The sequence below is a fragment of the Calypte anna genome, chromosome 1 (assembly GCF_003957555.1).
Source record: "Calypte anna isolate BGI_N300 chromosome 1, bCalAnn1_v1.p, whole genome shotgun sequence".
In the NCBI taxonomy this organism is placed as follows: domain Eukaryota; kingdom Metazoa; phylum Chordata; class Aves; order Apodiformes; family Trochilidae; genus Calypte; species Calypte anna.
Window position 1 is genome coordinate 66,130,818 of NC_044244.1, and position 135,477 is coordinate 66,266,294.

The 135,477-nt window shown below is 40.2% G+C and overlaps 5 protein-coding genes across 8 annotated transcripts; 2 read left to right on the forward strand and 3 right to left on the reverse strand.

Annotated features, from left to right (window-relative positions):
* Positions 1-4,080: 4,080 nt before the first annotated feature.
* BEST3 (bestrophin 3) lies at positions 4,081-26,515 on the forward strand. 3 transcript variants are annotated; one of them, XM_030469248.1, is made up of 10 exons: positions 4,081-4,216; positions 7,916-8,085; positions 9,799-9,893; positions 10,499-10,732; positions 15,985-16,139; positions 16,888-16,965; positions 17,353-17,505; positions 20,926-21,006; positions 22,275-22,426; positions 25,024-26,515. In XM_030469248.1, the coding sequence occupies exons 2-10, from the start codon at positions 7,934-7,936 to the stop codon at positions 25,919-25,921; spliced, it is 1,998 nt and encodes a 665-aa protein (XP_030325108.1). In that variant the 5' UTR covers positions 4,081-4,216; positions 7,916-7,933; the 3' UTR covers positions 25,922-26,515. The 3 variants fall into 3 exon arrangements, with proteins under 3 accessions (XP_030325108.1, XP_030325125.1, XP_030325116.1); XM_030469265.1 differs by lacking the exon at positions 7,916-8,085 and having other exon boundaries at positions 4,141-4,216; XM_030469256.1 differs by lacking the exon at positions 4,081-4,216 and having other exon boundaries at positions 8,009-8,085; positions 9,813-9,893.
* A 4,479-nt stretch (positions 26,516-30,994) lies between these two features.
* On the reverse strand, positions 30,995-41,159 carry LOC103534649 (cathepsin E-A). Its single transcript, XM_008500629.2, has 9 exons — positions 41,091-41,159; positions 40,732-40,909; positions 36,979-37,096; positions 36,411-36,529; positions 35,794-35,993; positions 35,105-35,227; positions 34,268-34,412; positions 31,769-31,867; positions 30,995-31,676 (listed from the first exon to the last, which is right to left on the reverse strand). The coding sequence occupies exons 1-9, from the start codon at positions 41,144-41,146 to the stop codon at positions 31,497-31,499; spliced, it is 1,218 nt and encodes a 405-aa protein (XP_008498851.1). The 5' UTR covers positions 41,147-41,159; the 3' UTR covers positions 30,995-31,496.
* A 4,615-nt stretch (positions 41,160-45,774) lies between these two features.
* On the forward strand, positions 45,775-46,666 carry LRRC10 (leucine rich repeat containing 10). The gene has a single exon (XM_008500628.2). The coding sequence runs from the start codon at positions 45,775-45,777 to the stop codon at positions 46,609-46,611; it is 837 nt and encodes a 278-aa protein (XP_008498850.1). The 3' UTR covers positions 46,612-46,666.
* A 2,272-nt stretch (positions 46,667-48,938) lies between these two features.
* Positions 48,939-61,551, reverse strand: CCT2 (chaperonin containing TCP1 subunit 2). The gene is made up of 16 exons (XM_030459751.1): positions 61,428-61,551; positions 58,941-59,015; positions 58,459-58,524; positions 58,249-58,360; positions 57,378-57,454; positions 56,266-56,378; positions 55,553-55,755; positions 55,277-55,377; positions 55,060-55,187; positions 53,452-53,555; positions 52,294-52,413; positions 51,649-51,777; positions 51,451-51,554; positions 50,304-50,403; positions 49,538-49,679; positions 48,939-49,255 (listed from the first exon to the last, which is right to left on the reverse strand). Exons 1-16 carry the CDS (start codon positions 61,428-61,430, stop codon positions 49,225-49,227), a joined length of 1,608 nt encoding a protein of 535 aa, XP_030315611.1. The 5' UTR covers positions 61,431-61,551; the 3' UTR covers positions 48,939-49,224.
* Positions 61,552-64,464: 2,913 nt separating this feature from the next.
* Positions 64,465-120,006, reverse strand: FRS2 (fibroblast growth factor receptor substrate 2). 2 transcript variants are annotated; one of them, XM_030466024.1, is made up of 8 exons: positions 119,834-119,991; positions 83,814-83,919; positions 83,266-83,346; positions 80,244-80,335; positions 78,245-78,431; positions 74,923-75,081; positions 73,902-74,065; positions 64,465-72,510 (listed from the first exon to the last, which is right to left on the reverse strand). In XM_030466024.1, exons 4-8 carry the CDS (start codon positions 80,307-80,309, stop codon positions 71,560-71,562), a joined length of 1,527 nt encoding a protein of 508 aa, XP_030321884.1. In that variant the 5' UTR covers positions 80,310-80,335; positions 83,266-83,346; positions 83,814-83,919; positions 119,834-119,991; the 3' UTR covers positions 64,465-71,559. The 2 variants fall into 2 exon arrangements, with proteins under 2 accessions (XP_030321884.1, XP_030321891.1); XM_030466031.1 differs by lacking the exons at positions 83,266-83,346; positions 83,814-83,919 and having other exon boundaries at positions 119,834-120,006.
* Between the last annotated feature and the right edge of the window lie 15,471 nt (positions 120,007-135,477).

The following is a 135,477-nucleotide window of genomic DNA, read 5'->3' on the forward strand; positions in this document are numbered from 1 at the left end:
CAGCCCTGTTGAAAGCTCATTGTCAATGAGAAGCATGCAGCAATGGGGATTTACTTCTAGGCAAGTCGAAGGGGGACTGCATGAAAGAGCCCTGCTCTGAAGAATGGTTTGCCATAAACATGTAGAAGAAAAGAAAGGTATTGGGAGTGGTCAGTGTGGAATTACCAAGTGTAAATCATGTCTGACCAACCTTTTAGCCTTCAGTGATGCCATAACTGGCTGGCTACATGGGAGAGCAACAGATGTAATCTACCTTGACTTCATCAAGGCTTTTGTCACTATCTCCCATAACAGGCTCATTAAAAACTCAGGAAGTGTGGGTTAGGTGAGTGGACAGTGAGGTGGATTGTGAGCTAGTTGAGTGACAGAGCTCACAAGGTGATTAAGTGGTACAGGGTTGAGTTGGATGTCCCCCAGGGGCCAGTACTGGATACAGTCTTGTTTTACATACTCACCAGATGGGGGGACAGAGTGTATCCTCAGCAAGTTTGATGGTGATACGAAACTGAGAGGAGTGGCTGACACACCAGAGTGCTGTGCTGCTATCCAGCATGACCTGGATAGGCAGGAAAGTTGGGCAGAGAGGAACCTAGTGAAGTTCAGCAAGGATAAATGTAAGGTCCTGCACCTGGGGCAGAACAACCCCATGCATCAGTATAGATTAGGGGCTGACCTGCTGTAAAGCAGCTCTGAGGAAAAGAATCTTGGAGTCCTGGTACACAATAAGTTAATCATGAGCCAGCATTGTGCCCCTGTGGCCAAGAAGGCCAATGGTATTCTGGGGAGGCATTAGGAAGAGTGTGGCCAGTAGGCTGAGGGAGGTCATCCTCCTCCTCTACTCTGCCCAGGTTAAGCCTCATCTGAAATACTGTGTTCAATTCTGGGCTCCCTAGTTCAAAAGAGGCAGGGAACTGCTGAGTCCAGCAGAGGTCAACAAAGTTGACAGGGGGACTGAAGCACCTCTCTTATGCAGAAAGGTTGAGTCATCTGGGACTCTTTAGCTTGCAGAGAAGACTGCAAGAAGACCTTATCAATGTCTATAAATATCTAAAAGGTGATTGTAAGGAGGATAGGGCCAGACTCTTTTCAGTAGTGCCCAGCAATAGGGCAAGGAGCAGAGGGCACAGTATGGAACACAGGAAGTTCAGTTTAAACATGGGAACAAACTTCTTCACTGTGGAAGTGACAAAGCACTGGACCAGGCTGCTCAGGGAGGTTGTGGAGTCTCCTTCTCTGGGGACATTCAAAACCCAGCTGGATGCAATCCTGAGTAACTTGCTCTAGGCAATCCTGCTTAAGCACTGGGTTTGGGCTAGATAACCTCCAGAGGTCCCCTCCAACTCAAATGATTCTATGATTCTGTGATAAGGAAGCAACCCCACGCAACCTCGACTGGCCACTGTTGCCTCCTGGGAGGATGCCAGGATGTCAGCAGCATCCATGAAACGGCTCCCTTCTTTCCTCTGTCTGCCAGCTACATCACTTGTGCCCAAAGTGGTTGTTGTGACACCCACTTCCACTGCCACTACAGCCGTGCTGTCTCTGGCCACTGGTATGTGGTGGACGAAAATGAGGGGGGAGGAGGAGGATGTTGGCAGTGGTGATCCCAGTGTCTCTCCGTCCTCAGTGCTGTAACACTCCTGTGAGATGGCAGCTTAACAGTGGAGGGGCAGAGGAAGGGTTGGCACAGCCCTCTCCTGTGCCCTGATACCTCCCAACAGCTCTGCTTAGCTGTGTGCTCACTGCAGCCGTGTCCTCTGCATGGCTCCCTTGCCAGCAGCCCTCTCAAAGTTCCCACAGGCATTTCTCACACAGCAGGACTGTCACAGCCATGTCAACATCACCCAGAAGCCACACCCAGAAGTTTGGCTATCATTAATCAGTATTTTCTCAGTCCTTAGCCTTTGCCAACACTTTTTCATAGGCTGGGAAAAGCATTCACTGCTTTTTCATTCCTCCCAAGTCCCCACCATTACCCTCTGCCTCTGAGGCATAAGGAAGCTTGAAAAAAAACCTTGAAACCTTGATACCTTGAAAAAAACCGATTTTTGCAAATCTCTGGAGCTATCCTTGCTAAACCAAAGATCTTATCATGATAGCTTTCGCAGCCCTTCTGTAACAGTTGAGCTCTTTGGAGCCCACCAATGATCTGTTGTTAATGTTTTGGATTCAAAATACCCACATGAAGCTGCACTGCAGAGCTGAACCTAAATGTAAGGCTACCTTAAAGTTTATAGTAAAGGTCTTCCTCACTTGTGCTAACACTAGCTAACACATCATCTATAAAGTAGTAAGTTCATTAACTGGGAACTTTGCAGCAGCAGTAAGGAGCTGTCACTCCCCAACCCCTACCCTCTTACCCCCACATTCAGGTGGACCCAGGTGACCCATGGGGGACTGGATCCTGCAATGTCCCCTGACATGGGAGCACCATTAGCTGTCACAGGGTGTGCCCAGCCAAGTCAGAGGGTGCAGGAAAACTGCACAGCAGCCTTGGCTAGAGGGGGCACTACACCAATCACGTGTCCTTCTCTTGGGGCCAAGGGAAATGGAAGAGAGACAAAAACATTGCCTGCCTCAGAGAGAGCGCTAGTAGGGACATAGGGGCGCCATAGTGATAAAAAGAGGAGTATTTCCTACAGAACTGCTCACAGTGGAGCTACACATCTCAAAACCTTTACTTATTTCTGCCTCTGAACACAGAGGAGCTCTAAATCTCATGCCTTCTGCAAAACAGCTCCAATCTGCAGAAAATCTGAAGAGCCGCCAGGAAAACCACCTGATACCCTCTGTCTGACACAGAGGTGCTATTATTTACTGCTCAGTGAAACCAGCAGATGATTATACTCAGCAGAGAAAAAATGTTTTAGGTCTCAGTAATCATTTTACCAGTGACCTTAAAATATCCCTGTTGTTAGTAGTTTTCCTTGCAGAGGACACTTACTGTAATAGCATCAGGCAGTATGTTTCTTCATGCCAAGTCACTGAATGCTAAAATGATTTGTCATCTTTTGCCACGGGCCCCTTCCTGACACACACATGCCACAGTCTAATGTCCTGCATGCTTTGACATCTAAGTGTCTCCCTTCTTCCATTGCCAGCAAGAAGAAACACAAACAATGGCAACAACTTAGTTGCTTTCTGAGAGGGTTTTAGTTAAATAAGTGGTCTCAAATACCTTAATGGGAGTAAGGCAGAGGAAAAAAACTGACTTTCATCATAAAATTTATTAAAACTATAAATTTTCCTTACTCTCTCCCCTGTTTCTTTTTTTTTTTTTTTTTATTTCCTTCATAGTTGCATTATTTCATTCTCCACAGAGATTAATGGCAACATTATATGACAGATCCTGGGCTTTCACAGTCTATCACCTTTTACAGCTCCCTCTTAATGCCATGGGCCATAAAAGCCAGAGTTTGTCTTGTTTTACAGAGCCAGAGAGGGAAGAAGTCCCATGCAGATCCCCAAGTCTCAGAAAGGCTTTCACATGCTGAAATAATGCCATCGTGAACAGATTGATGGGAATGTTGGTAACAGCAAATCTGCCTGTCTGGAGGATGGGCAATTTCTACAACATGCGCTGGAGTCTTAATTCCTAATTCAAACCAGCAATGCAGCAAAGGTGTGCTCCACGGTGAGTTTGAGGTAGAGGTGGGCACAGTCTGAAGTTTGGTGGCATTGTCTCCCAGTCTTCCCATTTAGATACGGTCAGTGCTAATTTCTGGTGTTCCTCCACGGAGCTGGCTCTCAGGGAAATCGCACTTTTCAAGAGAAGTCTCGGAGAAAATTGCTCCCCTCTTACTATCCCATTTTGGGGACGGGAAATAAAATGGAGAAAACTGGAGGTGCCAGCCAAACCATTGCAAGATTCTTCATTCAAATGAAAGGGTTTTTTTCGATGGCAAGTGGCGTTATAATTATAGACTAGAAAAGAGCAAGATCAGCAGCTGCTGCTGCTGCTTGCGTTTGTTCCCTCTGTAACTGACAGGACAGAGTACTTGGCAAAAACAGACTTCCAGAAGTGGAAAGATATTTTAACCCCTGTTCTTGTCAGTCCATTCCTCCTGGGGCTCAGCAGCAGCAACCCCCTGCTTCAGGTTAAAGGAAAAGCAAGGTGACTACGGCAAACCTGAAGGGGACTTTTTTTGGGACTCCTGAGAAAGAGGAAGGGTCCCGGATTTGCCTTTGGGCTTGGATTGCTGAATCAAAATAGCAGGTCAGTGGATATAGCATGAGCTTAATATGCTTTTGTTGTTGGCTTAACTCAAATCTCTCTCACTCACTTTCTCTGCTCTGCCATATACCAAGAAATAAGGTGACACAATGACAAGGGTTGGTCTGTGCAGAGGCACTACTTATTATACAACTCTAATGTGCCTTTCATGGTCAGTTAGGAAACACTGATGAACTGTTTATTTTTTCCTGTGGTTTCTCTCTGAATTCTAATGCACTCTGAAATTCTCAGCCAGGCAAAAGTCCCATTTGCAGTTGGGTGCAATATTAGCAGGGGCAAGAAAATCTTATATTTTTAGGAGTTTATGCCTAAAGGCTTCTGATGATGTTGGCAAAAGTGGAGTAATATATAACTCCAGTTTCATCTTGTGGTTGAGAAAGTTTCAGAGAGGGAACAAACACTGAACAAAAGGAAAAGCAGTGTCATAGTTAGGAGCCAAAGCCTCTGAAAGCATAAAGTAGACACAACTTTGGTTATGTCCTCAAAACTTGGAAAGCCATACCAGCAGAAAACCTAACCCTACATTGGCTAATGAAGTTAAGTGCACCACGGTTACCAGGCAAGTGTTTAGTGACACCAATGTAGTATCTAATCTATTGCTCTCTGCCCTTCCTTGACCCTGGTCAAAACAGCACTCAAGCAGGAATGTGCTGGGGGGCATTGTTATGCTTTGCTCTTCCTGTCTGTCACATCTTTATCTTTTTAATTTCCTGTGACCAGGAGTAGTTTTTGAAGGACTTTCAGTCAACATGCTGCACCAAGGGCTTGGGACCACCGTGTAAAACCAAACTGTGTGTGTAGGGCTCTATGCAAAAAATTCCGCTTGGGGAAGGGCTGCACCCAAGTGGTTGTAGTTACTCCCAGAGGGAAAAACACAAGTGCATGTTTAAATCTGTGCTTGCTATGTTGTGAAATCGAATCAGGCAGACACATAGCTGTCTTTCAAGACTTCATATAGTGTCAGGGGTTCTCAGATCACCTAATCTGACCTAATGTATATTTTAGGACATTACATTATATTACCCCAAAGTCCCCATGTAAACCCAATGATAAACATTCAATAAAGCATTTGCTTAGCAGGAAGCTAAAGCACAATGCATCACAGGAAAAGCAAGGAAAACAAGGCACCAAAGTCAAAAGTTTCTGTAACTGTCCCACTTTTATTTGCCCCATTTCAGAGGCAGAAAGAAAAATCTGAAAGTGTCCGGTGCCTCCCAAGCTAATGTGAAGTCTGTCCGGAGTCAAGGACAGACATCAAGTTAAGTGCTAAGAAAGATGACTGGGATCTGAATAAGTGAAATATAATTGCTTGAATCAAGCAAGCAAATTGCACTTCATGCAGAATACTCTCCTATCCCAGTCAAATGTGAGGGGAAATATTCTTAATCCTGAATCCTTTTATTATGTTCTGCAATTGTGGACAAAACCGATCTACTAGGTCTTGTGAAACAGGACTTGCTGCAGCTCTGTAGAGGAAGACCCATTTTGTTCAGCTCAGCTAGTGGCGAGTATCTGGCACTGTCCTGTCACCAATGCTTGGGAGGATTATTCCTTCCTGAACCTTGTGTGCAGGTATGGATTTGACCCAAACCAGTGTCTTCCTGCAGAACTGCCGATGCCGTGAGGATGCTAGAGGCAATCTTGTTCCCACTGTGGTCTCAGGCAGAAGGGACTGAACAGAAAGTTTCAGAACTGCCCAGATACCAGCGGAGAGCAGCAGAGCTACCCACCCTCAGCCCTGTACGTTCCCCCTATGTGCATTCTTCCTCAAGGCCATCTTTTGTCATCCTATATTCTCTCATCTTAAAGATCTTAAACCACAGGGCATCTATCCAATCGCCTGTTTTGATATTTGTTTATCCCCACATTTGGCAAATTATGTTTTACTTCAGACTGCATTTGTCTAACTCCATCTTCTAATATTTACATCATATTACACCGACTGTCCAGGTTCTCCCCAGGCCTTAAGCCTTCACATTATCAAATATATTTTCTATATCTAAGTTCTCACACACAGGAGGTTTCAGAGACAGAAAAACATTTTTTAATGATATATGGCTTAAAAACACATACTCCATAGTATTAATGGACACTGCCTTTTGCAGTGATACTGTGAAACTCAGTGTATCATTAAGAGCATTTTTTGTACTCTATTCCCTCCCTTTAGCCCAGCCACAGGTCTCTCCCATTATTTATATAGCTCCATATCTGCTGGAGAATGGAAATCTCTGCTTCCATTTTCTTGGGCGTAGCTTCCTGACCACAGGCTTTTTAGAAGAAAGGACTTCATTTCTGCAAGCCAGTCAGCCAGTTTGGCTCCTGAATTGAACTTTCTGGAGTTCAACAATGACAAAAAATATTTAAAGGTCTGTGCCAAGTCTCAGAAACAGGACAGCTATAATTTGGATGCTAAACAATAAAACCTATGCATCTTAAAAAAAAAAAAAAACAATCACAAAACCAACCAACAACCAAAAGCAAACAAAACAAACCAAAAAACCAAAAACAACCCAACCCAAACCAAAAAACCCCCAAAACCAAAACCCAACCAAAACCACCACTTAAAATAATCTCTGAGCCCACTCTGGCAAACCTTGAGCAGCCATTCTGCAAATGAGAAGAGACAGTCCGTCATCAGCAGAAAGCTTGTGGTATCTCTTCCCTGTTGATTCCCTTGGTGACTAGTATGAAAAGTGGTACTTTTCGAGCTGAATTTTAATGGCTTAAAATACTATCAAGCCATCTACTAACTATGAGCTCAGATTTTTTTTTCTGAGTGTAAATGACCTGCACTGGCATAAGCAAAATATGGGCAAGAATCATCTTTATAGTACACAGTAACTGCCCTGAGGCTTTGTGCTTAGTTACTCCTTTCCATGCATGTTGTACAAAACTGCTCTCATCCACATTTAGAGTTGGTTATTTTCGGTAAGTGCATAAAAGTTTCTGTAGCATTTCCCTACTTCAGGTAAGCAAGAAACAAGTCCAGCATAAAGTAGTTACCAACTGCTTTGATTACATTGTGCTATATGCTGCCTGCCTGAGCAAACCTGTGGCTGTTTTTCGTGGCCATGCAACGCTGAAGTACTGATGAGTACATCCAGATCCCAAGATGAGAAATAACAGGGTTGGTTGCCCAGCTGATCTCAGCTGCTGCCCTAATTCTTAATGGAAGAGGCATCCTTCAGATCTTATTTGTATTTAGATGAGTATGATTACCAAAGCCAGTTACACCCACTGGCTGGGAAGAAAGGTGTTTTGAAAGTTTTGAAAAAAAAGTCAGGCAAATTTAGTTCCTTTTCTTTGCTCACACTGGACTAGAGCAAACAGAGTAATCTGAGGCTTCAGAGGTGTAACATGTCTCTGCCACTGCTAGGTGGCAGGTGGCCGCACTGGTACCAGCTACTGCTTTTGGGTGGGTTTGAGGCCCAAACGCAGCCTTGTATCAATCAGTCTGTGGGTCTCAATGGGGCTCATAGCTGCAAGATTTTTATTTCTCTTTCTCTTTTTATGTATATAAATGTACACAACATGTATGTGTGTATACGTATACTACTATTATATGCATATTTTTCTGTTTTCTGTGTTTTTCTACGTATCTATCCATACAAAGGTACATTCAGGTCAGAATACACTGCCTGCAATGTTGTCAGTTTCCTGTTTCTCTTCTGTTGTTTCTAGGCACAGCCTGCCAAGACAATGACAGTCACCTATTCCAGCAAAGTAGCGAATGCCACTTTCTTTGGATTTCACAGATTACTCCTAAGGTGGAAGGGCAGCATCTACAAGTTGCTGTACAGAGAATTTATTGTTTTTGCTACTCTTTACACAGCGATAAGTGTATTATACAGGTACACTCTTTCCAATTCGTATCTCAGTAAATGTTACACTGAAGTTTCACACTTCACAGTGTTAGTTTATAAGAGATGGCTGGGAGGAGGCTGCTAAATAATTATTGTGCTTTCCTTGGACCTTTTTGAATGTCCTTTCCTTTCCACAGTTACTTTAATTTTCTGGAGAATATATATAGGGAATAAATAAAATAATGTCTTTTGAATTCAACTGATTCTACTTCAGGTCAACATTCAGCAACCATCCTACTTAAGTTAGGCTAAATAAAGCCTAACTTTATATAGCCTACATTATATAGCTTTTATTGTTCTGATGTTAAGTTGGTGGCAGCAAGGATTACCCTCTGCTTCAAATGATGAATATAGACCTTCAACTTGCAGACCCATTTCTTCAGTTGCTCGATGGTAATTTTTTTAACAGCCGTGAAAGGCAGTTATTTGAGAGACATAGTTAGGTTACATAGGTTACATAGTCAGGAAAAGCAAAGGTTTGCTTAAAGCAAGGACAGCACAGCAAACTTTATTTTTAACCATGCAGAGGACCAAGAAAAACTGCATGGAAACCACATGTGGTTATTAACTGTTGTCACCCAGCACCTGACCAGCAACATTACCAGAGTTGCTTCTTCCAGCAAGGTGTGAATTAAACACACTTATGAGAGATGCAATGCATCAATTTGCACACTGAAACTTTTAATTGATTAAATACACCACACATAAGTATCAAAATAATAATTCAGTCTTACATTGATCTGTAATTAGATTTCACTGTTTGCTTTTTATGTGAAGCAAGGAGAAAATTACCTTCATTTTTTTCCTGTGATTAATCACTAATTTCCAAAAATGTTCAGTAATCTATATCTGTAAGCTTGGAAACAAGTTTACAGCATTGAGATGTAAAGAAACACCAGAGTCTGATATTTATTTAAATTGATCTAGTATTACTGAAATATTAGGCAATTAAAGACCATGGTAAATACACCATGGAAAACCTTCTATATATGATACAGGTTTTATTGCACAACTGTAAGTAAAACCCACTAAATTTTGTCATGTGTTCCATTTTTATATGAAATCAAAGAATAACTGTATACTCACCTATACAAATAAAATAATTGTTTGCATTTAAGCTTGATGTATTTCATTAAATATCTTTCTCCATGGGCAGAAGCTGCCATGCTCAAGTCATTTTCTATCATTTGGTGAATGTATTCCTCGCTGCAAAATATATGCAGTCGTAATAGTTTTAATCTTGTGGAAAAGAGAAATATCATTACAGTCAGAGTAAAAACCCCATAGCATTTTCGCCTAAGGGCAATTAAAGCTTGGTAATGTTTTGCAATTCAAGCTGACCTGAGCATTTTTATTAAGCAGTCCTCTGAAAAGTGAGAGGAAGCTCTACCTGCAGAATTAGGGCTTACTATTGTCATTAGTTTGTATGAGATAGCTACTAAAACCTCCGGTTTTATTGATCCTAATTAGCAGTGCCAGTCAAATAAGTCACAAAAAAACTGCAAAGACAAGGAAATAATATTATCTTCTCCTCCAGCTTTTTATTACATGCCAAAAGTGTTCAGCACTTTAAGAATTCGCTTGAAGACATTAGCCAAGGTTACTCCTGATTGCACATAGCTGATTATTTATACATATTTGCACTTTGTAGCTAGTGCCAGAATATTATGAAAGGACAGATACATTTTATTTTTGCTGCAGATTTTTTCTTACAGGTAGCCAAAAACGGTTCTTTGAAAAACTGTCAATTTACTGTGACAAATATGCTGAACAAATCCCGGTAACTTTTGTGCTTGGTAAGTACCTATTGGATGTGAAATTATTCTCCAGAGCTGCTTCTGTTCAGGCATTTTGTGACTGCCCATGCACAGAAACATTTCAGATCTGGGGGGCCTATGAGGGGTTAGAGGCTTACAATAAAATCATCAGCTTCCAACAGGTCTCCTTGAATCAGAGTTGCTTTTGTCACATCAACATTTATGCTCATGTTTTTAATATATGGACAAAATAGTAAAGTTATATATATATATATATATATAAATTTATATATACACACACATATGGAAACTATATATATATAGTGCCCATTAACACTAGTACCTTTTGCCTGAACTTTCAAAGCCCTAAATCCACTCAAGATTTACTACAGGAGAGGGAATTTGGAAATTCATGAGTATGACATAAATTGAACAGGCCAGTAAACTCCAATGTCTATTAAATAATGAGCATTGATTACATCCTGGGGTTTTATATGACTTACTGCACATGTTCTGGGAAACATAGCACCTTAGTGACATGAATAACACCCTGCAAACTAAATCAAAATAACGTAAACTGAAATGCTAATCGGCACTGTCTTTTTTTGTGGTTTTTGTTGGGTTTTTTTCCTTCTGAAACCCAGGTTTCTATGTTACTTTGGTGGTGAATCGCTGGTGGAATCAGTTTGTCAACTTGCCATGGCCAGACCGACTGATGTTCCTGATCTCCAGCTGTGTGCAGGGCAGAGATGAATACGGGCGCCTGCTGAGGAGGACTCTGATGCGTTATGTGAATTTAACATCTCTGCTCATCTTCCGCTCTGTGAGCACAGCAGTCTACAAAAGGTTCCCCACCATAGACCACGTGGTAGGAGCAGGTACTGCCAAGTCCTTCACTCCAAAATGTCATTCCTTTCCTTTTGAGGTGGGGGCAGAGGGAGGGAAGAAGCCAGACTCATTCTTTCTTTCCTCTTTGGCCCCAGGCATGGCCCATACTAACCCATGTCCAGGCTACCACTTTCTTGTCAGTGGCTTAAATGACTTTAATGCTCCTAAAGTCTTCATCTAATGACGCTGTGGAAATCAAATGAGTTTGAGGCTCTTAGGTGGATCTGCTCTCAGACAAGAGGAAATTAAGGCAATAGGCCTGCCCTGAACATGGAGATATATAGAGCAGGTACCACATTCTCCAAAATGTGAGAAATAATGTAATTGAGCTGTTGTAAAATGATGGGTTTGTTATGCAACATTTCCTCAATGGCTCAGATATAACCTTGTTTTGAGCACAAATGCCTGGCCTCCACACTTTACCAGTACTGTTTTATCACAGTACAGTAAAGTACTTTACTACAGTAAAGTAGTTTGCATAGGTCATAGCTTTATTGCAACACACTTAAAAAAACCCCTACCTCATCAAAGGGTGTTTTCTTTTAAATTAATAACCTCATCTTAAGGTTAGTTGTACAGGTATAAATATACTAAATTTTAAGCACTTCTTAATTTTCTACTTGTTTTCATAACACAGTGAGTGTGATGATGGGGAAGATTGTTCAGTCATGTAAGGCTCTGCTTCTCCATGAAAGACTGGCCACTGAGTATTTAAAGGCAACGTGTGATACCATGTATTCTGACCAGCTTGGTCAGAGTCAGGACACAAGTGCAGAGATGTGGGCATCTCTTTCAAATAAGACAAGTCATACATTTTTTACTGATATCTTGCATTTTTTAAACATAATCCTTTGGCAGAGATTAGTAAGTGAAGTTGTAGCAAGACAAAATATGCAGTGTGTATATACACATTTCAAATATGTGTGAGAAGCTTTGGATGCTTAAAATAAAAATCCAGGTAAAGTACAGAATGCACTGACCTTTAGGGGAAAAAAAAAAAAAAAAAAGTTATGTCAAATTCAGTTGGCTTTTGAGGTTCTCTTCCTTGTGCTGCTCAACAAAACTGTTTACCTGAGCCTGTGAGAGGTCAAGAAAGCTTCTGTCACTCTCCCCAGCAATCTGCTTCTAGTACATACTGGAAAATTACAACATTTCCAGGAGGCTAATCTAGCTCTGCCTCCCTATTGCTAAAGACAATCTGTTCCAAAAGAGACAAAATGTCACAGCATTGTACAAAAATTGTAGACTGGAAAACAAGTTCTGGGTTTTTTTGTGTGTTTTTTTTGTTTGTTGTTTTTTTTTTTTACTGTGGAAATTATTCTACTATAAATTGTATAACGAAGTATTCATAGTTTAGTCTGCTCTGTGGATTTCAGTACTTATTCTGTAGTTTTTAATACGTATTGTGCCACGGAATTTTTGTTGATGAAGTGCTGAGCACTTGTGGGTATATTTTTCTCCTGTTAACATACAGGGATTAAGACAGTTCTCTGCAATGTCCCCTCCCTATGTCATTACATATCAGGCTGCAAGAGAGTGCAACATTTAATGCGTACACGAGTAGCAGAATCTAATACTTAACACCACAGTCATCATTGAAATAACTTGTGCCTATTTTGCACTTCTCTGTCAAACTGAGAACTGCCATGGTATAACTACAGCTACATATTTCCCTTTTCAGCAAAAGAACTGCTTAAATTAATAGATTTTAAAATCTGAGAACAGTATCATGATTATCTAGTCTGACTCATCCATAACACAAGGCAGAAAACCTTACCCACAACATCCTTTATTATGGTGCAACTCCTGACTGAGCTATATAATACATTCTAGGAAAATAGCCAGCCCTGATGTAAAATTCAGCTGGTTTAAAGGAGAATGCATCACATGATAGGTGAACTGACAAGGCTGAGTTCACTACTGAAAAGTGAAATTTTATTCTCAGTCTGAATTTGCATAGCATCTTCTTCTAATTACTAGATTTTTTAATGGGATTGGGTTATTGTTTTCATAATTGAAAACACCTTTTTTCTCTCAGTAGCTACCTTTTAGCAGAGTTCATAAAGGCTTCAATAAACATAAGAGCTTTACCACCTTTTGCAGTATCTCCATATAAGGGACAGTCTTCAGTGCTGGATCTTCCTCCTAACTCTTTTCTAAAGTATCTTTAATTTTTTAGCATTCTTTATGGAGCTCTAGGCAGTAGATGCATGTAGATCTTTGATGCTATGATGCTGCCTAATGGATGTCATACGTGTCACATGCTTAGCAGTGTGCCCAGCATGCCCAGCCTGTTGACTAATGTTCAAGAGTTGGTGCAAGCTGGATGCTCAAAACCACATCTTAAAAAACATGAATAGTGAATTAGCAGCAGAGCAGAGAGCAATATAAAACAGATGTTAGGAAATGTTGAAGAGAAACATGAGGCGTGGGCCCAGTTACATGAACATGTATGGATGACTGAAGTTTGCAACCTGAAATGCTCTACTGGAATGAGGTACCTAAATTAATTCTTTCCTGCATGGCACAGAAACAGAAAGCAAAACCTTCATCTACTCAGTCGTTGTTAGTGCACCCTGGAGACATGAGAGATCACTGTGGTTCTGTTCATTCTTCTCTCACCACTGCTCTTCAGAGTATTTGATCCTGGTACCCTGACCAATCTTGCTTCAAATCATTCAGTTTTGATGAGAGAACTAAATACTCTTTGAATCAATTGAGAGAGAGCATAACTTTTTTCCAGCCAAACTTCTGTTCTTCTCAATAATTTTGTCATAGGATCACTTCGTCTGACACTGTTCACATTAATGCCCTTCGCTTCCTTATTGATTGCATCCCATGTCAACCTTCTCATACTTTCACAGGGATTCAGCTCCCTGCCATTCCTTTTCAAGCTCTTGGCACATTATTTGCCAAATATTTCCAGTTTCCCGGTGCTTGTCGAAATCAGTGTTCTTGTTCAGAGTTCTTCAGCTAGTTCTTTGAATACTCGAATGAAAATAGTATGTGCATGTTTAAAAACCGTTTAATTTTAATAACTGAGGCTTGATATACTCTCCTGTTTTGATACAGTATAATGTGTTTCTTTACTTCTACAATGAGAGCAAGTGGTTCTGAGCTGTGTGTTGTTGCTATAACCTTTGGCAACAAGTAAGAGCAATCCAGACTAGTTTAATATTTTCTGTGATAAGAATACCAGGCATTATTATTATCCATCAATGAGAATACTTAATTAATATAAACATGAACATCTTAATTTAAAAAATGCTGACAATTTGAACATTAGTGTTAAAAGAATAAGCTTTTTTGAGCAGAAAGGTACCTATTTGCCCCTTAGGCTGTGTCCTTTCAAACAATGACTTCCCAGAGCCTCTCTAGTGACCTGTATCCAATATTTACTCCAAACTGTCAATTTTATGATATTCTATCTGTCTGTTTTAGCTGGACAGAAACATCTTTTCATGTCCCATAATGAGCAGGCTTACCAGCCAAGAGTTAAAGGCAGCCTGAAAGATTTTTAGGAGTCAGGAGTCACACTTGACTAGCAGGTCAATTTGTCTGGCAGATTATGAGAGATGGCTGCACAATGCCCAGGGTTATTTTAAAAGCTGTATATTATTCTGATCTCAAATTCCAGGATGCTGCAGGGTGTTGTGTCTTGCTGCTGAACTTTCTCTCTTTCACAGAATTATCTGTCCTGTCCTTGTGTTCCTTCTCCATAGGATTTCCTACCTTCCCTTGTTGACTTGTTGCAACTGTACAACTGTTTTCCTCAATAATGGAATATTTAAGACTGCCTCATTTAAAAAAAAATCTTCTTTTATCTTAGTTACATTTTATACAAAGCATAATTGAGTTGGCAATGTTGGTAACAATAGATCAGTTCTTAGTTACTAATTGTGAGTTGTTCAAACCAGGACACTAACTGAAGACTATAAAACAATTGCTGTCTATTCTCAATTCCCTTTTTTGAATTTTCAGCACTCAAACTCCTAATTTAATTGGCAGAGCCACTTATTTTAGAGCTATCATGTTACTAACTTTGTCCCGATCCAGGGTTAGTATCACAACAAAAGAATCTTTACACTCACTCTAGTAGCTGGCACACACACCTGAGCAACAGCTAAGATCCTCCAAACCTGACGATTGCTCCAATGTTAGAAATTCCAGAATAAGGACAAGGGAAAATATGAAGTTCCCCCTCATTAATTTTTGGAGGTTGATTTTCTCATAGGCTGGGTTGAAGGAGGACAGCAGAGCAGAGCTTTCTTACCCAGGAGGTTAGAGGTGTTGCTCCAAAAACCAGCTGCTTCTGTGCTAGTCCCAGGCAGCGAGCTGCTCTCATCCAGGTTTTGTCACACACAGTCCCTGTTCCCTGCTATCTGACCTTGGACTTGCTTGCAGCAGGGAGAAGCAGGGCTTCACAAGGCCAGGGGAACTCAGCAGGAAACATAATACCTTTCCAGCATCCTGGCAAGGCAAATTACCAGTCAGAGAGCAGCTTCAGCCTGCAGACCCACACTACGTCATCTCGCCCCATAATCTGGTAGCAGCAGGATTTTTGAGCATGATTCCTTCCCCATCCATTTTCATGCCTTCATAACTCCAAAGCAAACATGAAACAGAATCTGGCAGGCAAGTATTTCACTGGGAGAAAGCACAGTCCCTGTTGAGCTCTGTTTCACGCACGCATTTTTATCCTCTGTTGCTGGGTCATTGCTTTGCAGCTTTACCAAAAAAATTATCAGAATCAGGTGGTCACATAAATGCCCTTACAACATATCTTCACGTGCTGCTAAAAACTGCCATTGCCAAAGAGTGATAGTTTCTTGAGTGATATATACAGTTCCTTATTTTTCTGAAAGTAGATGAAACTAGAGAGTAATCCCCACAATTCCTAGTATCCACAATATATCCACATCTGATAGTGATCAGATATGAGAGCACAGTTCTAGCAAATTATTGCATATAGTGATTAAGAGGGATTTTTGCATAGGTAGTTATTGAAAAAACTAGTTGTTTCTAGCAAGACCTCCCCTAGCAATAAACAAGCAAAACTCCAAAGAAACAAACACTGAAAAAAAGAAAAGAGGGGTGAACAAGTTAGAATTATAAATAGCATTTTGAAAAGTTCTAGGCAAATATGAGATAAACAAGTTCAAAAATATTCAAAATTTGTAGTGTCTGTTGCACCCACTGGACATGATAAGTTGTCTTTTTTGTTGTTGATTTTTGTAAATAGGTTTCATGACAAGATATGAAAGAAAGATTTTTGATGACCTTAAATCTCCCCATCTTAAATATTGGGTTCCATTTGTCTGGTTTGGAAATTTGGCATCGAAGGCACGAAAAGAGGGAAGAATTCGAGACAGTGTAGATCTGCAGACACTAATGAATGTAAGTAGAAAAAGTAAATCTGATTAGAAGTAATCTGAAACTGCTGTGTGGTACCTTTTCACTTACGTAGGTTGATTTAGTACTCACAACTCTCCATGGTCATCTAAATGATTTGTATCACACAGAGAAAAGTGCCACTGGTTTGTACTTATATGCTAACGAGGTATTAACTGAAGCAACAAGTTGATGAATAAAAAATTACTGTAACATCACTGTAGATTCATTCTTGTTTCATTGCTTCAGGGAAAAAAAAGAGAATAATTTGACATTTTGAATATTATAGTATTAGTTTCAGGGAAGATAATCTCCCTGAATATTTCATTAAGTGGTCAGACATCATTCTTATGACATAATATATTCTCCTTCATGTATCACTGGACTGTGGATAAGTTAGGAAAAAAAAAGATAATTTGTGAAGAAATTCGTAATATACTATTCCAACTCAATAAAATGAATGAATATTCAAAATGTGACAGTAGAGTACTGGATATAATTATGATATCAATTTATGTATACTACACTTTATGTCCTTGCATGTGCATGATAAAAAAAAAATGTCTATCATTTAGAATTAAACTCCATGCTATTTCTGTTTACTCAGTTTTGGTTGGTTGGTTGGTTGTTTTGATTTGGGTTTTGTTTGTTTGTTTTTAGGCTTTTGTTTGGTTGGGGTTTTTTGTTTGGTTGGGGTTTTTTGTTTGGTTGGGGTTTTTTATTTTTTGTTTTTATTATTTTTTTTTCCTTTTAGGAGATGAATAAGTACCGGTCTTGGTGTAGTCTTTTGTTTGGTTATGACTGGGTTGGAATTCCACTGGTCTATACCCAGGTACTGAGACACTACCTCTTACAAAGTTTGAAACACAATTTCGATAAGAAGGGGAGCTTGGTGCAAAACATCAATAGAGTTGAACAGAGACTCCAAGCTGTTCAGCACTTGTTGACTTCTATGGGATCATGGAAGCCTGTCTAACTCTTCAGGTCATCTTTAATGCATATTTAATGCAGAAAAATCTGGGAAAGGAAACACTGAAATATCTTTGTGCTTCCTGGGTCTTCTTCCTGACCATAATTATTCCTATGCCCTCCCAGTTTGTTATACCTCCCTAGAGATTTCTAAATTACTGCAGAAGGCAGTCAGAGGCCTTTGGGTATGCTCTGCTTAGGCATAAGATTTTTTTATTGCATGATTTCAATGAAGTTTTGTCCTTTGCAGGTTGTTACTCTCGCAGTCTATACTTTTTTCTTTGCCTGCCTGATAGGACGCCAATTTTTGGACACTGACCAAGGATATCAAGGGCATGACTTAGATCTTTACATTCCAATCTTCACACTGTTACAGTTCTTCTTCTATGCAGGATGGCTCAAGGTAAATTAGCTTTCTGGGAAGACCATGGGTAACCCATTCGGGGCTGGGGATTGTGAACATGTCAGAGTTGAAGTCATGGTGACAGATTTGTGGCACATTGTAAAGTCACTGGAGATGAATGGTGTTACACCAAAGCTGAACTGAGCCTGAAGTGTCCTGTGATCATAAAGAAACACCACACACTACATTTTAAATTCCACCTGAAAGACCTTACAGGAAAATTGTCGGGAACCAGAAAGAGCCCATTTTAGTAGGGCCAGTGCAGCCACTGCTCTTATTACTTGAGCAAAATCAGGTTCCAGGACTAGGACTGTAAAATGACAGGTGAAAGACTGAAAGAGAAACCTTTCTACCACTCTGCTGTGTGTTGGGGAAATGATGCTGCAGACCTGGAATAGGCTGGAAGAACCATACTTTCTTCTTATGATCAAAGCCAGCCTCTAACATCTGCTCTTAACTTAATAAGATGCAGGCAATTAAAAGTCTCCAATTGCAGAGACAGTGACAGCCAACATTGGCTACAAACCAACACATAAAAATGTTCATTAAAAAGAAGAGTTATAGAAAGCAGTGGATGCTACCCATCAGTCCATGGGTAGTCTGCTTAGTTAACACTGATGCATGTCAAGGCTTAGCTGTGTTCCTCCCCTCTCAGAATCCGAAACCCGTCCTTCTTTAGTTCCTCATGTTCAAACAATGACAGTGTGGTAGTTGAGTAACTAAACCATACACATTATAGCAGTTCTCTCTGCTGCAGTGGAGTTTCTAGCTAGGCTAATTAGAAAAACTTTCAAATAAAAAGAAAACTGGTACATTAGACGCTGTATGCATTAACATTTCCTTTTGGGATTATTAATCATGGCTGGAAACTTGGAGCTAACTTTTCTGTTGCACAAAACTGTCCAGTTTTACAGCCCCCTTTCCAGAGCCAAAGGGCAGAGTAGAGCAGGCAGCACAACCAAGCTGGCAGATTTCAGGGAAAAGCAAAGAGCCTGCAGGGCAAGCTCCTTGAGTCCCTCATCCTAGGAAATCAGGGGGGAAAAGGGGTTTATAGCATAGGGACCAGCCTGGAGGGGAGCAGAAGAGAGAGAAAGGGAGGCTGGTGCTGCTGGGAGAGCATGCTACTCCTTCAGAAATGTGAGGCTTTATTTCTAGGCAATGTCTTCCAGGGATTTATTACCAGGTTACAAAACTGTAAGATGTTCCTCTTGACTGCCTGCTGGTGCTCCTGAGTGGGGAATGGTTTCCCCTAACCGAAGGCTGCTAGCAGCATCTCGTCCACTTAGCCTCAGGACTTCCAGCCAATTCCTGACTACAGAAGGCATGATAACTGAAAACTCTTCTTCATCAGGAAATGAAAGAGAGAAGAAGTAGTTTTAAAAAGTGAATTTAATATCAGCCGTGCTCCCTCAGACCGCAGGGTTGTCCAAACCTGCAGTGCCCCCGAATCAGGATATTTCTGTCTTGAAGGTTACAGCTGGTTTCCTGCTGAGTGCGTTGGGTTTTGGCAGCCAGGCTGTAGAGAGGGCACAGAGCTATTGATTTCCAGTAACTTGGCAATTCCTCAGAAATTATGGATAAACTGAGCTCATTCTTTGGCCTTGAGCCTGGTGAGTTACACTTACAATGCAGGAGCAAAGTGTCCCACCACATAAGGCTTTTCTAAATTCCAATTTTCATTTTGGGGATAGACAGACTGTCCAAATATAGGCTTTAGTTGTCCAGTACAACATTCCTTTATGGAGATTAGAGTCATGTCTCGCATGTCTCACAGGACCAAGTCAGCCAAGAAAAAGGCTGTTGATGGTGTTCCCTTAGCCCCAGCCCTGCCCACCTTTTTTTAGCTCATGTGATGGGTTTTGCAGTGGCTTTTTGGGTGGTGATCCCCCAGATTACACTGAGCTGATTCAGTGTCTTCCCTAGAGACCCACAGCACAGTCTATGTTCCGGCTCATTCCTAATGCAGCATTTCCATAGCTATACCCAAAATTTAATGCCATGGGCCAGATCAGTGAGTGTGAGTAGAGATCTTCCCTGTCTGCCTTTCATTCCTCCTGCTTATGGGTGTTTTTGTCACATTAATCTGCTCAGTAACTCATTTTTTGTCTTCCACTGCTGACCTAGGAAGTGGTGGCCTTGGAAAATCAGCAAGTGATTATCCACTGGCACATACTAGACTTGCAGAGCAATAAATATCTACAGGGTGACTGCCTTACTTATCTGAATAACTTAAGTTATTCAGATCATAGCCATCTGTAGTGATGTTCATGAGCAGGGCTCATGAATCATACAGTTGCTTCATGTGTATCCACACCAAACCAAGAACCTGACCAGTGCTTCTGTGCGTGGCTCTGGTGACCTCTAGGCAGTCCTGGGGGGGGTCAGCAAGAATGTGATCAGCTTCAAAACCAAGGCTTGAAAATGTGAACAGAAGGAGAAAAGTATGAAGGGGAGAGGATATTTAACCTCCATGTACTGAGGAACTGAGAAATAGAGAAGGATGAATTTCTTAAAACTTAAAAAAAATAAATACCCATTTAATCTTTTTCTCCCCAAGCAACTATGAGTTGTGTCCTTTCAATGTACTTTGGTGGTCATGGGAATGGGGAACCAGTCTCTGGTTGCTTTTCCATTTATTTATTCCTTTGGGAGGGGGCAGGACTGAATAAGAATATGGGCAGTCAGATGAGTTTCCTTCCCCAGCCTAGCTCTCAAAGTAAAGGATCTCACCATAAAGGTGCCTGTATGCTCCCTGTTTGGTTATTTCCTCTGTAGGATGGGCTTCTCCCCTGAAATTTTAATCATTTAATGCACAGAAACTCAAACCAACAGGCTGAATTATAGAACAAACTCAGGCCCTCTCTCTTGGCTTTGGCTAACATGATGCATGGCATCCACTTGAGTCAAGTCTCTTGGTGGACTGGCTGGAAAGCTTCAGAAGGATGCCTGACAGCATCACCCCTGACAAAGAAGCAGGGGGGCTAAGGTCTGAGCTGGAGACACATAGTCCTGGCAGCAGATTCCAGCTGTAAGGTTTGGGAATACTGACCTTATTGGGCTCATTGAGTGTTGTAGACTGTAATGCAATAACACACATTCTGGCTACTAAACCATTTGCTTAAATCAGACAAAGACAACTGTAAGGGAAAGTAATGACTATCCTATGTGACAATCACCATGGCCCAGACACGTTTCAGTTCCCAATAGGCCAGTGCTGACAGTCATGATTGACAGCACCAGTGAGGCACAGAGGCATGATTCTGTACAGAAGGCAGAATGTTCCTTCACCAGCCTGGCAAAACCAGAGCTCAAGTTATGATTGTAAGTGACAGAGAGAGAAAAATCTGGTCCTATTTTCCCTGCAGCAGCAGTCTTGACATGGCATGCCAACTTCTGTTCACTGTCTTATTTTCCTTTCAGGTTGCTGAACAACTTATTAATCCATTTGGAGAAGATGATGATGATTTTGAAACTAACTGGTGCATCGATAGAAATTTACAGGTTTTTGTTGTTATTTCTACTTCCAGCTTTACTATACCATAGGTTATAATTCCATTTAATCCTATTTATTATATTGAGGTACAAATCGAGGGCAACAAATGTCAGCAAAACAAATTCTTTCTCTGAAGTACTACCTATGTCTGTTATCCCTAGTTTTTGTTTTTAGAAGCTAATGCATCTTTGTTTTGGTATTTGGTATTTCTGATGCCTGACTGAACATGCAAACAGCTGTCCTCAAACTATAAGCTATTTATACCTGAAAAACCACATAATGTAGGTCAATCCTGCAAAACCCCAAACCCATCTATTCCCACATAGATAGGAACATGTTTTGCTAATCTGAATGTCTAGAGATTACAAAGTTGTATATGAACCTTTCTTTAAAAAAATAGAAGGCAGTGAAGATACGGAAAAGGCCAACCAGTACCCTGAAATAATAAGCTGGGCCCATGCCATGATTCATGTTGTGATGCTTCTGCCCACGGAAGCATCTGTGGTCAGCACAGGAGCCAGTGTCCCCAGTAGCAGGAGCTGTGACATGGCCAGGCTACAGATTTTTTGCAGTTACCACCAGTTCCCAAAAAGTGTCTGTCTTTTGGGCCATGCAGGAACCCAAAGACATGAAGAGGTCCCATGGCACCTGCTGTACCCCTTGCAGGTAGAGCCAAGCTTAGTACTGAGCTGACTCAGTCCCCTGAGTCCACTGGGGACAACTAAGAGTGCAAAGTAGAGCCTAGATGTTAGAGAGAGCCAAGCAAACCAGCATGTTAAGCAAAGAAGCAATGCATGTACAGGCAGAAGTGGGAAAGGCCTTCATGGTGCCTACAGTGCCTACAATATGTTGGAAGACCCTAGAGCAGGTTGGTCACACACACACTTGTTTCTGAATGTCTTAAAGTGTGGATGAAGCCTATCAGAAAGCTTCTGGGCCTCTGGACATCTTACAGAGCACAACTCTGTACTCTCCACAGATTTCACATAGCACATGGGGGATCACATGTCCATACAACTATGTCACGCATGAGGAAAGTACTTGAATCTGAAGCAAGTACCTTTGCAGCATAAAAGACTCAAGTTATAATAAAATATATGTTTCATGAATACAGGAAAGTATAGGGAGCATATTTTACAACATGGGGTCTTCTCCCAGTGCTCAGCTTACTTTCAAGGGCTTCTGAAAGAAATGTTGATCCAGGGAGTACAAAGCAGGTTATTTCATATATTGTACTATGTTGAAAGTGATATGATTTGTACAAAAAAAATTTAAGGTCTCACTTCTGGCTGTGGATGAGATGCACATGAACTTACCAAGGATGGAGAAAGATATTTACTGGAACGATTCCTCTGCCCGGCCACCCTACACAAAAGCAGCTGCTGATTACTGCATTCCTTCATTTCTTGGATCTACTATTGAAATGGGGTTAGTGAAACTAAGGGTTTTTAATGCTATCAAAAAGATCACCCCCTCTACAATGCTGACTGATAGTCAGCGCAGGGCTGCTGGCTGTCACGATACTGTGAGTGTGGAAGATGAAAATGGGAAATGATGCTGGAGGGAGTGAATAGGCTTATGTTGGTGGTGTGATGTCTCCAGCAGTCCATCTGCTCCTACAAATTGTGCACCCACTGCTTAAATTGTGCAATTAATAAACAGGACATGTTTGCAGGGAGGGTTTGCTCATAGTCTCTGAGCACAGGGTGGCGCCTGAAGACAGCAACTCCCTTGCCTTTTTAATTCTTTATTTGCTACATCTTTGTACTTCCCCCAGTTAGCAAAATAGCTCTTCTTTTGCTTGTTTAGTTAGCTGATGATGGCTAAAATCAGCTCAGCCTTTTGTGAAGATAAAAAAGAACTGATTTTAAAGGTAGAATGACTTTTCATTGACTAAAATTCTAGGTATGAATGATGGAGCAGTCAGGTTTTCTGATTTGCTAAATCATAGAATGGTTTGAGTTGGAAAAGGCCTTTAAATGGTCACCTGGTACAAACCCCCTGCAGTGAGCAGGAACATCTTCAAGTAGATAAGGCTGCCCAGAGTGCTGTCCAGCCTGACCTTGAATGTTTCCAGGCGTGGGGCTTCTACCACCTTTCTGGGCAATTTGTTCCAGTGTTTCACCACACTCATTGTAAAAAATTTCTTCCTAAGGTCTAGTCTGAATCCACGCCCTTTCAGTTTAAAACCATTACCCCTAAGAATTGATTTGCAGAGACCAATTCAAGAATATTCATAATAAAGAAACATATAGAGGAGATAGGATTGCCCCATGTGGTCAGGATCTTTATGAGAAATCAGTGATAGGCCAGTTAGCTTAGAAGCTGTTTAGTTTAAACATTTGTGACATGCTGTAGTAAGTTTACAGTAAGTATAAATACCACCATGCCTGAACAAATACCAGGGCAAGCAGATGTATTTATATGAAAATCTTTTTTAAAACTTAATAGTAGCCATTTAAAAAAAATATCTCAAGAAATTTTAAATTTTTCTAAAATTGTCCATCCTTTATTAAAATAAAATCATGCTTCTTTTGTCTGGAAAAGTGGTGCTTTCTTATTTTTTACATTTTTGCATGCATTCTGCCTGAAAGAACAATAGTTTGCATGAGTTCCTTTTGTCACTCACAGCCTGATTAGAAATTATTTCCTTCTGGAAAGCTATTAATGGACAAAATGAAGTAAAGGAGTAGGTAAAAAATGAAGAAGAAAAACTCATAGAATAAAGTTTATTTTACTGTTTTTTCTAGTAGAAAAAAAAATAGCAAAGAAGAAACATTATTCAGACCACAAACAATTTTTTAATAAGAAGCACTTCACACAAAAAATGAAAGGGGCAGTGAGTGAAAAATACCTCCGTGTTAGCCCCTGTGAAATGTAAACAACTCTGATGAGTTGCCTTTTTTATTAGTTATTTTCTCCTCTGAACTGTTTCTCTGTTCATCTCTAAAAAAAACCTGAGTAGTTCTTATGCAGACTCCAAAAACAAGGTTTAAAGATTCATTCAAGTGTAAAGCAACTATACAAAACTTGAGCCCAAATCCAAAATCTTCTTCAGTCAACATCTGGAACAGGTATCCCAGAGAGGTGATAGAACTGTTTCCCATCCTTGGAAGCAGCCATGGTCAGGTTGAGTAGAGCTGCTAGCAACCTGATCTAGTTGGAGATGTCCCTGCTCATTTCAGGGGTGCTTGGACTAGATGGCCTTTAAAGGTTGCATCCAACCCCAGATATTCCATGTTCTTCAGATATTCCAGATTCTTCAGATATTCTATGTTCTTCACAAATGCTGGACAAAGTTCCCGTGTTCCTCTGTGTTACTCTTGCCTCACTGTGCCCTCCTTTGCCATCCTTGCCCTTAGGGCAGGTAACCGGGCCAGGTTGGCTTTATCCTGGGGCGCACTGAATCAGTGATGTGTACTGAGGTGCCTGCCAGGTACAGCAAGAGTTGTTCTCATGAACCACCCAGGCTGAGCAGGTGAAGCACACCAGATACAGGTGGGACTTTCAGACACACTGTCATGCCCCAGAAGTAAGTGAGATTGTAGCACCTGAGTAATTCCAATATTTTTCAAACCACTGCACTCTGCTTCCAAGAGTAGCTTTTTTTTCACTGTTGTTACTTTTCCCCAGAGGATTATTCTGAAAACTTATCTAGAGCACCAAGGTTTCTTTGTCATCTTCTCCTGCACCCTAAGCTCAAACCTAACAATATGGAGCTGCCACAGAAGGCTGCAGCCTAAATATGAGATGGTGCCAGATATCCGGCTGGATACCCTCCCAGCCTTGTCCTAGGATGAGACATCTGGATATGGAGCTCTTTCTGTGTGATCTGGATAGTGCAAAGGCACAGGCCCTGTTCCCTGGCACCCTCACCCCTTTTCCATCCCTTCCCTACCCTGCCTTGGAGACACACTAGGGCTTTGGTTCCTATGTGTTCCAGCTGAGATAGTGGGATATTTGTGCATGCAGACTGCACGCCTCCTATACTGAAGTGACATCTACTACCTGGCTTTATTTGGCAGGCTGGCTGATACTGGATTCCTCTATGGAGAAGAATGGCCTTGGGAAGAGGATAAACACCGAAGATACTCAGTGCTGAGAAGAGTCAAGAGATTTCTCAGTGTTCATGAGGGCTCTTCACCCCCGTCTCACCCACACTACAGTCGGCAGACAAGTGAGAATTCAGTGTTTTTCCCAGCAGATGAAACGGGGTACATCAGGCGGTTGCAGGAAATGCACACAAGAGGGAGATACTCCAGCTCTAGCTTTAAGAAGAGACACGAAGGAGCTAGCAGAAGTAACAGGCTTCACAGTAGCAGAGATCTGGGACCTATCAATGAAACTTCAAGGAATGAGGCACACTTTGGTGACAGTGACACCTCATCCGACACAAACAAGCCGGTTCCTGAGGTCATCATCTCTGAAGCTGAGGGTACAGAACCTGATATGCTGGGCCGACCAGAACTGCAACCAGAGCGCACGGCGACCACGCCTGAAGAGAAGCTCCAAAGGAGCCTGACTGAGGAAAATGTGACTCTTCTGGACCATCCTTTTTTCCCCTCAGAAATGACTGCATACCACTGTGAGGTGCATCAGTCACTTCCTTCTCTGATAGGGGAGCCCAAAAATGAGCTCCCTACTACTAACATAGCTGGTTTCATAACAGATCATGAGAGATACATTCAGAGATGGAGTCTGCCAAGCTTCCATAGTCACAGTACAATGACTAACACTGACACTGCACTGCCTGCAGCACAGTCTGGGACAATGTCAGAGCAAAGGACTTCCAGTAATGGAGAAACCATTACTTCTTCCCCTGCTTCGGAGGTGTTTGAGATGCAGCACTTATGGGAAAATCTGGATGGTAAAGAAACAGCCATAGTAGAATTTTCTAACGAGAAAAGTGAAAGAAAACTTTGATCATGCTTCTCCTGGTTCTGACTGAACTTAGATTTGCTAAAAGTGCAGAAAGGCAGACACAATGCTCAGACAAAACCTGAGCAAGGTCCAACAGAGGATTTGGACACCTAAATAGGAGGCATTGTGGTGACATGCTTTAAGCCTCTTGGTCACTGGCTTGAAATCTGTGATCCTGTGGTTCTGTGGATCTGTGATCCTAGGGAAAACATTTATGGGGAGAACGGAGAGCCTCAGGAAAAGAGGCAAACAAGCCAGTGCACATGGCAGCAAGCTCTATAGGCTCACCTAGAGGAAATACTGAGATTATCAGAAGAGTGGAGATGGCTCTGTCCACCTTCAATACAACCTGAACCTTTGGCTGCTCCTTCAAATTAAGTCCCATGATATCCCTGTAAGACCCACCAAGTTTTGATTTGTACTTAAGTGGCTAGAAAGGGAGGTGTGTTCTCAGCTCCCTCCTTAGCCTGGAGAGTTTCTCTTACTGCCTGAAGGAAGGCTTGAAAAATCAGGCAGGACCCTACCCTACTTAAGCAGAAGCTGTGCCACTACAGAGTAAAAATAAAATTATTATCTGCCTAACTTGATCAAGAAAAATGCAAGAGGCAAAAATGCTGATGAGCTGAGCATGGAAGGTCTGAGCCTTGGTCTCTGCTCCTTGGAGCGTGTATGTGGTGTACCAAGTGGCTGTTTATTGTAAAATACTGTGATAAAAGGTCCGAGGCACTCTCTCAAGAAGTGATGGAACTGCAGAGGCACTGAGCTGAGGGCTCTGCTCTTGCAGAGATCTTCAGCGCAGGCTGCAGTCATCTCTGTTGGTTCCCTCCTCTGTTAGGAGGGAACCAAATGGTCTGAGACTGTTAGCAAAAATTGATCTCCATGTCCTGCCCTCCTCCACTGTTCCCGTGCTACCCAGTTGTTCCACACATGCTCTCTATTAACCAAAACCCAAGCTAGAATTAGGTGACACTTGCTGTTCTAGGGGTGTCCAAGCCACATCTCTACACCTTCTGGCAGCAACCTGGCCTTTGGGCTGCCATTCCTACAGGTAGTCTCAAAGCAGGCCCTGAAAGCATCATCAGCTTTTGTTTTCAGCTCTCTTCTCACATCTATACGAATGCAGTTCCCCCAGGAGCAAGTATCCTAATAGAGAATCTCCCTAGACAGAGGAGAGATCAGGTAGCTCAGAGGCCTGGAAGGACAGAGACTCACACACAGATAATGATGGGGCTGAAGCATCCAGCAAGCGTTGTGGAAGGTATGAACAGCACATCCACCCAGGTCCCTTGCTTCAGATGTTGTACTTCTAGATAATAAACCAGCATCTCTACCAGGCTAACTGATAGAACCGGTGGCTCCTGGGTAGGGAAGGAAATGGGAAGGCAATGACTGGACTTACCTGTTCCTTCTTCTCTGGCCAACAGCTTAGGCAAAGAGCCCTTCCATTAGGCTGTCATATACAGCAGGACTTTGATATCTTGTCTGGGTAGGATTTGGGAAAAAGAATCAAGTGCCCTCCCCATTTCTACTGCTTCCAGTTTCATTTCAGTCTGGGAACCAGCTGCTGCTGGTGTGGATTAGGAATGGTGTAAGCAGTCCCACCCTTTCAAGTTCTTTGAAGACACTAAACAGAAGCACAGGTATCCCTTCATTTTAGGAAGCTGAGGAAACTAAGCCCAAGGAAAAGGTATCAAAACTTGTACTATGGGAGCTTCAGGTATGCAGAGAAGCTAAACACAGGTTTTCCAGACACCAATGGAGGCACTTTTTCAAACCATGAGGTGAGTTGATGACAGTGTCTGACAGCACCTGAGTAGTGAGATTTGATCACAGTTTTGGAGTAAGCCAACACCAGTGTAGTGAAATTATATTGAAATAAACAGCACCTTAGCCTAGCAGTCCTATTATCTGGGTGGCCCTTACTAAGCAGTACTCGGTTTCTGGCAGCATCCTCTAGCTTTTCAGTCATTGGATCCTGACTCCTGACTCCCTGGGAAAGCCAGCTCTCCCAGCCTGTGATAATGCTGGAAAAACACAGTTTTCCTTTCCCCACATCAACAGAAAAAAAGGATTTTCCTCCAGCATTTCTTCTTTCTTCCTTATTCACTGTCTCTACTTTTAGCTGAAGCCACACTATTCAATTAATTATCTTCTCAATCTCATTGCATCTGCAGCTGTCAAGGAACTCCACTTACCAACAAGCTTAACTATAACAAATGGTAAATGTATAGTACAAGTGAGAAGTTCCAAGGATACCCTGAAAGCTCCAGCCACACAGATACACTCACAGCCCCACTTCAGGATTCTTCCTGGAAGCCTGAAGCTCTTCTCTGTAACACTTCATTAAAGACTGGAGAACAATATAGATTTTGGGGGAGTTTGACCTTACTCCTCCCAGTTACATATGTACATGAAGAGTTTTCAGCAGCTATGGAGAAAGTCCGGCCTATTATCTAGCTCTCTCCTCACAGTATATAAGCTTGAGGAGCTGTGCTTATGTCTGTAAGGGAACTTAGGACAGAAATGAGAGATGACTGTAAAGTGCCCACTACAAATCCACACACAGGATCCTGTTCCACCACACTTCCTCACTCTCCTGCTTCATACAGCAGGACTTGAGGTGTTGGAGCAAAATGCTCATCCTCCCCAGGCCAGACATTAGCATGTTTCATCCCCACACTGCTAAGCCTGAAGAAGCCTTCCCGTCTTCTCACTGTCCAACTCTGTGCATCTTCCATCATCTTCTCAGCCTGGCTGCTACCTAGGACACACACTGCTGCTTTCCATGGGGACATAATGCATGTCTAGAGCAACCATTTTGCTACCTCTCCCACCCACCCTGCCAGCACACCCAGCAGCAGTGTTCATTCTTTGATAGAGGCTAAGGGTAGCACATAGTAGCCAGTAGGTAGATAGAGACATATAGACACTTGTTAAATTAGCTCAAGTCCCACAGTGTAATAACCAATATACAAACAGCATTCACATACAGTGGGCCAGCTCCAGGTTAGTTATGATATTCTGTTCATTGCTTGTAAGGAAGGTAGTCTTGGGATGTTACCAGAAAAATTTCCTCTGATAATTCAGTCTGCAATCTCACTTTTGCAAGTATCTGCAGGGTCTGATTTGTATTAAATTACATTTTAGGATTATGTGCTCTCTTAAGCATTTCTTTCAGTAAACTATTTGCCTTAACATGGTAAATGGACTGTTTATCAAACTGAGCAATTTACAGTTCACATTCACCATTATAAATAATGTGAAATTATAGCACTAGTAAAGGCATTTGGGAAAACAGAGACACCTTGACTGTACTAAACTGTCAAGAAGTACTTCTGGTAAAGGTCTGACCTACCAGAGCTTGATGTTTAACAGGAACAACAAAGCTACTGACCTACAGAAGTGGGCAAAGATGGAAAAGATCAAAAAGAGAATACCACTAGGATAGAAAAATAGGTCAGAGCAGCAGCTTGCTCCCATCAGATGGTGTCAATCTTGAGCAGGATGAGATCTATCAGACCAAAGAGAGACCTGCATACAGGTTCTGACTTTCCAGCTATTTCCAGGATGCATTTACACTCAGAGCTGGAATTCATATAGCCCAGATGTAGGTGCACGGAACAACCAGGTGTAGGGTCATTTCCCACCACCCTTAAAATCCTCTGTCATAAAAAACAGGTCTCAAACTCTGGCTGCAAGCTCACGTTTGAGGAATATATGTATATTTTAGGAATAATGGAAATGTGTGAGTGTTATGTCATTGCACAGCAAAGAAAAAAATACCCCACTGCTGTTAGGTGAGTGATAGGGCTTTATAGATTACCTTTGTCTTGGCTTATAACCAAAAAAATGGCATTTTCTAGACAAGTAAGTTATCTTACAGTTGATCAGTCCTTTAAGAGTGATATGGACAAAGAGGAAACAAAGCAAGATTGGCCTGAAATACATGGTAGCTTTGTACAGTTCAATCTTGTCTGCAAAAAGAGAAAACTGGCAGCAAGAGTCCCCATCACTAGCGGCTGATAGCCTGGATACCATATGTGTAACACATTGTGGCTGCAAACAGAGTCATTAAAACATGCAGTGGATAAAGGGAGTATTTCATGCCAGCAGGCAAGATCAGTGTTTCAGACCGATCCACAGGCAAACATTCTCACGTTTGTCGTACCTTCTGTGTGTAACAACTGAAGCCCCAGAATCTAAAGGACCAGGATCATGACTCTGCAAAGGGCAATGGTGGATGTGGCCTTTGGTCTGAGTTAAGCACTTTCAGGCAGGCAGCAGCAATGCATCCCCTGGGGCCACCAATCTCTGCCCCAGCCACACTGCCCTGGGGTCTGACTCCAACTCCCCAGAGGCTCTGCCCTACTTGGGGCTGCAGACATTTTTCTGGTTTAGAGAGAGACACAAGCAGTCCCAACACACCCCATCTGTCCCCTCTAGGCCATAGAGAAACCTGGATTTATAATCACTGTTGCACCCTCTCCTCCCCTTTCCAGCCTCACCACACAAAAGATGCCGAGACAAAACATGAAATGAAACTGAAATAGTGCTAAATCCAAAGCAGATGTTGCTTGGTTGAGTTTTATTCACATGTAAGGAGGCTCTATCAACTTTAGAAACCCGAACAAATACTCCAATGGGTGTAATTCAGTTGAATCTTCTTTTGTTAAACCATGACATTGACCTGTGACTGTTTCACACCTCTGCCAGCACTGAAGCTCTGCTGCTGCTGACGTGGTTGAGCAGTAGATATCAAGTGCAGGTGCATTGGTCTCATAACTTACATGAGATAGAGGGACACTCCCTTTGCATCTCCTTTTGCAATTGTTGCAGTTTGGCTTTTGTAAGGCTAATAGATGCTGCTCCCAGCTGCCCAGGCTGCTGAGGGGCAGAGGTGTCAGATGCTAAAAGCAGCACCTGACCTAAGCCATGGACATTCAACATGGAGACCCAAAAGAGGAAAAAGTGGCAAACAATAATGAGTCCAAGGGAAAAAACAGGTTTGAGAGACAGTGTCAGAAGAAGGAAATAATGTGAAAGAAATAGTAGTGGAAACAAATGGCCATACAGGCATTTGTCAAATTCCTCTTTATATAAATTGTTTGGAGCAAGCTCATACAAGAAGAATTTTAAAGGCACAAAGGAAACTAGGTTGGACAAAACCCCAACCGTGAAAAATAGTGAGGAAAAGGAAAACAACAGAAAACGAGGTGGAAACTAGCACACCCACACTGGACCAGACTGGGATTAGTTTTACCCACTCCCAATTGCTATCTTACCATCCCAGAACTGTTCAGCATTTCTATCACTCCTGCACTTTTGCAAATCTGAGTGCTGAGCTGATTTTACTTCATCCTGAGAGCTGTGGTGTCCATCAGTTACTCAGGAAAAATTTTGTCTCAGTTGTAAACATATAGAGATTGAACCAACTTAGATGATTTGAGACAAGGATCCCCCCCAGGCCCAGATGTGACTGCATTCAGGTCCAGAGTGTCAGCCAAAGCCTTTCTTCACATGTATGTTGAAGATGATTACATTAACATTTGGGTTAAGGCAGCATAAATGCTAGTACGACTCAGTGGTAATCCTTCCTATGAACAGCTTTTGCAAACCCCACTCTGTCATTCCCACGGTCAAAAATGCAGTAAAACGCAGACATAAAGACATCTCCCAAAATCCAGAGGGGGCCAGAGCGAGTGGGGATGTCGAGAGCCTGAAAGCCACTCATGCAGAAGGTTTGGTCTTCAATCGACTCCTGGAAGGGAAGGCACAGGTCCTTGCAGCCTCCAGCTCCATCCCTGTCTCAGGGGGTGGGGAGAGGGGAGTGGGGAGGCTGCAGATACACACCTTGAGGATGTATTGCTCTGCTGTCAGCCTGTACTCATGGTGTCCAATCGTGAAGCTTATGTGAGGCAAGCTGGACAGTCTTCTGCAGTCTACAAGAAACTGTATGCGATGGACTGATTCAGATGGGATTGGTTTGCATTTTTTTACATACTGCACTTTGAATTCAGGAGTTTTGCAGCAGGTAATAATTGATTTTAATACAGAGAAATGGCATAAGGCTGGCTTCTGGCCCAATACTGCCCTCCAGCTTTCTGGTTGCTCTCCTGGGCCAAGCCAGCCTAAAAGCCCTGACCCTGGAATGCAGGGATGATGAAACTCTTTGTGAGTCCCAAAACAGAAAAGGTGAAGGAGCACTCTGACCTCTGCCCTGTACAACTCGGAAGCAAACTGGAGTGTATGAGCCCCAGTGAACCTCTGACAGCAAAGTTTGCTAAGCAAAAGTCCTTTAGTGCCCTGGGTGGAGGGAGATGCTCTACAGCTGCAGCTCATCCCACTCCATCCTGTAACATCATCTTTTTAGGGGAAAAAACCACCAAGGAAAACAACACTTTATACTGGAGTGGGATTTAAAAAGCAGAAGGACTAAGCTCTGGCATGGCCATTAATTTTCATAAATAATACATTTGTTTACAGTAACACACAAGATAATTTCCTGGCTAGTTATTTCATTAAACAACTGCTGAGTTAAATGGCACTGCAGAATACTCCAGGCCCTGGAGGAATCTTTGCTGTAAGCTGTCATGTTGAAAATCATTGTTTTAGAGGGTCCTGAGAGGAAGGACATACTTTTGTTATGTTAAATCTGCTTTATGAAAACATAGTCCTAAAACCTGTGGACACTTAGCAGGTGTCATACCACTAGAACAAAATATACCATGGGATACAGAGGACAAGGGTAAAAAAGCCAGTATAATGGTTTGTAGTATAGGAGAAGCAAGACATAATTCATTTGCATAGCTAGGACATCCAGAACAGATTAATCTTAGATGGAGAGAGATAAAAATTCTGGTAAAATCACTGATGGATGCACCTACTTATTCTGGGTTAAATTTGAGCCAAGATACTCAGCCCACCTGTGGTTACACAAAAACAGTCATAGGAAGTCTTAGTTTTAGGATGCTTTTTTTCAGAATCTGAAATGCTGGCTGAGTGCTCTTACATCAGCATGAGAGTATACAAACTTACACTGCAATTACATGTTTCTTGCATTACAAATAAAAACAAAATTTAAGGTTTAATTGAGAAAAAAAAACCCAGAAGCTTCATAAATTACAGAGGTGCAGCTCCAAGTCCTCCTCTTAAAAGAGGAGAGAGATTAAAAACTTGCCTTTGTCTTTGCTCTTTATGCTGTGCACAGGGCTCAGCACTCTTAACTTTCTTCCAAGTGCAGTTTTGCGTCCAGGTCAAGACAACTGTGAAGTTAACAGCAAGCATATGTGGCAGCTTTGCTTGAAGCACAGGAGCTATAGTGATGTGGTAATTACCCATGGGAGTCAGCCAAGGGCCAGCAATAAGGCACAGTAAGAATAAGCTGCTCTTTCCCTGAAGGCAGGTGGGTTTAGCCTTCCCAGGCTTGTCATCTCAGCACTTTAGATATTACAAGGGTTCAGTAAAGCCATCTGAAAATTGCCAGCTGGAGAGAGAAAAAGTCACCCCAACCCATCCTGCAGTCAAGGCAGTGGGAAAGGATAACTTACCTTGGGCAGCATCAGCTCAGGCAAGATGCCCAGAGAGGTAGAGGGGGCTGCAGACCAGGAGGTGTGTTGCCACAGAGGCCGTGAAGAGATACATCAAGGCTGTTCTGGCATGCTGGGGAAGGTGGAAGGAGGCTCTTCTTGGATGGGAGGCAGGGATGGGGAGGATCCAGGGGGAGTATTAGCAAAGGGATGCAGAAAAGGGTGGCAAGAAAGAAAGGAAAAACAGCAAGGAGACAGAGGAATGAGGTTCAGGAGGAAGTATAAGAGAAGTAAAGGTCTACCCTGCACCCCATGGCTCCTCTGCCAGGATCCAGCACTGGGAGCATAACAGATGAGCATCCCTCCCAGGAGCCCTAGCATGACATTGCTTGCTCTGCTGAAAGCTGAGAGTGAGAAGTCCTGTCAGTGGAGCCACTGTGGGACTAAAGTGTCTCTCTCTGTCCATTTCATGCTGACAGGGTTGGCCGTCAGCACTGAACCCCATAAGCTGATGGCTACATCATGTACATTTCTGTCTTGGAAATTCCTCTGATTTTCCAGAAGAAAATTATCTCTGATGTAGAGTACGGATCAGTTCATCAAACTGGTGCCCCCACTATTTCCTTACACACCAGAACTGATGAATATGGGAGAGGACATTCAGGAGGAGGGATGGAGCAGCAAGGCAGACAGGTAAAAACCAGCATGGCTCTGAGGTCCATGCCATACTAGAAGCAAGGCTTTCACCGAGACCTTTAGTTTTTTTGCACCAAATACAAGTTTCCCTTCCTGTCTGGCTGTTTTCTGACTTTATAGTTCTTACCTCTCCAGTATGTGATGGGCTTGCCCCAATATACTCCTGTAATCGCCTGATTTGCAAAGAGGGGCCAGTGATAAGAGAAGTGCCTGAGTCAACGATGGCTTCGCAGCCATGGGAGCAAAATGCCACCTGGCCCTGGATCTTTATGCTGTGAGTGAAAAACAAAGCATCTTTAGGAAAATGGCTGAAGAAGCATAGTATTGCCAGCTAAAGCACCAGAGTACTGTCTGAAGTTAAAACTAGATAATAAGCTTTCCCAGTCTGAAGAAGAATGTCTTTAAAAGACAAGAAAATAATAAAATGAGACAGCATGAGGGAGACTTCTCATTTGTGGACCCACTTTTACCTCCCAAGACTCCTACAGCCCTAATAATTTATTGCCTACCAATGAATTTGTTCTCACCCACAAGTATGAGTTCTCATCTATTTGTGCAGCAGGAGAAGGACTGAAGGGGCACTGATTCCTTTGACAAAGTTAAGAGGTTAGGTAAGAGGTTAACAGGAAAGGTGAGAGCATCACCTGGAGCTGGATTCAGTTTCTGGGTGTCATAATCTCTTAACTGAATAGTCCACCAAGAATCAACTTGATCACTGGTGTATAATATTAAAAAGGAATAATATGCTCTCCCAGAACCCTGATACCAATGTCACAGCAGATTTAGAGCCAATAAACTTGTCTCATCCTGATGAACCCCCTCTTTGGGAGGCACAAGGGTAAAACACTTGGGCCAAGACCTCCTGCATCTGTATTGCTAATTTTTTTCATGTCTCTGAGGGTTTCACCCAAGGAGGTGGATTTCACCAAGTATTTCATACATACAGACATACATACATACATACTTGTTCAGGTGTATTTGCCAGTAGCTTTTGTCAGTGACTGGAACCCAGTGGATTGAACCTTTGTAGCGGGAATGGTCTATGCCCCCCAGAATCAACTCACCACCATTGTCCGTGTCATCTCCTCTGAAAACAGAAGACAGGTTAACAGAGTCATAGGAGTGTGCCAGCACATCCAATGAGATCACACTTAAAAAGCAAAAGACAAACCATGTCCCAAGCTATGATTTCTAGATTGTAACTGCATATGTCCCAACTCAAAGGCTCCAAACAGCCTCTGAGAAGCCATGCTGTAGGATGCCAAGGGCTGAGAGCCAGCTGAGCCAGTTGCTGTCCTCACCTCAGAAAAAAACACTCAATAAATTGGCAGATCTACATACAGCAAACATTTCTGTTAATATCCACTGGCCAGAGGAAAACATCTGGCAACTCAGATATGGTGAGTCTGAGCTGGGAGCTTTTCTTCTGTTTACGACCAGCTCCAATGAGAATAACACTCTTTCCAAAAATTCATGGTGTTCTCCTGCATATTTTTCCTTTTCACTCCATATTTTCGAGTGTCAAATTGGAAAAAAAAAATTAAAAAAGGGGAAATAAATTTTCAAGAATTGAAGTTTTATATGGCTGCATGGTTGTCTCAACAATTAAAATAGATTTGCACCTTTTTTGGTTATATTGTTTTAAAAACTGACCTTTTCAGATAGAAAGAGAAGACTGGCTCCTCTACGAGCTGCTGGTTCATGATGCTGTCAAACACAGGCAGAGCATTTCCCACTGCTAAGGAGGGGTAGCCCAAACCCAGCACGCCATCAAAGTGGGCAAGGGCAAAGGTTAGTCCAGGCTCAAACACTGACTCTCCAAAGTCCTGTCCCTTGATGGAGATGTTACTTATCTGTTTGGTACAAGTGCAAGGAAAGACACTATCAGTTACAACAAATTATCCACATTTCAGGTCCATATTGATGGATTAATTTGGTTTATAAAGCCTGGATATCCTTCTCTGACTTCCATCAGCATAGCAAATGCCCATTTGGTGGGTAGATTGCACTGATTCCTTTTGCTATCATAATTCTGTGGATTTTTCTTCATAAACCCAGAACAGAACCCAAGGAGAAGCAGAAAAGCAAAATCTTAGGAATTTCTCTGGGTAGCCCAAAGCCATATCTGCATCCACACCTCTCAGCACCCAGCTCAATGGGACCTCACCCTACCCTTGCCTGAACTGGGTCTTCCAGGGCAAAGCCAGTATCTGAACTGCCCCAAAAATGGTTTGCCTGGAAGCTAACACCTATTCTAGGTGGATGCTCACCTGCAAGGTGTCTTTGCCAGCAATGCCCAGAAGATGTCCTGAGCCATACTGCAAGGAGAAAGCTTCCCCTCCATGCTCATACGAATCCGACAGGAAGGACTTAAATTTCTGGTGCACTCCTACACAAAACAGATTACACACGTGGATTGAGGGGAGGAGGTCTTGGCACTGCACCTCCTCCTCAGTACAGAAATAGCTGAGATGTAGGGAAAACAGATTTTTTTACTTGTCTTTATGAGGAAGGCATCAGCAGAGATGTGCGTTCCTTCACAGGCACCACTGCTTTTCCATACCTCATGGGTTATTTTGGATTTTAAAGGCAAATAAAAAGCAGTATGGGCATTTTGCTTCTATCTGTAGCTCTCCCATATTTATTTTCATGCCTCTTACATCAGGCACCCTGTGGTGCAGAGGCACGTTTGGCAGCTGCAAGCCAGCACCTGCCCTTGGGTGTGCTTCGGATCCTCCCTGCCCAAATCTCTGCTGCAGGAGAGCTCCTTGGGAAAGGATAAAAATGGCCAAAGTACCTGAGACCCGGGGAGCATTAAGGGAGGGTAATGTTTCTTACGGCATGCTTCGCTGATGCAATATGCAGAAGGGACCCAAAAATTGGAGGAGCCAGTGTCAAACACAACGGTGAACCTCTGCGGGGGGGTGCCAACACTCACAACTCCATAGTACTGTGCCTGGGGGAGGAATGACCTGGTCAGCCCCAACTTGCCTCCCAGTGAGATATTCCTGAAGGAAAATTAGACTCGAGAGTACCATGCAACACTTGCTCAGGGGTTTTTCTGCAGTTTCATCTACATGTAAATGCATGATGTTTGTCTGGCTCCATGAGTGGATGAAGGTGGCAGCTTTCAATCCAGATTCATACTTAACAGAGTAACATTTTTAAAGCCTTTTAAGCAAATGCTTAGTCAGATTCCCTGTGGAGTTAATGAGCCCTCTTGCACCAGTTTCAGTGGTGGCAATGTCAGCTCCAGGATGAAGCTCTCACATGACCCAGTGGGCTTTCAGGCAGCTCCCTACTGATGCTAGTCCACCACTAAACCATGTCCCTGAGCACCATATCTACATATCATTTAAATATTTCTGGTGACTTCCCTGGGCAGCCTGTTCCCGTGCCTGACAACCCTTTCAGTAGATAAATTTTTCCGAATATACAATCTAAACCTTCCCTGGCACAACTTGAGGCTGTTTCCTCTTGATGCTTGTTTACCTGAGAGAAGAGACCAGCCCCCCTCTCCCCCTCACTATAACCTCTTTTCAGGCAGGTGCAGAGGGTGATGAGGACTCCCCAGAACTTTCTTTTCTCCAGACTAAACAGTTCCCTCAAACATTCCTTGTAAGACTTATGTTATGGAGCGTTCACCAGCTTGGGTGCCCTTCTCTGGACCCAGTACAGCACCTCTGTGTCCTTCTTTAGTGAAGGACCCAGAACTGAACACAGTACCCAAGCTGTGGTCTCACCAGTGCCAAATACAGGGGAACAATTGTGTCCCTATCCCTGCTGGCCCCACTATTTCTGATGCATGTCAGGATGTTGTTGGCTTTCTTGGTCACCTGGGCACACTGCTGTGTCATGTTGAGCCAGCTGGAGATCAACACCCCCAGGTCTTTCTCTGTGGGGCAGCTTTCCAGCCACTCTTCCCCAAGCCTCTAGCATTGCAAGGGGTTGTTTTGACCCACAAGCAGGACCCAGATCATGTATGTTGAACCTCATACAATTGGCCTTAGCCCATCAGTCCATAATATTTGAGAAGTCACAGCAGTCTGGTGAAGTTCCCACTGACTAGAAAAGGGGAAACATAGCCCAACATGAGCCAGCAATGTGCACTCGCAGCCCAGAAATCCATCTGTATCCTGGGCTGCATCAAAAGAAGCATGGCCAGCAGGTCCAGGGAGGTGATTCTGTCCCTCTACTCATGTGAGACCCCATCTGGAGTGCTGTGTCCTGCCCTGGAGCCCCCAGCACATTAAGGGCATGGAGGTGTTGGATTGAGTCCAGAGCAGGGCCATGAAGATGATAAGAGGGCTGGAGCAGCTCTCCTGTGAGGACAGGTTGAGAGAGTTGTAGTTGTTCTGCTTGTAGAAGAGAAGGCTCTGGGGAGACCTTAGAGAAGCCGTCCAGTACCTGAAGGGAGCCTACAAGAAAGATGTGGAGAGGCTTTTTCAAGGACATGTAGTGATAGGACAAGGAGTAATGGTTTTAAGCTGGAAGAGGCTTGATTTAGGTTAGACACGAGGAAGAAATACTTTAGTTTGAGGGTGGTGAGACACTGGCCCAGGTTGTCCAGGGATCAACCTCCCTGGGAGTGTTTAGGGCCAGGTAGGATGGGGCTTTGAGCAACCTGATCTAGTGGGAGGCCTATGCAAGGTGTCTGGAATGAGATGATCTTTAAGATCCTTTCCAAATGAAACCATTATATGATTTTATGAATCCAGCCTGTCCAGGTCCCTCTGTAGAGCCTTTCTGCCCTCAAGCAGATCAACACTCCTGCTAAACTTGGTATGATCTGCAAACTTAAACGAGGGTGCACTCAGTCCCCTTGTCCAGATCATTGATAAAGACATGAAGCAGAACTGTCCCAAACACTGAGAGATCTGGGGAACAACACTAGTGGGTGGATGCCAACTGAATTTACCTCCATTCTCCACAATCAGTGATTTCACATCAGTGATGGAAAGACTGCACAACCAACCTCTAACAGCATCAGAGGGCTCAGCACAACTGCTGTCACAACTGGCTCTTTGCTTTGTAATGAGAAGCTATTAGTGGGTTAAAAAACAAATTCTGTTGCAGGGACTGTGTCTGATGTACTCTACAAAGTTCATCCAGTGGATAAAAAAATGACTGACCATTCTTAGATACCAACTGAAGCTAGAGATAATCTGTGAACACATGAATGCTGGAGCAAAGTGTTTATCCAAGTCCCAAATGCAAATGTCTAAGTGCCCCTATCAGGTCCTGGCAGAGCACTTCAGTGTTAAGAGACCTATTTTTAGGAAAAGGCATTTCTGGAATTCAAACTCAGATAGAAAAGCATTACCCAGTGCCAAGCCTTTTGTAGCAATACAAGTATTAAAATATGTATCTTCAAGTGCATACTTGCTAATTAATACACTGAATACAGTTTCTGGCCCCAGAGTTTACGGTCTGAATGAGAGGATCAAGAAAAGGAAAACATACACACTTTTAAAGAGAACATCCATCTCTACAGCAGGATTTTATTCCTTCCCATATTAAACAGAACATTATTAATGAATTTATAAAGTGGAGCAGCTCTAACTCATGTTGGTCAGAAAAGAAAAAAAAACCAAGATCAAAAAGCCCTCGCAAATACACCACACTGAAACCCCCATAAAACTGCTCCTGGTGCCAGCTGGATGTGCTGGGGAAGTGGGCTTTGCTTTATGACTTTGATATTTATCCCCTTTTTGATAGTACAGTAGGCTGAAATTTTTCAGTCTCCTTTGTTCTTCTTCACACTATCTCAAGCTCCTCTTGACAGTGTCTTTTATGGCCCTCAAGAGTCAGGAAGTTCTTGCTGAATTAATTTGGCTTTCCCTTCCCTGTTCAGATGCAGCCTCAGAAGAAGTGAGTAAAATAGAAAGCAGAGGCCAGCCAAGTGGACAAAATGCTAAACCCAGGAAAGACAGTTTACAAAGTGGTTGACCTGCTGACTTGCCTATTTGACATTCAATGAAACTTGTATTTTTCCTTTCAGAGTTTACAGGGTACGTTCAGACAGGATAGTATGAGACCCAGGTCAGACTGAAGTATTCAATAGACATTAAGCTCAGGAGATAAAAGAAGAAAAAGAAAAACTCTACTTGAGTTTTTGCTGTCATTGTGGGATAGCACAACACACAGTGATCAAATATGATCAAATATACAAGATTTGATGCAAACATCCAAGGTTCTGGTAAATAGAATATAGCTAGATGAAGTAATCAAATTCTGCTGCTTAAAACCCAATCTTGAACCAAGATTGATACAGGCAAACATCTCACCTTTTCTTTGAGACCCAACCTAGTCCAATACATATCTGTACAAAAATAAAATGTGTTACAGGACTACTGCTGCTAGATTACATCAACTTTCTACCTGGGTCCTACCCATGATAATCTATATCCATACTTACTTTATTTTGTAGACAGGTAAACCAATCTATTTATGATCTAGTATTTATAACATAAAGCCATCTCAAGCCCTAGAATTTAATTGAGAGACTAATTTTCAAATGTGTTGGGAAAAAAAATCTGCCTTCAAGAAAGCAACAAGTCCTTATGACTGCATTAGAAAAACTGTACTTACATTCATGTAATCATACAGCCTTTCTGAAGCTGTTCCTACTGATAAAGCAATATCTGCAGGGAAGCAATGCAGATACCTCCGTGCAAAAACATCAGGGTGGTGATCCCTCCAGAATTCCTCTAATTCTCCCTTTTCCTTCAGCTGTTTCTTGATAGATTTGAATCGAATGAGAGGGATTCTATGCAAATAGAATAAACACAAAAAAATTAACTGGATCTCCCTTCTAGAATTCTCACATATTCTTTTTTTTTTAAAAAAAAGAGTTGTTTCTTTTCTGAGACTTTAGGTATCAGCAAGCGTGGGTCACCCTAGGAAGCCAGTAGAGACAGGCATCAGCAAAGCTAGACACGTATGCTTACCGTTCCATGGCCACAGTGAATGGGATGTAAACCACAGCCAGTAGTATCACCCTCATGGCTCCAACCAGTTCCAAGTCCAACAACACTCATTTACTCAGAAGTCCCTTTTTTATACCCTCTTGTCAGCAGAGGGCCATTCGCCAGGTCAATCAATCACAGGAGGTCAGTGCTTTGGCAGAAGACCAATTAATTTGCTCTCAGAGTAATGGCTGGATTGTGCAAATACTGGTGTCTGGTGAAGCTACCGAGGCACAGATAAACAGGGCACAGTGTAGACCAAGTAGGCATTTTACTTAACAATCCTTAATGACTTTTATATAAATATAATAAATGGGATGAGTTTGACTCCTTGGGAAGGATGAGGCACTCCAAGGTCTTGCCTGGTTCCCTCTGGATAAGCTGCTTTTCAAGCTTGCATCAGTGACAGGTGGCTCAGCAGTGCCCAACACAGAGAAAGAGTATAACATGTTTAACCATTCCAATTTTACACAGAGATGCTTCAGCAGGGCTGAGCAGAGACGCATTTGACACATTTGTGACAAGTCATCCCCTAACAACTGAAGTTTAATTTCCTATTTATAGGACAGGTCTGATCTAAACATATGTGTTATTGCCCCTGCAAAAAAATGTGTCTTTAAATTAAAAAGCACAAGCTGCAACATACAGCAACAAACAGCCAGTGGTTTTGTACATGTTTCAGCAAGACATGTGGAAGTTCTCCCTTGGATTTATTTTCCTGTGAGTTTCCTGAGGTTAGCAGTTCCCACCCTTGCCTGACAGTTGGGTTCAAGTCAAGCTGGCAGAAAAATAATGGTGTCAAAAAAAGAAACTGATCTGAGAGAAAGCAAACCCAAACCCATTATCTGCCTGGGAGGAAGCTCGGCACTGAGTCTGCAGTCTATTTATGAGACTTTCCAAATCTTTCCACTGTATGAGAAAGCATGGTGAGCAATTACATACTGCAGCCTAGCTTACATTAAGGATAAATTTGAATAATCAGCCAGCCATTTTTCTTTAAAGACTATGCTATGATGTTGGGAAAAGAGCATTAATGATTATTCCCATACATCACTTGTTTAAAATAGACTGCTTGCCATGTGAAGGTGAACTGGGACTAAGTAATCCCTGCAAAAGAGAGCAGATGTGTGACAGTGTGTAGCAAAGAATGAATGTTGAGAACATGGAGGAGGCAGAACTCATTATCCACTTCAGTGGCAATGCTTCAGTTAAGAAAAAAGAACATAAGAAACCAAATGTGCAGCATTTGTGGGTGAAGAAGGGAACTAAACATCTGTCACAATTTTAGCTAGATGTAATGCAAATAATCATGAGCATATGCTAAGGACATTCTCAAAACTATTACTTGAAGCCTCCTCCTCTTCTGCTGAGTCAGGATGATTGAGGAGGGGCATTAGAGGCTTGAAATCAACCATTTAAGTGGCCTCTTCATTAGTCCCCTGGGTTCTGAAATATATGCTTTGGTTCTTCAAACTTACCTCCAAGTGAGGCTTAAGCAGCCTGCTCTCACCAAAGGCTGAGCCAGGTGTTGTTGCACAGCTGCCTGCACAGCTTTGGATCTGGATAAACACCAGTATCTCTATTCTGATATTTTATTTTAAAAAGAGATACCTCAAAGAGTGAAGGAATAGTAACACACAGCTTTCCATTTTATTGATTTTTTTTTTTAATTGCCCAGCTTTTAGCAGTGTTCCCTGTTTCTTCTGGACTCAAAGGCTTTACATGTGTTCTCAGCAAACAACCACGTTTTCTGCCTTGTAGCCATCCCAGCCAAGCTGCAGGACTTGAATGCTGGAAAGGAGAATTGTGAGCAATAGATGTGGTCACTTGTGAGCGTTCAGAAAGCAAAGGCATTTCTCAAGGAGCCCGTACACACCATTTGATGCATAGCAGATCAGATGTCATGGCCTTTGGTATGGCAGCCTTGTTCTGACAAAAGCAGGACAGTGTCTGTGCTGAGCCTTTATCACTTGGACTTTTCCTCAAATGCCACAAATGCTTCTTGGAAATCATGAATGTATGTGTTGGAGGGTATCAGGATAACTTTGAAGACATAAAGTGGCTTCCAAAACAACACCCTAGGTCTACTGAGGGAAATGCCTTTGCTGAATCTCAGAAGACTCAAGATTGTTACTTTTATTGCAAATGTAGCCCTTTATTACCCCACCACACAAAGGTCATTTATTCCCGAATACTCTGATCTCATACTGTGTTCCAAGCAGATGTTCACTGAGCCAACAGAGGTACAAAATGCAGCAACAAAAGGTCATTGTGACTTTTTTTGATAAGCTGGAATAATCATTAAACTGCAATGCAGAGGATCCCTGAGAAACAGATGCTGGCAGCTTAAAAGTTAGGTTAAGCAGAAACACTTTAAGTAGGGAAAACATACAAATAATTATCTATAGACGTAAGTTATTTCTCTACACACGGGTTGCTAAGAAAAATGTACATAAACTATACTATTAGTATACTCTTACCTAGGCTTTTATGTTATTGCAGGACATCTGAAGGGATTTGTCTAAGGGGTACGTCTTTGACATGGGATATAAATTCATTATTATTTATGTGAAATGCATTTGTGCCTTAATGGTGTGGGCAGCCTTGCCTTTAGAAGATGCCACAGCTTCTCCGAAATGGCAACAAATACCAAAAACCTGCTTAGAGCCATGGGAGTATTTTCTTAGAAATCAGATCACATGCCAAGCAGGGTGACTGCTTGGAAAAGATGCCCTGCAAAACCCAGAACTGACGCGTGCCCCATAGCGGTCCTCTGGCAGGGCACCTACTCGAGCAGTAAAGAAGCGGATAGTAAAGAAAGGACTACTCTGAGATGCTCCTTCACTGCAAACAGTCTCTTACTACCAGCATGCTATGCACAGCACGTCCCACCTCCTGTCATCAGAGAGGGTACTTTCAGTGCCACTCTTCCATCGCACAGCCACAGACAACTGTAATGTACCTTTGTTCTCTGAGCTTAGTACTCTGCCCACCTTCTTTGTCCAAAAGCTATTTTATGACACTCAAATAACAATATTTGTTCTCCATTCTGCTGCAATTCTGGTCTACAGATTCCCTCTCTGTTGGTCTTTTCCCCCAGCAAACACTCCATTCATCCCTCCTACCATCGCTGCTGCACGTCAGGGACACTCATCTTGCAGGGAAAAGTCGTGTAAGCAACTTACAGCCTGTACCCTGTTGATAGTTAAGAGCTGCTTTACATTTGAAAGTGATTGTAAGAGCAGATTTGCCTGGAGACCTCGAAGCCACCTTAACTGTTTGACACTGCATTTTTCTCAATCTTCTGTTCCTTCTGCCTTTTGTTTTTCCAAGAATACGTGGCTCCCAGCAATCACGTATTTTCATTGTGTATCACCTAACGCCCAGAAACTCACTGCACATTGTTTGAAGGAAGTATCCTCCCTTAATTATGGTGAGCATGGAAAGTGACAGCAATGTGCCGTGGATATCAAAGTAGAGAGCCAGCTTCTGGAAAGGCATTTCACCTTAAAACACTCTGCCAGCTTTCAGACCCAGAGAACATGGTAGGACCATGGCCAAGACACAGGTGGAACAACCTCCAAGAAAGCTGAAAGCAGCAGCAGCTCAGGAAGTCAAAGTATTTAGAGGTGCCTGCATGTGGGAAGGCTCCTCCTAAAAATCAGAGGAGTTTCTGACCTGAATAGCAAAGGGTCTTGCTGAGAGAAGGGAAACAGCTCACACTGGCACATCTAAGCAGTCTGTTAGCATTATATTTACCTCAGTCTGATAACAAGTGAGCATCTTGACAGAATTAAATCCATGGCAGTTTCTTGCCAGCTTTTGGTGTGGACACAGGAACTGCAGTAGCACACTCAGAAGCCTTGGCAAGTTGTGATAAAGCTTATTAAACGTTATTAAACAGAGATTCAGACAAGGAGCAAAATGTAATGTAATAGAAAAAGCCCTACATAGTCAAGAGTGCCAGAGGCTATAGTAAACACCAATTAAATTAGGAACATAAATTAGTAAAACAGTTCCAGATAGCAGTTTGCCAAGTGCTAAAGGTTTAAGATGGGTACTGGGTGGCAAGTTACAATCTGAAGTCATGTATTTGGCACCTTGGCAAATCCCTAAAAATGCTACTTGTTTGGAAAGTCAGTCATGTCCTGACACATATTTAAAAGAAAAATTTGATTATATCTGACATTTCTGCTGAAAGATTCAAGAAAGCTACATGTCTGAGTTTAAAATTTGGTCATCTGTGGTGTTTACTTCCCTGAGCCAATCCTCGCAGCCAGTACCAGCAGGATAGACAGCACGGCTGGAGTGAGAGGTAGGGAGCTGCAGCTCTGGGTGACAGTTTGGGGCAAAATGGGAGAATATTTGTAGTGTGAAGGAAGAGTCAAGAAGGAATGTTTTTTTGCTGGGAGGTGCAGTGGGGTGAGAGTAAGCAGGAGGAGTGTGGGTGAGAGGAGACCTGTGCTCTGAATTGTCCTGTCTGTAATCCCAGTCACCAAACACTCATCCAGTTATCAGAAACATTCCAGGGCCCTTGAGATTAACGTTTGGTGCCATGTAAACAGTGCCTTATATTGCGAAGACAGAGTTACCAGCAGGTCAGTGCACAGCAGAAGAAGACCAAGGTGGGTCCCTGTCACTTGCAATCCCCAGAGCAAGTTCTGGGATGGGCAACAGTCTGAAAGCCATACTTGCTTTTTTGCCCTCAAATGAGTGCCAGAAGTACCTCCTGGAAGACCTAGAAGAGATGCCAGTGGATAAAATGGTGGATCTGAGCAGCCGGCAGCTGCGGCATCTGCCTCTGCACATTTGCTCTTTTAGGGAATTGGTCAAACTGTACCTGAGTGATAACAACCTGAACTATCTGCCCCCAGAGCTGGAGCAGCTGCAAAACCTGCAGATCCTGGCCCTGGACTTCAACAACTTCAAAGCACTGCCCCTGGTTGTGTGCACGCTGAAGCAGCTGTGCATTCTCTACCTGGGCAACAACAAGCTCTGCAGCCTGCCCCTCGAGCTCCGGCTCCTGCAGAACCTCAAGACCCTCTGGATCGAGTCCAATTGCCTGCAGTTCCTTCCCGAGGTGGTGTGTGAGCTCAGGCTGCTCAAGACTTTGCACGCTGGCTCCAACGCCCTGCGCACGCTCCCCCCGCAGCTGCGGTGCCTGCGGGAGCTCCGCACCATCTGGCTGTCGGGCAACCTCCTGTCCGAGTTCCCCCCCGTGCTCCTGGACATGCCTTTTCTGGAGGTGATCGACGTGGATCGCAACTCCATCTGGTTCTTTCCCAGCCTGGCTCATCTCCCGGGACTGAAGCTGGTGACCTACAACCACAACCCGTGCCGAAACGCACCCAAAGTGGCCAAAGGGGTGCGCCGGGTAGGGAGGTGGTCGGAGGAAAGCCCTGAACCCCGCAAGAGATCCGGGGCGGTGGTAGAAATGATGTTTGATGAGAAACCATCACTACCTCTTGCTGCCAAGCCTGAGCCAGAGGTCGAGCCCTGCTGATGCTGATGCTCAGCTGGCCATCAGCAAAAGCACCGTGTGCCCACAGTCGCTGCCAGACCTCTACGTCTCCCTCACTCGATGCTGTTTGGGAGCACCGTGCTGCCTGGCAAGTCTTCAGGAGTAGGTGCACCAATTTCAACACAGGTGACAGCAAAACTCTCCTGTAGACACCTCTTTTGCACAGCACCCAGCACTCTCTAAAGAGAAGACTTCCTTTCCCTTTCCTCCCATGCGGGGACCACTCAAAGAGTTTGCAGTAGAGATGAAGACACAGTTCAGATGTTTTCCATGGGTGGATTGCACAGAGCACATGAGGACCTGCAGCTTTTCATACATGGGAAGCCCATGAGCTCACTTGCCTTTCACCTTGCTGAGGTGTCAGAACTCAGCTGGAAGCCACTGTTTAAGGTGATGACCGCTGCTGGAAGTCACAGCTCTACAGTAACCCACAACATTCAACTCATATGACTTCTCTGAAATGCGGCAGCAATAGCTTGAAGGCTTCCCTGCCTGCTGTGTAGGAAGTTATAGCAGAGACCTGGCTGCACTATCAAGAAAACAGCACATACATTGTTTTTATCAAGCCAGCAACGCTGCCTGTACGGGCAGCTGTACCCACCAAGTTTCATGCAGCAGCAGCAAAGAAAATAAAAGCCTGACTAAAATGGAAAAAACCACAAAGAGCTGCAAAAGCAAACCTGCACAAATAAAACCCAGGGCTGGGAGCCTGCCTGTAAGAGACTACCACTCAACTTGAAGCAGAGAAAAGCTTCACTTGGTTGACTTCAGCTGGGTGTTTCTTCAGCTTGCAACTCAGACTGTTTCAGACTGCTTCGGAGATGTGCTGAACTAACTCAAGTATGTTTTGCTTTAATTGTGTAGCTCAGATATTGGGTTAAATGACATTTTTTGCTTTTGATTCCATCACTCAGGTTGTTGAGTTTTTTAAAATACATTTCTTTGAAAAGGCTGGGGTGTCCTTGGTGGTGCTTTCCCTCCCTGCCTCACTCATCGGTGGCACCATCATGTCTCATCAGCCCAGCCTGCAGGAGCAGCAGCTGACTGCCTAGAAAAGGTTTGATCCAATGCCAGCTTGTGGCAGCTTCATATCATTTAAATTCTTTAAAAATTATCTGGAAATATCTAGACTCCACTAGCACTTACTGTCTTGTTAATTGCAGTCTGGACTTGGATCTGGTTGGCACCCGTGTAGTGTGCTCACTAGTCATTAAATAGTGTACTAGCATCTCACCTCGTTACCCAGCCTTCTTTGGAATTCACCTTTCAAAACGTTTTTCTAAACTTGTTCCAAAATATTATTTCTTTCAGCAAAGCAAAATTATTCAGCAGGAAAAGAGCTTTGAGATCTTTTAATATGGCAGTTCCATGTTCTATAACCTATGGAACTGCCCCGGTACTTCATTTATCTGAGGGGCATTCATTTATCTACGAGAGAAAAATGCTTGCCCAGGTATTTTCTTGATTTCCAGTACATCTTCCTGTTCTAGCAGACTTTCCCTGCTGTTTGCCAAGATGTTGCATTACACTTGCAGGTGCTGGAAGGGTCCCAACACTCTGCCAGCACCTCTGGAAGGGCTCCCATGGGAGCAGGGCCCCTCCTCTTGCCTCTGCTTACATTCGAGAATCTGTGCTAAGGCTGCTGCAGCCATCAGGAATTCCCTGGGACCAGAGCATAAACTGGCCCGGTTAAGAAACACTGCCTTTGCCACAGCTTCAGGAGTAAGGGAAGAGAACCTAAAGGCAGGCCACAAGATGTATGGAAGGGAATAAACAAAAAAGGGCACGCAATGCAGCTTGGCATTTTACACTGCCTGCCCTCTGCTGTCAGTGTGTGTGAAGGCAGCCCAAGCTCAGCACTTTACAAACACAGGCTCTTTGGTCCAGGATGCTGGTACCTCTCCCACACTGCACCTTCCCCTCACTCCCTCTCAGCAGAACTCCCAGCTACATAAAATGTGTGGTATAAAAAGCTGCAAAATCCCTGAAGTTGTAGTTTTGGGCACTAACCAAGGTGCCTCCCTTTCAGTTTTCTCTCTTGCTTTAACCACCATAAAGTGACCAACACATCTCTGGAAAAGGGTAACATTCAACATCAGCACCTAATTCCAAGATCAACTCAAAAACTATGCAGCCAGGACTGGACACAACTGCTTGCACTGGAGGCAGGATGTGCACCTGAACCAGCAAGATGCAAAGGCCTGGGAGGGCATCCCTGGTGCTGACAGCATGGCCACCTCCTGAAACACCTGAGGACTGAGGATGTGCACGGCTGCTCCTGGTTCTACACAAAGACAAATACAACTTTGACAGATTTGATTTTTATTTTTTTTTATTTATGTGTATTTTAAGTGGAACCTGGAGAGGAACAGAAGGACTAGGGTTGTATAAAACCCCTGTTTTACTTGAAAGTGAATCTTCCCCACAACACAGAGACTGAAATAAGTTAAAACTAACTGAAGACAGTTGTTTGATGCCACTGATGGAGATCTGCTTGCCTCAGGCTTCTGTTCCAAAACCTCACAAAAATTAGATCATTAAAAAAAATTTGCTAGGTGAGTTCTGGTCCACATATTCCCAGCTACTGAAGACAATTTAACATGGGCGATGGTCTGGTACGCGTTTTCTAGGAAGAAAAAGAAAAATCAGAAGATTCCTGCCCCCACGCTCGTGTCCCCCAGCCTCCCCACTCAAGCCTTATTTTTGATTTCTAGTTCATAAAACCTATTACTAAAAAAAAAAAAAAAAACCAAACCAAACATGTAGCATGAACGCCAGCATGTCAGATGTCAATCTTCATGTCAAATAAAACACTTTTAGAACAGGACTTTTCTGCATTGTTACTCTTCCACAGAAAGAGGTTACTCTAAACCACTTCTACTGATCACTGCAGATACTCAGATCATACCTTGGTGCTGCTTTAATGATGTCATCTACACGAAGAATCATTTCTGCTGCTTCAGCTGCACTCAGCAAAACTTGTCTCTTGACTTGAAAACTTTCTGTTACTCCCAAGACTGCCATGTCTCCAATAACACCCTCTCTCATATCTGGAAGAACAGACACATTTAGAGACTTGGTTTTAGTGTTTCGGGGCTTTTTAAACTTGTTTTTAAAGAAATGAGAAGAAGCTGACAATATGGTAACCTTCCTGCTCTAATGAACCATACTAATAGTCAAGGAAGTATTAAACAGTTTTTCACCTCAAGGCTCCTGATTTAAGCTGAGCATGTTGTGATTATGTCCAAAGAATTTGTGATGAAAACACTGGGAATACGAAACAGGATTCCAGTGGAATTTTCAGCACCACCTTGTTAGGTGTATCAACTCCAGAATTCTTCCTCACAATGTTTTTTGTTTTTTGGCTTGTTTGTTCTTTAGGGATAGGGTTTGGTTGTTGTGTTTTTTTGTTTGTCCTTAAATCAGTGCCTTTCTTTCTGAGTTTTAGGTAACTGGAATAAATCTAAACAAGGCAAGTGGTTTCCCACACAAAAATCACCCCCTTCAAAACCAAAGCTACTCTGCTGTGAAAAGCCTGGCAGAATGACAAAGGAATGTAGTATTGGATGTCTGCATTCTATGCACCACAAACAGAAATCAACTTAGCTGAACACATCAGTGACCACAGATATGACAAAAAGACATAACCAGTAACAAAGTATCAAACCCCTTACCCAGTCCGTAAGTAGTCTTCCCTTCGCTATGAGCAGCTCTGAGCTGAGCAACCAAGTCTGCACTGTCATAGCCAGCATTATCAGCTATTATTGTTGGGATCTACAGGGATAAACATAAACACAGGTTGGTTTTACTTAACTCAGGGACTGATCCCTCTTGAACATGACACACTTTGATATTGCTTGTTTACGATTCAGTTTCAAGAAGAGGAAAATGTGACAGAAGGTCTGTTAACACTGATCAGAAGGTAAGGAAAAAATAAAAAGTCAAACTGCCTTTCTAAGGATTTTGTTTAAGACCCCGTTAAGACCGTAACAAAGAGGATAGAAGTGTATTTGTAGATTTGTCAGTTCATTTTACATGGATGAAAAAAACCAAACATGTCTCTGTCTTGGAATTTCAGACTACAACTGGAGAAATGCTTTCATGTTAAGAATATAAGCTTGCTGGTAAGCATTAGCCATCACATCATTCTGTTCACTTTTTAAGTGACTGCAGTGGAAATCAGATGTGATGACTGAAAAGATAATCCAAAATCTTACCATGTTCTTTACCTTATTTTTTTTTGGAAGAAATATTTTCCTGTGGTCTTCCATTTACTAGGAAATGTTTTCCTTGATTTAAAATACAGGAAAGAAACTTTTCCCAAACTGACAAGTCTATTAGCACAGTAATATTCTAGAAACATTCCTCCCAATACGCTAATTTCCCACTAAGATGCAATTTTCAATCCAAGTCTAGAAAGTTCAGTACTAGAGTACAAATACAATCAAATGGCACCAGAGTACCAATAAAACAGAAGGGTTCCTTTTTTCTAAATCAGCTGTCAACTGAATCAGCTGAAATTTTATGTGCTACTTCTGCTGTACTTTTAACCTTGCAAGAGGAGCAAGAATCAACTAGAAGAGGGCTAGCATATGAACACCGTGCTCCATAATATGCAGAATTATAAAAACACCAATGCTGTATTTTGTAAGAGAGAAAACAGGAACTTTTCCCCCTTTGCTCATCCAAGACAGATTGCAAGATTTCATTATTTTACTTTCACAAAACCAAAACTCTGAAAGACAAGCAACTATCTGATGTCTGTAGTTAGTAAACTTGTGAAACTTCACATCTGTTAATCCAAACTGATTAAACCCTTACCATTCGTAAAGCCTTAGCAAAGGACTCCATTGCAACAGACTCTTTGCCAGGTGTTCTCATGGCAAGTTCTGCAACAGCATTTGCCATCAGCATCTCTGAACAACCTATGCATTGGAAACACACAGATGGTTTATATCTGACCTGAACATTAATATGAATTGTGCATCATATACAAAATACAACGACTCTAACGCTCACCTCCACCATAAACAGTTCTTGGGTCCTTAACGGTCTGGGCAAGCACACAGAGAGCATCATGCAAAGACCTCTCAGCTTCATCCAAAATCTGCTGTGTTGCTCCACGCAAAACTATGGTGCAAGCTTCGCCTAAAAAGTGCAAATGCAAGAAGATTAAAAAAACAAACCACAGACACTAACAGTGTTACTATCACTGCAGCTGAGTTTTACACAGATTGGTATTGAGAGGAAAAGTAAGCATGATGACATTTCACAGGTAAAATGAAATTATGCATACTATGATATTGTTTTTAACAGTGAACTGTTCCAGAACACTTATTTAATAGAAAATTAATATTATTTCAAACCAACCCCTCAGAAACTTACAGAATAGATGCTTATACAGAACAAACTCAAGTTCTTGAAGTAGAACGGGTTGCTACTTTTGTTGTCAACTGAATCTCCCAAAGCAGAAATTTTGGTTCCCACCCTTACAAATGTGTATGTTGATGTATAATGCTACACAGATGAAAAATTTTAACTATGAACACACATCACTGCAAAATTTTTTTACTAAATGGTGATGTGAATCATTACAAAATTCCTATGCCAGCCCTGTAGCTGAACACTGTTAGCAGAGGGTTCATACAACTGCTACAAACTTACCCATTGCCACTCCAGAGAAATGAATGAGTTTATCTTCACCAATCATGACTTCTTCAATAAGCTTGCAACTTCCTAATTTCACTAGCTCAGGGTGATCAAAAGTTGATGCAATTTCACCACCTACAAACATAGTATCATATGAAAGTCAAAGAGCTCAGGATGAAAGCATCTATTCAGAGAAGGTCTAAACAAGGGTAAAAAAAAAAAAAAAAAAAAAAAAAAAAGATTAAAAAATCACCTTCATAATTGCCCTCAAACAAATTGGAAGTAACAATACCAATAAGCAGATCTTTTTCTGGTGTCATAGCAGTACCCTTCTGATGCCAGGAAGACCTTAAACCATTAATATCTTGTTCCACATCACAAGAACTACAATACCTGTAAGGCTTTTGAGTTCTATCTGGGTAAGAGGCTAAATGTTGGTATTTGCCAGTACTGACATGTCAATCTGCTAAGTTTCAGTAGTATTTAACATTATTTAAAGCCCACCTTAAATTAATGACTCAGGACCACATTTTAAAGTAAGTATGACTTTAGAGTATTATTACAATCATACAGCAGCCATTTTTAACAAGATCGTATTGACTAACTTTAAGATTTATTTCCTTATTCTTTCTATTGCTAAGTTTCATCTTTTGCCTGGAGATGACTTGCAAAGGCTTATTAAGCAGGGGTTTAACTGAAAGTATTTTTACAATATGAAAGAAAAATAACTTGCACTAACTGGCTAAATTATATCCCACAGTTAGTACTGTGATCCTTTATTCACAGATGCTAGAGAAAAAAAAAAGAAAAAGAAAAAAGAGTATGTTTAAATCATCTTGCAGGGAGGATGATTCAGAATCAAAACAGACATTTTACATGTGCAGTATAACATACTGAAGATTGAAACTTAGCTACCTGCTTCTGAAAAAACAGACAGTTATGAAGTAGCTGAAAAATCAACAAATTTTAAAGTTTCTTAAGCCAAATTTGATAGGACACCTCCATCTACGTTTGTATTCAAGAGTTGTAAAATTAATCTTTTTTTGTGTACTTTCCACACAGATTGGCTTAATAGTAAAAAGTACAAACTAGGTGATCAAACATTAACAGCTGCTAAAAATCAAACAGATAAAGTGATCCTCCAAGTTTTACATGACAAGGTATGCTACACACCTGTAACAAGAGCCAGACGTTCTACACCAGCAAAGTCTGCATGTTCAATAGCCATGACACCAGCAGCTCCAAAGAGCTGTTCAGGGTAGTTGTAGATCAGCTGTCTATGATTAAAACACAGGCACATCTTCCCATTACATGAAAAACAAGGCTTTTAAATACCAGAGTAACAAAGGACACCTGACTCTCACTAGAATGGACACGGACAGATTTCTAAAAGAAGTGTGTGTGAAGTACCTGCTACACACAGATGTTACACCACACAGAAGCAAATGCAGTGACAGGAAAGCCTCAGTGACAGAAAACCTCAAAATATTATAGCTCCTTGAAATACCCTCCCTCCCCTCAAAGACACATTATCAGTGCACACGGAACCTTTACACTTAAAATTTAAAATACTTTGATTCTACCTGCCTGCTGAGCACTTAACCTCTTATTGTAGCTGCATGGTGCAATAGAACACGTGAAGTAATTCCTGCTTTAAAGAAGTCTTTAATTCCTTGACCAAGACAAAATCCAAACAGTATACAGCTCTGTGAGAACAATAAATGCCTAATCTTGCAACATACAGCAGAGCATGTACTCCCTTATTAATGTAGGTATTCTAGTCTCTAGAACAAAGTAGTCATGTAAAGTTGAATGGTTAGCAACCATTCAGGAGTGCTGTACCAAGTTATTTTTGCCTTCCAAATTAGAGATTTAGTGTCTTAGAGATTCAGCAGGAGCTAGGAGATGCCAGCTCTGGCAAAACCAGACGTTTCTAGTCTATACCAAAAAAAAACTATTGGCACTGCTGGGTATATGCACAGAGAAGATTCTTCCAGTTCTGCATCTATATAGCCTTGACCTCAGCAGTGCTGGCTGGCAGCAGCAGATGTGAAGTGGAATGACAGTATGCCTATAAGCAGAAATCAGTTTTATCAGGGAATAAATCTGAAAGTCAAGAGTCAAGCTACTTGTGCAAATGGCGGTTTCACCCAAAATGAAAATCACTGAAAGGCAGGAATATTTTTCATCTAGAAAAAACTGAATTACTTTTTTTTGCACTGTGACAGCTTAAGAGTTAAGTGCACTGCTAACAAAAGTAACTCAGATTGTGGTATCTCTTAAATGAAAATGGTTATCTTGCATTGTCTAAGAGGCTTACAACAGGGAGCAAAAAGGCCTCTCTAACACTTGTGAATTAGGAGCAGTACTCCAACACCAGCATTTTAGTGCAGAAAAAAATATAGGTGGCTCAATCTGAGGTAACTGCATTTGGCAGCACAGACTCTCAGCTCCAATTTCTCCCAAAAAGAGGAATATGAATACTGACAATGCTGCTGATACTCGTAACTAAATAAATCTGCCAGTGTAAAAGTACAGTGACATGGCTTCCACTGGACTGAAACATAGATCCCTCTTTGACTAAAATAAAATAAGGGGTGGGTCATTGTGCTCAAGGGGAAGCACAGCAAAAGATATTATCATCACTGAAATGAATAAATTAAACATGAGGTAGGATCATCTAACTTCACAAAGATAGGTAACATTCTCCATACTCAAACAATATTAAAATCTGTTACTTTCTAACTGCATTCAAAACTACCTTTCCCAGAAAACACATACCTGTTAATAAAGCAGTTTATTCCATGTTTGAGAATACGCTCTACCTTCTCCTTCATTTTTTCCTTTTCTGCCTGTTCTATTTCTGCTACCTTTGCTGTAGAGTCCACTCTAACACGAGAGCCGAAGATCTGAGTCAAAGACAACAAAGGGTTCAGTCTAAAACAGAATCCCACTTAAAAAAAAAAAATTGTCTCACAACAGTAGTTCTATCACATACCTTAATCTTGTCTGTATCCATACCAGTATTTGCAATAAGAATCTTTGCATTTTCAATTCTTTTGGGCTGGTTTACACCAATCTTCTTGTCAAGTAAAAAGCCTATAGTAACAGAGAGGGTCTTGTAAGCCTTCATATTGAATAATTATTTACATAAAATCTTTATATTTATTATTCAATTGAATAATGACATCACAATGTTTACTAGAAAAAAACTGTCTAACTTTTAACAGCTTAATTTCTCAAGTATACTTACTGCCAACATATGAAGACTTACCTTCATCTAAGTAAGAATCAGCCAAACTTCCACCAAGCTTCTTAATAACGTGGATAGCCTCCAAATTACCAGAACCTTTCAACCTCAGAACAGCTTCTACAGCCAGCTTGACAAAGTGATCTTTATGATGAGTGAGTAATTTTGATGAAAGGGTCGTTCCTGCAATGTTCATCAAGTCTTCACGGAACTTCACTTCATCAGCACTAAAATAACACAGAAAATATAATATACATATGGTATGAAAGCCTTAACTATTGTTAACCTGTACCTGTGAGTCTCCCTGCTTCTTCTAGGCTGTATCTTTGTGTACCATGTTCTATTTATAGCAATGCTATGCAGAATCCTCCCAGTGTCCCAGAATAAAACTTTGAAATACAAGTTCAATTATGAGAACCTCTGCATTCAGCTTTATAAAGCCTGTGCTCTCAAGTACCTCTGCACACTTAAAATCAAGTGTATGAAACCTGAAATAACAGCTCACAGTTTTTTCTGCTATAGAGCACACAATTGCTCATATTTTGGTTTTCCATATTGTAATTTTAAATAATTCATAAAGTGTCTGTAGCTCATAAAACTTTCTTCTTAGCTGTTAAAATTCATAAATTCATCATTTACATGACCTGAAAGAGAGCAAAGGCAATGGTGTACAATTCTCATTTATGTTTGAACCCCAACTGGTTTATATAGAGTCACAGCAAATGTACATTACTAACCCATGATCCACAGCTGCTTTCAAAAGTGCCTCTCTTGAAGCTTTTGTGGCTGCTCTCCAGCCTGCAATGATGGTCTGAGGATGAATCTTCCTCGAAATCAGTAATTCAGCCTCCTATTTAAATAAAATTAATTTTAGGTTTTTTTTCTCTGAGGTACATTTACACTAACTAGGAAACACACTTCCAAGAAATGAGAAAATTCTGAAGGGCATAAAAGCCAGAGGGCTGTAACAATGAAATCAGTCACCCTACTGGTAGGCTTTTTTTCCAATCTAGACAAATATAACCTGTCCTTGGAATATCATCAAGAAATTCTTTTTAAACAAAACAAAACAAAAAATATCCTTTATTTCCTATCCTATTCTACAATTTTAATACGTATAGCAACCAACTTGAAACCAGCTATCTTTGAGTTTGTGTTTGAAATCAGTTTTCTGTTCACTTGCAGCTGCTAATTCAAGTGTAGCTGGAAAAAAATATCTAAATGTCTTTTTGAAAGGAACTTGGCAAACTGATGGATCATTTCTTAGACGGTCTTGATCATGGTTCTTGAATCTGAGATGACTGGATTTACTGGCACATCTCTTCTAATAGGAGTTCCTCACTGAAGTCTCTGTCACAGTAGTATCATATTTTAGAGTTCAGCAGTGTAAACTCTGTATGCAGAGTTTAAAGGAACACTATGAATTCAGGTTTTGTGCACTCAAATACAGAATTTAGCAAGCGTTGCATTTTTTCTCATGTTGTGATAAGGATTTCAGAGGACCGAAACTCACAACTAAGCAGTGCTGCATGCTGCCCACTGCAGCATCCATGAAGACATCTGTTACCAGTGTTATACTTGTCTGTTTCACTTTCATAATGAAGAGAAAATTTTCTAAAATGTACCAAATTACTTGTAAATCTATAAACAATAAAATAAGAAATACACCTTAAAATAATTAAAGACACAGGAACTTTCAGGGTTTTTTACCTATCAATTTTTACAGCAATGGAGTAAGGTATCCCTATACACTGGAAGCACTCTTTATAAACATCAAGTAACACAACCCTATGGAGAGCACAGAAGTACAATGCCAAATAAAACTGTATCTAGAACACTAATACTTCACCCGCAATAGTTCAGCTGCCAACACCGTGACAGACGTGGTTCCATCACCAACTTCATCATCTTGAACCTTTGACATATCTAAAGAATGAAACCACTGCATTAATGTTTAGATTCAAAACCAACTTTGCATACAAATGTTTTTATCTGAGAAGAAAAGAAAGAATGCTACTCCTCCATGGTTTAAAGAGGTCACTCTTAAGTCACAGAAAAACCCAAGATGCAATCTAAAAATCCTTCTCCTTGTTCCTGCAGATGGCCATTGAGAAGAAGTAGGGGCAGACAGAGGATCTAAGATGTACAGACAGAATCACTGAATACAATAACGAAGCATGCCCCATCACCTGCTGATGAACAAAGACCTATCAAACCCAAAATCATCAAGATACTTGGCACTAAGTTGTTCAGGGTCCTGCTTGTCACTAGAAATGAACCATTTGCACATGAAGACAGTTGATCATCGAGGTAAACTCTGCTTGAGGACAACGTTGGCTGAGTCACTACAGGAGGTTTAAATCAAGGAGAACCAGAGAGAACCTCTGTAAATCAGATTTCTTACAAATTACCCTGATGGAAAGAGGGGCACATAGCTGTCTTATTTTCCTGCCGACTCCTGGAACAAACCAAGGTTCAGGGAAAACGAGGGGACACCAGAACAGTTTTTCAAAAGCAGCATACACTCACGAAAATTTACTTTTGCAGAGTTCCACAACTCCTGCAACACCTTGGCCCTCCTTAGTTCTGGAATTTGGTTCCCCGTCCCTTCAACTTTCCACATTATTTTAAAACTAGTTTTTTAAAGAACAGATAAAAACTACACAAGTTACAGATGCAGAAATGCCAAGTACTCCAACAAAAAGGTGTTAAAAACTCACCAACCAAGACCTTGGCAGCCGGGTTGTCAACTCCAATGGCTTTCAGGATGGTTGCACCATCATTGGTCACTGTTACTGTACTGTCTCTCCCAGTACTTAAAAGAATCTTGTCCTACAAGATACAAGATTTAGAATACTGCTTAGAAACATACTGCAACCACTTAAACTGAATTGACAGGTATGAACACTGAGAAGGTGCAGCTGCCTTACCATGCCTTTAGGCCCCAGAGTGCTCTTGACCAGGTCACCAATAGCAATGGCACCAACAAAGGATGACTGAAATGAAAGCAAATCTACCTTAGCAAAGAATTTATTCTATGTAAATACAAGCAGATGCTACCTGTTCCATGGGGACAGCTTAATTCAACCTTCACACAGCCATACTCCTTTCAGCAGTCTGGATCAAAGTTTCTGAAATGCTGCATTTTGATAACCAGATGCAATATACTTAATGCTCACATAAACTGTAAATGCTTGTCTCACAGCCAAAAAAAATACTTTCCAGTGAACATCAGTCTTCTCAGCTGAGCTTCTGAACACTTATGAGGAGTTTCTCTATCAGTATAAACAACTCTTCCTAACTTCTGCTCACAGACATGCAACAAGAAAACACAGAGAATGCATGACATCACCATAAACTGAAAGTACATTTAACAGTTATTATTAACAGTGTCTTAGAGAATGAAACTTACCAACCGAGCTGTTTCAGCCTTTTCTTCATCTGCACCTGCCTTGAAAATGTTCACAGGAGCAAGGGAAATGGATGCCTAACACACAGGGAACAAAGCATATTGCCTTAGTCTTAAAAAACCAACGCATTTCAAAAACAAATGCCTGATGCTAACAGCCTAAACAATATTTTATAAAATTAAAATTATCTATTTCTATACCTCACTGAGTTATAAAGAGGCTAAGAAAACTGGGTTTGTTCACCCTTAAGAAAAGAAGGCTTAGGAAAGAGCTTATTACAGTGTTCCAGTACTTAAAGAGGGGCTACAAAGAAGATGGAGAGTTTATTTACAAGGAGTCATGTGGACAGGACACTGGGCAATGGGCACAAGTTGCTCCTGGGAGATTCTGACTGAACAGAAAAGGGAAATTTTTCACTATGAGGACAGCCAGACATTGGAATGGCCTCTCAGGGGAACTGGTTGTTTTGCCTACTTTGGAAAGTTTTAAGTCTAACCTACAGGACGACCGGGGTAGCTGGACCAGACAATCCCTGAGGTCCCTCCCAACCTGACATTGTATCATTCTCACTGGGTTTTGGTAAAAAGTATATTCAAGCTAAATTCACCTTGATTCTTTCTTAAATATCTATCTTGCAGTCTCTTCATCACGTGAAGAGATTACAAGGTAGATGTGCAGTGTACTCTCTAAGAAACTGCATACCACACTGACAAGATCTAGTTACCTGTTCTTTGCTTCGTGGCAGTCTCTGTGTTGCTGGTCTGTGGCTAACCACAAGATCCAAACAACTCAAGAGACACGTACAACCAGCAGGACCTAAAAAATCTACTTTATGAGCAGACTGGGGCTTTAGTATTTTGATATTTATGGTGAACCATAATTTTTTCTGTTTGTTTGTTTTTGCATTCCCCCTCCCCCCTATTTATTAGGTCAGTAATGAACACATGCTGTCCAAAAATAACACCAAGAACTCAAGGACTTATACAAATTGAGATCAGATCCCAAAAGAAAAAACGCAAAAACCCTCTCGAGAGTTCAGCGCCTTTTCACTTTGCTGTGTGATCAGCATACAGGTTTCCTAACAGCTTCCTATCTATTCCATCACCGCTTTGACATGAAAAACCAGGAGGATGGGGCGGCAGCCGCCACACCGCGCCAGGGCGGCTCTCGGCAAGCCCTCAGCTGCGGTCTGTCTGTCACGGACGGGGACTCGGCGCTGCCTCTCCGGGTCTGCTCAGAAGCAAGAGAAGAAATTCTTTCCTTTCCTTTTCCTTTCCTTCCTTTTCCTCTCCTTTCCCCTTTCCTTTCCCTTTCCCCTTTCCTTTCCTTTTTCCTTTCCTTTCCCCTTTCCTTTCCTTTTCCTTTCCTTTCCCCTTTCCTTTCCTTTTTCCTTTCCTTTCCCCTTTCCTTTCCTTTTTCCTTTCCTTTCCTTTTTCCTTTTCCTTTCCTTCCTTTCCTTTCCTTTCCCTTTCCTTTCCTCTTTCCTTTCCTTTCCCCTTTCCTTTCCTCTTTCCTTTCCTTTCCCCTTTTCTTTCCTCTTTCCTTTCCTTTCCCCTTTCTTTCCTCTTTCCTTTCCTTTCCCTTTTCTTTCCTCTTTCCTTTCTCCTTTCCTTTCCTCTTTCCTTTCCTTTCTCCTTTCCTTTCCTCTTTCCTTTCCTTTCTCCTTTCCTTTCCTCTTTCCTTTCCTTTCTCCTTTCCTTTCCTCTTTCCTTTCCTTTCTCCTTTCCTTTCCTCTTTCCTTTCCTTTCTCCTTTCCTTTCCTCTTTCCTTTCCTTTCTCCTTTCCTTTCCTCTTTCCTTTCCTTTCTCCTTTCCTTTCCTCTTTCCTTTCCTTTCTCCTTTCCTTTCCTCTTTCCTTTCCTTTCTCCTTTCCTTTCCTCTTTCCTTTCCTTTCTCCTTTCCTTTCCTCTTTCCTTTCCTTTCTCCTTTCCTTTCCTCTTTCCTTTCCTTTCTCCTTTCCTTTCCTCTTTCCTTTCTCCTTTCCTTTCCTCTTTCCTTTCCTTTCTCCTTTCCTTTTCCTTTTCTTTCCTCTTTCCTTTCCTTTCCTTTTTCCTTTTCTTTCCTCTTTCCTTTCCTTTCCTTTTTCCTTTCTTTCCTCTTTCCTTTCCTTTCCTTTTTCCTTTTCTTTCCTCTTTCCTTTCCTTTTTCCTTTTCTTTCCTCTTTCCTTTCCTTTTTCCTTTTCTTTCCTCTTTCCTTTCCTTTTCCTTTTCTTTCCTCTTTCCTTTCCTTTTTCCTTTTCTTTCCCCTTTCCTTTCCTTTCCTTTCCCTTTCCCCTTCCCCACCATTTCAGTCCCACCACGGCCTCACGCAGCGGCCCTGACGAGCCCTCCTCGCGCGCGCGTTAGAACCTTCCAGGCCCGAGGCGCCGCCGCCGCCCCTCCCGCCACGCCGCGCCCCGCAACCCTCTACGGACAAAGCACGGAGCCCGCCGCTCCGCCCCGCCCCACCCCGCTGGGCAAGCACCGCCGCCACGCCGCTTCGTCTCTCACCATGCTGCCGGTATCGCCGCCGGGACACCGCCAAACGCTGCCTCCAGCAGACAAGGACCGCGCGACTCCCACAAGCCCAAGGAGCTCTGGCGGAAATGGCAGCGGAGGCGTCGGTTCCGGCGGAGCGCGGCAGGATGGGAGGCAGAGTCCGTACCCTGGGGGGAGGAGACAGAGGAGGGGGAGGTGGGGATCCGCCTCAGGCTGAGGGGTGGGGGGGTGGCCTCTGTGAGGGCGGAATGGCGCTGCTTTGACTCCTCACGGGCACTGCCTTGCTGCGGGACTGTCTGTTTTTATTAACAAGTTACGTGTCCTGCAACCCCATCTGCCATCTCCCCCCTGTAACAGTGTAATGGCGGCCCCATGAATCATAGAATTGGCTGGGTTGGAAGGGACCTCAGAGATCATCGAGTCCAACCCTTGAACCACCGCTGCAGTTACCAGACCATGGCACTGAGTGCCACATCCAGTCTCTTTTTAAATATCTCCAGGGATGGAGAATCCACTACTTCCCTGGGCAGCCCATTCCAATGCCTGATCACTCTCTCCGGGCAGGGCGGCACACACACCAACCTTTCTCCGAAAAGCTGCCCTCTGGGCACTCGTTTTCCACTCTGTTTCTGTACCAAGTTATTTCTGTCGCAGCAAAGGAGCTTGCAGTTGCCCTCATCTTGTTCCTGGTTCTCTGAATGGGTCACAAATGTTTTAAATCGCTGCTGTTGGTGTCCAGGGAGCTTTCCAAACCATCCCACATCTGTGCCATTGTATCATCCGTCTTGCCAGTTAAAAGTAGTGAGCAGGAGATACAATCCCACTGAATACACGGCTCCTTTCAATATTAAAAAATGGGTAACTTATGTTGGCAGCTTTGCAGATGGTGTGAGACTTCATCCAAGCTTTGTTCTGTTGCTGCTTTTCCTCTGCACAAAGAGCTTATCAGTTACCTGGTCGTATGAGAAAAAGTGAGTTAATTTTGTATGTGAGTTGCATGTATAGTTCTAGAAGAATTAATTGCAGCTGCTATTCCTCCTCTTGCTGCCAGATAGAAATCTCTTCAGATACATACCAAGCTGTTTGTCTTAGACTCAGACAGGCTAAAGACAGGTATCTATTCCAACGGAAACAGGAAAAAAAAATTACAGCATAACTAAAACGGTGCCCAAACTCTCACATATATCTCTGGTCTTAAGCATGTAAATACCTAAGCAGTATTTTTCTTTAGTTTTTTTGGCTTCTTCCTTCGTTGTTTTCAGACTTATATCTGTCATCCGCCATGATCTTGTTCTTAAAATTAGAGTAACATCATCCATTTTCCTCAGTTATGTAAAAAGTATTGTAAGTTTTGGTTAGGGATAATAACCCAACTTAAACAATGGTAACTATTTTTATCTCAGAGGATTCAGAAGGATTTCCATTGGAAAAAGATTTTCTAGTGCCTCAGACAATTAACTGAGCTATGGCCTTTGTAAGACAAGAGGCTCATAGACAAACTTGCTGCAGCAAATTTGTAAGTTTGTTTTTTGATTATTGCTAAGCTCTGATTTATACTGTGTAAATGAAATGAGTCCTGAATGGGAAGAGCCCAGCAGCAGCACTAGTTCTGGGTTCCTGCCTCTCGCTACCGTTGCACAGTGCCCTCACCTCTTGTGCCAATGGGAGTTTTCAAGGTCACACTGTTAGTAAGTAAAGGAAAAAACCAAACAGTGCCTCACTTCAACATATATACTTGGTCAATCACCTGTCAAGAAACAGCATGTGTTTCAGCCCTGAAGACCATTTGACACAGCAGACAGCTCAGTGAGGCACAGGCTTGTTCGCTCAGGATGAATTCTCAACCAGACCTCCACGTGTCTCCGCATCTACTGACAGTGCTTTAATTTAGATCAAGACTTTCTGCTTATAGCCAAGCTCTTTAATGATGTAGGAGTAATAAGAGCAGTAACCATTCCCAGGTTTCTCCAGGACCATGACGTCAGGCATCAGTAGTTTGAGGCTTAGCCTCAGTCAAACCTGTCACTTAAGACTGAGCAAATAAGGGAGAGAGGAAGAGAGGGAAGGAAAGAAAGGGGAAGGAAGGAAGGAGGGGAGGAAGGGAAAGATGGATGCTTCCAACTGATTATTAACTAATGGTTTATTGTGATTTTATGTGTAGGGATTTTAAGAAGGTCATTATTGCCAATCCTAGTACTAGGCAAATATGGCCGGAAGGTTGTCTCTTTAATGCTTAAATGTTCAATGCTACCTATTTTGAGCTACCTTCATAATTTTATTTCAGAACAAAGCATCATCAGGTCAAGAATGTGAGGCATATGCATACTGGCATCACATCAGTAACATGGCATTTGTTATAATATTGCTGGCAGTTAGATTCTCTAACTGCACGTGTTGTCACGTCAGAAATGATGAACTGAAGCATTTTCAACCACGGTTCGTGGGAATCTTTGCTCCTCTTTGAAATAAAGGTAGAACCAAAGTTTCTGTGAACTCTCTATCATGTTATTGAAATGTTAAATGTAATGGACTGCTAAGCATCCATTCCTGCTAGGAAAGCTGCAGAACTGTTGGCCAGGGATATGAAAAACCTTCTTGAGAACTGATTTTTCACATGTTCAAGTTAGCAACATTATGCACAAGCACCATAATGTAATTACTTAAGAAATTCTGAAAACGAAGTATTTGCTGATGCTTCTAGTGTTCTGTTGATTTCTTGGCCAGAAACAGCTTCATTAAAATTATGCCTTAAAGCAGTGACTTTGGAGGGAGAAGAGAGCAAGCAATGCATTTTGATTAATCTACACCGTATTTTATGGTCTCCAGAAAAAAGTAAAAAGTTTATCTGGACAGGACTTCAGCGTTGTTGTTTTCTAGGTCATCATGTTGTTTTGTTTTTACCAGAGTAATCAGTGAAATACAAGGCGGGAGAGGAAGACAGGTAGCTGAAGCAATGATTTAAAGAAAAGCAAAAAAGTTTATACTAACAAAATGCAATACCGTGACACTAACACTAGGAAATGCTGAAATAATCCACAGACAATTTTCCATGTAAAATCAATAGTTTATTGCCATGCTACAATTATTTTTTTTTTCCAAATGAAGTTGGCACTGGTAAAGGGGAAAAATGTTGTCATAATACATGATACATTTTTAAAAATGCACATTTGATAAGCTTTCTCAATAATGACAGCTTAAGACAAGGGATTTTTTTTTTTTTAGGAGTAACATGGAATGGCTTAAAAATACACTCTTTCTGCATAGTATAATATCACTTTTTCATAAAAGAAATATGGAATGTTTGTAAAAAAAATTCATTGAACAGGGCAAATTTTATAAACAATTTGGCAATGGTACTCTTACTGTTTAGACTTTTTTTATATAAAAACAAATAAAAATCTAGAAAGCTACCTTTATACAAAGTTGCTATATTTATGCCTTTAAGTAGGAAAAAACATTTTATAATGCAAATTAGGTCATACAATAATCTTACAATATCATACAATGTAGTGACAAGAAAAGAACATACAACATAAGATTTTGGCCTTTCTAGAAATGTCTATTTCTGCATTTAATAAAATGCATTTGTGGCACACTGGTGGACCTTTATATTCTTACTACTACCAGCCAGCTTTCACACGGGGGTGGTATCCAGCTGTACTGTAATGGCAAGCCTGCAGTTTAGTTAAAACACAGACTGTTTTTAAGGAGACAAAAGGTGAAGCTGCAATGAAGCAAGATGTGAAAAAGGCAACATGCCAGCTGGTTGAGACATCTGTCATTTGGGATACCAGACAACACTCTCCTTTCATACCAGAGCATTTCTTATACATTCAGTTATTAAGTACCGAAGTTGTAGAAGTGAGAACATCTGTGTTTGAGATTTGGCAAAATTTTAGGGAAAATACAAAGTTAGTACCAAATATAATATATTATATATAAAATGTGGCTGTATGATATACACACATATTCTAATGCAAAAAAACTGCATTAATATGGAGTTAAATTTGCTGACATCCATTCCTAAATAATATAACCATTAAAAACCAGGTGTAATTCTGATCTTTCACACACTTCAGAATCACTTCCTCTTTCTTGCATAATAGTTAAAACAATATATATGCAAGTATGACTAAAATCAAAATTCACATAACATTTTGAACTGTGACCACAACAAATAGGACTTTTTTTCAGTACACATAATTAAATATATTTATATCTTTACAGTATTTTTAGACCATTCCTGAAGAACTTGACCAACCAGCTCCTCAGCTGCAACAGAGCTGTTACATCAGCAGAACTTGATCTTGTAGGAACACATCCAGTGGCCCTCGAGGCCAACACAAATCATTTGTTTGGCTTCAAAGGATGCTATGTGAGGCCCAAACAAGTTCCAGAAGCATAATTCTTGCTAACAAGGAAGATTCCTTGATGACATCAAAGCTCCTACCTCCAACTTCCTACTGGACCAACGTAGAGGTGGACTCTGAGCTGTTGGCAGGTGGTGCTGGGAATCACCATGTAAACAGCCCCAGCATCAGGGAGTGGCAAGGTGAGTCTGACAGCAACTTCCATACTAAGGCTTCTTGTGCAAAGCAGAGAGAGGAGGAGCTGCTTCTCCCTGCCCACCACCTGGAAATTTGGTCACCTTGGGTCTGAGGCAAAAGCTGCGTTGGGGAACCCAAGGCATTAATTACTTTACAAACACAGAGGAAGACGGTCCCTGTTCTGAAGGGCTCGAGACTATTTCTTAAGCATATTTTTAACAATCTCCTTTGTATATACACATATTTGCTACATAAAAAAGAATTACACCAAATAATGGATATAGCAGAAAATGTTGTCACAAGATATGTATATTACCACACTAAATAATTAGTAAAACTGCAAGAAAATTTCAAAATGCCCTTTGTTATGTATAAAAATATTGAAATGTCTGACACTTGTTTTATTAACTTTCAAGGTAACTTTATCTCTTGTATTCTATTTCTATCTGTACATACTTCCAAACAAAATACTGCGTTAATCTGGAGTAGACACCATGTTATGATAATAACCTCATAAGACATCTGACAGACTTTTAAGTCATGTATCTTACAGCACAGTATCACAAGAAATAATGTATACATGGTCAGAGTTACAACTGCCGAGGTCTTTTTCTTATTCACTTAACTTGTCCAAAAGAGGAAGTTATTCCTAAAGACTGCAAAAGAAGCTTAGCTCAAGACTGCCTTTATTTTTTGTATATGCTCAGTAAGAAGGACATCAGCAACCTTGACTCCAACTTAACACAATTTTTTGAGATGCAATTTCTTGCAGATTTTTTTTTTTTTGGAGTGTATATGAAATTAAAATAAAGATATCATAAATGAACTTGAGTTTATATTAAGTAAATACTGTCAAATATAAATGTCTGAATCGCTACATCACGGAAAGTATGGGAAAGGTCTTATAATTAAATTTTAAAAATACCTAATTCTATCTATCAAATTGAAAGACCAAACTTCTTTAGGGGAAACAGAAAAAATTCAGATTTAAGTCCACTATTAGTTCCTACTAAATCAGCTTCATCTTATTTGCAGCTATTAAATAAATTAGTACAGTGCATAAATGGAATTTCACCATTGATCCCACCTTACATGAAGAGGAAAATACTGCTTAGAAACAGGTCCAAATGAGATACACCATTATATGTTCAAAGTAATAACTGGCATTAATCACAACTTGAATTTTTACATCAACAACAGTGAGTAAAAACAATCTCCTCCCTCCTGTCACTGTCTAATTGATAAGTGGTTAAATATAAACCAAAAACCAAGGATAGCCAGATTTTGAGCCAATACATACTGTTAAAAAAAACCCAGCAAAATCAACTGCTGGTCTGTCACTGCCAAAGAGCAGCCCTGTTTTGACTTTGTTTTGGACTTCATACAGCCTGCATCTTCCTGTGGCCCTTTTTACAGCCAATCCCTAGCCAGAGGTGTACAGGCACATACAAATACTCAAACATCAGGGAGAGGCAGTGAGGGTGGGTCAGAATTAAGCAGCTTATGGTATGAACTGTCTATCTGAAAACCTAAGATTTCTATAAAATTTCTGTAGATTTCAATAGGAATAAGAACAGCGCTTGATTACATTCAAATCCTGTCACATGCAAATGTACTAATCAGGAGAAACAAAAAGCATTCTAATGAGAGGCAAGGTTTTCAGAAGAGTCTTTTCTATATGGTTTTATGAAGTCACCAAGAAAGAAACGACACAAAATTAAAGAAATTGGTCCTCCTCTTAACATCAATTTGAGAAAAACAAAATCTTCCTGATATAACCAATGGATTACATTTTCATAGAATCAGAATGGTTTGGGTTGGAAGGGACCTTAAAGATCATCAACTTCCAACCACCCTGCACGGGCAGGGACACCTTCCATTAGATCAGGTTTCTCAAGGCCCCATCCAGCCTGGTCCTGAACACTTCCAGGGAGGGGGCAGCCCCAACTTCCTTGGGCAGCCTGTGCCAGTGTCTCACCACCCTCAAATTAAAGAATTTCTTCCTAATGTCCAACTTAAATTTCTCCTCTTCGAGTCTGAAACCATTTCCGCTTGTCCCCTCACTACACACCCATGTAAAAAGCCCTACCCCAGCTTTCTTGTAGGCTCCCTTCAGCTACTGGAAGGTTGCTATAAGGTCACCTTTAAAGCTTCCTTTTCTCTAGGCTGAACAATCCCAACTTCCTCAGCCTGGCTTCACAGGGGAGGTGCTCCAGCCCTCTGATCATTTTAGTGTCTCTCCTCTGGACATGTTCCAGGAGCTCTGTGTCCTTCTTATGCTGGGAACTCCAGAACTGGGCACAGCACTCCAGGTGGGATCTCACAAGAGCAGAGCAGAGGGGGAGAATCACCTCCCTCAGTGGGCTGTCTGTGCTCCTTTTGATGCAGCCCAGGACAGGGTTGGCTTTCTGAGCTGCACTAACTTTCACTAATTAGTACAATTTTTATTATATACTTTTGGTCATTGTTTCATCTTTTTTATCAACTCAGGTTAAACTCATTAAAAAGATAAACTAGTATCTGTCTTACTCAAATTTTGCATTAAAGGAATACCTACAACTAAAGGCTTTTCCTTGTCAAATGTGCTTGAAGCGATAGCAGCCAACTGCATGTTATATATGAAAAATTGTACTGACAGAGATGTTGCCAATTCTGCAGGAACTATGTAAACTTTCTATGTCCCACTTACTAAAGAAAACGGTTACATATTTGTAGTTTCTCATTCTGTACAATGAGAGCCCAAAATAAATACAACCTAAACACTGTGGAGCGATTTCAGCTGAAAACTGAATCCCAGATTACAGACACTAAACATAATATCACAGCCATTAAAGAGACTGAGCTGGAAAAATATTTACCCAGTCTCAAAGGGTAAAGTGCATTGCAACTACGTCTACTTCAAGGGGCAGAAAATAAGGAATGCTGAAGATGAGTAGTGTGTGTAACAGGGATTACCCAGTATCTCTGCAGTATTTGCAAAACCAGAAAGCATTGTAAAATGTAAGAGGATAAAAAAATAGCACAGGAAAATACGTGGTCAGACTTGTTAATATAACTGAGGCTACAGAAATTTAAAATATTATAAATCTATTTTCTCAATTCTGGGGACCAGTGCTAAGAAAACAACTTGCAAGAACATAATAATTACTGATACCACCCCTTGTATCTGAGACTATTCAGGATAAACACATGGCAGATTGCACTGGAATTAAGAAGAGATATGACTGGTGTAATTTTGGCATGTCACTTAGGATCTACCTGAAGCCTCTCTTTCTCTATTTATCAATTAAGACTACTACTTCCCTGCCTCACAGGTGTGTTTTAAGGGTCCAGCTAATAATAATTTCTGAAACATCCATACTCTACAGATGAAGACCAAATATTTCTAGGCAGCTAGCTAGATCAAACATGTTTGCCTCAAAACACATGCTGAAGGCATTAGTTCAGCTCAGAAATTTAAGTAAGCTCTAAACTAATAACAAAAAGCACACCATTATCATTAATTCACTAAGTATTTTGCCATACCTGGCAATTTTTCTTCTGTATGGAGCAAGTGTAAGGTGAGGCAATGGCAGAAATGTGAAGAAACTCTAACACTGCAGACCTGTAAAATGTCTTACTCTAGGCAGCCATTACCAATATCAAGGTTCCTCCAGAAGTCAGTGGGTCTATCACAAGCATATGCATAGGCTGACAGTGAAATCACTAATGAGGTTTTTTTAAAATCTCATTAAAGTTCCTCATAATGTTCTCAAGGACTCCCATCTTTTACTTCTGCTATTTATGGTTTTTGTGCATCTGGTATTCCAGTACCAATACAGTCTGTGAAGAATAATGAAAGTCAGAGGGAAAAGGTTGCCTGATATCTCTTACTGGTGTGGCAAGATGATGTATCTCAGGTTCTGCTTCTGCTGCCACTACTGAACTGAGAGAAGACCAATGAAGAAGTTAACAAAGAAAACAGGAACACACTCCAATTTAAAAGACTGAAAACAACAGTAGTTTGTTTTTTTTTATAAAACTTCAAATATTGCATGAAGACCCTTAATGCTTTTTTCAGACCTCCAAATGGCTTTTATGTTTTTCCTCACTCACAGTTCAAGGGGTATTTTCCATCACACCAGTTTACACAAGTGTCAATTCCTTTGCAATCACTGGCTCAAGAGTTATCTCATCTGATGCTAGCATGAAGGTGCACCTGCAAGATTTCTAAAATTATTCAGAGTATTAAAAAAACCAAAACAAAATGCCCACAACCCGAATCTGCCAAGGATGCATCTGCCATATTCAACAAACAACGTTCTACCTGCGTGTACCTGTAACACTGAGCAGCCATCATTGTAAAGTTCACCAGCTGCACAAGGAGAAGTATGCTTGTAGATAATACTACCTTTAGATAATTTACTGTGTATCTTTCTAAATTATACTATCAACTGTGGTGCACATTGCTAGAACGTACAATTTTGTATAAAGAACTATCAAGTCCAGTACCCTGCCTCCCGTGTAACCTGTCTGATGCTTTAAAGGAAGACTGTAACTGCTTAATAAACCATTCCAGTTGTGCAATTATGCATGCTGCTAGAGAGCTGGGATATTTCTGTCAGGCATACAAAAGTAAAACACTGGACAAAGACAACCATTTGAACTTCAAGAGTCTTTGTCAAATGCACAAACTGAGACAAACACATAAACAACCCTGAACAATAATTAAAGCTATGTACAAAAAATTCTGACTTTTAAAACAAGACATTATGGAACAGATACAAAAGAAACACACAAATGCAAAGAAACTAAGAAATGACAAGAAAGCCTTAATTCATACCACCAACTTGTGAATTCCTTCACAAAAAACCTCCACAACTCTAATGAGATTAAAATTCTGTCAGATTTCACAGGGGATTGATAAACCACTTGGAACTCTCTTCTAGTGGAAGGAGCTTAAGGCTGTGTTTAGATGCATTTATAGCTCTGATCAGTGAATTTTGATGTGACCTCTCAAGTATCACACAAGTTAAGAGAACTATTGGGAATCAGAGGCCTTCTTGCCCATATGATCTTAAAATAAAACCAAACAGACAAAAAAAGGTGTGGTGTTTATATCCTTTGAGATGAACCAAGGTATCTTGTGTACATCAAGCTGAGTGAATTAATGCGTTACATACATTTCATTCTGGAGGAGCCACTTCAATGAGGAATGAACCTAAGATAGATATCTTGAAAGATTAGGTTTACCAGCAATAATGCACATATCAAGAGGCTTTAAAAAGTGTTATAAATGCCATTAATGAGTATAGGCACCAGACCAGAATATTTATAAATTCAAAACTGGCATGTCACTCAGACTAATCAATTTAAAGAGGCACTGTGAAAGGTGGTGATGCTGCTATGCAGTTATTACTACTACTGTAGAATGAAATAGTGTTACCTAAATGAATACTTGCTCTACATTGATTCCCTTTAGTTAGACAAGTACATGAAGTATGCAGAAAAAGTTCTGTTAGTCTATAAAAGGCGTTAGTGTTAAGAAATGCAAAGTATTTGCATCTTCAATTTTATAAACTTCACAAAAGGTGCAAATGATTTAATGTTTCCCAGGCTCACATAGGCAGGTCTGTACTGTTATGTCTAGTTTTCCTAGAAGTACCATCATCTCTGGGCAGTGCTTTTTGCAAGCTTGACATAGCAGCAGTTCTTTCAATGTCTATCACAGCATACAGATCTGTGCGCCTAGTTGGAGTCTGTGGAAGAGGAGTGGTGGGGGTTTTTGGAGTCTGAGGGTTGTCGGAGTCACTACCACCTTCCAAGTCAACCTGTATGTAGTTGAGCTGCCTGTGTTCTAAACTTGGACGTCTAATGTCAAAGTTAAAGACTGTTGGGGTACAGTCCCGACGTCGTATAACTTCTACTTTATGAGCACTTGCTGGTACTGTTACATTCTCTGTATTGACATAATTATGCATTGGATCTAGGTTATTGTGGTAGCCGTTCAGAGATGGGGTCTTTGGTCCTAAACTGTCATCTTCATCTCTACTCAGCTTGCGGGCTTCCCAAACAGGAGGCAAGGATGGCAAATTCTCATAGTTCAACAGTGCAGTTCTCCTCTGAGCCGAGTTGTTAATGTTCTGGGTGTCTGAGGTACTGGTTGATGTCAAACGACCTCTCCTGACCCCTGAGGCACTAGGGATTGATAACCTATTTATATTTTCATACACCAATTTATTACCAGATGGTGTTTCTCTGCGTTCATCACTGTCATACCCAGTGTCCCATTCAGTGTTGTTTGTGCTGCTGCCACTAACTTGGTCTCTCCCAAATTGCTCCAGTTTCTCTCTTTCCATTAACTGCCTTTGAACAGGTGTTGGTCCTAAAACAAACTTGACTCCTTCAGGCTCCAGGAGAACCTGACCATCTCTGTCATCAGTACATATCTGATCTTCTTTCACTTTAGTTGTTTCAGTGTTTGAAAGCTTTGATTCCAGTGGCACATGCACACTCGATCGATTTTTTCTTTCCTCTTGTACCCCAGTAGTGTTGACATAAGTGTGCACCTAAAAAAGCAATTAAAAAAGATAAATTCAAATGCTATTTGCACTTCCCTCCCCCTCCAAATTTCTTTCCTTCTTAACTTCCCGCTTTTCTTATCAAGATACCTGAAAACCTAATCTTGTGATAGCAGCTGTTTAAGAGCAAAGGTATTCTCTTTCAGATTTTGCCAAACTGTGCTCAGTTTTGGTTGTTTTGCATGAAACTGTTGTTGGTTTTGTTAATGCTGCTCTAAATAAAATTAGTACTCAAGGCAGACAAAGAATGCAATTTACATCCTACATTAATAGTTACTGATTTGATGTTTTATCCCAGTTGTACTCCTAGTTACAGCTTTTCAGGTTCTGTTTCAGCTCTGCTCTGGTCAGGGTAAGCTTGGGCTGATCCAACTTAACTCATTGATTCACTTGGCCAAATCAGCAAAGCAGAGTTCTACTTTGCTGTCCCCTATCATAACAGTAACCCTCAGCTCAGTAGTTGCTTTGGCTAAATTTTTTTTTATTTCCAATCTGCAAGGAAATTTATTACCCACTAAAAACAAAGCAAAACCTCAGGATTTTGCCTTGTGTACTACTTAAGGAACGAGGCTGGCTCTGCTGACAGACCTGTTCATTCTTCCTACCAGAAACTGAAACAGATAAACACAATTACAAAAGAACTGTGGCCCTCAGAATTAAAAATGAGCAGGAGTTAGAGCAGCTTCTACTAAGAAAGGCAGGAATATACCACTAGTTTAAGCCTCCAGGTCTCCACAGTAGATGAAAATGAAACTGAAAAAGACTAAAGTAATGGGGTTCTGTGTCTGGATACCCAAACAGCAAAAGTAGTATTTCACAGCAGCAGCCATCTAGGAATTCATATTAGGGGAAAATGTTTTCACAACCAAGGTGGTCAAACACTGGAATGCATGGCCCAAAGGCACTGTGGAATCCCCTTGTTTGGAACATTCAGTGCCTGACAGGATGATGCTCTGTGCAGCCTCCTCTAACTTCAGAATTTGATCTAGAGGACTCTAGAGGTCTCTGCAAACCAAAATTATTCCATGATTTTTATTCCCCAAATAGAAGACTTTATATACGAGGCTTTTTTGCCAGAACCTCCCATTATAAAATGTGATTTATGTTTCTAAAAACAATTACTGAAACTTTTAAAAATGAGTATATGCAAATATATACTTTCTGTATCTTTATTTAACTTTAAACAGTTACTCTTCCTCAGCCAGCTATCCTACAAGGTATGATTTTAAAGAGGCAAAGCATTTCTGAGGTAGTTAACATACAGCAGAAATACACTACACCCAAAACTGAAAACCACAAATGAAACCCTAAAGAATAAACACTGGAAAAATCTGAAATATTGTAGAATCTGAATGGGAAGAGGGAAAAAAAATACACACTTGTTCCTCTGCTACAAGTAATGGATGTGTTGATTCTTCACCAACAGAGGGGAGGCGTGCACTTCCGACAGAAGGATGCCTGCTGGAAGGGTGTGATGAAGCATCTCCAAAAGATGGATATCTTGGATAGCCATTAGGTAAACTTTGTGCATTGAAACCAGGAGCTGATTAAATTAAAAACAAGCAAAGCTGTATTAAAATAGAGCATTATACTGTATGTAATTAGAGATGCATCTTATGTTAACATTTTTAGAAGAGAAATTACAATATGTAAAACAGTATTAAACATTCACAACACTCGATCTTACTGGGGGGAAGGAACGGAAAGTAAATTGCTAAGTATAGCAAACATCTGAAAGCAACCACTGATCTAGGTGTATAACAACCACAGTCCTCCCAGTTAGCTCCCTATCTATCTTCCCTTTCTACCATTAACAGCACATCTCTCTAACAAAGAGGGATTTAATTATTTAAGCTTCTATTTCTCTGAAATAATCAATAAGCTGGAATTCCTAGTTTCAAACATCAAGCCATCTGCCTGGGATTACCTAATATCCTCTAGTCTTTCTGAAAGGACTTCACTCTATCCATCCTTCTATTCACAGCAAAAGAAAGATTCTAAACCCACCACAGATGTGATATTACCATCACTTTTTTTCCTAATAAAACGGCTGGAATATTGCCCAACATTAACATTTCTCAGAAATGCTACAAGTAAAATACAGTGAATATTATAAAGCAATTAAATATGAAGCTGTGTTCTTATTCAAGAACTAAGTTTCCAAAAGTTATTTCTTCAAGCTGAGGAACTTGATCAGCAGTGTTGCTCCCAAGACTTAAGATTCTCAAAAGAGAGTCCTTAGCAAGTACCTCAAGAGAACGCATGACTGGTAATTAGCCTCTTAGCTGAAAAAAGCATTTAATTTGCATTAAATCTTTCGGTAATTAAAAAGAAAACTAATTTAAAGCTGAGTACCACATTACATTCAGGTATGTCATCTGAGAGTAAAACCATACTTACTGGTAGGCGTTCGAGGGGTTCTTGGAGCTTCCAACTCAGTTTGATGATTATTCCTTTCTACTACTGGTTCTTCTACCACATTTATGCTATTATTCTGCATTATCTCTTGCAACATATTAAATAGCTCTTCTGCACGGGAACATTTAAAGGCAAAGATTCCTATAAAAATACAAGAAAAAAATCAAAATCCTTTAATGTAAGAAACATGCCTGACAATGCATATAGCTACTACACAATATGGAATCCACCTAATGAATACCTGTTAAAGAAGCAAAAATATTAAGAATTTTTTATTGCACCAAAACACACCAAATTATTGTGAGAAGCTTTAAAGGGTTTATCTGATATAAGAATAAGTTTCCCATGCACCAAAAGGTAAATTAAAACAGAAAATTCATTCAATTAAAATAATAAGGTTTTAGTGCTAAATGAGGGGTAAAAAAAAAAAAGGCACAAAACAAGGCTTTTTCTCTTTGTTTTGTTTGGTTTTTTTTTTAATTGATAAACGTACACCTGTTAAGTAAATCAACTAATTAAAAAACTGAATGAAACTACTGTGGTGCTACAAGGTCATATTTTTAAAATCCTCTTTCTGTTAAATTATCATAAACATGAATTACCCACACAACAGGAAAGAAGGACTTAAACACTGGGTAAAAGTTGAGTTTAAAATGAAAAGCTAGTAAGACAAACTGTGAAACGGACAGTAACAAACTAACTGCTTTAGGCTAAAGGAGAGACACAGAACACAAAGTTAGCAGCAATACCATGGTTTTTGTGTGTGTATTGTGCCACTTTGCCTTTAAACAGCAGGGAGTGCCCCAACTTACCCTAACCAGCAAAGCTGCATCTTTGGATTATTCTTCCATTGAAAGCATGAAGTTAAAGTTGACATGCTTGTTAAACGTGGGTGCAGGTGCTATTTTTCTAAAGTGACTATTACAATCCTAAAATACTCTTTAATAAAAACTACCTACCTATATAACTAGCTCTGTAAGTGCAATTGTGCTAATATGCTGGCAATTACTATCATCATATATTGAAGGATGCAGAACAGGGACAGATGAGAACTACCATAAGTGCTCCAAAAGGTGGTAGCTCACAAAAACCCATCTGGGAATATACGAAATGGGCTAAGGGTAATGACACTCAACAATCAATATTCAGCTGGTGCTGTGAATAAGCTTCATGTTTGCAATGCAGCAGCTGTAGAGCTGCTTCTGTTACATTTCCCCAAGCCCATGATCCAGCTCAAGTGTAATAGTCTATGTTTAATTATTTTCACATTCCTGAAAATTCACACTGGATACTTAAATCTTAATGGACATTTTTATTAAAGTGGAGGATAAGCTTAAAAAAGCTCCCAGTATGTTTCTGAGAAATTCGGCTGCCTTTACCCCTTTGCTTAAAAAAAGTGCTTCCAAATCGATGAACCTTTAAAATAAATTTTGAATAAAATTGGCACTGCAACTGCAAACAACAACTTCTCGAAACTTTTATTAAATACATTCACATAAAATACAATGTGATCTGTCAACTTACACAATTATACACCAACTCCTCCAAGTTGTCTATCCTGAGTAATCTATTAGCTGTGTTCCCAAAATATGTTCTAAATTTTGAAATATCTAGCACAAACTTGATGTTTTGCAGTTAGAGAATTCTGACAACTTACCACTAAATATAATTTGAGATTAAATGGAGAACACAAACAAGAATACTGACCACTGCAATCAGAACAAGTTGCTGAGCAGTATTCAGAATATTCTTAGTTTTAAAATTCTTGGTCATCTCACCAAGTGAAGATGAAGTTTTGCAACTGTGCCCACAAAACCCTGTGTAGGTCTCAGGAACAATGCTCCATTGCAAAAAGGCAGCAGAGAACATTTTCTGCCAGATTTCTTTTTTCTCAATAGTCACAGTATTTTAATATTACGTAAGGGAGGCAAGAAACAAAAGAGGGAGGAAAGAGCTGCTGCTTACACAGCCTGCTTAATCTTCTCTATTTAAAAAAAGAAAAAAAGGAGCAAGGCACTAGAACTCAGTAAGGCTCAATGGAAATTTTTGTAGACTTGCTCATTAGCCACAGAAAACAACCTTCAAAATAGTGTTTTCAATCGAAAATTGAAATGGCATCTATTTTACCTGTTTAGAAGAAGCAGTAAATTAAACCTGCAAAATAAATTCAAGCGATTTTCTCCAAAAAAAAGTTTATTACATTCAAGTCTGAAATTCTGAAAATTTAGTTTAGTGTGGCATATATTGTAAACATTTGAAAACATCTCTATTTCTCATGAGAAGATAAAGTGAGAATGCCTTCTAAACTCCCAGCAAAAATAACCTGTCTGCCTGTACCTCTGCTTGATTGACCAGCTTTGTGTATGATCAAATACTTTCATCTTCCTGATTTTTTTACAGTGAAATTAAAAAAAATACATAGATTGCAACTGTTAAATATCATGATTAGATAAAAACACAAGCAAATGCTAAAAACTTGTAAGAAAACTAAAATGCAACCTTATTTCACAACATATTAATACATAAGAATTCCAACTACACAGAGCTGCAGCACAGTAGAAAGATACGAAGCAAAGCTGGGAATGTCAACCAGAACAGTGCTCAGGAAGTGCTTCCATGAAGAGATAGGAAAAACCCTGAATCTCCTCAGATTCAGGCCAAGGCAGGCACGATCTGGGAAATGGAGAGGTAAGTACCTTTTTCCAGTTAAAAGCTACACAGAAAATAACTGGACATAGCTGGAGTCTACACACTTGATACAAAAACCTGTCAAAATTTGAGAATTACATCACTGATATAAATGAAAGTGGTATTTGTTTCAGAAGAGGATAAAACACAAGTGTGCTACTTAAGACAATAATGGGCTAGGGATATCCACTTCATACCTGTGCTCCAGTCTCTCAGAATCTAAAAACAGAGAAGTCTTCAAATTCCAAGGAGATTCCTCTGCAGTTCTAGGCTGCCCTGCCCTGCCCCCTCTGTGAAAGTCAAGTCAACCTCTAAGGTAGAATTCCCTGACAAACCACCTCATAAGTTGACCAGAAGATTCCACACATACAAGCATAAAGTGCTCAAGACCTATAATGCCAAAAACTATGTGCGGCTCAAATCCACAGTTTTACAATAAACCACTCATCATAAATTACCTTACTTTTTTTTTTTTGAGAAACCATTTTCCCATGTAAAATTACAGTCTCCTATAATCCTTGCCAAAAGGGCACACCAGTATATTTTTTTTAAAGAAAATCGTCTTCCAACATGAAATAAATTTCCAGAAAGCTTTATAAACAAAAATTCCACATACCTTGTCCAGTCTGACATCTTCGGCCACTTTCAAAAGAGAAAAGATTTGAGTCATAGCCATAGCGACGGAGACAGAGGTAGTGCCATTTTACTGAGTCCCTTTTACGGGTATACAAAATTAGTTCTGTATCTGTAAGCTCCATTATGCCAGAACCCAGTTCATTACCATCATCATCCACATTAATAACCTGTAGAAAGAAAGTTGAATAGCATTAGATAAGTGCTCTTTTGAGCACCAGTACCACAATTAATAACCTTAGTGTTTCACTAATGGGTACTGTCTGCTTTGTCATACTAGTTACAAACCTTGAGGCAAAATTTTAAAAAAAGACCTCACCTCAAGCTGGTTCCTTTACTACACAAAGCCCAGAACTAAAATAATATATATTTAAGAGCAATGTGAATGAGACTACGTAACATTACAGCAAAATCTGAGGAGAAATATTAAATAAAAGAGATCTGTAAGTTAAATATATATATTTTTTTTTAAAACTGGCTTTCCATACATATTCTAGTGTTTCCACACAGGTAACGCATACCTTGGATAATGGAAACTTTCAAAGCCCCATTTCTAAAAAAAAAGTATTTGCTTTGTCGTATAACCCCACTTACAGTTGCGAAAAGGAATGAAAAAGGATAAGGAGCTCCAAGATAAAGCTTCCTTCACATACCTGTATAGCCTTGCCCTGTGCTGAATCACCAGACTTAGATTTTTTTTCTGCCTTTTAAAGTCAAGAAATAATTCAAATACCCTGTTGTTATCTTGTGTGAAAACATGTGTAAAGAGTTTAAACTCTTATACTTTCTGCTTTGAAATCAGTTTGAGGTCATCTCCATCCTTTATGGAATTCATATAATGAATATTTTCTTCCTCATGTATTTTATCTCAGAATGTTGCTTTTATGCAATTCCTAATAAAAAAAACCTACAGAAATCTTCCCTATAAAATAACTAATGTTATTCCTTAAAGAAACGTTTTCAACTTGAAATCTAGTCAATTCTATAGTTTCATAGTTTCATCTGCCACTGAGGTTTATGCCAACTTTCTTCATTTTGCAAATTACATTCTTTCATCTTCTCCTCCCTGCTGCTGAATCAGCAACCCACACAAACAATAGAGAAATCCTATGAGGAGAAAAATAGGAACTAGTCACACAAAGTGATGTCAATTGCATAAAAGCAAGAGAACAGAAAAATATTTTATCCTTCAGCTTTTTGTACTGATAATGCAAAACATTTCCTGAAAATCCCATAGCTTTAAAGCTCATTTCAGTGTTTCCCTAAGGCAATGCATGAATCATTTTTCACTATAGAAGCATTACATTCCTTTGCCAACTCACAGATAGTTTGGAGCACAGAAACAAATCTGACTTGTATGACTATGGAAAGATGTACTTACTTAAAGTCACTGACTTCAGCAGCTTCATGTTAGACACATTAAGCACAGGAACAAGTGCCACATGCTTACAAATTCCAGGGATATGAGGGACAGAAGCGCATTTATAAATAAAATTTATTAATGTTAAGAACAAAAGTTCTCAAAATGCTACTATCAGTGGTGCTCTCCAAATAAAATCAGCAGTCCTAAAACTTTCTATGGCTGCCCCCACATCCAGGTTCATAATCACACTTCTCCAGCAGCATTTCCCTTATACTTATGACACCCTTCCTGAATTCCATAACCTCCCAGAGGCAATAACAATTACCTGGGCCCTACTGACTTAAATGGACACAGATCAAAAGGACAAGGCTGCTTCTCCTTCCTCAAGATCAAAACTGGCATTAAAAAACCCTACCCTGTCTAGAGAATTCCTGTCATTGTTGGTAAGAAACTATTTCTCAAAGGGGCAAGAGAAACCTGTAGCTACAGACAACCTGCAACTCTGCAGTGATTTAACCACTAATTCTCATTATATTTTCATTTAAAATGTTTCCATCACAGATCTACTCTGCAAGAAAGCAACAAAATAATTGACAGCGTACTAGAGTCAGTTGCTTACCTTAAATTTGTTTCGATGGTTATCTGGGACAGTTTCTTTATCTGGACAGCTACAACAGCTACCCATGACTTCTTTAGAAGACCATGGGATCTCTGAAGGGGGGGATTAAAAAAAAAACAAAAAAAAAATATAATTTAGTTGAAGGAGAGTATCATCAACAAAACAATCCAGCAAAACTGCTCTCTGAAATTAACATTACTTGTGACGAATTTTGCAGTCCTAAGTAATAAAAAAATATAATGAATGTTACAAATATTTTAAAATAGTTAAGATTTGGCATTAAGGAGTGGCAGCACCAAGCTGTTAATGTTCTACCGATAAATCAACTTGAGGTTACTACCAAACAGACCCACTTGGTCTGTCATCTTAATTCCCATGGCAGCAGCTTGGGGCAAAACAAAAAACAATTTAATGAGTGCGATTCCCATCTCCTAAACCAGAGCCTGTACACCTGCATTCCAGTTCCCTCAAAAGGGAGCCCTCCTTTGCTCAGCCTGTTGAGCACAACCCTAGTGATGCAGATGCAAGCCCTGGGCTGTAGGAGGTTCCCAGGAGCAGCCAACACAAAGAGCTCACCTGGCAATCCTAAAGGGCTGCCCTGGCTGGGGCTGCTCCAGGCTTGGTTTGCCAGAGAGGGGCAGGGCGGGCAGACCTGTGCTGGCAAGCGTGCAGCCAGGCTCTGTGCTTCCACTCTTAAATACTTCCCATACAGCAATGTAAATACAACTATGTAATCGAAGTCAAGGGAAGGAGAGAAACCCTGGATTCAACACAAATACTTCAAATGTGTTTTTCTGTTTGGTTGATTGGGTTTTTAAACTTTTGTTTTGTTCAGTTTGTGTTATTGTTTCCTTCATTAACTACAAAACAGTAGAACATTCATCTAAAACAGACCAGTATGTCTAAATTAAGGAAATGAACAATAAATATTTGATATTTCTTATATTTTCCTTTACAATATTTTATCTGTGGTAAAACTTTCATAGAATAGTAAGATAAAACGCTCATGGAACCAAGTGTCACACCTTGCTTTGCATCCCTCTACCACCTTGCAGAGAGTGGCAAGCCTGGAATTTATCTACAAGAAAGTCAGACAAAAGAAAACGTAATCTGTTGACATAATCTTTGTATGGGTTAAGAACTAAAATTTCCACTACACAAATGAAAATCAGGACAAACTCCTGGAAGAGTTAGTAAGTCAGTAAGAGATATGACATTAGGAATAACAGAACTCAGTTCTGCTGGTAACTTTTCCTGACTTAAGCGGAAAAAATCTGATGTCACCTTAAGAAAACGGAGACTGTATTGTATAAGCATTCAGCAGTAGTACCCAAGTAGCACTTTAGTCTGCTGAGAAATAAGGTGCAAGGAGTAAAATGAAGAGCAGCAAACTCTTCCCCCCTTTTTGACTTGAAAAGCCACCCAAGAAAGAGACTGCTACCCTAGAGAATTCATAAATTTGCACAAATCTGCCACTAAGCCTCTCTTCGGTGAAATGGAAAACTTAACAAAAAGGGTTACCACAGTGCCTGAAATAATCCAGAAACAAAAAGGCTCAGCACCAGACATATAATCAAAATCACGGATTCTTTAATGTCATTTCTGTCCATAACATGAAAACATGCATTTATTTCACTAAGCTTTTATTCCCAGACTCAACATGGAAATAGGAGGTTGGTTGCTCGCTACTACTGATGCAGACAGAAGCGCTGCTACACACAACTGTATGCAAAACTGTCTTTGTGTACAAGTCCTGAATTTTAAGCAATCTCAATTATAGAGTACTTTTAATAATCTTCACATATACATCCCATTGTTACTTTAACTATTACATTCTTACGCTTATTAATTCTGCCAGCTTTGTTTAGAAAGGCAAATACAGGTAAAAAAACCAATCTATTCCTAATTTCCTACCCTGGCACCCCCCCACTACCTCACTACAATAATCTTCAGATATTGTCTTGTTAGTCTACTGACACTTTCCTATTTATTCTAACGATCCAGTTCTAAAAAGAGCAACATGTGAAAATAGCTGCCAGACAGATGGTTGCTTGTTATAATTTACTCCTCATTTATAATAACAATAAACTTGCAGCATATATTTTCAAGCTCTGGTTCATTCAGCATCCATAGATGCGGAAGCTTCTAGTAGCCTTCATGCACAGAGGCTTGTACTCAAGTTAAGCCCAGACTTAGACCTCCCTAAATGTTTTGACAAATTGGAAACAGAACTAAATAGCAGCAGGATGTTATAGAGCCATGACTTTCTTTGCACTGAGCATAAAATAACAGATCAAATCTGTTGGAGGCAGGCGCCAGCAACCTTAAAAAAAAACAAACAAAAAACCTCCAAAACAGTAACTGCAAAGTAGGTTGGGAAAAATCCCTCAAGTTGCAAGTAGTAAGATGCAAGTATATGAACTTGCATGAAGTATAGCCACTGCACATTAAGAAAAACAAGCAAAAGCCACATACTAATGTGCTGGGTCTGTGTGGTGGGGGTTTGGTAGCAGGGGAGGGGCTACAAGGTTGACTCCAGTGAGAAGCTGCTGGAAGCTTCCCCAGCTCCAAGTTGGAGCTGCCTCTGGCTAAGGCCAAGCTCATCAGTGATGGAAGGTGTGCTTTTGAGATAAAACATTTCAAAAGGGGAAAGGAAACAGCTGAAGACCTGCAGTGCAGAGAGAAGTCACATAAGAGAGAAACACCTCTGCAGACACCAAGGTCAGTGAAGATGGAAGGGGAGGAGGTGCTCCAGGTGCCAAAGCAGAGATTACCCTACAGCCCAAGGGTAAGACCATGGTGGAAGTGTAGGCATGTAGGCTGTCCCCTGCAGCCCATGGAGGTCCACTGCTTTAGCCCACCGAAGACTCCATGCTGGAGCAGGTGGATGCCTGCAGGATGCTGTGACACCAAGGGAAGTTGCTATGGAGCAGTCTGTTCCTGAAAGATTGCATGCTGTCCCATGCTGGGGACCCATGCTGGAGCAGTTTGTGAAGAACTACAACCCATGGGCAATACTCACACTGGAGAAGTTCATGGAGGACTCTCTCCTATGGGAGGGACCCCACGGTGGAGCAGGGGAAGAGTGAATGTAGTCCTGCCCCTGAGGAAGAAGGAGTAGCAGAGATAATGTGTGATGAATTGACCATAACCCCCATTCCTTGTCCCACTGCACCACTGAAGAGGAGGTAGAGGAACTGACGTCTCATTACCCTTGTCTAATTTGATTGGTAACAAATTAGATTGATTTTTTCCCCAAGTCAAACCTGTTTTGCCCGTGATCATAATTGGTGAGTGAATCCTCCCTGTCCCTATCTCAACCCTCTTATCCCCACGGGGGAGAGAAAGTGAGCAAGCAGCTGCATGCTACCGAGTACCCAGCTGCAGGGTGGACCTAAACCACAACAAGTCAATAATCATAGAAGCTCCTGATTTTGTCTCCAATATATTCTAACATTAATTTTCTACAGAAAATCAAGAACTGCGATGCTGTTTGAAATGAGATATGAACCAAGGCTGTGAAGAAGAAATTAAACAGCTAGGGAACTGGCAGAATGAAAAAACACTCACCTAGATTTGGCCATTAATATTCCCAGCCTCTGCTGCAGCATCAGGGCTTCTGTCATACTCAAAGTGTCATGCTGTCTTGCCACAGAACTAATCATTTGACCTAGAACTAGAAGAGTATATAAAAATGTATTTTTTCTTACTTTTAAGATGCCTGCTAGTAAACTAACAAAAAGACATAATAATTATTTATTTTGCAGTATTATGTCAAGTGAGGTCTTCATGGCTAGAGATGCACCTCCAGTGGAGTTTAGACAAGGTACTGGTCTCTTAGAGCTTTCTCAGCATTTCAGTGCCTAGCTGGGTCTTGGAAGAAAATAATCTGGTGTCACACAGGGGACTCCATACCTCCTTACCCAATTTAGTGTGTGGAAATGGCAGATGCAAAGCTCCAGTTATCCTTAGCACACACTGAACCAAACCTCAGCAGACAAACAGAACACCTCTACAAGTTACTCTTCTTAACTCCCTCTTGCTTACCCCCCTGACCATATAGAAATGCTGACTTGAATGGCTCACACATCATCCTTACTCCACTTGCCTTATGACTCTTGCTTCATGACATTAACTATAAACTATATAACTATAAATTGCTATCCTCTAGGATTACTTTCATACTACCTATCAATTTACATTTAACACCAAAAACTCAACTGCTGTTTCCATGAGGCTAGCACTTGGCAGCCTCCATTCCCAGCTTGTAAAATTGCCAGACAAGGCCTTGATGTTTCCTTTGACACTGCTTTCTAGAATTTAACCCTTCACTTGAATTTAGGAGGAATACTTTCTCACTAGCCTTTCTCACCAGCCTTTCAGGACATCTTTGCAAACTTGAGATCACTGTCGCAGTGGTTATCAATACTGATGATATTGTTTGTATTCTTGTGTTGTCCTCTGCCTTGCATCCAGATTAATAACATTTTGGGAACCCAAAGCACTTTTTTGCATACTATCAAGTGTAATGTAGTCCCAAACTCATCCCAGGTCATCCTATGGGATAACAGTTGCAAAATACTCTTACTGTGGAGCGACCATACAAGAGAATAGCAGAAATTCAATATTATGAAATGCAAAATAATGCAGCTAGCAGAAGATCTCTATCTGTTAGGAAAGATCAGTCATGCAGTTGAATGAAAACACTAGCTATTATGAAGAAAATGAAATAGAATTTTTTGGAAAGAATTAAGTCAAAATAAAAACATGCTTCTGTTGCATGAATCCACAGATGTAACAACACATGCAACCATTCCTCCCCTTTCAAAAAAGAATAAAACCAGAAGGGTGCTACTTGGACTACTGAGCCTGCAAAAAGGGACCACACGGAACATAAAAAATAGGTACAGAATTACAGGTGGCATGAAGAAGATTTAAAAAAAAGCATGACTGTTTTCTAAATGCAAGCATCGGGGAGCAGCAGTTGACATTATAAAGGGGTAGGTTAAAAAAAAAATACACAATAGTGCTTTTTGGAAATGGTATGTAGTTAAACTTTGTGATCCATAATGTCTTGTAGGAATTCGTTGTAAAAATTTAAAGATTCCTCAGAAAGTAACTGGACAATTGCAAACTCACATCTGGCTCAAAAGTTTTTAAGCAGCAAATATTTAGAAGGGTACCCAGGAATGATCATAAAATGCTCCTTCTTACTCTTCCCTTCCCCATATATATACTATTGGCTATTAGAATTTACATTTACTGGCAGAAACAGGATACTGGACAAACCAGTATTTAAAGTGTGACTCAATTAAGCCATTTTAGTTAAAATAAATGGATGACATGGATTCAGCATAAATTTTTGAGTGTGCTGCCATAAGACATTAAAGGAAAAAATAATTAACAACTTGTATTTAAATTGAAATGATAACCTTGATTTCACAAAGGTACAAAAGGATAAACTTGCTGATATGTATACTTATATATATACCTTCTAAACACAGACCCTCTGCTGTGCATAAATGATATTTAGTATCACCCACATGCATCAAATATAATACCCTTCCTCTAATTTATTTGCCCTTCAGCCATAAGCCTTCCTGATCTTGGACAAAACTGTACACGGTTGCATTCCAACCTATTCTTCTGCAACATGCACAGGCTCAGTTTTTGTGATGCCTCTACCCAGTGGAGCTGATATTATTTGACTATGTTTTTGGTCAGGTTAAATTTCTGTTGCCTTAGAACAACAAACCAGCTCAGTAGAGAGTTTCACAAGTTGCAGAGCCAGCTGCAGACAGAATCACAGCTTTAGTCACCTCTGCCGAGTTTGCAGACAGCTTAGCCCTTTCACTAATTACTGGTATTCAGTTAGTTTACCAAATTCCCAGCTAAAGTCTTAGGATGGGAGAAATGAAAGAGGAAGCCAAAAGCATGACCCACCCACTGTGGTGGAATCTTACAGGTAGTTATTAGAAAACTAATAATAGGTAAAAAATTCACAGGCAAGCTACACTACGGCAGGTGTGTTTACTCTGATATTTTTCTAACAAAGTTTTAAAGCCTTGGCATGGCTTGGCTACCTAAAGTAGACTAGCCCGTTTCAGTTACCTAAGAATTGTTCTTAAATTATCTCGAGTTTTTTTATAAATAAAACACATACATTTACAGAACCTGACTTCTTTTAAATACAAAGCAGTAACAAAATTTTCCAAACAGTTGTTTCCAATTACAAGTTGGCTATTTAGTCTGCTTGGGATAGTCTCAAATCTTCACAGATTTAACCCAAACTTACACATACAAGAAGTAGACATTGTCACAGTCACAACCCTAGAAGTTAATCTTTTTCCATTACATCTACAGTGTCAAATTTAGGAGCTGTGATTTCCCATTCATGAAGCATCAGTGGTGGCTGGATGCAGTCATGCAAAGAGGGAGAAGGAGAGAGAGAACATTTTCTGCTTTCTCTAGCACACTCATTACCACACTGTAGAGTAAAAATCCAAGGCAAGACAAACCAGGGCCAGCACTTACTTAAGTCATGTTACCAGGAGAGAAAGTCAGGACATCAATAAGATTTATTATTTGGTCTTGTAATGTAAAACATGGCTCTTTCACTCAGCAGTGGCAATAAGTTATGCAAATGCCTCAAAAGTCAAGGAAGACAAGAAGGCATCAGTGTAAAATTTTCCCTGGCAATGGTGAGAAGAATGCATGTGTTCCCCTCTGTAAGAAACGCCACATGGACAAGCTGCCAAGCTGCAATCATACTCCTTTTGCTCATAGTTACTCATTGCTGACTTAAAGTCAGCTCACAGTTGCAAAGCCAATCTAAAAACTAGTTTTAACTTAGTTCTGCATGCTCTGGTTGCAGAATCAAACATTAACTTTGGGTGGTATTTTTTGTAGAGATTAATTCCTAGCACACACTTGTAAAAAATCAGGAAAGGAAAAATCCTAAACCAAAAGCACAACTCAGAAGAGGTAGGGAGAAGCAAAGGTGCCTTGTCTGTAAATTGATCTTCAACACATATTCTTTTCAAATGAAAAAGTGTCCTTTCAAACCATTAGCTGCCACAGTACTAGATCCTCTGTGTCTTGCTCTCAGATCTGCAAGAAGAGGTCACAAACCATAACCACAGTGCATTTACATAATCTTAAAGTGCTTCATACCACAAAATTGTAGTTAAACAAAAAAGAAAAAAAATAATGAATAGGGCATATTCCTTCTTCAGAAATGTCAGTATCTGAGAAGCCCAGTGGAAAGTGGCCACGACCAGGCTGTTAGTACTCAGGCTGACAAGAGCTTGAACCTATTCATCCACATTACAGTCCAGCACTTGATAATAGTTTGATAATTGCTAAGTGATATAAACACACACATTATATATTTTTGCCTAAACCATGGAAAATTTTCTAATTTAGGAGATTACATCTACTTTTAAATTTCAAGTGTCAGTACTTAAACATTGAGCTCTGCCACTTCCTGAACTATATCCCTCGAAATGGGATACACATAACCAGTGTAAAGTGTTAGCCATAGTTTACCTCAACTTGAAGCATCTTAGCTCCGGCACGTTATATGCACACAGAAATCAATAATTACAATTCAAAAGGCTCAAAAATTCAGTCCTTTTAAGAGTTTCCAGCTGCACCAGCACTATAAGCTTTTTACTATCAAAGAACAAACAAAACCACTGCATTCAATGTATAGCCTTATTAACACACTCTTTAAACGCAAGTTATATGAAGAGTTTCAACACTTCCTCAACTTTGTAATTAATACTCATATGAGTTAAGTAGACAAACAAAAAAATGGAAATTATTGTACCTGACAGCTCCAGGAGAAATCCTTAAGTTTTTTTTTAACTTAACTCTCAGGAGGAGAGTGGAGAGAACAAACAATGTACTAGCTATCACCTGTTAATGTCATCTCATAAACCCCTTCAAAGTTATTCTCCTTAAAGCTATTACTTAAGATAGCTAGCAATTAAAATACTCTGTGCAAGAATAGACTCATCACATTTCTAACTGTGGGCCTCGATGTTTTTTACATGGGTAAAAATAAAAAAAATACAGTCTTTACTTCAAGTGGAAAGGTGCAAAGGAAAACCAAGGGAAAACGTTGCTATTATTTAAGTAGACACCAGATTCATCCTATTTTTCAGGTTACTAACCTAAATGCTGTCAAATTAATCTCTTGCCCTTTTGTATGTACGAAATGGACTCCAAATTCTGGTTGCCTAACCTGCATCTAAACCAGACACTAGGAGTAGTGATCACAAATAATTTGCTAGGGAACTGACCACATTGAAATAGGAAAAACTAAGTTTGATAATTTCCCCTCAAAGTTCAATCTCCATGACCCTCAAGTGTTTGGATGTTTACATTTATACAGGGATTCAGACAAGAAGCATCCCCAGTTGAGACTGGGTATTACAGTGACCATCAATACACCTGCCTGTCACATGTCACAAGATTAATCTCACACACAAAATATTTGGTGATCAAGGTGACCTATTCTAAACAAGAAATCTAATTTCATTACAGTTAGATGAGTGGCTTCTTGTAGGGATGATACAGATGTTTTAACAATGATTTTAAAGCAGAAGTTATTTTTAATCTTTGCTACAGCTTTCAGTATATGGAAACAAAATCACTTTCCAACATTTACAGACAAAACCCACTCTGCAACTTGCTTTTTATCTCTCTCCCTGCCCTTCATTTTCCCATTAAGCACCTATTTTTCCTTATAGTATGATACCAAATATAAACTGATTTCAGATTTGACATCTTTCATGTTTGATTACAACTGGTGTATTTACATTAACAGTTAATTTTCACCCTGCAAAAAATATAAGCAGCAAGGATGGGATGCAATTTATACAGTATTCTTTTTTTCTAGATTCTTCATGAAGAATACTGAGGACTTAATATGTCAAAGGGTAAAGACGCTTTCCGAGATACTGCATGAATTACAGACTTAATCCTCTATTTAAAAAATTGCCTCAAATCATCACAACATTAGTGTTACCATTACCAGCCCAAAATCTGTTCATTACATGACCTGAAGCTTACATGTGATGCCTTCAAATGCTAGCAACTAACTCAGCTTCTGTTTTTCTGCTCCCCTCCCCCCAAAGCTCATTCCAGTACATCTTTTTCCTTGTTTGAACCCTCACAATTGAAAATGCTTGAAGAAGGCCCAGACAAATCCCTAAGGATAGATGATAAGTAATTTTCTCAGCTCAGAGCTTTTGAGCACTGTTGATGCTAATGGCAATTGTATAGCATGGAATAATTTCACCTGGATACTGTCATGTCAGAGATTAAGTACAAACTGAGAGTATAAATCAGATCTATTTATCTTATATAAAGACAATTTTTAAGTAAAAAAACCTCTGCTAGTTAACCAAAGTTGTCACTACAGCAAAGCCAAAGCAGCTTTTATTTTTCCACACAAAACAAATTTTGGATGAAAGTGAAATCCTGCAGGTGTATGAGACAGCAAACAGACTAATAAACAGAGCAGCTTACCATATTAAGAAAAATGTTACTGAGCAAAACAGGGATTGTTTTATTGCCATGTTATTCCTTTTAGAAGAGAGACAAAGAAGGCTGAAATGGTACTGCAATCCGTCCTTTGAGTGTTGCTGGTAGCCAAATACTGCCCATTTCATAACTGACTAATACACTGGATCAAATGGTTAACATATTTATCTGATGTGGCAAATACCATGTCTTCAGAGCCATGATGTAATTCATGGTGGCAAATTCTATGTGATTTAAGAATCCTGGTATCCTACTTAGGACTTAAAATAGACCATACTTTGACCTTCTATTTATTTTGGCTAGAGTAATCTCACTACCATGGAAGCCAAGTTCTTTCAATTGGAAAACAAAACTTAGGTTTCTAGAACACAGGACTCCCACGTACCAGACCTCACATGAACACAGATGTAGCACCAAAATAAAGCATTTGCTCTGAACTAGTAATTACTGAGTGTGGTCAACTTCAATAGCCTCATTCCCCTGATGGGTCACAAAAAAGACCTCTTCATTTTATAATTACTTGGAAAAATAATGACAGATTTCTGTACATCAGCAACGACTGAATAATTCACTTTAATGTTTGGAAACAGAACAGATGTAAATAGGTGCCAGAGCTGCAATGTTCTCCCATGGAAACACCAGGGTTTAAAGGGATACAAATGCTCAGCTGAACAGGAAAAAACCCCAATGAAATACATCAAGAGGGACACAAAATGCTGTCAATTGCCTAGTCATGCATGCTGCCATCCTTCAAATCAACTCCTTTCAAGTGTCCTTGAAGTCCCATGCCTTGCTGTCTGACAAATGATGACATAAAAACAATTCACCCTAGACAGCAAATGCATTTCGGGGAGGTGGCATTTTAATAGTGCAGAAAGCTAAGGTTAGACATAATCCTCGCTTTTCATCAACTTGGCAAAGATTACTAAGAAAATTAATATTGAAGGTGCCTAAGGAGTAGAAGAAAGAAAAAGGAGCAGTGCTAACAAAATAGTTAAAAACAACAATGAAGGAGATCCATCCAAAAACAAACATGCTGAGAAAGAGCGGGATGTCACTGGCTGCAATTATGGAAAAAAACCTGTGAATGGTAGAGGTGAAGTATAGAAACTAGTTTCTAACTTCACTTTTGCTAGCAGCTGGAGTTTTATCTCTAGAATTTTATTAAATGAGCACATTGTAAGACTTATGATTAATACGGATTAATAGATGTAAGCTCCTTCTCTCGCTTTAGACTTCTCCAAAAGAAAATTAAAAAAAGAAAAACAACAAAACCGAAACACGAAACTGGCAAAACCCAAGCTAAGTTGTAAAGCGTTCTGGCTCCTATGAAAACATAATTATTGCAGCCATACAGAAGCTTCAGCCATATCAGTGTGCTGCTCTCAGAGTGCTCTCTGAACATGCAGTGAAGAGGCTGATGCAGGACAGCACCAAGAACTTGCGCTCTCAGCACCATTTCTCCACCAGCACCGCATGCAACTGCCAACCCTCTGCTCCTCAAACTCACAGGAGGCTTTCTTTTATTTTCTTACTCCTTTTTTACACTCAGATCCTCACAACTTGATCTGGCTTGCTGTATATATTTCAGTGTATTTGGATTCAAAATGATCAGCAACTTTTTACTTCTTACCGTTACTTTGACCCCCACCTTGGTCCTACATAAAAGTATCCAATACCATTTAAAAAACAGGGAAAAAAAAGAACATTAAGAAAACAAGGAGTCTTGTTTTTTTTAAATACAGGACTGCCATCTGATCTTGAAGAGTCTTTATGGAAATTTTTGAATTTACCTGCTAAGTGTTAAATTAAATTACTGCAATTCCTCTCAAAAGATCATTTTAGCAAAACGCTTAAATTTACATTAGTTCAATATTTTTCAAATACTGTTCATCCGTAATTATTTTTAAAAATGCTTATCCTGACAGAAAACCTCATACATGCTGAAGTTACATTAAAACTGAAGATCAACTTAAACAGCTGGGTTAAATGAGCAGAGACGACTGCAGTAGGCAGCAATGTTATGCCCACATTAAATGCTTCATGACATTTCAGGCTGCTATATGTGACACGACTCCAACACCTCTCCACATAAACATGACATTCTAAGACATGCATTCTCTTATCCTGTGACGTGACACCCTGTATTTTGGCCTATACTAATGCAATATAGAAGGTAAACACACATTCCATCTAAGCAGTAATTGATATAACTGCCCTATTCAGTAGCATATATATATATACACACACACACAGAGCATTAAATGAAGTTTTAAATCTTCACCCCAGCACATTTTGAAAACTCTAGTTTAAGAACATGTGTGCATCTTGAACAGGAGCACACAAGGTGTTTGCTCTACCATCTGTTATTAATCCTTCTGAGTATGTGTGATTGTGTTCCTTGTTCTATTCTTTAATCGCTCTCAGAAAAAATTATCCTCTTACTCTTAACTTTGAGAGAAACAAGCTTATATTTTGCTTGGTACCATTTAGAAAACAATCTAACACATGGATATTTTTCAATCTCTTACTGAAACAATTTCTCCAAATCCACACAACCAAACTGTTTTCTGTAAATGTCTGTTAGATTAACTACATCCTTTTAAACAGACAGAACATCAAAGTCCAAACCATGACACTAGGTTAAACAAGCAAGCACTATTATTTTATTCTTAAAAATTTGGAATCTCTTAAAATGTCCTCTAAGGAACAGGATATAAAAAAACCCATCATTTTTACACAATAATAAAACAGCAGAAATGGGACTGACAATTTAAGTATCAATGCTTTGCAAAAGCTTTTTGGATCCAGGATCATGGAAAAAGGCAAGGAGATGAGAAAATAAAGTAGAAGGCTGTAACTGAATCAAGTATGAGGCCTAAGAGGAAGATAGAAATTATCATAATTCTTGAAAAGGATGCCTGGCTTGAAACTGCTTAAACAGTGAGTCAGCTCTCCAATATTTAACCACAAATTCTTTCTTAAACTTGAGGTGTACAGCATTCACCAAGCCTTCAAAACCAGCAAAGTGCCCAATTTTGAAACTAAGTAAATGGCATCAAGTTTTTATTTTTTAGTATTTTAATCTCTGAAATACTGTCCATTCAAACAACTCAGGAAAGGTTAAGCTTTCCTTTTATGTTTCTGACATGTTTTGCACACAGTCTTTTAACAACACCGATAGAAACAACACTGAAAAGCCTGTAATGGCTTACTTATTGAAATGTTGGATTCTAGAAGATGTTATCAGAAGTAATACCATGCCACTGTGTTTTATAAAAATAAATAAATAAACAAAATATCAGTATGGCTTCTCAATATATACCCTTCTTCATCCATCCATTGGTTCCTTTTTCACTATCAGCAAGTTTTTAGCATTTGGATACAAAGAATTTGTCCTTACCTAACGCGTCTTTCCCTGAAAATCTAGTTCTTATACATGGTTTTTGTTTCATGGAAAACTGACAATCCCATCATCCCAAAATATCATTAAATCTGGGTTCTTTCAAAAATAGTTTGTACTTACCACTTCTCCCTTTTCTGCACAGAAGTCTTTCTGCCACAGTTGAAATACTCCTGATTTCCTTAGTGCTGTTAATATCTTCCTACATGCTTCTTGTTCATTTTTTCTTCCCACTTTAAACAGAAGTTCTAATAATCATTTAACTTTACCTCCTCTGTGACCCCAGTTCATTTTATAAAAGGGGAAGTAATCACTAGCCTAAAAAATATGTAGACTCTTCCTTGGTAGCTGATGAGAAGCGTGATCCACAATCTTAAGTGACCTTCTGTCACCTCTGAACTTCATCTCCCAAAGGCAGACTTAGGGTGGGGGTTTTTTTGTTTTGTTTTGTTGGGGGTTTTTGGCTTTGTTTCTGTTGAGTTTTTTGTTCAGGTTTTTTGGGTGTTTTTTTGTTGTTTTGTTTTGTTTGTTTGGCTTGTTTTGTTTTTTTCCTCTGGTATTGCTAAGATCTGTACGAGTACTGTTAGAATGATATTCAATATAAATGGAAACGTGTGTGTGTGTGTGTGTGTGTGTGTGTGTGTGTCTACACACCAGAATAAGCAGCAGAACAGGTATTAAAGCTTAGCTTGTCCTGGTAAGAACAAGGGCTGTTCCCACAATAGCTGTTCCAGCAGTAAGGCTTGTTCTCTATCAGACCACCTAGGCTGCATCACATTCTATTCCATTTCTTGTAACCTCATCCTCAAAACAGACTACTGGTGTATATTTAGAACAGACATTTAAAAAAACAAACAAACAAAAACAAAAAAAAACCCAACCCAGACAATAAACACATCCTAAGATTTATGATGATTGAGATGACCACAACACCTGAAAATAGCCAAAACATATAAAGGATCATCAAAAAATTAGTTTGGCGTTACTGGTCAAGTGGAACCCCTGAGATGTCATGAGAATTTGATAGCTTATTTCTTGCCTGTCACTCACAAGGGATCCTGACTAAACCACTTGTGTACAAGTCCTGCTGCTCACTACACGAGAACAAGTTTCAAGTCATTAAAGACATCACAGAAATACCACCTTGCCCTTCCATAGGATCTTGCACTGAACTTTGTTACACCAATCTTGCTAAAAAGATAAACTAATTTTATCTTTAATTAGTATTGTTAAACAATTGTAACAATTTATACTAAATAACTAACAGTTTCTATGAAATACTGGCTTTATTACAGTGTCAGCTTGAGAAATATTTGTTCTCTTTTCCTTTTCAAAATAATGGATTATAATTTCAGAATGCACACATAGCTTGCAAACTCGTCCATATTTAAAAATTCCTTAATACCATCAGTTGTTGACCTCATTATTTGCTACTACTACATAACTTTGTTTTTACAGTTTTTAAATCTCTGTCACCAACTATATTTTTATTACCTCAAAGAGTTTTGTCTGGGGGGAGATGATTTGAGATGGTGGGAAAGGAAAAAATGAGTATGCTATTTTAAGTGGCAGACAATCTTTAAGAATAAAAATAACCTTTCTGGATTCTCATCTTGGTAACACATGCATGTTTTCTTATCAACTATGATGCCTGAATGTGTGGAGCATGTGCTCCCACACAGCAGTCACATCTAAGACTGGGATTCATACATAAGAAGACTCATCTATAATCGAGTTAAATGAGCAAAAGAGGGACACAACAATTCGTTGGAATAATGATCCAAAATGAAAGGCCCAAGAAGTGTCCTACTGCTGGGACAGCAGGCCTTACGCTTCAGCCTCTGACTAATCTCACACACCTCCAACTCTCCTTGGCCATAGGGAATTCTAAGTACTGTACACTGTCAAATATTACCTAAAATACTGTAGCTCTTGCAGCTTTCATAGAGATTGTTTTATTTCTCTACCAAAGCATTCAGTGGTAATGCATACACACAAACTCATGCTGGCATTGTGGTATTGTGTTATGAGTGAATTTTACATGCTGCAAACTTCTACAAATTCTAGATATTAAAAAAATACCACACTAAAACTTCAAACACTCCTCCATATGGAAAACAAGCTGATTTGGTTTCTACCCAAATAGACCACACTCAGTCATTTGGTAGAGTACATTAACTTAAAAGCTACAAACAGTAGCTCTTCTGTTATATTTTTTATTATTAAACTTCAAAACCACCTTGCAAACAAGAAACCAAAACAAATGCACTACTGATGCTCTGAAAGCCCTGGCAGACCTCCTTAAGAGCTACCAGTTCTGAAGTATCCTCGAGACATTAATTGCTTTATTGTCTGCTTTAGACAACTTGCCTCCTTCATGAAGGGTCCCTATTCACACACCAGCACATCCCCATAACCAGCATTCCTCAAAGCTAAGTCCACAAGTTCAAGGCTCATTTCACCTTTCCATCCCTTCTTCTCCCCCCTCCAGTGTAAGCAGCACTTTGCAGAAGGTGATGGAGAACTGCAAGGATGCCAGGAGAGCAGAGGGCAGAAGTGTGGAGGGGCGGGCTGGCAGAGCAGGACTGCAGGGCTGCTTAAAAATACTATTTTTGCAGCCACCTTTCATGAGGTCACACTCCTGCAGCCCAGAGCCTACACAGTAAGAGGCTGGAGGTACAGCAATGGGTGCCCCTGTTGCTCTTGGCCACAGGTAAGCTCCAGTTCTCCTTTATCTTCCTGAGCTGCCTTCTTGCAGGCCTAGTGACAGAGCTGGCACAACAAAAAGGAATCAATGTCCTGGTTTGGGCCAGGATAAAGGTGATTTTCTGTCTTGTACTTTTGCTTTCAGCTAAGTCTCTTGTAAGCAGTTGCACTGCTGAAATTAACAGCAAGTTTCTCAGTGTCTGCTTCTAGGACTGATAATACTCAATGTTTATAGTTACTGCTAGAGACTGGTGTGCAGAGCCAAGGACACTGCTCAGCTCTGAGGAACATTTTACCCTCCAGAAGGAAGAAAAAGGTCCTGCCTTCAGCCCTCCTTTCGGGAGGAACAGACAAGATAGATGCCAGAATTGACCAAACAGAGTATTCCATCCCATATACATCATACTCAGTATAAATTTGAGGGATCACAAGGGTCAAGCCAGCTTCCTGCTTCCAGCTTCTTGCCCTTCCTGCTTCCCTTTCTTCACCCATTCCCTCTTTGCTTCAGCATCCTGGGAGGATTCCATCCATTCCTCTGCCTGTGGTCCTGATCCATGCCACCCTGAATCTGTGTGTTCCTGCCTCCAGCTCCCGACTGCTGCCGACTCCAGGAGTCCAGCCTGGACTTTCCCAGGGTTGCCCTGCAGCCTCGGTGGTGACATGAGAGTTATTGGGGGAAAAGGGGGGAAGGAATGTTTTCAATTTTCCTGTATAACTGTATATTTGTATATATTTAGTAATTTTTCCTATTTATCATTACTGTTCATTAAAGTTGTGTAGTTTGGTTTCCAACCCAAAAGTCTCCCTTATTCTCTCTCCTTTCTTTATCAGGGAGGAGAGAGAGATTAATAGAGAGCGTCTGTTACTCGGTTTAATTGCCGGGCCAGTGTTTAACTGTGACAGTCAAGAATGTGCAGAAGAGAGCAGGACTAGAACCAGCTGCATGGTTTGCTCAGCTGACATTTCAAGACTGCAGCTTCACTAGCACAGTGTGACTGCAGATAAAATTACTTATGTTCCTACTTCAGCTGATATGTACATCTTCACCTAAATATATGCAAAATATAATTTGTTCCAACTGAGAAATGTAACACAGCAAAAGACTAGTAAGAAAACTCCATGCTCATCCTGAATTTCAGGTATTTCAGGTTCTACTTTCTGGAAATCTTTTTTTAATTACCCATAATTTCCAAATATCACTATGTCACTCATAACTGATATGGGTTAAAAATAATCATTATTTCCCTTGATCAGCAATTTTTTAACCCATACCAGGTTCTTGATCATGTTCACCTCAGTAACACCCAAACACAAATAAGGAGGTGGCACTCCTTATACCAACAGCATCACAAAAAGAAATACTGTTTTAAACTACACCCACAGATATACCTTTGTAGTTGCTCTAGTCTGTGCTGAAGTTAGATAATCAATCACACCTTGTTACTAAGTCACAGAAAGCCTTAAAGGACAGAACACAAAAGAATTCAGTTTTAAACAGAAAGGGTTTTAAACAAAAACATTTTTTTAAAGTTATGATTCTGACCCATGCATGAGACCTGAAGCTTTATTGTAATCAAGGTGCACCACGTAAAACAGACACCAGTGCAATCCAACAATTTTCTAAAGGACATACAACTTTAGTTATGTAGTTTAAACAACCAGTTTGATGCTTCAGGTTATTAGAAGTCTGCACGAGGATGATCCAAAATCCAGTTGCTTGGATTTTACAACTACAGCATTTCATCCGTGAAATGATTTAACCTCTTAAACTAGACTTCAAGTACAAATGAATGCAAGCTTAAAAAAGATACCAACAGATATTTGAGACGACATATGAAGTCCCTTCTATATTTACTCTTAAGGTGAAAACTCAAAGCAGTAAAATACCTATATAAAGTACTGACTTCCCTCGTTATGTTTCTCTAGTCTAGCTTACTTGCATTTCTGCAGTGAACTGTTTGGTTTGGTTTTGTTTTTTTAAGGAAATTGCTTTTTACCATTGTTAATATTCATAATCCTGTAGAGTAACTTAAAGGATGTTCTCGCTCCCTAAAACACATTTCAACTGTTCAGAAAGAGCCAAGGAATGCGATGCAGAAAGTCTTAACCATGTAACCTGAACCAGCACTGTCCATAAAGAGGATTTGTTTTTACTAGTTATCATATCTGCTGGGAAATACCCTGAAAATAAGAACTTGCCCTTCTGTACCAAATTTAAGGTAATCAGCAGGGTTATAAGTTTGAATCACCACACTGCCATTTATTCTCTGCAGTAGAGGTTAACAGATGAAACTGTACAAGTACCTCAGGTAATAGGACCAGAGACAACTAAGGTTTCCAGGACATTTGGATGATTATCTGTACTCAGTACACACTCTGTACAGCTCTGTACACTGTGTGCCTTACACTGGCTTCACCTTTTATTTCTGTTACAGTCTTCATCTCACTTCCTTGTTCCTCTTCTTACTATACCTCATCTCAGCTACCTGCCTCTCACTGCATTTTCTTTTTTCAGGTCATCCCTTGTCTATATTTGGGACTTTTCTACCACCATTACAATCAATTTACAACCACTTAAAAATAAATTTATTTTTATTTTGCATTCCTCTCTTACCCACTTAGACTACAGACTCTAAAAAACAGTTGGTAATTCCTGCTCTACTATTTATACTGCAGCTACCACAAGAGAAATGTCATTTCAGCTGACCATTACACACACTGTAACAGACGTGAAAACTCTTAAGTCCGACCACAATTGTTTGGCAGGAACATCTCTACCAGTCTGAACTCGCATCCCCATTTTATGGCACAGCTATCTTGTTGCTTTTGTCTGTTCCTGTGCAGTGAAAATATTCTTCATCCAAAAACCATCAATGAACAGACTTAAATTATATGATAAGCATAACACTGTCTTAACATCGTTTAAATGAAGTGGCGTGTACTTCACCCTTCATTTGAGTATAGCTCACAAGTTGTTACATGCAGTTCTGTACTTACAGAGGTACTATTTAATATTGTACTGTTTATAACCCTCCAAGCTCACAGATGTAAAGACATCAAACATTCAGCTCATGAATACAGGCTTAAAAAGGGGAAGGCATATAGTCAATGAACTTGATTTAGGAAAAACTTTCTAAGGGTAACCAGCTATATCTCACTTCCAGTCAGCACACAGTGCTGATAAATCCACTTTTTCATTTTTATATTTAAAAACTTTATCTGCAATAGTGCAGGAGACATGGGAAGAAAAAGTAATGGTGGAAAACCTTGACATAAAGATGTTTTCAAGACATGCTGTGCCAAAAATAGTTTACTCTGCCTACAAGAACTGTGCTCTTAAGAGATAACACGAACACTGAGTCCAAATGTTCATATATAGGAGGCTCAATCATGTGAGACTAACATATTTTCCATAATCATTTTTAGAGATTTGCTCATATATATTAAGGCAAAAAGGGCACCTTTTCAAGAAGCCTCTCACTGTTCCCTTAAAGTCTAAGAAAGAAAACAGGGCAGAAGAATATGTACCCATCAAGCAGTTTAAAAACTGCTACTTCATGGTAAATGAATCTGAGCATATATTAGTATGGGTTACACTATAAACAGCCAGTGAAAAGTTCAATGAATAGTCTTTAGGATGCTGCAACTTATTTCTGCCAAATGCATGAAAATTCTCTCATCTATCTGCTCCAATGGCCCAACAAGCTTGTAGTTTTGGATACTGGCATGTTTTGGAAACACACTGGCAAGCATGCTCGATTAGTTCAAAGAGCATTGGTTATTAGTTCAATTGAAATATCCACTAATTACCTAATTCCAAAATACACATAATTATCCAAGTTAACAGTCTCAAATGTATAAAATTCTATCTTTATCAAAGCTGCACAATAAGCAGGCTGAAGGACCCCATCTTTTATGTCCTCTGACATGGTAATACATACACAGCTAGTTCCCAAGCACGCTGTTTCTCCTTTCCAAAGCTTTACTACACCCAAACCCCCTCTGTTACCGGTGTGACTGGTTTTATGCAGGATTCTACACGTAGACTGTCTCAGAGCACAAAAAATTTGCACCACTAACTCTGAAATAGACTGCAAGGTCTTCAATTTGTAAAAAGATAGTCTCTTATAACTTTCTAGAAACTTTAAGGCACCAACTGACCGCACCTCCGTTTCTTGACTGCTATTAATGTCTGTGCTAAATAAATCATGCTACTCATAAAAATAAACACAGATTCTCAAAAAGTTGTAACAGATTTGTGAGGACTAACACAAAGATTAGCATTTCACATTGTCAACAGACTAACAGATTTCTCAAAGCACCATCAAAACCAGCCAAATAAAATCAAGATACCACAGGCTATCATACTCTGTGCAGGCTTTTCCATGGAAATTTACCTATATACACAATACAATATATTTATGTTGATATTTTTAAAAATATTAAAATATTACAAGAGGCCATTAAGATTTATAAACATTTTCCAAGCAATTTCTTAAAAACCACATCTTCAGTTACCAGAACCTGGTGCTTTCAAGTTCAAAATGTTAGTGATAATGCTTATTTAGTCTATCCCCAAAAAAGGCAGCAGTATGAATAGGAAAGCCAGATGTTATTAATAATATGTAATTAGCATCACAAGCTTCCTACTGATTTACTGTGACACCAGAAATCTGGGGTTTCTGTTGTCTTGAAGCAATGGGGACAGACAGAACTCTTCAGGGGAGAAGAGAGAAAAAAATTCCTGTGAAATGCAGCACAGAATACCACCCCACACAGTCAGTAAAGCTACAAGTTGGCATTAAGAATTTGTTTTGTTAATCTTTCCATCATTCTGAAATTAACAGTGAGGAGAAATCCCAAATAGTTTTGCCTTAAAGTTTATTCTGCACATCAAAGGAACAGCACAAATCTAGATAGAACATAAAGAAAAGGACAACTATTTTATAACTACCAGCAAGTATTTATAGTGAAAAGGGAACGTTAAGGTTAGGGTTCAAGTAAACACGTATTTCTCCTATCATAAGCAAATGCTCATGTTAATAAAGATTAGATTTTATTATTGTAATGTTAAAGATTTTAACATTACAAGCAGACACCTTTCAAAACTGCTGGTACTGTGAAAGCTCTTTTAACCATATACTCCAGATTAAAACTAAACTTTCAAGAGTTCTGAGTCTCTCTTCAATATTCTCTTTCACAGTTTAAGAAACAGACTACATTAATTGTGTCCTGGTAGCCATATTTAAGTATGTGAGGCACAGGAATGACTGCAAGGTGGGGAGAAGGATTTAAAAAATCCTATTTAAAGAAGAAAATCAGTTGTATTCTATTCCTATATAGTTTCTATTATGAGTAGTATCTGTGTACTTTAACCAGAGCATTTGATATTTGATAAAGGGAATAACTAAGATGACTGTGCACATTTTTCTTTAAAGGCAAGCCAATGAATATCAATAATCGAAACACTGTGTAGCACCTAGTAAAGGCTACTCTAAATATTGCAGATTAAATACTGGGCTACTCCATAAACTTTTACAGTGACAATCTGTTCTTGCTTTCCTAGAAAAAAAAAATCAAGAATTAAAATAACTTACTATGGTTGTGAAATGACTTGATATTAATATTTATGCATTTATGTACCACTCAACTCTTCTTTACATGTTGACAATGAAGATCAAAAAAATGCCCAAAACCCCATAAAATCAGTATTTAAAAAAATTTAACTCTACTGCAATTTTGTCTACTAGAATAAGAGTTAAGAGATAATGAAAGCACCTCATTCAAAACCAAGCCTATGTTTCTGAGGTAAAACAAATTTATAAAAAGGACATACTGTTTCCCCCCAGGTACAGAAAACATTTGCATTGCTACCATGTACTGTGAAGTTCACCTTCTCTAAATTAAAACAGCCATTGTGAGAGGAGATATTTTAAACTAAGAGCTGTACACTTCTTTCTCAGATAGGTATTTTGTGTTAACTTCAGCTGATCTTTCCTGATGTTTTTTGCTCTGGCTGTCTTCTAATTATCCACAAAAATATCAATTCACTGTGTTGATCTTGCTGGTCAGAAGACCACACTTTTACTAGTGCCAACAAAAGGAAGGAAGGACCATGAAGGTTAAGTAGAGAAATAAAAGTCTTCCTTCTTAGCAATAGATCATACTCTGACCATTTTGAAAATGGTCATGAAAATACAGCTTCATTATAATGCATATAGATTAATTAAACAAATCTGCTAAAATAAATCAACTTGTATGCCACTTTTTCAGAAACCTATAGAACACCTAAAGGAAAAGAAAATAGGCTATAGCCTCTGAAACTGCTTACTTGCAATGTATCTTATGCAAAGGTAAATTCATATAAAGCTCTAGTCCTGTGTGCAAAGTATAATTTATATTAAATATTGATGCCTGGTTTGAAGCTGGAAAAAGTAAGATTTTTATAAAAAGCATAGTATTTCAGTTACAACATCAAGAATGGTATTGATAAGGTTTGTTAAGTCTAGACTTACACATGCAGCATACTGGTATTCTAGAACTTCTAAACGTGCTATTTCTTCCATTTACACTGTCAAAATTTTTGCACAAATAGTTACAAAAGTTTCCCAATGTTTAGCAACAGGATTAGTGACCTTTTAGCCAGTGGAAATGTGGACTATTTATAATAAAGCCTGCTTACTTTAGCATTTTCTTTGAAATAAGAACATAAAAATTCATTAAAGTATACAAGATTAATCTGACATTTAAACTGTTTCACTTGACTGTCTGAAGTCATCCCCATCATTTTTCAAAAAGTCAACTATGGATGTCAAGCATTATCCAACTCATTATTAAATTATACTTTATGTAAGCAGACAGCACGATCCCTTTAGAAATTTGTGATTTGCTAAACCTGATTATTAAAGTGTTCAGTAACACCAGCTACAAATTGCAAAAACTGTCTCCTCCTTGTGCAAAAGATGGACAGCATAAAGATTAATTTAGAGCAAGAACATAAACTTTAAGCCCTCCTATGAAATAACAGATTTAAGATCTGATTTCTAATGGCAATGGAATAAATACAGCTTGCTTTTACCTAACAATAGTGAAAAATTAAAAGGACCGTAGTACGTTTTAAATACTTATTCCTCTACTTTGTATCTCAAGTTAAAAGGACACCTTCAACACTGTAACTACATACTGTTTGAAAATGTTTTGGAACAGAATTTGCAAAGAAAAGCTCAAGCCTTAATAATCCCTTAACAAGAAATCTGATTTGAGAAAATGCAACTTCATAAACATAATAATCACTTAGAACAACAGCCTTTGGCAATAATGCTCTACAGCAAGTTTGGATAATCCAAGATAAACCAAGACTCCTATTCTTTCTCTCTGTACTTTTGCAGTTAAAATAAAAAAAATCAAAAGCAAATGAAAGTGGTGCATCTCAGACTGTACAAGCAAACAAGATACATGCTTCTGCCAAAGTAACATATTACCATCCAGCACTAACTGTGTTAGTTAACAAGAGTATGTTACAGAAACTAACAACAAAATCTGCAAAAGCTATGTTATTTTCTAGAACAGAAATGGAAAAAGAACCGAATTTAGACAGTTACAGAAGCAATGTGAAATAATCCTTATGCTAGAGTCCACTTTAATCTCAGATAATACAGCTATTTGTTTCAACTTCTTTGTATACTGAAGGACACCCCAAAACAAAAGCACTGAAGTCACTTATCCTTGCTTTACAATATCGCAGGTACCTAAAAAGTAATTTAGAACTAAGAAACATGATAATTAGCTACTGCTAAGACAGTAAAATACTGTAATTTAAACTCTCTGGGTTATAGGTGATATTAGGAAAAATTAAGTCAAGCACCCAAAACTCAAAATATTCCAAAAAATCAAGCTTCTCTCATACTGATTCCTAGACTTCTCTCTTTAGCAGTTCCCATTCATTTCTCTATGCTCATCCACTACCTTATCTTAGCTTGTCCAGCTCCCACAACTTCTGTTCAACCCCACCAGCCTTTAAGCTGCTCATCTATGTGAAACACAAACACAGACTTGTCAACCCAATAAAGCTGAAATTAAGTTTGTTATTAGTGTTAGCCTATGAGTAACTTGGCAAGTAGCTGGTAACATACAAAATTTAACATCAAACATATTGGTGATGGTTTTAGTTATATTTTATTCATAATCCTAGACTTTTGTTCAAAGACAACACCCTCTTATTCTTTGCACACTTTTATGTTCTTTTTACATGCCCCAACATAGTTACAGAATTTCCTGTAAGAAAGTTAATTCATAATGAAAGGTTATCAATTATGCTACTTCATTGAAGGTATGTTTGGTATCAGAATTTCTTCACAGAAAGGCCTAGTGGTACATGTAAACCAGTATATCTCTCAGCTCACTAAGAGTAAGCCCACATATTTACCCTTTGAAGTACTATGTAAAATACTATGGTGTATGTTCACCATACACTTCTAGGCTTTACTACTCTGTCATCACAAGCATTCTTCTGTAATACTTCCTTGTTTGTTCTGAAGTCAAGGATAAGGCTTTTTTTAAGCTGTATTTCCTTTGTAGACAGCACTTAAGAAATAACATTTCATACAGAGCAAATCTAAAATATAACTACTTAAAACCATCATTAATCACGTATTTCACTTATTCCTCCTTATCTGATAATTTTTATATATTTCATAATACAAGAGTTTACATTCTTTTCAGCTGCTGGGTTATGTCCAACTTCTGACAATCTGAATACTAGCATTTCTACAGGCTAATGATGGAGCAGAACATCAAGCTGAAAGCACCCAAGTTATAGAAGAGTTATGAAGATTTTCTTTATATAAATGAATGAACACTGGCCATCCCTCCCCATCCCACACCCATTAATTTTAATTATTGTCACAGCTTAGCAGTTTGGATGGACCACAAACCTAAGGACTGAATTACTCTCTATTCCCCCCCCAAACACACACAAAGGGAAGATAAAAAGGGAATGAAGACTGTAAAGGTGAAATTGGAAATTGAAAATAATTGGATACATATTTATTAACATAGTGGAACAGTAGCACAGCCAGGAGCAAATGTAAAGAAAAAAGGAGAAGCTGCTGGCCTTACCGACCTGTATGAAATATGGGCAGGAAATGGGTGGGAATAGATCCCTCCCTTTGCGTTCTGCCCCTCTCAGAGTCCAAAAGCCCTCCTTTAGTTCCTCCTGTTCAAACAATGACATTCCACCCCTTATTCCATTCTACTTCTCTCCATACACATTCACCTGGCAATGCCCTATCTTTAAACAAGACTTCTGTTAAGTCCAGGCTGCAGATTTTCATCATGGCAGTTTCTCAAAGCAAGTACAGGGTCTGTCAGGGTTCATGACCTCACGTGCTACAAGCTCTTCCTGAGACTCTTGGATGCCACTGCATTATCCTGGGGAAAAAAACACTTAGTACAACTAATTACTATTACAATTAAAACTATAAAAAGTGAAACTAAATACTCTCAGCTAGAGTTAGGTTCCCCTGTGGTACACAATGGACTTCCCCATCCTCCTGCATAACCCACCAAGTGTGTCCTGGATCTTGAGCAGAAACAATCCCATGGATGGGTTTGTTTTTGTCCAAAGTAGGATAAACCCAGAAAGTTTCCTGACAGGTTCTTTTTGCACACAATAGGGACTTTATCCCCATCTGCTGTACATAAAAGGCCTGACTGAGCAGAACTGGCCCAATTGATAGATCCCTGAATGTTAACTAGCCAGGTGGCTTCTGCCAAATGCACATCCCAATGTTTGAAAGTCCCACCACCCACTGCTTTCAGGGTGGCTTTCAACAACCACTGTAGCATTCGATTTTTTCAGATGCTGATTCATGATAGGGAATATGGTATATCCACTCTATACCAAGCTCTTTAGTCCAGTTGCTTGTAAGATGGTTTTTGAAATGAGTTCCATTATCTGACTTGATCCTCTCTTGGGTACTGTGCCACCACAACACTTGCCTTTCCAGCCCCAAAACAGTATTACAGGCAGTGTCATGAGGCACAGGGAACGTTTCCAGCCACCCAGTGATTGCTTCAACCCTTGTGAGCACACAGCATTTACTCTGGTGAGTCTGAGGGAGTGTGATGTAATCAATCTGCCAGGCCTCTCCATACTTGTATTTACACCAACATCCCCTTTGTACCACAAAGGTTTTAACCATTTAGCTTGTTGGATTGCTGCATGTACATCACAATCGTGAATAACCTGTGTAATAGTGTTTAAAGTTAAATCCACCCCTGGGTCACAGGCCCATTGATGCCTTGCATCTCACCCTTGGTGACCTGAAGTGTCACAGGCCCAGTGAGCTAAGAACAGTTCAGCTCTGTGATCCCAGTCTAAATCTGTTTGAAACACTTTATCTGCCTGGTCTGCCTGATGGTCTGGCCCCTCTCTTAGGTACGTGGGGGTCCGTGTGCCATACCCTTACTGTTACTGTCTCTAACTGGGTAGTGATACCCTGACACAGAGTGGCAGCCCAAATAGGCTTCCCCCCTGCACCGCCAGTTCTCCCGTTTCCATCTGTCCAGCCACCCCCACAAGGCATTTGCTGCCATCCATGAGTCAGTGCAGAGGTAAAGCACTGGCCACTTTGCCCGTTCAGCAATGTCCAGGTCTCCATGACCACAGAGAACTCCGTGTCAAGTTCTGCCTACCCTGAGCTGGTCTCCTAGGGTAGCACCTATTTGTCATAGCTGATATATGGATCCATTAAGGAGAACAACGAGTGTGACTCTGTCTCCATCTTGGATAACCTACCACGCAGTTTCTTACAAGAGGTTTTTAACTTCTCAGCCTTTTTTTTCCACATCTGAGACACGAGTCTGTAAGGGCTTAGAGACACTGTCTTCATACTGTCTTAGCTGCCTAATAAATTCACCGACAGTTGGTGGTATTTCATCATCTCCCCCAAAGACCCTTCCCCCCAAAATGTGGAAGTACGTAGCTTTTTAAACAGAGGCCTCCTGCATAGCACTAGGATCTTCAGGTGTTTCCCCATCACCACAGATGACCTCCCGAACTGCCAGCTCCCTCAGATATCTGATGCCTCTTTCTACAGTGTTCCATCTAATAGGGTGACATTCGATATCCTCCTTACAAGGATATCGGCTTTTTACCGCAGACAAAAGGCGTTTCCAAAGACTCTAAGTAGCAGCTTTTCTCCCAATTACCGTATCAATGCCCCCATCTCTGGCTAATGATCCCTGCTGCCTCTCTGCCCTCCAGGTCTAACGCATCCTCTCCCTTGTCCCAGCCCCGCAGCATCCGTGCACTCAGAGATTCACTTCCATCGCGAGCACAAAATCCTTTCTTATATTTCCTCTCTTTCAGACTGAGGCACAGACTGGACAGCTCAGGTTCCGAATCTCTCTCCTGCGTCGTTCCTGCCTCGGGCCGACTCTCTCGCTGATCAGGGTTTTCTGTTGTCTCTGCCTCTGAACCATCATCACCCCTCACTGGGCAGTCCAGCTTCTTTAGATGTTTGGTGCGGGTTGTGACAGGGGCGACAAGGGATGGTTCGGAGCCAGCGGGGGAGGTGTCGCTGGCAGGGGGAGCGGCAGCAGTGGGGACAATTTTCCCTCGAAAATATCAGACACTGAACCACCCCTGGAACACAGGCACAGTGATAACCAGAACAAGTAACACCAACCATCACCAAGCACTCCACACTCTGGCCAGAGTCAAACTCACCACAGAAAAGAGCAGAATCATTTTGCATAGTGAATGCATTCAAAGAGTCCCCGAACTCCCCAAGTTCCCAACCAAACTCATTCCCTCAGAAAGCACCGTTTTAACAGCATAGAAATGTATCATGTCTGGAGATGGGAACATACAAAACGGCATACATGGATGAGTAAATTCAAATAGGCAGTATAAAACAAATCTTTCACCCATGCCATTTTGAAACCCATTTTTCTTTTTTCAGTTTAAAACTTTCTAATATTTTAAATTAAAAGAAAAATTTAAATTCGAGCCTCGCATTGGGCGCCAATCATTCTGCCATGGCCTAGCAGTTGGTGTGTGTGTGTGTGTTTGTGTGGGGGGGAATAGAGAGTGATTCTGTCATTAGGCTTATAGTTCACCTAAAGGAAAGATAGAAGGGGAATAAAGATGGGAGAATTTAAGTTGGAAACTGAAAACAATTGGATACAGGTTCAGTGTCATAGGGGAGCAGCTGCACAGCCAGAAGCGAGTGGAAATAAAAAAGAAGGAGCTGGTGGCCTTCCTGACCTTTTATACAGTATGGGCAGGAAAGGGGAGGGAATAGACCCCTCCCTTTGTGTTTCACCCCTCTCAGCGTCGACAAGCCCTCCTTCCTTAGTTCTTCATGTTCAACCGGCGACAGTTTTAATCAACAACAAAAAGCTATGTTAATTTGCGTCACTCCCATTATAAGAGAAAACAAAACCCCCACACATCTAGCTCATACACTTTTTTGTAAGGCACTGGAATGCAACACTAAGAAATACGATCTGCCTATTCAAGATGTCATCTGATAGAATTAGAATGCAGGTCTTAACTGAAATATGTTTGTTTTCTTGAAAAAAATCTAGAACTGTATGTGATCAATCAGTACAAGAGTTAATTAAAAATGGCATCAGAAAAATATAAAAAATTAGCTACTAAATGCATAACATGTTATGAAAAAAATGAAACAAACACTTATTTTTTGTATGTGTAAAAGCCTTAAACTATGTATTTTTTGTACAATACGAAAATATACTTAAGACAGAACACTCTGTAAGAATTCAGTGCACCATGCACTGCTCACTTTTTAGGTCAGCACTACATCAACTCAAGCTAGTAATAACACCAACACAGTCATCTTATAGTCAATGAAAGATCAGTCTGACATAGCCCGTAACAACTGGTTTTGCTAATAAGGAGAGTGAGATTAAAATCTCTCATGGTATCACATTTAATAAATTTATTAAGAATTTTCCCTAGAGCACACTACTTAAGTACTTCAGCATGTCCTCAAAGCCTCAGTTGAACAGGTTTCCTCCTTGTCAGATATCTTCCCACTCCCAACTGCAAAGAAAGTACACTTCCAAAGGAGAGTTTATAACCAGTAAATACCAAATTGACTGGCATATGCTTAAATTGAACCTTATTCTTCCTGCATATCTCACCAAGTTCTGTCACGGACAGCCCAATGAGTAGTGAAAACACTAAGCAAATTCTTGCATGAATCAGCATCTAAATAAAGACAGCCACTCAAAATAGTGTTCCAGTTTACTCATCAATATAGAATATAGAAAGCTAATTGAGGTGAGATGTGAACAAAAACCTTAATTTAACTGCTTGCCCATTTGTTTATTTTTTTAACACATTTGTGCCTTTGAACCTTTAACACTTCACAAATATCTAAACCTGGACACAAGCATACTCAGCTTGCCTTAGGCTGAGCCCCAGGTTAAAATGGAGGTGCTTATGTCCTTGGAGGAAGGTAAGGGACAGGCTTTCATATAAATGTTAGTGGTCTATTTCAACAGCAGCAGTGAAAAAAATCACAGACAAATGCTAAGCTGAGAGGGTACTTGCAAAATCAAACATTCAAAAAGATGGCTTACCTTCCAATTTCATGTCATTGACAATGTCAAGCTACTTTTTATTACTTTGATATAAAATTATAACAGCATCATTTCAAATCAGTAAGCTACATCAGTTTAACAAATAGAATTCTGCATTACAGCTGACAGAAGAAATACAAACTTTTCAAGAGAAGTAAATTTAAATTCAGCAGACATACATGAAGCTATGCCCTACAGGTCCAGTGTATAAGGACTTAAGGAAACAAGGAACCCTGAAGCAGAAGAAATAAATATTTATTAAGAAAATTTACTGACACTTGCATACTAAAGTCATAGTAAAAGAAAACACATTTGTGAGGGTCAGATGATCCTCATTCACTTTAGGCACAGAAAATCCAAGACAAATAACTTGAATTATAGATTTTGGAGGGCACTTTGTTGGCCTTTACTAGTAGAAATATTTGAAGACCCTAAGTGGTCTTAAGTATCTTAAAATAACAGCCATAATACACACTTAAAACCAAAGAGTCTTACAGAAACTAGAAGCTTATTTAAGTTTCTGGTGTACCTTGTACCTCTGAGACAAAACACACACTGCTCTAGAATTAAAGACCTAGAGGACAGGCTGGAAATGCTCTCCAGACCTCTGTTATCAGAAGAAGTCCTGAAAATTGGGGAGGAAGGATGTAAGCACTGGATAAAAAAGATCCACCCATCTACTTGCCTACGAAAAAAAGGAGTAGAGAAGAAAAATAAAAAGGTTTGTCTGCAGTCTATGTAGCATGTTCCCTTCTCCCCTTCCTTCATAAATTCTTTTCTAGTCCAGCAATTTTTAGGAATGGAGCACTCTCTGGAGTTGCAGGACTGACCACTTTTTATATATTACTCTGAATTTCTCTAAATATAGGTAGAACAACCTTGTTATAATAATACCAACTAAATACCACAAGGTTCAAGTTTAGAGAACAATTTACTGGATAATTTTGTATGTGATATTAGCTTGTTCATTAAGATCTAAAAGGTCTTAAGCAAATGCATTTTAATAACAAACATAAAAATATCCTTCCTAGCAAAATTGCAAGTGAACAATAAACTCCTCCATGAACTCAATGCCATCATTGACAGAGTAAATGCAGAGAGAGAAAGCTACCAAGAAGATAAAGTGGCATTCACACTAACACAGAACATCCAAACATTTGCCAATTAAGTGAATTTAGGAATCTTAAAATAAGGGCCAATTATTTAAGAATACCTCCAGTCAAGCTGCACAAATACTGTAAAGACCAATATGAACCATCCAGCTTACTTTGGCATCAACATGTGCACACCTGAGAGAACGAGCACTAAAAAACTACCACTGCCCTTGTCCTTTTACATTTATGGCAACACAAATTGATGGGTAACACATGCACTGCTCTTTCAGTTACAACTCAGGAGACTTAAAGAGAATGAAAAACCAGGCAGGTGCCATGACCCAAAACAGTTTACAAAGATTTAACCCTAATATCCTAAAACATTTCTAAGACACGTTCAGCAAGCTATTTCCTAAAATGTATTATTTTAACTATAATAATTTTATTTTTTCATTGTATTACCAGAAAAAAATTGAAAACATTTAAATAAGAAGGATCCACAAAAGTTTAACTTTGTCAAAAAACCCACAACCAACCACGGGCAAAAAAATCTCCCAAAATACACACCACAAACAAAAACAAAAATACAAGCCACAAAACCCATGTAACCCAAGCATCATGAGACACAGAAATAATACTTAAGTCACTCGGCTTTCCTTTTTAATTAACAATTTTAAAAGTATTACCTCTGTTAACGTTAGCTTTAGCTCATCAATAAGTCAAGTATAGCACATGGCACTTATTACAACTTGCCAGTTTAATTTAATTTGTATATCATTTTAATAAAAGCTGCGGATGATATGTGATTTGCCTCAACAAAGAAATCTGCCAAGTGCAGAAAAAGTATTTACTAACTTAAATCACAGAGGATAATCAAAGTCCACAAAATCCAACATTGTACTTACACAATAGAGCTTCAAGCATTCTGCCAGTGCTCTTTGATTACTCCAAAGTAAAAAGGATCGTCATCAGAAAAGGGAATCAGATTCAAAAGATATACAGTAACACACATTTCACAGGTCTCTATGAGAAGACATCCAAAGGTCAGCTTTGATAGATAAATAAGTAGTTCATCTGTATAAGCAGAGACAACAGGATATCCTAATGTCCATGAAGAAAGTCAGGGGTGCAATCCTTTTCTTTTGTAGTAGCATTATCATATATAACATAAAACTAATACTCAAAAGTTTCTTAAATCAAAGTGAAGAGTACGACATGAAAGTAAAGATGGGGCACGGGGGGAGGGACACAGGTAACGACAACACACTGATTTGAAGCACCAGACTAGGAGGGGAGAAGAGAATAGTATGATGCAGAAATATGAGATGCAGTTCTTTGAATTAAAAGACAATCATCTTCAGCTTGATTATGAAAGCTAGAAGTCAGACTATTTCAAAATGATACCAGCTGTATTTTATATAGATTGCAGAGAAAGGAATATCAGTAGAAAAATAAGGAGGTACTTGAAGTACTCCAGATGACAGATACAGGCCTAAACTTCATTTGAAAAGACAAAAAGAAAACGTGGTCTTGAAAATGTAGTTTGGACAAGCAACAAGGAGGATATGAATAAAACATGAATGTAGATTCAAGGAGAAGAGGAAAAACAGAGGGCTACACTCAAAACAACTGCCCTGGGGGAGAGAGGATTATACCCCTTGTCGGCAGCATGGAAAATGACAAGCAAGCCATTACCTTTGAAAGAGAAGATAATGAACTCTGAGACATTCAAAATATTTATGATATTAAGAAACACTGCAAGGAAACATATGACTGAACGAAGGCACGGAGAGCCACACAACTCTGCAAAGAAATGCAGTAAACTAACCTAAGGAGACAGCATGCAAGATTTGTAAGAACTCTGCAGACCTCAGGATTAGCGAGAAGATGCCTGCAGGAAGCAGCGCTGCAGATGCTGAAGAGGGACAAGGCAGGCAGGCAAGTTTTGCTTCAGAGTTATCTCCTCTTAATCCCACAAAACTAAGATGGCTTCATTATACACTTTATAAGAAGCACAACTAAGCTTTGAAAGTGTAAACTGATTTTTATTGTATTGTAAAACCTCACAGATGCATACTAACTACTTTCAATTAAAATTATTGTGGCGATTTAAAAGCAAGAGTGTATTTTATTTAAACTAAAATTCATCATCTAATTATATGCTTCAATCTGTGTTTTAGTTACTGAAAAACAGACAGCTACAAAAGAGTATTACACCCTTTGATTCTAATGCTTGGCTGAAAAGGCTAAATTGTTGAATGACATCAAGGGGAAAAAAATCCCCTTGTGTTCCAGTATGACTTTTTTTACCTATATATTTTAAAACATAGATTCTACAAACTTTAAGATGTTGGAAGAAACTTAACAGACTTCCCTGAAGAAGTAGCCCTCCCAGTGTTTGCTTGGTATCCTAATTTGCCTTTGGTTTCAAAACTCTAGGCTTGCCAAGAGCTATTCCTTTCAAAACCTCAGGAATTCCATCACTAGTTTTAAGCTAAATTAAAGGAAAATAGAAGCATTCAACGCATGGCGAAAGTATGCACAAAGTGTTTGCTGATACTCATAAACAGACTGAAAAATTTAGACATGTCTGAAGAACAACTGCTGCAGTCAGCTCAGTTTTGCCCTCCTGTGCAGCTAAGCAAAAAGCTACTGCATACATTGCTACCAAGGGAGAACACAGCACTAGAGCATTTATTTTTCACTTCAAGTTTGCATATAAACCAAAGTTTGCATTTCTGCATGGAAAAAAACTGGATATGAAAGGTTTTGCTTTAAAGCTATTGCTTCAGCATCTCCATTTGGGAAAAAAGATGTCACACTATCCCAAGGCATGGCAAAACCAGTCAACTCTCCACCTTGTCAAATATCTTGCAAGCCATGAAATAAAGGCATTCCATTTCAAAAATCTATCTAATACTATGCTGGTGAATATAATTCCAGTGTTCACATAATGGGCGTTTTCCAAATCATAATATTCTGCGATTCTAAACGAGCAGTATTACTAGAATCATGTTTACTGACTAAATTATAGTACAAATGAGACGTTTTCACCTGCATAGTGTGCCAGGTGTCACACTAATGCAAAATCATTTAAAAAGATATGCTTGAAAGACAAATTCTTCATTTGCGTCTAGGTAATCTCAGCAGATAAGATCTACTAAGCACTTTAGCTTCTTTGGTAGTGGCCACAGGAAAACTGGCAATATCAACACACCAGCTGAAACCGCCACTCCAGTGAAAGACAGAAGATAGAGAACTTGGATATATCAGAAATATTGGAACCCAGGTGCAGGCATACAAGATATTCTGTTTTGCCCTTGAAAAGCCAGGAAATTAAAGCAACTTTTCCCCACTCAGTCACCACACAGTAACAGATCAGTATTTTACACCAACTGCCACCACTGTAAAAGTGACAGCATTAGCATCTCAGTCCTGTCAGGACCAAAATCACCATGAAGAAAAGCCAAGGGAAAAAAATTCAGTTCTTCAGACTGAAAACACAGTGCCCCAGTCTCTTCCATGTTTGCAGTACAGTCCAGGAAACCTATCAGTATCTCAGATACTCCAGGTGCCCTGCAGTTCTCAGCTTTTATTACAACCACAGACCGTTCATACAGTATTTCTGAATCACATTCTACTCAACAGAAAAGTACAAGAAAAAAATGAAAAGCAAGAAATACTTGAGTATCTTCATTGTAACATACATGTTTATAGTAAATAAGGAAAAGCTAAAGCCTTTAGGATTTTTTTAAAAATCACAATTCAAAACCATGCTGACACAAGGGTACTTCTACCACAACAGTCAATACTTGACTTGAACCTTCATATATAAAGCAAAAAGTTCTGAGACAAGTGGCAGGCCTAGTAGGCGTGGCTGCTTCTGCAAGGTGAAATAAATAAAGCTGACCATCCAGCATGGGCAGCTATGACAGCAAGAGCACACAACACAATTTTATACTTGCAGTAATTCAGAAGAACACATCACGTAAGACAGATACTAGTACTACTTTGTCAACTGAGATGCAGGCAAGAAGTTTAGGGATCACCCTGGATCACCTGAGAAGTCAGTGACAGATTAAGAACAGCTCACATGACAAGAAGTTTCTTATCTCACTGCCTCACATGTGGATGTGAAAGCATTTTGGAAGAACAAATAAGACATAAAATTAAATTAAGTTTTAGATTAATTAGTAATTTAAAGATTAAAAGAAACAGTAATCACAATGTCATTTCTACTGATTAGAAAAAAAATGCATAAAGTCTCAAACATGCAATAGTCATAAATTTTTTTTGTATAAACATCAGAAATGTCATTAGTTTTTTTATTAAAGCCAAGGGATAATAATTTGTTGTCATGTCAAGCCAGAGGGAAAGACTGAGAATCTGAAGAATCACATGGCTCCAGAGGGGTAGGCCTCAACAGTGAACTAAATTAGTTATCATGATTGTTGCCATCCTACCAGTATCAGTGAAGAAACTTGCAAGAACACCCTATATTTGAAGAATAGATGGCACATACGTAGAGATTTATATGCATGCATACTTTTATGAGAAAACACCACACACGTTTATCACCAGTTCAAGTTCAAAAAGAACACTCACATCTAATACTGATTACATAGAGGGGGCAACAAGATTAGACGATGCTAGGGGATGTAAAAATCAAGGTCTGTTATAGCAGGACTGCTGTTCTACAACTTAACACACAACTAGAATATCACCTGCAAACTGTGTAAAATTACACAACCCAGGAGAGAAGTTCTTGGCCTACTGAGCTCCTCATATAGCTTTGATTTTTAAGAACAGTGTTATTCAGCAGCAAACAAAACCAAAGCCCATTATATTTGTTTCAGAAAATGTCACTGAAAACCTGTATACAGGTCATCTCTTCCAGCAGCAGCTACTGCCCAGAGTTACTCAACACCATCCAGCAAAGCAAGGTTACCACCCATACAGACTTGCAATAGACCGAATAGGGTAAGAGCACATTAATCCAACTCAGGAAAAATTAATCAAGGTTAACTGGCCAGTTAACATAGCCTGAGCTAATGCTGCCCATTTAACTGTCGATTATGAACATAGCACACAACACCACATACAGCTTTTTTGGTGAAAAGGATCATTAAGCACAGCAATCTATGAGAGAGCATTAGAGACAAATGGCTGGGGGACCCTATATCTAGATTTTCACAGAAGTTTAATTAAAAACTAACTAACTAAATAAATGCCTATCTATATCCTCAAACATGAAATACAAATTCTGGGATAGCCTGAAAGCCTTATGACAGATTTTGAAAACCACTAACCATTATATAATTGCTTAAGAAAAGTCACACACTGCCTCCTATGAAACTGTCTGAAGTTATAATCTATGTCTTAGGTCAGCCTCCTAATTTTCATACATTAGTTCATGTGGGTTTTTTAATCTACTCATGACTACAAAATGTTTTCAGTTTTCTTAGCGGACACACTGATCACTCTCTCTTCTACTTTTAGTTTTTTGAATTTAAAAACTTGACATACATGCTGAACAAATTAATTGTTTCAAGAATTTGATGGATGAATAGCAGTTATAAACAGCGTATTTTTCCCATTAAGTACCGCTAAATGAAACAATAGGTACAAAATAAAAATACTTAAAAAAATGAGTTACTACACAAAAGGCCAGATTCTTCCCTTGGAGTCCCTTCAAAGCACATAATGAAATCAGACACACACTGCCATGGATTAAGGGGTCTTAGATGTAAAATATGCCCATAAAACATAACTGAACAATGTTCTCAAACCCTCAATGCTGTATGAGCCTCATTTCACTGAATTAGACTGGTATCGAATATACTTTAAACTGCATTATGTGTCACCATCACCAGAAGAAACAGACACACCCTGCTCCCCTTACTACTTGCTTCCACCCCCATCTTTGAACCCGCACGAATGTTTGTGCAGCAAACTGATCCAGCTTAAACCGAACCCTCCCCTCCCTGCCCCTCCCCCAAATGAGAGTAAACCTCAACCATACAAGTATTTGCCTGCACAAAGAAGGAAGAAGCAGAACAGGGTGGCAACAAACAGGACCATGTTTTTCAGTGGTGGAGCTGGTCCATGACACCTATGCAAAGCAGTTGGCTTCAGGCTGGAGCCCCATCCCATCAGTCTCACGTCTTCTGGCCTCCACTATTACTCTTTCAGATTCCCCCTCTTTGGTCACACAGCCACTAACAGGTGCCCAACTGCAGGGTGAGTCGACTCAGGGTGCTGAGTCCATGAAAAACTAACTACCAAAAAAAAAAACCAAAAACAAAAAACAAACAAACCCCAAAACTTTCAGCCAGTTCAGCTACCTAAATCAGCTTCTGGTGCCATCCTTACTGACACAAGGAAGAAAAAGGAGGAAGGAAGGGTAGGAAGGCAGAAGGCCCAGTTTTGGTTAGCTCATGATGCTGTGGAAACTGACTTGAACACTGCTACATTTTAAATTTAAACTTCCCAGGGCAGCTGTACATTATGACTTTCATTAATTTGGTTCTAAGATTAAACCTTACTTCATTTTTTTTCCGAAACCTAAGCAGCCATAGTTCACTTGGGCACAAGCAGCAAGAAGTGAGGCCAGTTCATGACATTCATCTAAATTCACTCTTTGTGGTTAATAAAATGAAGACAGAGCATTCATTACTCTAACTTAATGATACCTTCACCAGATACTCTTTTAAATATCACTGATTAAAACCCCTCATTTATTTGCACTGGAAGAACACAGACCTACTGAAACCAAATGCAGTCATGTTAAGTATTAATTGTAGTGCAGTACTTATAAGGTATTTTAACAATGGTTCAGGTGATTGGTCTTACAAACATCTCGCATCAGGAGTGAGTTTCATCCACTACTAAAAAAGTTATTTTGCTTAAATTGCCAGGCTAAATAGTCACCAAAGTGAACAAAATTCGTTCAAGTGAGCTCAGAATCAGGCCTCTTACAAACATGGATATATCTACTTTCAAGCTGATTTTTGAACAGTAAAGTATCTTGAGTAGGACTACAGACAGCAATAATCTTGCTAACTACCAAACAATATAATTTATCACTAGATTATTTGATTTTGCAGGGAATTATTTCCATGGCAAGTGAATATATTTGTTTACATTTGTCCTGTTAACAAAGAAGCATCATAAGGGAAATTAAAAAGACAAAACATATCAACATCACAGTTCAAGAACTCTGTAACTGAAGTGCTGAATCAGATTCATGTAGTTGCAAACCAGTCTTCCCATGTACCATTATATTTTTCCAGTTTCTGTAACCTTTCTTAAAGATGTACTCTTCCACATACTACCACCTGCAGATTACAAAAAATTAAGACTATCTTTCTTTAACAAAAATTTCTTGTACTATGAAGAAGTGTTCCAAACCACTTTGCCTGTATGAATTATACAGAAATTAGTTTACTTTATTACAACTCACCACAAACATATAAACAAGACACTGAAATGGGACATGAGAAAAACCCTGGAAAGCCATTTAACCAGATACACATACAACTGCTGACTTGTTGTTTCAAGCAGGATTTTCAAAGCATTCCTGACACAGAGGCAAATAAACTCAGGGAACCTCAATCAATGAATAATGTTCTTAAACGCTTTCCATTTGGAATTAAGTTTTGGACTTGAAATGGTGATTTATACTGATACAGCTTTCTTTTTAAGCAGTCATAGGCAGATGTACTTTCCAAACATACTTGCTAAAGGAAATCTGAAAACAAAATTCACTAGTAGTTCTGCTGACTTTAATGAGACAACAGGATGTTTACTGTGTCTGAATCCATGTGTCTTAACAGTAAGTCACTTAACACAGCAATAAAACTCAAATTTTAGGTTTTTGTTCCCCTCCATACAAATATGTTGTAGAGCAGATTTAGTGACAGAACTAGAGCAAACACTAGCAGCATCAAAGCAAGTTAAAAGGACATTTTTCCTCGCTAGCCTAAAAGTCAGACACCAGCACTTTAAGTAAAAAAAAAACAAAAAACCCTGAAAAAAAACTCAAAAAAGTAACAAATAAAAAACTCATTAAATATATTATGAAGATGAAGCTATAGTTGGCAACTTTTTCAACAGTTATTAAAATCGACCCCAGTTCCTACAGTACATACTACAATAGTATTGTTTTCAAGTCATGGTCCAACAACATTCCTAGTGATTTCTAACCATGATGATCGCTTCTTATTCAATAACACCAAACAAGATGCAGTGACTGGGAAGGCGAAAAAACATACTTTCCTCTTCCAGAAAATCAAGTTTGGATGGACAACCAAGTCAAACTGGTACCACTACTCTTTTTGACCTCTGCAATCCTTCAGAACTGTCCTTACTACATTCACATATAAGGCTCTGTCAGAGGGAGTTTAAAATGACAAGAAAGTAAACTAAGTATCGCTTTCATTCATACTCAGCACCACTCCGAAAAGGCCGGATGCCCCCCCTTTCCCCTGGGAGGCTCTGTCTGCTGACCCCAACCCACTGACCCGACAGAGCACTCAATTAGTCTCACAGCTCTCACTTCGAAAGCCCCTGGACTTGCTCGACGACGTGGAACAGAAAATGCACTTGTCTGGAGAGGCATGTGACAGAAGCAGCTGACCTAGTGGAAGGTGCAAGCGCTTGACAGGTCACAGAGGTTGGGACCGAGCTATGGGACACACCGAGCACAGAAGAAGCGGGCGGTGAGGCAGCCCGGGGCTGCACCCCCGCGCCAGACCTCCCTCCAGCAACCCAGCTGCCAGGACAACCTTCACGGCTCCTCTTTTGTTTTTTAAACTCGCACTCCGCTCACGCACCCACGCCCCAGCCCCGGAGCAAGGCGGTGATCCCTCCGCAACGGCTTTGCCCGCCCACAAACAACCCCCGGCCGCAGCCCCCTCAACCACCTTATGCTCCTGCCGGTCCCCGCCCCGGGGGACCCCAGCCGCCACCCAGCTCCCGCCACCTGCACAGTGAGCCCCCGTATCCTGGACTCCCACCTCGGACGGGGAAGGAAGACGGGTCCTACCGCAGGACACGTCCCACCCCGGCTCCCCGCGGGAGGAGATGAGAAACGGGGCTGCTCCCGCCCACGGGCCACCCGGGCCTGGTCCCGGGAGCCTCCGCTGCCGCCCCCTCCCAGGGTACCCGGCTGGGCACCCCCGCTCGAAGAAGCCGGGGGAGGGGCAAGGACCAGCACCCACCTCCGCCATGAGCCCCGTGCTGGCCGCCGAGCCGAGCCGGCCGGGCCGCCTCTGAGGGGCGAGAGAGCGGCCCCGCGTCGCGCCGCGGGTAACGGCTGCGCCTCCCCGACAGCGGCGGCACCAGGGCCTTGCTCTGGGCCGGACTCTGCCCACGACAACTTCCGGGGCACGGCGGCAGCGCCTTCCGGCGGCCGCGGGCGGTGGGGGCGGGAACGGCGGCGGCGGCGGCAGCGGGCGGGGGCAGCTTGAGAGCCCCTCCTTGCAGCCGTTGGGGGCGCGCGCAGGGGCCGTTGGACGGGGGCGGGGACGGGGTCCGGCGGCCCTGTCAGCGAGCACGGCCCTTGGAGCCCGGGATGTGGGTGGGGCGGCGGCTGCCGGGGGCTGCTGCTGGCAAACGGCCCGAGGGACGGCTGGGAGGGAGGCGGCCACGAAGCGAAGCGGGTCTTACTGGTTTCTCTGGTTAAAATAAATAAATAAGTAAATAAAAACGAAATTAAAGCTGCAGTTGCGCGCCCGGCTTTGGAAAGGATCGGCTCAGCCGGTTTCGTGTGGTTTGTTTTTTAAATTTCTTGCAAGGCCGCCCCGGTGGGTTGTGTGGTACGCAGCGTCCCGTGCAGTTGGGACGCTGCCATGGTAAGCGGTCTCTACAGCCGCCGAAGCTCTGCTGTTTCCTGAAGGCACCCTGCGTGCAGCTGAAAGCAGAGACACACGCTAACTAAAAAACAAAGAGCAAAGAAATGTGGGAAATACGAGTGAGAGTGGTGCGTGGCCTGTGTGTGTTTGTGTAGACACAGCACTCCTGTTAGCCAGTGCAAAAAGTCACCTTGCATTTTTTCCCTCTGTCACAACCCATAACGTCCTCGTCTTACTCCAGTTTACAGATCAATACGTGTGACAGACTTGGTAACCTACAGTTATTCTTGAATGTGTGGTTAATGCTGTAACATGCATAGATTAAAAACATTCTCACAATTAGAGCAGCCACCAACCTGAACAAAATGTGAACAAAAAAGTGATCAGGCATTGGAATGGGCTGCCCAGGGAAGTAGTGGATTCTCCATCCCTGGAGATATTTAAAAAGAGACTGGATGTGGCACTCAGTGCCATGGTCTGGTAACTGCAACGGTGGATCAAGGGTTGGACTCGATGATCTCTGAGGTCCCTTCCAACCCAGCCAATTCTATGATTCTATGAAAACTCTCAGCTCTGTCTTGGGTCATCCTACCTTATTTTCCCTCTTCTTGTAGCTCGCTTCTTTGGCCTTGCCTTAATTTCTGACCTGTCCAACAAACAATTCCTAGCACTAAGTTATTTCTAGAACGGGTCTGTCACTGTCACTTTCTCTCTTACTTTCTCCGTGGCCGTGAAACTTGTGTTTTGGCTGTGTTTCAGTTATCTATTTAGCAGGGATAATGGAGAATCTTGCTCTGACTGTTGCTTACCTTCTCTTCATTTCACAGTTCCTGTTTCGTAGCAGAAGCAAACAGGTGACAGCACTCCACTACCCCAATATTCATTTAATACAGAGGCTGTATGAGATGTGAAGAAGCTGAAGTCTGTGCAGAGATTTTCTTCAGATGTACATCCTAGAAAGGTGATAATATCTAGAAGGAAAGGGGGAGAGAGAACACAACTGTGCTTTAATGTCCATATCATTGCTCCTGAGAGAGCTGGATGGATAACATTGAGGAATGGGGTTATCCTGTGGCTGAGTCATGTAAAACATGAAGTAACATAGCAAACTCTGTCCTCTAACATACTTGTATCCCATAAATGTAATATATCAAGGGGCTATAAAGCAATGAGCTTCTCTTAAGACAAACATCTGCAGCATTCCTTGTGACTTGCCTTAAAGCACACTTGGAATCAGTTACTGATCTCAGTCTGAGTCCACATCTAGCTACGTATGTCTACATTGTGATTTTTCCATAGCTGCCTCAACAGCATCTGGATGAACACAGAACAACATTTCCACAAGTCTCTTCTGCTGGGTCATATGTTTTTTTCTTTTCCCCCTAGCTCATCAGCTCACATCAATGGCTGCATTTAAACTGTGTGTCAAGATTTGTATTAAACCTGGATAGCACTTTGTCTCTTTGACAGTCAATTTCAAGGTCTTCATCAGAAGTGAAGTTCTGGTTTTGTTCACCCGCCAAATTGGTCATCTTCACTGTTTACCTGTTACCTTACCCAGCTCACTCAGATTCACTGGCAGACCAGTTCTGTATTTAGATACTGCATTTTTGCTGTGCTCTGTGGCTCTTATATATCTTTCTCCAAATGGTTTTCTATCTTCTTAAGACCTTGCTGTGCCTCATTCCTGATGGGAATTTCCAGCTGGTCACATTGTTATTTATCTTTCTCATTTCATAGATCTTTTGAATCCATGATATATCGGTTGCTGGTCATATCTACAATAATTTTTGTCACCCCAAACTGAGATTATTGCAGCTCCATCCAGGTGCCATATAAATTACTATTCTTCTGAAGATTGCATAGCTGCTTGCAGATTTCTGTGAATTATGAATTTAGATCACTTTAAGTCCTTGGATGGCATCTCCAGTTCTGTTCTAATTCTTTCTAAACTTTATTTTGACCATCTTTGAGGTCAGAGATCTACTCTATTGTTTCACTAGAGCTCATATTCTCTCTTTTAACAGTTAGGTGCTGCTCAGCCTTTAAGTCTTTTCCAGAAGTGGTTACCCCATAGCTAAATTTTGTAAAACTGTTATTTTAGTAGCTAAGCATTTCAATTTGTTTGCTTGGTTATTTTTTATATTGTCTTACACAGTGGCTACCGTGTGTGCTAAATGCATGGTTTTTTAAGGCAACAAAGGTAAACATACATTTCATTGTTCTCTGGTTCATAACTGGCTTACCCAATAAAATGCTCATTTTAAAAGTGTTCATTTCAATTTATTTGTGTGTGCTCATTTAAATTTAAATTTTAATACTATGGGGAATTAATTCCTTTATTAGTAATGAAATCTTAATCCTAAGTGAAAATTTTCAGGTTAACACCTCCTTTTTATTTAAAAATTAGAAGGTCATATAAATATTTTGAAAATATTCCTAGTCTTTAAAGAGGAAATAAGATCAAAATATATCAGATATACCACTGTTTATATTTCCAGAAGTTGTCCTTATGCATTTCAGAGTTGGTTCATAAATGTTTCTTGGTGCAATTTCTGTGTTCTTATAAGATGATACTAACATTTTGGTTTGGGTTTTATCATAAAATTTGGACTCTGAAGGTCAAATGCTTTTGCCTGTGGTGTACTTAGATTTAGGCAGTATTTAACTCTGCTAACAAGAGAGAAGTCCAGTCACACAACATTTTAACAGCAGATTTATCTGATTAAGAATATCCTATGCTCTCTTATTTTCTTGTATTCTTTTGGAATGCCTGGGTCTGACAAAGAAGGGACTCTTGGGGAATAAAATGCCAGAATCTGCATTGTGTTTTTGCAATTTCTTTTCATATGTTGTTCAGAGATTCATGGCAACAACATTCTCAAGGGTTTGAATAAAAGGAACTATATTTCTTCTTCACAAGAACTTTGGAAAATATCCCATTTCTCACATAGTTTGCCTCCTCACCAGCAAAGTCTTTTCTGACCAGTATGAGATATGTATACCCTGGCATAAAACCTGGATGTATTTTTGGAGATGGATACTGATTCAGATCCTTCATACTTCAACTATAAATTCTACTCTTGAAGTAAACATAGGAGAGTAAACAGTTTTTCTTAAAAATAAAACCATAGCAACAGCCTTATAATAAATCATAGGACTTTGCAGAAACTTTTTTTTCTTTTTTTTTTTTTTTAATAAAGAAGGCCTTTGATATTACTATAGGTACCACATAACCCAATTACAGACGAAGGCTCAATTATAAACAGTCTTTCAGGGTTTATGACTCAATAGCAAAAGCATCTGTCTGGTTGAAGTGTGGTACAGAAGCTCAGTCTCTCTGCTGTAAGAGGCTACCTAGAGTGTAATTTGGTTCTGAACCCCCTTTCCAAAATGTATTTGACACTGTGACAAAAACCATTTATTTTAAACAAAAACCAACCCACCTATTCAATCTATAACAACAGTTCAGGAGTTTAAGGAACAGATTTACAAAGAGAGTTTGACATACTGTGCTGGCTGAACAGAGTCATGTCACATTGTGCCACCTCTCACACGTGGCAGAATATGCCACTTAGCATTTGCCTCTGTGCTAAATAGAACGACCCTTTGTGTTTCAAATCAAGTAATTTCTGTTTGCTCAATTGAACAAAGCCCTGGCATACAGTAAGGGCTATATAGCAGTTCCTTATGGCCTGATCCTCTACTTCTTAAGAAAGAACACCACCACTGTAAAGTTAATAGTGTTTTAGGATCTTGGAACTGTGCACACTTGGCTATGTTCTATGTACAAAACAATTGTGACTGTCACAATGTCAGCCCTTTAAAAATTACACAATTTCTTCAACTGTAATTTTGACTCCTTTGCAGGCAGAAAGTATGATAGAATCATGTAGCCTATCATACACCATTTTTCTATTTTGCCCCTTCCCCACTCAGGACACAGAATAGATGCCTCTCACAGGAGAAAACAGATGATTATTTTAAATGTCTGCTTACAGCAAGTACCTTTTCCCTCTTTATTCATTCAATGAAAAACTTTTTAGGTATTTCATAGGGCATTTAGCATTGTTCTGGCAGATACTTCATTAGCATTAGTAAGATTATTTCTGTGTTTCCTTTACAAGAGAAGTGTAGTTTCATTTTACTTGCAAGGGAGTGTAGATTAGGTCTGCAGAGGGTCTTTAGAGAATCATTTTGAGAGAGAATGGTTTGAGTTGGAAGAGACCTTAAAGATCATCTAGTTCCATCACTCATGCCATGGGCAGGGGCACCTCCCACTAGACCAGGTCATTCAAAGCCCCATCCAACCTGATCCCGAACACTTTCAGTGATGGAGCATCCACTACTTCCCTGGGCAACTTGTTCTAGTGTCTCACCACCTTCACCTTCCTTATGTCTAACCTAAATCTCCTCTCTTCCAGTTTAAAACCATCATCAACCAACATCCCCAAGTCCTTCTCCCTAAGGCTCTTCTCAGTTCATTCTCTGCCCATCCTGTATCTGTGCTTGGGACTGTCCTGACCCAGGTGCAGGACCTTGCATTTGGCCCTATTGAACACTGGGAGGTTGGCATGGGTCCACCTGTCATGCCTGTGTGGCAGTCAACATTGAAGAATTTTGCTGCTTGGTGAAATCAACACAATGAGCTCTTTATCCTAGTTTCCTATATATAGTATGTGGCAGAAGCAAGTGGTGGAGTGGGACCATGTGGGATCCAGTAAGAAGAAGCTGGCTAAACTTTTCACTGTGAAAGGCCACTGGTATTTATGTGACTGAAGTGACAATGACCAGGGCTTAGTGGTAAGAGTCTTGCACAATGCTGGGTTTGTGTCTGTTGAGTCCCACTGGCAGGTATTACAACTGCTATTGGAGAACAGGCAGATGGATTTTGCTTCTTTGCCTCAGCCACTACATTGCCAATTCAGGAATGTTGTTAGGTCCAGACTGCAACTCATAATTAGGACACTGACAAATAGTCCACTTGACCAACACAGGAGTTGTTCCAATGAAGAGGAAGAGCAGACATGCAAGTTCAGGTCCAGAACTTACTAGTGTGTCTCTCAACATCCTCTCAAAATGAATTGAGTTGGAAGGAGCCCTTTGCTGTGCTTGGAGTTTATCTCAGTAAGCTTTTTCATGTTAGATTCCTAAAGAGGTCTCTTTATTCAGACGAGAACATTTTACGGAGTAGAAAAAAATACCCTATTCCTTTCCTGTTCAGTGATTAGAAACTCCAAAACTCTGCTTGTGGGGTATGTGAGTTTGGTTCCATCCTCTATCTGTGACCATATAGATTAATATTTTCATTCACTTGGGATGTGCTGTAACATGATTATTACAGCTTCCTTAATCCTTGCCTCTGGAATAGTTGTGACTGTCTGGGCTGTACCTTTAGGAGTAAAAGTAGCTTGCTAGGATGTATATGCTTAAGTGGTCAGAGATGTTTTGGAAACCTCATTGAAGTAAGAATTTATGGAACATAAGCACCTCCATAGCTGTAAAGCAAGTTGATGAGAATTTTGAAGACTGTAATTTTTGATTTAAGGACCATAAATGTTCATTTTCAGCACGGGAGTCCCCTTAGTAGTGCAGTCACCAAGACTTGTCTCAGGTCACATAAGCAAATCAGTGCCAGGGAGTTGGAGTAAGACTCCAGCATACACACAAATATGTCAGACTATGGAAAAAACAACATGGTTTGGGGTTTTTTTTGTAGATAGAGAAGCTTTGTCATAGTTATGAAGTTCTTTGATGAACAGCAAACCGATAAACCAGGCTGATACATTCATTGTAATGATTTCAAAAGAGCTTTTGGCACAGTCCCTCACCAGTGCTGCTAAAGAACGTGAGCTGTCATAGGATAGGAAGGAAGGGTGTCTTTTGAATTAGTAACTAGCTGGAAAAGAGGGGTTAATGGGGTAGCCATATTTAGTCATTTTTACACCACGAGAGAGTTACAATTGCACTCACAGAGGGATCATGCTGGGACATGAATTAGTTAGCATACTCAGAAATGGTCTTGGAAGGAGTGAGTAAGGAAGCAGCACTGTCTGCTGTTGATGCAAAATCCTGTACAGCAGTGGAATATGAAGCTGACAGCAAGAATTTGCAGAGGGATCTCATTCTGCTGAGCAGCATGGATTTTAAACAAGAAGTTAAAATTAGTTCACAATAAATGTAGTGTAATGCACACAGGCAAAACCAATCTTAATTACATGACTAGACCTAATTCTACATATGCTATCATTGCTGTAGAAGCAGTTTTTAGAATCTCTGTAGGATATTTCCTTGGAAACTTAATTTCTAGCCCCAAGTAAAAGTACTGTGAATCATTAGAAAAGGAAGACAGAATGGAGCAGAAAATGTGACATCTTTGTGCAGATCAGTCATGTGGGCACATCTAGGAGCAGTATGAAGCTCTGGTTTCCCAGGTCAGAAAGAAGGTAAAGGTAGAAAAGAATAATAAAACACAGAATAGCTTCTGTTTGAAATATGGCTTACCAACACTTGGACTCTTTTGTTTGAAAAGGAAAAAGTGAGGGAAGATGACTGAATTACATAAAATTGTGGCTTGTGGAAAGAAGTTTGGGAGTGCTCATTCACTTTTTCTCCTAAGTGGGCACACAAGGGAAATAATGGACAGTGAGTTTAAAACAATGAAAAGGTAGTCTTTTTTTCACATGCTGCAAAACTGAAGCATGGAGCTCACTGCTTCCAGAAATGTGGAGGCTAAAACTACCATTACTTTCAAAAAGGGAATAAATTCAAGAGGGAAACATTGGCACCTGGTGAACTGAATAGAATACAGTGGCCTTTGGTTCAAGTTCTCCCTAACCAATGATTTTCTAAAAACCCTGATTATATATCAGGAAAGATTGTGCTTTTTTATACTCTCTTCTTGTCTGTTCTGACTGTTCAGTTGAGGTCACTAGGCTGGACATACCTGTGCAGTCTGATGCAGTATGGTCATTTTGCAGCTTGCACAGGCGAGACACCAAGATAGTCAGAGGAAGAAGAGTAAGCGAAGAGCTTACTACTGTTGTTGGCATGAAAGACCAAGCCAGATGCTTCTCACAGAGATGGAGAGGGAGTGGACACAAGTTGAAATACGGAACATTCTGCCTAGCTACAGAGATCCACCCCTCCCTCCCTCTCTTCCTTTCCTCTCTTTCTTCTGTTCTCAGTCTGTTCTTGCTTTTTTTATTATTTATTTTCCATGATGGTGGTCAAATAGTGCCACATATTACCCAGAGAGGTAGCTCTCCTTTCTGAGAGACAATTAGGCTTGACTAGAGAGGGTCCTGAGTGATCTACTCCAACTGGCCATGCTTTGAACAGCAGTTGGTCATAGGTGGCCTCCTGGGGCCCATTGCTACCTATATGGTTCTTTCATTTTAAGACAGGTTCTTATATTGTACTTATGTCCTAACTATACATTATTCCATGTGATATGTTAATTAACAAAAGTGGAATATATTTGGCCTGGGTTAACTAATATATGTTAAGGCTCAGTGCAAGAACATAATGGGGACAGGAAACTTTGGATTCCCCACAAAGAAAGCAAGAGTCAGCTATGGTACTTTTTGCCTCGTGGCTTGACAGTAGTCAAAAACAGAGTTGTAAAATACATCAAGAAGGAGCTGTTTACCAGGGTGTAGTTACAGCAGAAGCAAGTAAATGGTACTGATGTCCACACTTGAAGTTTTTGTTTTTAATTCCAATGTTTTCTTTAAATAGATGTTATCTAATTAATTTGTCAACACCGGATGATGGGGAAGAGTACACTTAGTATAGCACATGCTGCCATGTAGCTCAGTGTGGTTTTGTAACTACATCTCTGCATCTAGATCAAACCTGTCTCCAAAAAGAAAGCCAGGAAAAAAATGATTTTCTTCACCTTGATTTCTCTAGCTAAGCTCAGTGGTTCTTAGTACTTGGGTTAAGATTTCTGAAACATAAGAGAGTGCTGTTTGTGATTGACTGCTTCTCTTCAACAGATGGCATTCGTGGCATGAAGAGGCAATTCAGACTACAAAAATACCCAGACTACAAAACTACCATCACTGTTTTGTCCTTTAATAACTTTTATCTGTAAGATGCAGATTCTGCTCTAGCTCAGCAACTGAACAACAGTGTATTCACTAGCAGGACTTAAGGAATAAGCTGAGTCCTTTAGTTTTAAAGAACAAATGCACTTCATCTTAATTGCAGTGAGGTCTGAATACAAATTAAAGGGTTTGCATGTCTGCTACTCTATAGGTAGAAAGGCAGTGAGGTTAAGATAATAGGCTCAAAATGTATTCTCAGAAAACATGTAAAACCACAGCAGGGTGTGATTGTATGCAAATAAGTATTTTTGCAATAGTAGATTAAACACCTTATGGAATTTATATGGAAAACTGCATGCTTGTACATGATGCAAAGTATGATTAAGCACCAGTGTGTGGTGGGGTTTTTTTTGCCTTTGGTAAAAAATTAAGGAAGATTTAAATCAATCAATAGTTTTCTCACACTTTTCACAGTTAGTGTTATGAATAGTGACTACTAAAAGAAAATGTTAAAAATTACACTGCTTTTTACTTGGCCCTGCATCATTCTGTATATGTCCTGCTATTCTTTCTAGTCAGAAAAAATTCATTGCAGAAACGGAAAGTCTGGCCATAGCATGGCAACATACAGGATCTGAGACAGTGAGTCTGATACAGACTTTTATTAGAACAGCTGTTACTGATATGTATTTGCCATCAGTTTACAGAATGATTTACAGAATGTTTTTATCAAAACTTCAAAGTATCTTTTTGATGCTTCTCATGAATGGATGGACTAATCATTCCAGATTCCAGGAATACATTTAAATATTTTTTCTAATGCTCAGAGATTGTAAAATGAATCTTTGGGGACCTACTGCCCATTAGGGCAGCAGATACTGTCACAAAAAGGTATAATTAGCAGGGTTGGAAAGACCTGTATTGGCACAGGCTTAAAATCACTGCTCTCCTTGGTAGTTTGATTAAATAAGGGACATTGTGGTTGGCAGAATGCCTGGGTTGCCTTTGGGAAACTGTCTTTAACATGAAATTATAATCTACATTACATACCAGAGTTATGTAGGTACCTTTCTGAAGCTCCTTCCTCTAACACATGGATACCTTGGTTTTTTCAAGAAAATGACTTTTGATGTTCTTGGAAAGAATGTGTTGTGGAAGATTTAAAGTTGCAACCTGGATATTTTTCCCTAGCAGTGATAGATCTGACTAAGCAAAATCAGATATAACTGTGTGTGTTTCCATCCAGTGTTTCTCCTAGCTGGAGGTGAAAATATAAAATAAATTATTTCAAATTAACTTCAATGTAAGTAGTGAAGTAAATAAGACCCACCATCACCTTGTGCGGTTTCTCTGGGGTAAATACATTACTTTGTGCAAGAAATAAAAAACTTCCCTGGAGAAGGCAAATTGTCACATTGAAAAACAGTGAAACATGTTCTCTTTCTGTATTCCAGAACAACTCTACCTGCTCAGCAGAAAAGCTGCAGAAGGAACTCAAAACAGGATTCTTCTCCTCTGCCTCCGAATCAGAATTTGTTGGTGAAAGCAGTGCTCAGAGAAAGTGCTAGATCCACATTTCTGAGCACTGGTCCAGCAGGCTTTGCTGTCCTTCATTCGTGTGCTTTTGCCTTACCTACTCCAAAATCACAGCAAGAAGTGGGTGCATAACTCATCATCATGATTTCTACAGAGAGATGAAAACTGGAGAACTACAAAACATATCAACTATCCTTCTCTTGAGGGATCTCTCAGCTTGAGGGAAGCCTGAGCTTATGAAACTGCTGATGATCACAGTCTGACACACAAGAGAACAAAAACATGGGATTGTTATTTCTCCTCATTAAGAAAGGCCTGCGCTTGTTCAGGAAGGCAAGAAACTTCTTTCTTACCACATGGTCAGTAACAACAAAGTGAGGATGATGGACCACCCAAGGTGAGAAACCCTTGGAGCCCTTGAAAAAGTAACTTTCAGAATGGGTTTGAGACAGCCAACATAAAAGTCTATGACATACCTTTGTGCATGTCCCACAGAAGAGGCATAGAAGAAGAAAAGATGAAGTACTGCAAAGCTGAATTACTAGTATTGGAATATAAAACTACTTTTACAGTAGTAAATAAAAACTACTTTACAGCCTACAGAGTCTCATTTTGTAGCCAGCATACTATTTATCAATTTTTTATGGTGTCTGAATTCACACATAAAGTGGTAGAAGTATACTACATAATTGCTTGAAACAAGGGAAATAAAAGAAAACTTGTTAATTTAATGGTATTGTAACCAGAAATTATTAGTTTTCCCTTCAATTACATATGATATTCTAAGCATAAGCATATATTCTAAGCTGAATCAGGTACAGAATCAAAATATATACCAGAATTATTCTCTCCCAGTAAGTATGAGGAAAATTCTAAAGGATGGAGACCAAGGAAGTCCTGCTAATGAAATTTTCCCCAAAGCAGCTTGATTCAGGTGGGACCAGCTAATTCTCCTGCAGAGAGATATTTGTCCCATTGTGTTTGTTTTTCCAGATTGCCTGTTACGGTGGAGAAAAAGATGGCAGAACAGGTGTTTTTCCATGGGGGATTAATAAACAGGCTGGCATTGGTATTATTAAAGAACCCTAAATAATTACGTCTTTGAGATGAATGGAGAAGTTTATGAGTCTTAACTCTTGCAGAAGTTCATTCCAATGCTAAGAAAGCTTCATCCCCTTGCAGAAGAGAGCTTCATGATGAAAAAAAACCAGACTGGTGACTGTGGACCATAGATTATCTTTGATGGTTTTTTCCTTGTCTCTCTGTCATACCCTTGGGCTTTTTTGAGATGTTCAAATAAGGGTAGGCTTCATATCCCAATCCTAATGCCACTGCATCAGTACCTCTATGAAGTAGCCTGAAGTTCTTGTTTTGCTGTTCTAAATTCACATATAGCAGATGAGTACAAGCTTATTTTCTAATGAAGCAAGATGCTAAGGGTTTTGGTTTTAGTTTTTCTTCCCAAGTCTACTTAGTTCTGTACCAAACAACTGCATACTCATTCCAACCCATAAGCCAAAGACTTTTTGATCCAAGTGGGAGATTTGTAAGCATTTTAGTTCAAGTCTTTTTTTTCCAATTTTATTTCTTAAGACCATAACAGCAATTTTCATGCAAGTGCCTTTGAGTAATACTGATTTTTAAAAAGTAGTTGATTTTTTTATAGATGGTGAAAGACAGCAGCTGCTTCACTTACCCACTAGAGTCACCTGAGTTGTGTTGCCACAGTATGAGAACTATAGTGAACAGTTCTTCAATTCAAAGTGGTTGAAGGTGTAAGTGCAGAACTGAAAGAAACTGCTTACAGTTCAAGTAAAGAAGTGCAATTTATTATGCTACTCATCCTGTATTTCCCATTTAGATTGAAGCCTTCAGGCCTGGAACTTTGCCTGCACATTTTGCATGTACAGTATTCTCAGGATACAATATAAATAATAATATATCAGCAGGGGAGTGAATAGCCCAGTAGAACAATCCACAACTAAGCGAACCTCTCAGGTGTTATGGAGCAAGACCAACTTTACTTCAAAAACTTTTTTTCTTTTAGACGAAGTCAGTCAAATGCCTAAATTAAAATCCCACTCAATTGCTTTGATCTTATCAGGTGCATTATCTGTATGTTCATTTAATAAGCACCTCATGCATGTTATCTTTATGCTTAATTTAAATATGAGAAGCAAAAACATTTTCTATAGTTGTTATTCTCTAATTACTACAAAAGCTTCTGAGAATCTTTGATCATGAAAATGTTATTTCAAATCCAGTTCTGCTTCACAACTACAGTGTCTTTACTGAAGTTAGTTTGGATAGAGTTCTAGTCCAAGTGAAATAAATCACAGCCAGTCCTTGTAAAACGAATATGACTTTTTTTTTTTTTTTTTTAAATTGTATCAGGGATCTGTTTTTTCACTGTCCAGCACTGAAAATTCTCAGCACTGCTTCAAGAATGGGACATATTTCTGAGGTGCAGGGGGATGGCCCCAGGCAGGAAGCATATACCTGCCCTTGGGAGAACGTGTGTGCAGGAAGAAATGTACTGCCAACCCTTGGCAGCTTTCATTGTGCACTTGTCGAAGCTCTCTGCAAGGCTGAGCAGACACCAGGGTCATTGGTGTCCCCTGCCTGAGCTCTTTGACCTGCTACCTACACAAAGAGGCTAAATGCCACTTTTCATGTCAGTGGCAATACTAACACTGGGAGTTGCTGTCTGAATCCCAAAGAAACAGCAAGGAGTTGTTCCGAGGAGACTTTGGCACTTGAGGAAAAGCTCACATTGTACTTAAAGAGAGGAAAGAAAAAACCCAACCAATCAAAAAGCAGTGTGTTTTTGCTGGCAAAAACTGTTTCTAGCCAAGGGACAGTGAGGGGTTTTGGAAAGGAGCACATCCCAGCTCCCCAGGGGGTCCCTGCTGAGCCCTTCTGCCTGGCAAGCGGGCTCTGCACATCTCTGTTCACTTGCCCTGCTTTGAGGGTATTGCACATGTTGAGAAGGAGCCAAAGCAACACTGTTGTCACTGCCTCTAAGGGTTCCCTCCTGTGCCAAGAACTACCCCTCTTTCACTGGGCTTCCCAAAGAACAGAGGAGAAAGTCACACCAGTTCCTGCCCTTCTGGTTTCATCAGTGCTTTCTCACACTTGTAGGTGCTGATTTTTTTTTTTTTTCCTTGGATTTCCTGGATGTGTTCTGACACCTGAGCGTTGAGGGGCATGATATAGCTTGATACAAGACTTACTTGACAATGCTGAGTGTGTCAAGAATATGGATAATGCCAGCAGAGGGGCATTGCTTGTTTAAAAAATTGCACCTTTAAAAAAATTCAAATACACTCCAGAAAAGTATTGGCCTGCTCGTGGAATACAGCTTTATCACTTGTACACCTGTTAAGGTTAGGAAATAAAGAGAAAATAATTTCTAGAAGAAAATGCTGACAGGAAGTAAGCAGGAGTATATGGAATTACTCCACTGCATTTTTATTACAACTCCTGATTCTTGACAAAGAGTGCTGAACCAGTTGCTCAATGCAAGAGGGAAGCTCTCATTGCTGCTGTTTGGTCAGTGCAATGTTTTTGTCTGCAGCACAGAGACAGAGCACCATTTCTTCAAATTCTTGCTCCAATAAGACTAGGCTGCAGCTTCCATTCGTTGATAACTGCAGATCAGCTACATCCAATTCCTTTCTTGCTGCTTCTTCTGCAGTCCAGCTCAACTCTGGATTGATGCAAACAAACCCCTTCCTGTCAGTCATTCACTGCAGTTTTGAAACTGGCTGTGCCAAAGCTCACAAATACTTCAATAGCCCTCTGTCCTTTTGGTCACGGAGCCCTAGATGATGCTAATAGGTTCCAAGCTCCTTTCAGAAGGAAACCCACAAGTGTCAGCAGGGGAAATTAAACTGTAATGGCTGATCTGCAGGTCTTGCAATGATGATGCAGGTTCAGCAAGAGCGTGGCAATTCAGGTGCAAGTCTCCTAACTGGCATCTGAGCAATTGTTTTATCTAGCTGCTAATATATGAAGATACATATTTCAAATCATGACATAGGCTGCTTCAACACTTTGTGAAGAAATGGTTCCCAAATCTACTTGTGAAAAAGATCTGAGCTGGTTTGAAGGTAAGTTTGCATTAGAAGTGAGAAATTACTAAAATTAGAAATGTCCATTCACCTTCTGTGCAGACAGAGCAAGCTACTTTGTGTTTTTAAATATGACATGACAAAAAAGAAATGGTTATAATACTGATAAGATAGGGAAAGGTGGTGACAAAGAACTAATTGCAATTCAGCACACTCTTCAGGACCAAAAAACCAAACACCAATAAATCAGTGTAACTGCCTAGCTCTAGGAATACGAAGTAAAGCCAGCTGAGCCACAGAGGAAGGGTTGCTTTAGCACTTCTATCTACTGGTTTTAATTTGTTATAAAAAAGCCTCTCTTGAAGAGAAGAACTTACTACTTCTTTATATCACTTCTACAGGCAAAATGACAGTTTCCTCAGATTCTCTCAGAGACTTAAAGGACCATTATCACAGCCAATAGCAATGTAAAAAGGTTCAGGTTAAAACCAATGCAGGGTTTAATGATTAAGGAGCCTTTACTTTCATTGATTACAAGGGCTGTAACTTTAAACTAAGCAGCCTGAAAATTAATATCTAAGGGAAGATTATTTTAAGAATATTGTAAACCAGGACAGAAAGAAGAAACTGAAGGTGAGTTGCAAAAGAATCCCACAAAATCTAAACATGATACTCAACAGAATAATGCTTCAATGGGACAGGAAAACTTGCAAACATAATGTTGAGGTAAAAGAATGTAATTCATTAATCACATCCTTTAAAGATAAGGGTTCTGCCCCCAGCTTGGCACACTTTGTAATCATGTCCCACAGTGAATAAAATTGGGCAGATGGTCCAGAGCAGGGAATTTGGGCTACTGGGACCATTCATGAGGGTAAATAAGTCATATTTGTGTTTGTTTGGCTCAGTACGTATTAACAAATGAAGTCTTTGGTTTACTATGAAAAATTGAGTAGCCCAATAAACTATATATTCCAAATATCTTTGCTTTTGGTGCTCTTCTCTTTCTTAAAATTCAGCTTAAGTTCTTACAGTGCAGTGATAGGTGTTTATAAATAAACTGCTTGTCCCAAGAAAAGACATGAATTCTTTAGCTTGTGCAGCATTTGGGCTAGGACTGTTCATACCCTCCTGCATTCAGCTGCAGTGCTGAAGGCCTTTTCCACTTCCAGCTCTTGTTTACTGACCCTTTCTCAGGGTCACTCTCTCGTCCATGGTGTAAGCAGACAGTAATTTTGCAGCCAATATCCCCACCTCAAGCTCGAGTGTGTGGATTCTTTTGCCGAGTACTTCCTTCTGCTTAAGGCAGAATCCAGTTGATCACTTTGAGAGGGAAATGCTTACATAGAGA

What these genes read in the sequence shown, in the direction of transcription:
- LRRC10 (XM_008500628.2), top strand. Translation starts at nt 45,775, where the DNA reads ATGGGCAACAGTCTGAAAGCCATACTTGCTTTTTTGCCCTCAAATGAG.
- CCT2 (XM_030459751.1), bottom strand. An exon ending in ATAAACTGCTTTATTAACAG is followed by an intron (nt 53,556 to 55,059) that starts GTATGTGTTTTC and finishes TTTTAATCATAG; the next exon opens with ACAGCTGATCTACAACTACC. An exon ending in TTGCTAAGGCTTTACGAATG is followed by an intron (nt 50,404 to 51,450) that starts GTAAGGGTTTAA and finishes TTATCCCTGTAG; the next exon opens with ATCCCAACAATAATAGCTGA.
- BEST3 (XM_030469248.1), top strand. Translation starts at nt 7,934, where the DNA reads ATGACAGTCACCTATTCCAGCAAAGTAGCGAATGCCACTTTCTTTGGA. An exon ending in CCCGGTAACTTTTGTGCTTG is followed by an intron (nt 9,894 to 10,498) that starts GTAAGTACCTAT and finishes TCTGAAACCCAG; the next exon opens with GTTTCTATGTTACTTTGGTG. An exon ending in TTCCACTGGTCTATACCCAG is followed by an intron (nt 16,966 to 17,352) that starts GTACTGAGACAC and finishes TGTCCTTTGCAG; the next exon opens with GTTGTTACTCTCGCAGTCTA.
- LOC103534649 (XM_008500629.2), bottom strand. Translation starts at nt 41,146, where the DNA reads ATGAGGGTGATACTACTGGCTGTGGTTTACATCCCATTCACTGTGGCC. An exon ending in GGCTGTATGATTACATGAAT is followed by an intron (nt 37,097 to 40,731) that starts GTAAGTACAGTT and finishes TTCCTCCCCCAG; the next exon opens with GCACAGTACTATGGAGTTGT. An exon ending in TTGCATCAGCGAAGCATGCC is followed by an intron (nt 36,530 to 36,978) that starts GTAAGAAACATT and finishes TGTTTTGTGTAG; the next exon opens with GAGTGCACCAGAAATTTAAG.
- FRS2 (XM_030466031.1), bottom strand. Translation starts at nt 80,309, where the DNA reads ATGGGTAGCTGTTGTAGCTGTCCAGATAAAGAAACTGTCCCAGATAAC. An exon ending in ACCATCGAAACAAATTTAAG is followed by an intron (nt 78,432 to 80,243) that starts GTAAGCAACTGA and finishes TTCTTTCTACAG; the next exon opens with GTTATTAATGTGGATGATGA. An exon ending in AAGATGTCAGACTGGACAAG is followed by an intron (nt 75,082 to 78,244) that starts GTATGTGGAATT and finishes GTATTTTTATAG; the next exon opens with GAATCTTTGCCTTTAAATGT.